The following is a 144,179-nucleotide window of genomic DNA, read 5'->3' as shown; positions in this document are numbered from 1 at the left end:
TGAAATCCATGTAGACGACATCCACGGCTTGTCCTTCATCGACCGTTTTTGTCACCTCCTCAAAAAATTCTACCAGATTCGTAAGGCACGACCTCCCCTTAACAAAGCCATGCTGCCTATCACTAATCAAATTGCCACTCTCTGAATGCGTATACATCCTATCTCTACAGATAGATTCACACAGATTCACAATCCTTTGTGTGAAGAAGTTCCTCCTCAATCCAGTCCTAAATCTACTTCCCCTTATTTTGAGGTCATGTCCCCTAGTTCTAGTTTCACCCACCAGTGGAAACAACTTCCCTGTTTCTATCTTATCTATTTCCTTCATAATCTTGTATGCTTCTGTAAGATCTCCCCTTATCCTTCTGAATTCAAATGAGTATAACTACTCGGTCTCTCCTCATAAGCCAATCCTCTCAACTCCAGAATCAATCTAGTGAATCTCCTCTGCACCCCCTCCAGTGCCAGTATATCCTTTCTCAAGTAAGGAGACCAAAGCTGTAAACAATGCTCGAGGTGCAGCCTCATCAGCACCCTACAGGGCTGCAAAATAACCTTGCTGTTTTTAAACTCCATCCCTCTAGCAATAATGGACAAAATTCCGTTTGCCTTCTTAATTACCTGCTGCACCTGAAAACCAACTCCTTGTGATTCTTTCACAAGGGCACCCAGGTCCCTCTGCACATCAGCATGCTGCAATTTTTCCTATTTAAATAATAGTCCATTTTGTTGTTATTCCTACCAAAATAGATGACCTCGCATTTATCAACGTTGTACTCCATCTGCCAGACCCTCACCCACTAACTTAGACTTTCCACATTCTTTTGCAGACTTTCAGTGTCCTCTGCACATTTTGCTTTTCCATTCATCTTAGCGTCATCTTTGAATTTTGACACACTACACTTGGTCCCCAACTCCAAATTATCTACGTAAATCGTAAACAATTGTGGTCCCAACACTGATCCCTGAGGCACATCACTAGTCGCTGATCACCAATCAGAAAAACACCCATTTACCCCTCCTCTTTGCTTTCTGTTAGGTGACCAATCTTCTATCCATGCTAATACATTACCCTTAACACCATGCATCTCAATCTGATGCAGCAGCACCTTGTCAAATGCCTTCTGGAAATCCAGATACACCATATCCACAGGTTCCCCATTGTCCACTGCACATGTTATGTTCTCAAAGAATTCCACCAAATTAGTCAAACATGACCTGCCCTTCATGAACCCATGCTGTGTCTTACCAATGGGACAATTTATATCCAGATGTCTCACTATTTCTTTCTTAATGATAGATTCAAGCATTTTCCCTACTACAGAAGTCAATAGTTACCAACCTTTGGTCCCCCTCCTTTTTTAAACAATGGCATCACATTTTCTGTTTTCCAACCTATGGGAACCACTCCAGAGTCCAGCGAATTTTGGTAAATTACACTAATGCATTTGCTATTTCCCCCGGCATTTCTTTTAGTACCCTGGGGTGCATTCCATCAGGGCCAGAAGACTTGTCTACCTTTAGCCCCATTAGTTTGCCTTACACTACCTCTTTTGTGATAATGATAGTTTCTAGGTCCTCACCTGCCATAGCCTTCCTGTCATCAATTTTTGGCATGTTATTTGTGTCTTCCACTGTGAAGACGGACTCAAAATACCTGTTCAATGCCTCAGTCATTTTCTCATTTCCAGTTATTACACTCCCCTTCTCATCCTCTAAAGGACCAATGTGTACTTCAGCTACTCTTTTTCATTTTTTATATTAGAGTGCAAAAGGAGGCCATTGGCCCATTGAGCATGAACCAATAACAATCCCACTCAGGCCGAATTCACACAACCCCATGCATTTACCCTGCTAGTCCCCCTGACACTAAGGGATAAATTAGCATGGCTAATCAACCTAACCTGCACATCTTTGGACTGTGGGAGGGAACTGGAGCACCCTGAGGAAATCCACGCAGACATGGGGAGAAAGTGCAAACTCCTGACGTGGGAATTGAACTTAGGTTCCTGGTGCTGTGAGGCAGCAGTGCTGTGCCATCGTCTGCCCATCCTCACACGGAGATTTACTAGATCTGTTGGGGGAAGGTTGAAACGAGCTTGTTTGGGGGATGGGAACCTGAGGGGCAGCTCAAATTGAAATGAAATAAAGTTGATAACGGGAAATAGAAATTAGCAAGCAAAATTAGAAGGCAAGAGAAATGAAGGTGAGCATCAACTAGGCTTAGAGTGTGAATGAATGCTAAAAAGACAAAGTTAGGGGTTCTCCACCTGAATGAAGGCTGCATTCGCAACAAGGTATGTGATTTAAAGGCACAAAGGAAGGTAGATGATCTAATTGCCATTTCAGAAATAGGGCTTTTGGGTAACTGAATAGTCAAGGATATTTCACATTTAAGAAGGACAGACAAAAAGGGAAAGGAGGTGGTGTTACGTTCTTAATTAGAGATGGGATCAATACATTAATAAGGGAGGATATCAGATTGGAAGAACTAAATGTGGAATCTGGGTGGAATTTGGCAGTCCCGTTGCAAAGGGGTTGCGGCAGTAAAATGCATTGAGCCGTTCAAAAGTCCATTGACTTTGGCGGGACAGTAAAATCCTGCTGGCATAAAATTCCACCCTTTGGGTGGAGCTAAGAAACAGCAAGGACAGCAAACTTTGTAGGAGTTGTTTATAGGCCACCCGAAGAGTGGTGGTAGTAAGGGATATGGTGTTATTGTGCTCAATTCTGAAATCATGAAGTGTCTAGATAGAGTAGATCAAGAAAAACTGTACCCATTGGCAGAAGGACTGGGAACCAGAGGACATGGATGTGATAAAACACAATATGAACAAAAAACATTTCTGTGCAGCAAGTGGTAAAGATCTGGAATGTACTGCCTGATTTTATGGGGCGGAGGCAGATTTGATCACAGCTTTTGTAACGGAACTGGATAAAAACCTGAAGGGAAACAAATTGCAGCATTATGGGGAAAGAGATAATTGGGACTAGCTCAGTTGTAGCTATTGTTGAGAGCTAGCAATGACAATTGAGCTGAATGATCTTCCATGCTAGAACCTATGATTTTAGATAGGGCAAGCAATTAGGACAAATGGTACATTAGCTTTAATTAAAAAGGGATTAGAATGCATGAATGCAGAGTTCTACTGGACCTTGGTAAGACTACTTCTATGGGTGGTGATGGTCTCCTTACTACAGAAAGGATGTGCTTAATTTAGGGGATATGCAGTGTAAGTTTAATAGAGATGAAGTTGAGGAAGAAGATCAGTCATGATCTTATTAAATAATGAAGCAAGCTGCAAACACACTAATAAAGTCAACTGCACTGAGATCGAGGCACCATTTTGATGGACACCCTGATCAGATCAAGAAATAACCTCCCCCCATCACCCACACCACCACAGTGATCTCAGGGGCTCTCTTCCACTATCCTCCACCTCAATGGCTGTATCTTGCTCCCTATAATTCTACTCCCCTGCTCGCATCAACGGTGGCATCTCCCCACCCCCACTCCATCAATGCTAGCATCTCATATTCTTGCCCCCGTTCCCAACAGTAAACATTGGTATCTATCCCTCTCTCCACAACAACAGTAATCACTAGCATTTCTTCCCCCCTTCCTCCCCACTACATATACATGAAGCTCCCACTAGGGTCCGCCCTGTTACTGCCCTGGCACAGGTTGGCACTGTCAGGTATCTGGCAATGCCAACCTGTTCCAAGACAGTGTCAGGGCACTATCTTGCCATAGTCCTCTCCCTGGGGCCTATACTCACCTTTGTGCCCCTAGGGAGAGATCCCCATGACAAGTTCACATGTGCGTGAACTTGTTGTAACCGTTACCTCGACAAGTTTTGATAATTTAGTGAAGGGGGAAGATCTGGTGAGGGTGGTGTTTAATAACATTAACATTTATTTAAACGGGTGTAAATTAGGTTCTTGACTATTATGGGTGTGAATCTGATTACATCGCTGGCAAAGGGCAGTGAAAATTGGAAATTGTGATCTCGTTGGCAAGATTTAGGGTTTTTTGGATCTTGAACCCCTGCCACCAAACCCATGGACAAAGAGTGCAGGTGCAAGATTGCCCCAATGGTGTCTTTGGCTATCCTACTTCCTCCCAGCATCTGCATGGGTTTCCTCCCGCAGTCCAAAAGATGTGCTGGTTAGATGCATTGGCCATGGTAAATTCTCCTTCAGTGAACCCAAACAGGTACCTGAGTGTGGAGACTGGAGGATTTTCACAGTAAATTCATTGCAGTGTAATGAGTGTAATACAGTGTAATTGCAGTGCCTCATAAGGGGAGCATGTAAATATAATGGGGAGGGAGGGATCATTCAATAAAGTGTAAGTCTACTTGTGACAGTAATAAATAAACTTTAGTATTCCTATGAAGTTTATGTCAGTGTTCTTATGTACTGCCCTGAAGAGTTCAGCAGAGACCTCTGCCACAACATTTGTGCCCTGCGGTGAGCTGGCACCTGCGCTATCCTTGTGCTGTGCCCTGGCTACAGCCCATTTGTGCTCAGTGATTCACCAAGTGCAAGCCTAGTCTCTAAACTATCCTCTGTATGACATGCAGCGTTAGTATTTGAGCTGCTGGCTACAAGTGTCACTCTGAGTTCTTCATTATCACGGTTTTCTTGCTATTCCTTCACTGCCAAACCACACAGCACTGTTTGGTTATCTGAAAGAAGAAAACCTTAATTCCAGATACTGGTTAATAATCAGTATAATAGGTTAATAATCAAGGACCCTAATGTACATTCTGTGCAGGGCACCAATTCTGCAGCAGAATACTCATGCACAATCCAGACAGAAAAGATTTCTTGTAGATTTGTTCTGTTGTAAATCTCAATTAATTAAATACAAAGAAGTATGAATATGGATTCCTCAATAAATATTTTCTTTTGAAAAAACACGGAGGGTGATTTTGAGCTCGCAGTCTAGGCCGCGTGTCCTCAAAATCCAGAGGGTACGATTCACGCTGGTGAGTTTCCGGGTTCCAATTTTCCTGACCCCTCGCTGGTGGAGTGGCCTGAAAAATGTCACAGGACCCCAAAAACACTCTTTTTAATATATTAGTATATTATTAGCAAATGCTCTTCAGATACTGAGGCCACACAGAAGCTTTCGTGGACACCAGCATGATGTCACGTCGGTGACAATTACAACAGTCCACAGAAGCATGAACCTGGAGTCTTCACTTCCAGAGGTGGGCGCTCAGGTAGCTAGCAGCATCCGCATTGTGAACTACTCAAGGGACATTTGAGAGGACTCTGGGGACACAGATAAGTTCAACTCAGGGCTGGGGATAGGGGTCCCAGAATTGCCATTTCATGGAGCGGGGTTGGGAGGGGCCATTCGTAGGCCTTATCTTCCCTTCATGTCATGGCATCCCTTGCTTTAAAGGGATCATGAAGGTCAGTACGCAGGCAGCGCTTCTCATGTCTATCTTCCTGGGTTCCTGTCCATATCGGAGCTGAGATAGTGTCCTTCTTTAGTGAGGGCTGGCGAGAGGGTGAGAGGAATGTAGCACTGCTATTCTCAGGTCTGAGGTGCCAGGTAAACATAGGTTTTACTTCTGTGCTTGGTGGCACGAACAGACAGGATGGAGATCCTGTGGGTGAACAAAGTGAAATTTATTGACAATCATTCAGAATAAAATGGTGACCTATCTACATTAGTGTCTATATTAACCTGTGTCCACTAAGTGCCTACAGTTTCTTAATCTCCCACTATGGGTGGGTATCTCCCCTGGATTCACAGCTGGGGTGGCGTGCTGACTTCCATATCCTTTTGGTGATAATTTTACTGGCTGGCGGTGTGTCACTCACAGGGAGGGAGTGTCAATGGCTGGGAGATGGTTAGCATCTCCTGGCTCAGGGGCCCTGTGCTGTGCTCCTGCTGATACTCTTCCCTTTGACCCCTGTGCTCGTCCATGGGATGGAGGGGCAGCTGAAGTGGAATCCAGTACACTCGTAGATTCCCATCAGTGCCTGCAACATGCAGTGAAATCCTTGCTCCATGTTACAGATAACTCCTGCAGTAAAGTACACATCCTGCACCAGGGTCTCTACTGCAGACGCCAACCTCGTAGCATTGGCCTTGGCGAGCTACAGTAATGGCACCATCTCCTTGGATAGAAGACAATGGGACTCCTCCAATTAGCCTTGTACTCTGAGGAGGGCTGCTGTCATCCCTTCCTGATACTTACCACTCTACCTTTGCAGCTCCAGGAGCTGCGGGACAATTGGATCCAGGGGTACATCATCGGCCTGGGACTCAGCAGAATCCTGGGTCCCAGCTTCCCTCGGAATGCCAGTTCCCTGGAAGGTTTCTGCTTCCGTCTGCTGTAGTTCGTTAGCTATGAAGTGTTGACCAGTGAGTCACCCAGAAACCTGCCTACTTATTAGACCCACTGAGAATCTGCACTGGTGCAGATAATCATAAAATCATAGAATCCTTACAGTGCAGAAGGCGGTCATTTAGCTAATTGAGCCTGCACCAACAACAATCCCAACCAGTCCTTATCTCCGTAACCCCACATATTTACCCTGTTAATCCCCCTGACACTGAGCAAAAATCTATCATGGTCAATCAATCTAACCTACACATTTTTGGACTGTGGGAGGAAACCGGAGCACCCGGAGGAAACCCACGCAGACATGGGGAGAATGTGCAAACTCCACACAGACAGTGGCCCAAGGCTGGAATTGAACCTGGCTCCCTGGCGCTGTGAGGCAGCAGTGCTAACCACTGTGCCACCATGCCGCCCATGTGTAATATGAACAAGCATAAGATTCGGTATGAAAACACACTGGGATCATCGACACAAAACACTCTGACTATGAACTTACCAGCTTGTCATGCTGGCTGATTGGCATGACAAGCCAGTAAGGTTAGGCAAGTGGTGAAAAATCAGGATTGTGTACAGTTTTCCGCCTCCAGGGGTCTTACTGGCACTGATTTGCTGGTGAATTTGGCTTTGCACTCAGGGTGTGAAGCAGATTTCAATATTCATGACATGCTGAGATTCTCACCAGCAAGGATCATGTATGATCCCCACAAAGCGGTCTCACCACTGAGACCAGAAGCCATTGAAACCCACCCAGGTGGCCAGGGCAGGGCCGGATAGTGACACTTGGACAGTGCCAGCATGGCAGTATCCAACAGGCACCCTTGCACTGCTCACTGGGCACCTGGTAATGCCAAGAGGAGGGGCCCAATGGGGGTGGTGCCATGATGGGGGATGCAGGGGGAGCCCCAATGGGGGGGGCGGAGGGAAGAGGAAATCTGCAGAGGGATGGTTGATCAGTGGGGTCGACGATTGGGGCAGTGGTAAATGTTGGGGAAGTGGCAATGTCTGGGGTCGCAATTGGTGGGGGTTGGGGAGCTGTGCAGTGGCAGCGATTAGCGGGGGTGGGGCATTGTCTGGTGTTGGTGGTGGGGGAGGCCTCCACAAGGAGCAATTGGCAGCTGGTCCATGGAGGGAGTGGCAAGAGGTCCAGGAACACCTATGCAATGGAGCTCAGCAGCCAGCCTCACAGGCGAGACTAGGCTCCACCCACCTCCTCCTGGCAAGAATTGCATCCTGGCATTTATTTTTTTGACACTATGCCATAAGATTGCTTTTTTAAACTTGCCCAAAAAATGAGACTGAAACTCTCTCGATTCTCGCTCATTCAGTGCTTAGATTTTTTTCCTAAAATTCCTCCCGCCATGTTTCGCACTGGGACCATCACTGCCATTTTTTAGTAAAGTTTTGCCCACTATTGCATACATGGATTGGAAGCCAAATGAGACTGCATTCAAGGAGACAATTGTTTATGCCAATGAAAATACTCATTTCTGTATGTCCTGAAGGTCAAGGATTTTGAACTTTATGTACTTCAAATTCACAACTTCATCACTGAGAACGTAAGAACATAAGAAATAGGAGCAGGAGTAGCTGACGGACACTGAATATTTCATTCATCAGGTAATACAGAACATTAATAAAATAGAAATTTCCCTCACAAGCCACAGTATAAAAGTAATACCTTCAATCCCCCCTCCACCCCAGCCCCCACTCCTGCACCCAACCCTCCCATACCTGACTGGCCACCTAACTTGGTCCCTTTGCTCAGTGCCTCAAATCTTCACTTGCGCTACCAATGAACTGATATAACCCCAACTGGCCAAGTACGCTAATCCTCATTAACAAAGATTTCTGTAGATTTGTTCTGTTGTAAAGCCTGATTAATTAAATGCTGAAGAGTCAAATTCTGGTTCCTATTTTAAATTCATACAATTCAGGGAAACATCAGTGAAAGGACGGAATGCACAGTAACCAGCCAAAATTTTGACTGTCAGAATTATTCTAATGCGGTGTTGTTTCCCCTTAGTATTTTTACACTACTCCTTGCCAGCCTAAAGAAGTGAAAACAGTTGGCTGAATTAAATGATTCAGTCCATTGTAACTATGCGCACAAGGATTGTTGATTTGTTTCCCACATGATGTCATTGAGGAGAGGGTAAAGACTGCGCACTTGGTGGGATATCCTTGAGTCTCATGCTTCACTGCAGATCTGACACTCTATGAATACCTCCCTTCAGCTTGCTTTGTGTGCAAGGCCTTTAGCTGGGCTCTGATTTAGTCCTAAGCGGATTGTGCCTCAAGTGGACTGAGCATGACCAGTTTGGTTGCAGCCACTCAGTGAGTGGTTTGCCAGTTACATCACCATCAGACGATGGATGCTATACAGTAGTTGCCACCTCTTCATTCTTTATGATTAGTGCTGAGGGAGCCTGGGAAAAATGCAGTCTCGACAACTTTGAGACTGCTTTGTACATGGGTTGCATCCTAATGAACGCATCTGAAAGTTCGCTTAATCCAAGATAGCACAGTAGTGAAACATGCAGGCCTGTTCACTTGGAGCGACTTGCTCAGGATATTTCCTACCGATTAAGACTTTGGAATGAATACTCTCTAAAATTGCAAACATTACAATGATGGGAAATCACTAAAGTGTCAGTTTATACAAAAATAATATTTATTTAATTCTGGTTTGTTTTTAACTTTTGCACCATCTTTTTATATGTGGAAACTCTTTTTTCTTAGCAGTTTAAGTAGACGAAGGGTGAACATTGCTGTAAAAAGAGAATACTTAATTAAAAGCATTGCAGAAAACAGAAATTAAATATGTGCAGTGTATAAGTTACAAGGACAAAAGGAATTATTAAATTTGTAAGGGCAAGAAGTAAAACTATAACTCAGAAATATGTAAAGTGCAAATATTGATCAAGGGGGAAAAGAATATTCAGTGTGCTCCTTGTTAGAACTGCAGAAAATCTGAAACATTGGACAGAATCTTGTTGCAGCAGTGAATGTCCTGTCAATGTGACTGCAAGTGAGCAGGACCTCTGCTCAGAGGTGGGAGGGTTGGCCATAGTCAAAGCATCAGCTAATTGTTGGGTCAGGAGATTGGAAACTCGTTGGAAAGCCAGCATATGTTCTCACCCCCTTATCAACCCTCAAAAGCTGTTGTCTCAACATCTGATACTAGGTTATAGAGCCATAAAGGTTTATAGCATGGAAACAGGCTCTTCAGCTCAACTTGTCCATGCCACCCCTTTTTTTTAAACCCCTAAGCTAATCCCAATTACCTGTATTTGGCCTATATCCCTCAATGTCAAAGGGTGATGATTGAACAGAAATTGCTGCAAATTGAGATATGGGCAGCAGAGTTTTCAATTAGCTGAATTTCGCAGAGAACATTAGAATATTTAAATAGATTTAATAAAGGTATGGATGATAGCTTCAGATGCTGGTAAATTCAAAGGCAAGAGTAGAGATGGCAATATTGCTTTGGTGATAATTGGATGCTAAGGTTGCAAAACAATCTGGTTCAACCTCAGAAGAGTCACCAGGGAGAGAGGAATGGGCTTTCTAAGTTGGTGATGGGATTTGTAACAGGGATCAAAATCATGGCTTCCAACTCTGATCATTTGTTATGTTGGTCAATTGCTCAAATTATTTCTGTCAGGCAGATAAAGCATTGTTCTTTTGACTCCAGTCATGCTAGCAACTTCTAATTATTGTTGTCATCAAAATGTTTCATAATTTCAGCTTTAATTACAGATTCCAAAGTTTTCCCTAATTATTTGAACTATTTATTCAAATTAGCTCTGTTTCACTTTTTAAAAGTGGATATTATATTGGCATTCTTGAGTCCTCTCACATATGTTCACTCTCAGCAGTTCCCTGACGAATAATTTCAAGGCCTCTCTTATTTCTCTTAGAGTCCTTAGATGTATCAGATCAGCATTCAGTTCTCCTTTAGCTTACCTAACTTCTCTAGTACTTTCCTTTGTTTTATAAACTCTCACTTTTAATCACTTCTGAAGTTATCTTCTTGCAAGTACCCTTCTATTTTGTAAACATAAAGCAAACTATTTGTTAGGTGTCCATCAATTTCTATTTTTTCTTCATTAATTTATTCTTTTCCCAAAGGTAGGGGAGTATAAAACTAGACGGCATAGGTTAAAAGTGACAGGGGAGAGATAGAAAAGTGCACAGAGGAGAAATTTTTTCGCACAGAGAATGGTAAGTATCTGGAACAAGCTGTCAGATATAATAGTAGAGGTGGGTACAATTTTATTTTTTAAAAAGCATTTAGATAGTTACATGGGTACGATGGGTATAGGGGGATATGGGCCAAATGTGGGCAATTGGGATGAGCTTAGGGGTTTTAAAAAAAAAGATGGCATGGACACACTTTAAACCTATGCACCCTAGTAATTGACTCTTCTACCCTGGAAAAAAGCTTCCGATTATCCATTCTATCCATGCCCCTCATAATCTTCTAGACTTCTATCAGGTAGCCCCTTAACCTCTGTCATTCCAGTGAGAACAAACCAAGTTTCTCCAACCTGTCCTCATAGCTAATGCCCTCCATACCAGGCAACATCCTGGTAAGTCTTTCCTGTACCATCTCCAGAGCCTCCACATCTTTCTGGTAGTATGATAACCAAAATTGAACACTATATTCCAAGTATGCCTAACTAAAGTTCTATAAAGCTGCAACATGACTTGCCAATTTTTAAACTCAATGTCCTGGCCAATGAAGGCAAGCATGCCATATGCCTTCTTGACTACCTTCTCCACCTGCGTTGTCACTTCCAGTGGCCTTTATACCTGTACATCCAGATCCCTTTGCCTATCAACACTCTTAAGGGTTCTGCCATTTACTGTCTATTTCCTATCTGTATTAGACCTTCCCAAATGCATTTCCTCACATTTGTCCAGATTAAACTCCATCTGCCATCTGTCCACCCAAGCCTCCAACCGATCAATTTCCTGCAGTATCTCTGATGGTCCTCATCGCTATCCAAAAATCCACAAACCTTTGCATTGTCTGCAAACTTACTAGTCAAACCAGTTACTTTATCCTCCAAATCATTTATATATATTACAAACAGCAAAGTTCCCAGCACTGATCCCTAGGGAATGCCACTTGTCACAGCCTTCCATTCAGAAATGCACCCTTCCACTGCTATCCTCTGTCCTCTATGATCGAGCAAGTTGTGTATCCACTTCGACAGCTCACCTTTGATCCCATGTGACTTCACCTTCTGCACCAGCATTTTGGGGTATATCCCATCAGGCCCTAGAGATTTGTCTATCTTAATGTTTCTCAAGAACTCCAATACCTCCTTTTTGATCTCAACATGACTCAAACTATCTATGCACCCTTTCCCAGATCATCATCCACCAAGTCCTCCTCTTTGGTGAATACTGACACAAAGTACTCATTTAATACCTCACTCAGTTCCTCTGGCTCCATGCATAGATTCCTTCCCCTGTCCTCGAGTGGGCCACCCATGTCCTGTGTCTCTTGCTCTATATATATATTTACTCATATGGCTTTTCCTTAATCCTGCTGATCAATGATTTTTTGTGAGCCCTTTTAGCCTTCCTTACTCCTTGCTTAAGTTTCTTTCTACTTTCCTTGTATTCCACAATTGCTTTGTGTGTTCCCAGCTTCCTAACCTTGACAAATGCTTCCTTTTTCTCTTTGACTAGGCTCACAATATCTCTTGTTATCCAAGGTTCCCAAAACTTGCCATACTTATCTTTCATCCTTACAGGAATGTGCCAGTCCTGAATCCCAATCAACTTACACTTGAAAGCCTCATACATGCCAGATGATGATTTGCCCTCAAACATCTGTTCCTAATTTACATTCTTCAGTCCCTGCCTAATATTATTGTAATTAGCCTTTCCCCAGATTAGCATCTTAACTTGAGGACTACACTTTTCTTTATCCATCAGTACCTTAAAGCTTACTGAATTGTGGTCACTGTCCCCGAATTGCTCCCCTACTAAAACATCGACTACCTGGCCAGGCTCATTCCCCAATACCAGGTCCAATATGGCCCCTTCCCTAGTTTGATTATCTACATACTGTTTCAAGAAGCCCTCCTGGATGCTCTTTACAAACTCCACCCCATCCATGCCCCTAGCACTAAGTGAGTCCCATTCAAATAGGGGAAGCTAAAATCTCTTTTACACCTTGCCAAAATCTGCCTGCATATCTGTTCCTCTATCTCCTGCTGGTTGTTGGGCAGTCTATAATTAACCCCAACATTGTGACTGCACCCTTACTATTCCTCAGCTCTACCCATATTGCCTCGCTGCATGAGCCCCCCAAGGTATCTTCCCACAGTACAGCTGTGATATTCTCCTTAGCCAGTAGTGTATCTCCCCCACCTCTTTTACATCCCCTCTATCCTGTCTGAAATATCTGTATCCTGGAATGTTGAGCTGCAAATGCTGTCCTTCCCTTAGCCAAGTCTCTGCAATAGCAACTATATCATAGTTCCAACTACTTATCCAAGCTCTAAGTTCACCTCCCTTATGTGTTATGGGTCAATGGGGTTACGAGAATGGAACCCGGATGGGATTGTGGTTGGTGCAGATGGGCCAAATGGCCTCCTTCGGCACTGTAGCGATACTATGTGATAGAGGAGGAAGCTTTGGAGAGTGCAGAGAAAGTTCACCAGGATGTTGCCTGGTCCCGAAGTTGTTGGCTATGAGGAGAGTTTGAATCAACTAGAGTTGTTTCCACTGGAAAGACAGAAGTTGAGGGAAGAACTGATGGAAGTCTACAAAATAATGAGAGGTACAGATAGGGTGGATAGTCAGAGGCTTTTTCCCTGGGTGAAGGTGTCAATTGCAAGGGAGCACAGGTTGAAGGTGAGGGGGGAAAGTTTAAGGGAGATGTGCGGGCAAAGTTTTTCATGCAGAGAGTGGTGGGTGCCTGGAAAGGGCTTCCGGAGGAGGTGATGGAAGCAGACACATTAGTAAAGTTTAAGATGAGTTGAAGAATAGGGCCAGAAAAGAGGGATATGGTCCGAGTAAGGGCAGAAGGTTTTTTTTAGTTTAGTTAGGGCAACATGATTGGCACAGGCTTGGAGGCCTGAAGGGCCTGTTCCTGTGCTGCACTTTTCTTTGTTCTTTGCAACTCAGTCTTCCTTTCCTGGGGTGTTCCCATTTCTATTAACAATCCTCATAGTTAGCTAAATTTTTGTTTCTCGTTAATTATACAGGTACAAAAAAATCACAAATGTCCCAACGTGGGAAGGATTGTGAGCTTACCATTACCTTCACATTTGTTGTCATTCAGATATCCAGCTCCGCTGTCAATGCTGCCATTGTAAAGTTATCACTCCCTGGATTCCTGAAAAGAGTAAACTGGACTTTCTGTAATTAGGAACATTGTAATCTTTACCATGACCCACTTTCTGAATAAAGGAACCATTTTTATCGCTGTGAGTAATCCCTTCACAACAGTCATTGGGAGCACGATGAATATTTTATCCTGGGAGTCTTATCCAATGTGCTTTTGATGAATGATGTAGAGGATGTAATCCAATGTCTAAATTTGCAGTTGACATTATTTTGCATCCTGCGATTAATAATGCTGAGCAATGCACAGAATCTACAAGTGATTTGTGCAGGTTTGTTTCAGAAAATGTGTGGAAAATTTTTAGGTTTACTAGAAGGTGTAAGAATATGGATTATCTGTTAAATAATACATATGTGATAATAAGGTCACAAATGGATAATTAGTGCTATGTTTTTACTAAGTTATATCCCATCACACTTGCTAATTATAACCTGAAGTAACATCAAAAGGGCCCTTATAGCTGCAATGATGCTGTAAGCTACAGAAATGAAGAAGGAAATTAGAGTTCCTCATTGCTAGTGCCTCCTCTAAACATGCCAGCGAAAAAACAACATTGTGTGGTAGTTTCTGTTTCACTTATGAAGATGTGCATGAGCTGAAATAAATATGTATGCATTTGAGATTCAATAATTTAAATAAGAACATAAAAGCATAAAGAGATAAAGAACATTAGACCAAAAACATATTTCCTTTTTTGGTAAATGTGCCCCTTTTAAGTACCCTTTCACCATTTTCCCATTTTAGAGCTGCTTCTAATCTCAAAGCATCGCAAAAAAAAATATTTGAAACAAATACCCAACAGAATGTTTGAGAATTACATATATCAACAGAAGGCTGAAATATTAGGCTGGGATCCTGATACACTAATAATGGGAGACTAGTGAGCAACAGACTGTGCCATGGCATGAAGACTCAGGAGCAAATAACAGCGTTAATAAATTCTACCTTCACTGTTTCCTCTTTATTTTCTCTGCTATTAAAAAGAAAATATGCCCTTCCCACTACTGATAAGACTATTGCCATGAGAGTCCTTTTCACCTTTCTCATTTTTCAGCCAACCAAACCTCCAGTCCTCCAACCCCATAATCCTCTGAGCTGCCTGTGCTCCCCTAAATCTGCTGGCGAGTGCATTTCCAATTTCAGTTATTTGGTGGACTTCAGTTGTGGCAGCCTCTAGCTCTGGAATTCCCTCCTTACACCTCTCTGCCTTTCTCCTCCTTCAAGGAACTTTTTAAAACCTAACTCTTTGATCTCCTTTTAGTCACCTGATTTTATGTGGCTGGTGTCATACTCTGATAATGTTGCTGTGAAGCACTTTGGGATGTTTCATTAAGTTAAAGGCACTATATAAATATAAGTTGTTATTGGTGTTGAAGAATAGAGAAATCCATGTGGTGTGCCAATGCCATGATTAACAGTGGAATTGAAATCCCTCTGTTAAAATTCTGTCATTTACAAAGATGGCTTTAATTGTTTCTATGACTTCTTACTGCCACCTACTAACCTTTTTGTCTACCATGGCCGTTCAGTCAGGCGAAATAAATTTCAGGATTTCCTGCCACAGTGGAGTTGGAATGTTTCAGTCCAATGCATGAAGATCAGTTAGCAAAATCAAACTTACCATATCCTTGCCAAATGCAAGAAAGCATGATCAGCAGTGCAAGACTGGTTTTAGTTATTTATAACCATGTTTAAATCATTAAAAGTTGCTATTATTATGTCTCAAAACAGGATAATGATTGTCCTAGATCTGTGTCCCCACAATTTTCTGACAATTCTTACTGCAATCTTATTATAAGAACAAACTAAGGTACATCTAGCTCCTCCAAACCCATGGCTCTATCACCTAGAAGAACAAGGGCTCCAGGTGTAAGGAAACACCACCCAAAAGTTCCCCTGTAAACCATACATCATTTTGATTTGGGGCTGTGTCAGTATTTCTTCACTGTTGCTGCATCACCATCCTGTACCTCCTTTTCAAACAGCACTGTGGGTGCTCCCATGATGCACGGACAACAACAGTTCAAGAAGACAACAACCATCACCTCTGAAGGACAGTTAAAGATGGGCCTAGCTGCTAGCCTAGATAAATGCTGCCTAGCCAGTGACACCCACATCCATGAACAAACAATAAAAATGATTGAGGTTATCTGGGTGGCATGGTGGCACACTTTCCTCTGGGTGTTCTGGCTTACTCCCACAGTCCAAAGATGTACAGGTTAGATACATTGTCCACGTTAAATTACGCCTTGGTCTCCCAAGTTATTTAAATTAGAGGGATTAATGAGGTAAATATGTGGGATTTCAGGGATGGGCCTGGACAGGATGTTCTGTTGGAGAGTTGGTGCAGACTTGATATGCCAAATGGCCTCATTCTGCACTGTAGGTATTCTATAATTTGATGTGAAGAAGATAAAAGTCTAATATTTCTAATACAGCCCAGAGTAATAGATAGATTTTCCATCATTAATCAATATTTCCCTTCTCTCTATGTGCATAATCACAGAACTATATTACTCAGGAGGCCTTTCAGCCATTGTGCATATACAAACCTTCTGAAATGCTGTTCAAATAATCCCACTCCCTTGTTTTTTCCTTACAACACTGATGTTTTCCCTATTCATTATTTATCCAATTACATTACGAAAGTTATTATTGAACTTCCACAGCCTTTTGAAGCTACATTTTCCACATTACAGCTCATTGCAGAATTATTTTCCTTGTGTTATCTTTGGATCTTTTATCACTTATTTTAAAGTTGTGTTCTGTAGTTATTAACCCTTCCACCATTGGAAACTGTTCCTTCTTCTTTACCCTTTAGGATTTTAATCAGGGTTTCCAAACTTTTCCAGCCCTGGAAGTACTGATGGAACCCATGAGGAACATTCTCATTACGTTAAGGAGCTAAACCACAAAAAATTGATTGTATTTACACAATAGATACAAACATACAAAAAACAATTCTAGAAGTCTTTTCTATGTTTTATGTGAATGTATTTCTTATCATTAAAAAGATATCATATTTAATAAATACTTTCAACTTCTACTAGTCATTTCTAATGAGACAAGTAATGCTGCATCAAATATATGTTTAATATTAGGAGTGTACTGGAGAGCTGGATTCCTATATCAGGATGGGATTTATGGCCTCCCTCATCCAAAACTGTAAAACCCCACCTGAGATCAATGGGTCTAATCATGCTCCACGCCTAACTCATTCCGATTTCAGTGGGCCACCCTCTCGCTCTCTATCTGTCTCTCATGTGTTCACGCTCTCATCTCTCTCATATACAAACACACACACACACACGCACACCAACCTCTCTCTCAACAAGCATACTAACATGTCCAACCCCCCTCAAACACAAACATATAGGAACACACTTCACTCCAACATTCTCCTCTCTCACACACATACACGTTCACAATCCCATCTCTCTCATACACACAAACACATTCACACTTCCATCTTTCTCTCACATACTAACACTCCCACACATCTCTCTTACACGTGATAATACTGTGCCTTTAAGACATGTACTTATATCATGTTTAAGAACATAATACATAAGAACATAAGAAATAGGAGCAGGGGTAGGCCATCCAGCCCTTCGAGCCTGCCCCGCCATTCAATAAGATCATGGCTGATCTGTCGCTGCTCAGTTCCACATTCCCGCCCTCTCCCCATAACCCTTAATCCCCTCTCTTATCAAAAACCCATCAACCCGCGTCTTAAAAATATTTAGCGAGGCAGCCTCCACCACTTCAACGGGCAGAGAATTCCAGAGATTCACCACCCTTTGAGTGAAGAAGTTCCTCCTCAACTCCGTTCTAAACCGCCCCCCTTTTATCTTGAGGCTGTGCCCCCTAGTCCTACTGTCTTTTTTGAGCGGGAAGAGTCTCTCCACCTCTATCCTATCCATCCCATTCATCATCTTATACGTCTCAATGAGATCTCCCCTCATTCTTCTAAACTCTAACGAGTACAAGCCTAGTTTATTCAGCCTTTCCTACTCTAAATTCCTCCGCTTTCAATTTAACACTTTCCTTCACCTCCTTCGTTATCCACGGCTTATTACCTCTCCTCCTACTATCCTTTTTGACCATCGGAATAAATTTCTGCTGAGCACCAAGAAAGATCTCCTTAAAGATCCTCCACTGCTCCTCAGCAGACCCTCCCTCCAACGCGCTCCCCCAGTCCACCTTCGCCAATTCTTCTCTCATCCTACCGTACTCCCCTCTATTCAAACAAATGACAAACAAAAAAAACAAACAAAGGACGCGTGTCCGGGAACCCACTTTCTCCTCCTCCATCTGCACCAGAAACTCCACCATACAATGATCACTGTCCCCAAGAGGATCCTTCACCACAAGGTCCCTAATTCTACCCGCCTCATTACATAGCACCAGATCCAAGATAGCTCGCTCCCTCGTCGGCTCCAACACACACTGTTCAAGGAAACTATCCCGGCAGCATTCCAAGAACTCTTCCTCGAGCCCCCCGCGTCCAACATGGGTCGACCAATCAATATGCAGATTGAAATCCCCCATAACTACGGCCGTCCCATTCCTGCACGCCGCACTTATTTGCGCGTTAACAGCCCACCCCACCTCCAGATCATTATTCGGGGGCCTATAGACGACACCCACCAGCGTCTTCCTCCCTTTGCTGTTCCTAATCTCCACCCACAATGATTCCACCCTCTGCTCCTTGGCTCCAATATCATCCCTTGCTACCACCTTGATGCTATCCTTAATCAGCAGAGCTACACCCCCCCCTTTTCCCTCCTGCCTATCCTTCCTAAACACTTGATAGCCCTGTACATTCAGCTCCCAGTCCCTGTCACCCTGCAGCCACGTCTCTGTAATGGCCACCAGATCGTATCCATTTGTGTCGATCTGCGCCACCAGCTCATCCACTTTATTCCGAATGCTTCGTGCATTCAGATAAAGCGCTTTCATCCCAGCCTTCACCTGGACCCTATTTGCCGTAATGCCACCAACTATACTCACTTTTTTTTTCTTTTTTTTTCTTGTGAGGGGTATGTTTAAATTTCAGCTCTAGCTTAGAAGGTGCCAATCTGTCTGCAAATCAAGTATCACCATGCTGAGAATGCAGGAGAAAAATTGATCCTAGATAATGGGGTGTTTATTTTTCCTGAGCTACGGTATTGTGTTTATTTTTGTTCTTAGGCCTTGAGTTAATTAGGTCAATTGGTAAGAGACAGAGTCATGTGATAGGGCAGAGCTAAGCTTGCATGGAAAACAGTTTAGCTTTTGCTTGATCCTGAAAGAAACCAGAGGTCTCTCTCTCTATCTGTTTCTGGAGGCTGCTGTGTGAATGTCAGAAGACAATTGTCTCTCTACTTCCAGAAGTGTTCAAAGGCTTGAGGATTGGCAGCCCACATGCCAACACATATGCCTGTGTTATTTGTTAACTGATTTTGAACAGGCATTCTAAGTCTATGTGGAATATTGCTCAAATTGGAACTATTAGATCTAGATTAGCAGTTAAGAATTGTAATTTGTCATGTTTAAGTATTTCAGTTGGTAAACGTTTAGCTAATTCAATCACTATATTTTAACTGTATTGTTAAAATAAAAGTTTGTTTCAATAAAAGCTTCTGAGCATGTCAGTAGAATCATACTTGGAGTGAGATATTTTATTTTCATTAATAAATAAAAAAAGTAGTTGGGGGTCAAGTCTAACTTCATAAAATACCTTGGGGTTTGTGGTCTGGTGAGAGGCCAGCAATGTCTGTGGGGAGGGCGTGGGGGGGGGGGGGGGGGGGGTTCATGGGGGGGATGAGCAGACAGCAATGAGATCAGCAATGTCTGTGGGGGGTTGAGGCCAGCGATCTCAATGCTGGGTGTTTTTTTAGAGATCTCCCAGTGATGTGCGTACAAGGTCCTACTCATTGTGACCATTTCAGCCTCTTCAGTGGATATAGGCCCTGCCCTCTGATTTTTAATGATAATCTCACAAGTGGCCTCTGCTGTGCACAGAGTGTGGGAGATTCATTTCAGGAAACACGCTGAAAAAAACAGTTTTCACGTGAATTTGACATTTAGATTTTATTTTGGGCGAATTCTGGCCGTGGAAACTAATTCACACTCCCCTATCTCTCTCACAAACTCACTAACAGAGGTAAACAGGCTCACACTCCCACTTTTCTCACAAACAAACTCACACACACACACACTCACACTCCCACCTCCCTCTCTCACTCACACACACACACACACACTCAGCACTCACATGTCCTCTCCCATACACACACACTTCATACTCCCACTTCCCCCTCTCACACACACACACTCACATGTCCACCTCCCCCCTCACACACGCACACTCCCACATCCCACACACACACACACACACACACACACACTCACATTCCCACCTAGTTCTCCCTCCTACACACAAAAACACTTACTGCCTCACCGCTAATTGTCTCACACAGGCACTCCTACCTCTCCTTTATACATCACTTTTTTCATTCTCTCGTGTAAATACAAACACTCCCACCTCTATCTCTAAAACACACATAGAAAAAAACTTTGTCCCACCTCTCTCTTGCTCACACACAAACAGCCTCATATTCCAACCTGACTCTTTCTCTCACACAATCACACCATTCTCTCACACAACAAATATATACACTCACATTCATATTTTATTCTCTATCAGATACATATGTAAACACGCACTCCCACCTCTCTCACAAACACACACAGACACACTCACACTTCCATCTCTCTCACAAATGCACACTCACACTCCCACACAACACAAACATACACACTCACATCTTTCTCTCTCACATACAAATGCACTCACACTCCTACATCTCTCTCACACACAAACACACTCCCACTTGTGCCTCTCTGTTACAAAAGCACTCACAGTCCTCTCAGACACAACATAAACATATACGCTCACACTCCCACCTCTGTCTCACACAAACACATACCAACAAACTTACTCTTATCTCTGTCTTTCTCACACACATACATGCTTAGACCTCTTTCCCTCACACTCACAATCACACAAAACACACTCACACTCCCATCTCTCTCACAAACACACACTCTCACCTCTCTCTCACACCCGAACGCACAAGCACATTCACAGTCCTACCTCTCTCTCTCAGGCAAGCACACTCACACTCCCATCTCTCCCTCACACACAAGTACACACAAACACACAGTGAAGGCCCGATTTTACCATAAAGTTGCGTCCGTTTTCGGGCATGCAAACTGGGTAAAGTTGGGCATGAGGCGAATAGCGCGATCCACATCAACCTCCGTGCCAGCTCCTCCTTTACCAAGACCTGAAAATGGACGCGATTGGCACTGTGCCCAAAACAGGCACGAAGGCTATCTAAATGCATTTGAATGCATTTATATTGAATTAATGGGCTACACGCCCAACTTTACCGGCACCTCCCCCTTTACCACCATGTTCGCCAATCCCGAATCAGCGAGAAACAAACATGCTCCATAAAAATCTGATTTGGGGGCTCCATCAGTGAGGCTTAGTGAGGAGGTAGGTGCATAGTGTCCAACAGCTCTCTGCTGCTCACGGGTGTCCTTTTGCTGATGCTATTTAAAAAATGTTTTGATTTTTTATTGTTTCATGTATCTGAGGTCCCCACGCGCGCTGGCACCTGGGCCCATGTCTGTGTCGTAAGGGATCTGAAACCCCCATCCAGGGGTGGGGATTGGAAGGAATCACTCATGGGGTCTGGCGAACCAATAGCTTCCTTTCCTCAGTGACACAGCTCTGAGGGACATCCCCGACTGACATCAACATGAAGCATCATTCCGGCAATCATCAATGGAAGGGGATTCCTACTCAAGACAAATCCAAGACAAATTAGTCACAGGTGGGTAGTGAAAAAACATCTAATTGCAATAAAGATGTTAAAAAAAACACATTCTAAAATAAAAATTTGTGAACAGAAAATGTTAAGATGCTTAATTAGTGCAGCCTTCACCCATGCCGTGCCATTTCAGTGCAACTATAACTTCCTAACCTTACGTGACCTACCACTACATCCCCAGAATGTACATCAGAGCTGGAGGGGGCCAGCTGCCTACCTCACCCCATAGCCTGTGATGCACCACAGGGGCGAGGTAGGCCCTGGACCTTGAGGGCTCTGACCTGGTTCCAGATGTGTGTGATGTTTCCATGACACCTTCTTCATCCCACTGCCCCTGAGATGCCCCAGTGTCAGGAAGGGGAGGAGTCAGAAGGTGTAGCCACAGTCTCCTGGCTGGAAGGTCCTGGCATGGGCTTGAGCCCTTCCTCCTCTCTTGGGGATGAGGGCCCCTGGGTTACTCAGTGGGACAGTGGTGCTTCTGCAATGAGCTCCAGAAACTCCGGTATCACCTGGCATTGCCAGTGCTATCGGACCACTTGCGTCCTACCCATGGTGATCGAGCTCTCTGTGATGGCCGCTTGAATTGGGGGTCACCTCTCAATGGGGACCTTGTGCGGGAATGTCCGGGTTGGAATGAGGGGGGTCACCCTGCCTGATATCTGCAAGGTGTTGGGAAGAGAGTGGATGTCTCTGCTTGAGATCAGTGGGGGTAAGGGAGATCCACTCCCACTGTGCCTGAGATCAGTGGGGGGAAGGGGGAGGGGTCTGCGATCTGTCTGGGTGGCGGCGGGGGTGGGGTTGGGGGATAAGGGGGTCAATAATGTTGTACCAGCGATTCTGAATCACGCTGCACAAGTCTGTGGGCAGGGATTAATGCACCCAAAACCCTGCAGCACTTCCAACTATGTATGCGCACAAGAAAATGAAAGAATAACGTTCCCCTACCACATCCCTCCCGAGCCAGATAATACATTCCCCTGGCCCTCACAGACATAGCCTCACCCTTCACAGCAGGGAATCAAATCCATGTTCCTAGTGCTGTGAGGCAGCAGTGCTAACCACTGTGCCATCCCGTGGGAATGAATGTGTTTGCTTGTGTGTGAGAACGTGGTGGCAGTGGGTGTGTGTGTGTGTGTGTGTGTGTGGGTGTGTGTGTGTGTACATGGGTGCGAGTTTGTGTGAGAGAGATGAGAATTGTCGTGTGAGAGAGAGAGGTGGTGGTGGGAGTGAGTGTGTTTGAATGTGAGAGAGGGAGATGAAAGTGTGAGCATATTGTGAACGTATGATGATGTGGAGGTGCCGGCATTGGACTGGGGTAAACACAGTAAGAAGTCTCACAACACCAGATTAAAGTCCAACAGGTTTATTTGGTAGCACAAGTCACTAGCTTTCGGAGTGCTGCTCCTTCATCAGGTGAGTGAGGTTTCAGTTCACAAACAGGGGATATCAAGACACAAACTCAATTTACAAAATAATGGTTGGAATGCAAGTCTTTACAGGTAATCAAGTCTTAAAGGTATTCACAGTATGAGTGGAGAGAGGGTTAAGCACAGGTTAAAGAGATGTGTATTGTCTCCAGCCAGGACAGTTAGTGAGATTTTGCAAGCCCAGGCAAGTTGTGGGAGTTACAGGTAATGTGAAATGACCCCAAGATCCCAGTTGAGGCCATCTTCATGTGTGCAATGTGTGGAACTTGGCTATCTAGTCAAGTTCCGCACACATGAGGACAGCCTTAACTGGGATCTTAGGTTCATGTCACACAATCTGTAACTCCCACGACTTGCCTGGGCTTGCAAAATCTCACTAACTGTCCTGGCTGGAGACAATACACATCTCTTTAACCTGTGCTTAACCCTCTCTCCACTCATACTTTCTATACCTTTAAGACTTGATTACCTGTAAAGACTTGCATTCCAACCATTATTTTGTAAATTGAGTTTGTATCTTTATATCCCCTGTTTGTAAACTGAAATCCCCCTCACCTGATGAAGAAGCAGTACCCCGAAAGCTAGTGACTTGTGCTACCAAATAAACTTGTTGGACTTTAACCTAGTGTTGTGAGACTCCTTACTCTGTGTGTGTGTGTGTGTGTGTGTGTGTGAGACAGAGGTGTGGATGGGAGTGAGTGTGTTTTGTGTGTGAGTGAGAGATGGGTGTCCATGTATTGTGTGTGTGAAATTATTTGCATCTGGTCTTACTCGAGTTCATTCTTTCTCTGCGTTACCTTAGCTTATTCAATCCTTCATTCTTCCCAAAGGCTTTGTAAGCCAGCCGTGGCATTATCTAAACATTACTTTCTAATTCACTTTGTTTTCATTGCAACTGTTTTTAACTTTGGTGATGTTCTGCATTGCAAGCTTTGACCCTGTATCCAAGTTCCTGCAATGAAAAAAGAAACACGAAAGAGGTAAAGACTAGAGGAAAGTATGCCCTGGGGTAGATTAAAACCTTCAATTCGAATTGATTGGCAGCATCAAATTGTTGGCTGATCATGAGCTTCTGTTTCTACTATACAATCGGCAAAGGTTTGACAAACAAAGCAAATTTGCAAACACTGGATAGGCAATAATAGGTGATTGATGGTACTACACTAATTTTGGCAGTACACCATGTACTTCTCATTGCTGTTACTAAGAGCCAGATTGGAAGTGAAATTCTGCCACTTTTTGTAGGAGAATCTTAAGGACAAGTGAGAAATTTCACCTATGATATTTTCTGAAATGAGAAGAGTGTGAATATTTTATCCTATTGACATTTGTTGCATTTTAAATAAAGAACTGACCCACTTTTTTTTATCCCAAGTACCATTTCACCTGAAATAGCAAATGGCTGACAAATGTTATCCAAGACTGTGGCACCCCTTACTGGTTTAATATGAGTACTGCGGGCTATATGGCATTTTATGTTTTCAGCATTTCAGGTGACTGAGTTCTAAGAACACAAAAAAAGTGTAAGAAAAGGTGTAAGAAAAGCTTTGGCTAAAACTGGCAAAGATTTTGCACACGCCAAAGCTTCACCTGTAACTTGATACATATCCCCCTGTCTGATGTTTGTTACCTTTCTCCGACCCTGGTCTGTCAGTGTGATAGGCACATTGTGTTGAATTACACTAGTAAGTGCTGCAGGAATTTATGACATGCGGTTAGGAAGTGTAAGCGGTAAAATAAAGATTCCTCTGCTTTTTATTTTGTTGTCAGATAGCTTGTAGTTACTATGAAAATCCTTTTATAAAATAGATCACCAGAGTCAAAGCATCAGGATGTGCAATATGTTAATATAGGCCCTCTGTAGATGAAATCACTATGGCTGATTCATAATCTCAGCCTGCATCTCATCAGCACCTGACCCCTCGTATTAACTCTCCAAATGATGCTTGAGTTAGAATTTTGAAGATGTTTCTATTTTACTTTAACATGTAATGGGAACCAATCTCTACATTTCCTTAAGTGTTATCAACAGTCAATGCATCCCTGCTGATGAACTCCAGGATCTTGTGTGTTGAGTCCAACTTTGAACTACTACCTTGTGCAATGCACATCAGCCTAATGTTGCCATTTTTATAGTGAAAAGGAAGAGTCCATAAAAAGCAGTGCGGCCAAAAGACTAAGATACTATTTTTTTCCAGAGCATCTGCAGACCAAAAAATACCTGAGACTAAGGTTAAAACTGGTGTGTTCAACAGCGGAATTCATATGACACCGAACAGGAAACACCCATGGTAATATCCTCCCTCACTTATGGGAAACAGGTATCGCTTATTCACATGTTATATAAAGTACAACAGGTCACATTAAAGCAAGATGACAAAAAATGTGAGCAGGAAATACAATGAAAAATTAACATGGGACAAAAGACATGGCGAAGCAGAAATACTTTTAGGAAACTTTTGAAAGTAGGACATGGTACCATGGGAATTATTCATTTAAGCCTGTCTATTTTAATATGCATTTTTCAATTGCACTTGCGACCGAGTTGGCACTGACTGCTGCTGCCATAGAACCACAGAAATATTACGGTGGGGAAAGAGGCCATTCAGCCCATCATGCCTGCACTGGCCCAAAAAACTGAAAAGAAAGTAGCCACTCATTTTAATCTCATTTTCAAGCACCTGATCCTTACCCTTACAGGTTACAGCACTTCAGATGCAGATCACAGAATCCCTACATTGCAGAAGAGGCCATTCGACTCATCAAGTCTGCACTAACTCGCTGACAGAGTATCTTACCCAAGCCCTCGTCCTCATCCTATCCCTGTAACCTCAAACATTTATCATGGTTAATCCACCTAACCTACACACTTTGGGACACTAAGGAAGAATTTAACATGGCCAGTCTACCTAATCTGCACATCTGTGGACTGGTCCAGGAACCTTTTAAACGAATTGAGCATTTCAGCCTCAATTAGCAACTTAGGCAGTGAATTCTCGACACCCACTGCCCTCTAGTGGAAAATAGTTTTTTTCTTGTGTTCCCTCTAATCTATATCCCTAGTAATTGAACTCTCAGCTAGGGGGAAAACATCTTTCCTGCCCACCCTATCTAGGCTCCTCATAATTTTGTACGCCTCGATTAAAGCACCCCTTAGCCTCATCTGTTCTAAGGAAAACAACTCTAACCTATCTAATCATAGCTGTGATGTTTAAGCTCTAGCAACATTCTTGTCAATCTCCTTTGCACTCTCTCTTGAGCAATTATGCCCTTCCTGTAATGTGATGACCTGAACAGGACACAAAATTCCAGTCCTGGCCTAACCAGATTTTATACATTTATAGCACTACACTCCTGCTTTTGCATTCAATATTCTGCCATATAAAGGAAAGTGTTCCATATGCTTTCTTAGCCATTTTGTCCACTTGCCCCGCTCCTTTCAATGATCTATTGACATAAACTCCAAAGTCAGTCAGTTCCGCAACCCCTCTTGATATCTTCCCACTTATTGAGTATTCCCTTGATTTGTTTGTCCTCCATAAATGCATTAGCTCACACTTTTCCAGAATCAATTTCATTTGCTACTTCTCCACTCACTCAGCCAAATCATTGGTATAATTCTGGTATCGACAGTTATCCTTTACAATATCAACTCCAGGCCCAATATTATTGTCACCTACAAATTTTCCTACCATGCTACCCATATTTAAGTTCTAAATCCAGGCAGGGATGCGATCAATCTGGCCCTAGTGATTTATTCACCTTCAAGGAAGTCAGTCCCACCAGTACTTCATCTCTCATTATGCTTATTGTATCTAATATTTCCCACGTCTCCTCTTTCACTAGAATGTCTGAATCATTCCTTTCCTTAGTGAAGACAGGGACAAAATACTCATTGAGACCTCTGCCCACATCTTCTGAATCAACCCATAACAGACCATAAGACCATTTTGTAGGAGCAGAGATAGGCCATTTGGTCCATCAAGTCTGCTTTGCCACTCAATAAGATCCTGACTGATCTGTTATAATCATCAACTCCACTTTCCCGCCTTATCTCCATAATCCTTGTTGTTGTGCAGCAGTCCTCTGTTGCCTAGAGTGATACATGTTTGCGTGGGTGCACTTCAAAAATGGCGCCTGTGATGAGGTAGCAATGATGTCTTGGAATGGCAGGCTGATTCTGACTGACCACCAGCAATCTGGTATGTTGCCCATGCGGGCATAATAAATTGGCCCAGAAGCATATGATACAAAAACCTGCTTTTGCAGCAATTTTTCATGCCTCCTGTCGCCCATAGTGTGCAGAACGAAAAATTCTGCCCGGTATTAAACGTAACAGCTTTACAAGCTGTGATCTTTCTTTAATATTCGGCTTGCTTACATGTAATAAATATGATGTGGTCTATTTTTAATTGACTCATGAGTGATTGTTCAATAACGCAAGTCTCATGTAAACACAGGAGTAGTGTGATGAAGGAACTTGAAACAAGATTAATCAATTAGTTAGTTAAAACCAACATTTGGAAGGATGTTTCCTATTTTGCATCAGTCACTTCAGTCCCACAGACTTTTTCAACCCAACCAAAGCCTACCAGTTCTCACAACATAGATTGTCAGGCTACATTTAGAACAGTAAAATGAATGACATTTCTACATAATCCAGGGCAAGGGTATTGGAAAAGAGTAAATTAGCTTCTGGTTATCTTTGAATCCATTTTTTAAAAAAAGATAACCACATTAATTACAAATGGAGAATAAATTCATTTAGGAAAGGGTAAGCTTATTCAATCCAATAACTCATTTTTGTGTGCTCATGTAAAGTATAAAAAAAAATTTGATTTGATGTGATGTTCTGAAATTCATATTGGTTTGAGAGATTAGAAGGTAGGGAGAAGAAAGCATCACAGTGGTATCAAGGTAGGTTGTATTTAGCAGATAGGAATACTTTATTGATAAGTTGAATGCTGATTCCCCCTCCAAATTTCGCTGATGAATTCTCCGAGTGGCATTTTTCTTGAATGTCTACCCGGTGTTCTTTATGCTCCAAAAACAGCTAGGTCCACCTCACCAGGAATCATCATGTCTAAGCCTTTTCAGATAATAAAGATTTATAAGCTTTGCAAGTTGTAGGTGGTGTAAGAGTCCCTTGTGGAGCCTCAGCTAAGTTTGAAGCTGTCCTCTGGATGAATTTGAATGAGTGATTCAATATCAAGCAAATCACAATCTTTGTTTGACAACTGTTGAACAATTATTCATGATTAAAATAAAGTGAAAGAAAGATAATGTTATTAAAAAGAAAGGAAGAAAATAAAACTTGTACATATATATTTTAAAAAGGTAGAAAGCCAATCCACAAACTATATGATCTGATTTGAATTATTGGTGTCACATGTACAGTATACAGTGAAAAATATTTCTTTGTGCACACTATACAGCCAAAGCATACCGTTCATAATGAACAGTAAATAGTATCACAACACCAGATTGATTGAGTTTTTTGAAGGGATAACCAAGAAGGTAGATGAGGGCAGTGCAGCTGATGTTGTCTACATAGACTTTAGCAAGGCCTTTGACAAGGTACTGCATGGTGGGTTATTGCATGGAGTTAAATCTCATGGGTTCCATGATGAATTATTTTAATGGATACAAAATTGGCTTCTTGACAGAAGCCTGAGGGTGGTTGGAATTTTTCAAACTGGAGGCCTGTGACCAGCAGTATGCCTCAGGGATCAGTGCTGGGTCCACTGTTATTTGTCATTTATATTAATGATTTGGATGAGAATATAGGAGGCATGGTTAGTAAATTTGCAGATGACACCAAGATTGGTGGCACAGTGGATAGTGAAGAAAGTTATCTCCAACTGCAACGGGATCTTGATCAATTGGGCCAGTGGGCCGATGTATGGCAGATGGAGTTTAATTTAGACAAATGCAAGGTGATGCATTTTAATAGATTGAACTTAGGCAGGACTGACTCAGTTAATGGCAGGGAGAGTTACAGAACAAAGAGATCTAGAGGTACATGTTCATAGCTCCTTGAAAGTGGAGTCACAGGTGGACAGAGTGGTGAAGAAGGCATTTGGCATGTTGGTTTCATCGGTCAGAACATTGAATACAGGAGTTGGAATGTCTTGTTGAAGTTGTAAAGACATTGGTAAGGCCACACTTGGAATACTGTGTGCAATTCTGGTCACGCTATTACAGAATTTAATAAATTTCTAGTTATTAAACTAGAAAGAGTGGAGAAAATATTTAGTAGGATGTTACCAGGACTTGATGGATTGAGTTATAAAGAGAGGCTGGATAGACTGGGACTTTTTTCTGTGGAGCGTAGGAACCTGAGGGTGATCTTATAGAGATCTATAAAATAATGAGGGGCATAGATCAGCTAGATAATCAATACCTTTTCCCAAATGTAGGGAAGTGTAGAACTAGATGGCATAGGTTTAAGGTGAGAGGGAAGAGGTACAAAAATGTCCAGAGAGGCAATTATTTCACACAGAGAGTGGTGAATGTCTGGAACAAGCTGCCAGAGATAGTAGTAGAGGCAGGTACAATTTTGTCTTTTAAAAAACATTTATATAGTTGCATGGGTACAATGGAAATTGAGGGATAAGGCCCAAATGCGGGCAATTGGGATTAGCTTAGGGGTTTTAAAAAACAAAAGGGTGGCATGGACAAGTTGGACCAAAGGGCCTGTTTCTATGCTGTAAACCTCTATGACTCAATGACTCTATGACCAGGTTAAAGTCCAACAGGTTTTGATGACTCACCTGATGAAGGAGCAGAGCTCTGAAAGCTCATGATACTAATTAAGCTTGTTGGACTTTAACCTGGTGTTGTAAGACTGCCTCAGTCCAACATTGGCATCTCCACATCATATACATTGAGAAGGAAAGGAGAGATTGCAGGATGTAGTGTTACAGTCATAGCTAGGGTGTAGAGAAAGATCAACTTACGTCTGTTGGAGCAGGGAAGAAACTGTTTTTGAATCAGTTGGCATATGATCTCAGACTTCTGTATCTTTTTCCCAATGGAAGAAGGTGGAAGAAAGTCCAGTGTGTCCGGTATGCATGGGATCCTTTATTGTGCTGGCTTCTTTTCCGAGGCAGCGGGAATTGTAAGTAAAGTTAATGGATGGAAAGCTGGTTTGAATGATGGACTGATCTTCATTCACAACCCTTTGTAGTTTCTTGCAGTCTTGGACAGAGCAGGAGACAAACCAAGCTGTGATATAACCAGAAAGAATGCTTTCTATGGTGCATCTGCAGAAGTTAGTGAGAGTTGTAGCAGACATGCCAAATTTCCTTAGTCTCCTGAGAAAGTAGAAGCATTGGTGGGCTTTCTGAACTATAGTGTTCCCTTACAGGATGAAGACAAGGAAGAGGACGAGGACGAAGAAGGTTGTTGGTGATCCAGACACCAAAAACTTGAAACTCTCAACCATTTTACTTTGTTCCCATTAATGTAGACAAGGCCAGGCCCTCCAGTATGCTTTCTGAAGTTGTGACTATCTCTTTCATTTTGCTGACATTGAGGGAGAGATTATTGTCATTGCACCAGCTCACCAGATTCTCTACCTCATTCCTGTACTCCACCTCATCATTGTTTGAGATCCGACCCACAATGGTGGTGCCATCAGCAAACTTGAAAATCGAGCTGGAGGAGAATTTGGCCATTCAGTCAAAGGTGTATTAGGAATGTGGTAAGGGGCTGAGGACATAACCTTATGGAGCACCGGTGTTGAGGATGATTGTGGAGGAGGTGCTGTTGCCTATCCTTATCAACTGCGGTCTGTGGGTTAGGAAGTCTAGGATCCAATTGCAGAGGGAGGAGCCAAGCCCCAGGCCATGAAATTTGGAGATGAGTCTTGTAGGAATAAAGTTGTTCAAGGCTGAGCTGTCGTCTATGAATAGGAGTCTGATATAGGTGTCTTTGTTATCTAGATGTTCCAGGTTTGAGTGTAGGGCCAGAGAGATGGCATTCGCTGTGGACCTGTTGCAGTGATAGGTGAACTATAGTGGATCCAGGCAGTCTGTTAGGCAGGAATTGATTTGTCCCATGACTAACCTTTCAAGGCACTTCATAATGATGGATGTCAGAGCCACTGGATGATAGTCAGTAAGGCATGCTGCCTGGCTTTTCTTTGGTACCAGGATGATGGTTGCCTTTTTGAAGCAGGTAGTAACCTCACATCGGTGTAAAGAGAGGTTGAAGATGTCTGTGAGTACCCCCAACCAGCTGATCCGTGCAGGATCCGAGTACACGAACGGATACCCCATCTGGTCAGTTCCTTTCTGTGGGTTGACTTTTGAAAGGGCTGGTCGATGTCGGTGGTGGTGACCTCGAATACAAGTTTGTCCGAGGCTTCTGGGATGGAGGGCGTGCTCTCGCTGATCTCTTGCTCAAAACTGGCATAGCTTTTTGGGGAGAGCTGCATTGGATTTTACATGCCTCCATCTTGTAGCCTGTTTTATCTTGCAGACCTTGCCATAGTCTGTGGGAGTTCGTGTGGCTAGCCTAGGATTCTCGCTTGGTCCGGTATTGTCTTTTGGCATCTTTGACGGATCTCCATAGATCATATCTGGCTTTCTTATATAGCCCAGGATTTCCTGACTTAAACGCCTCAGAATTGGACTTCAGCAGGCAGTGGATATCTCTGTTCAATCATCGTTTCTGGTTGAGAAACATGCAGATTTGCTTCTTTGGCGCACAGTCTTCTACATACTTACTAATGAAGTCAGCTACTGTAGTGGTGTACTTGTTCAGACTGGTCACAAAGTTTTTAAATACTGACCAGTCTACTAACTCTAAGCAGTCCCGTAGGAGATCATCCAATTCCTCAGATCAACATTGCATGACTTCCTTTGACGGATTCTTCCATTTCAGTTTTTGCCGCAAGCAGAAGCACAACCTTGTGGTCTGATTTGCCAAAGTGTGGGTGGGTGATAGAGCGTTAAGCATTTTTGCTTTTGTATAGCAGTGATCTAGGGTAGTTGGGCCTCTGGTGGAACAGGAGATGTGTTTGTGGAATCTTGGTAGAAAGCTTTTGAGCTTGACCTGATTGACAAGGCTATTTGTGGCAGTGTATATTTTGTCCTTTTTTTGCAACTGCGTGGGATGGGATATAAACTTTGTCAGGATAACGGAGGCAAACTCCTGCAGAAAGTAGAAGTGGCAGCAGCTTAGCATCAGGTATTTTTGGTCTGAGGAGCAGAAACTCGCCGGTGTAGCAATGTTTAAGAACCACATGGTATTGATTAGAAGGCAGATCCCACCTCCCCTAGTCATCCCTGAGAAAAGCTGTGCGGTCCATTTGGTGGATTGTGAAGCCCTCTGGTTGTGGGGTATAGTCCGGTGAAGGAGGAATGAGCCACTTCTCTGTGAAACAGAGCACATAGCAGTACCTCAATTCTCTTTGGAAAGTGAATCTGGCTTTAAGTCTAGCTTGTTTTCCAGAGATTGGACATTTGCTGGGAGTAAGCTAGGGAAGATGGCGTTGTTTCACTCTCACCTGTAGGCCTGCACGTTTTCCAGATTCCTGGAGTGACTGCTTCTTTTCGGACCTGGGAGACGGTGAGAGTAGTATGCGGTGTTAAGGGTATAATTGTGTCCAACGAGGTTCTTTGCTCTCATTGGCATGAGGAAGGAGGATTTGTTGCCTTGTCTGCGGTTCCTGCATTGGTAGATGGGTCTGCACGGTCAGGCATTCCGGTCAATGATGGGCTGCAGTTTGGCTTCGGAGATCAGAGGACGTCCAGACTATGCTCCAGCGTGGATGGATCAAGGGCCCATAAGTTGATAACATTTCTGGGCTCACGGTTGCAGGTGTGCCGGTGGCCGAGTCCACATGTTGGAGCCCTTAGGGTCACTGCCAGGTCGGGGTCCTCCATCAGAGATTGGAGGAATTCTAGACCTGCAAATAAATTTAAAAGAACAATGTTAGTGACTTTTAGGCAGTGGGAGTTGATTTTTAGATGTGTGGGTCAACTGTTGAAGGGGAGAGTGCATACTATAGCACAAATGTAAACCAGCCTATTTGTAAGGCTATTCATTGTTGTAGCCTGTAGTTCAAGGTTCATTGAACGCAGTGAGGAATAACACTTCAGATACGCAAGTGTCAACTTTTCTTTTCATAGTCTAGCTTATAACAGAAAAGCAAAGATAGACCTATCGCCAGCTGTGAATGACCAGTATGAAATCAAGGTTTTGAGAAAACATATCCACAGTTAATAATACCATTACTGATTACTGTTGATTAATTAATTGACTTAATCAAAGCATAATCACACCTTGTTTAAAATCAAATTCTATAAAGTAACTTAAATATTCAACGCAGGCTTAAAATCAGGAGCAAAACAGAAATAAAATGCAAAAATACCAAATTGCAATGATGATTGGCTGTGGGTCACAGACCTACAGCCTCCCCCTTTAAAATACAAATTACATGTATTTTATAACCAAAATAACAGCCACTTGTCATTTATCCAGTTTAGAATTTCTTTTTTATATTCCATGTGGGTTTTACTTGTAAAGGATGTGGTTTGAATTCAGTTACCTGTGAGTGCATTTATGATACATTTTACTCATGCGTCACTGTAAAAAGCAATTGAGTAATGGGGATATAATTATCAGTAATTGAACAAAGGCTAATGTACGTGATATAATGTGAAACCACTGATGAATATTCACATTCATGCCCCAATTCCTTAAGTCCTCCCACCAGGAAGTAATCTTGATATCATCAATCTTTTTACTAATATACTTGTTCTGTTGCTGCAAATGGAAATACACTTCCTGGGATTTAGCAATGCTTGCTCTTAATTCTTTCAGTTGTTCGGACACCTGTAGACCATTTATAACCAAATCTTTCCACACATTCCCATAATTGCCCTTTCATTCTATCTTTTACATTAATTTCTATGATATTGTGATGGTAAATATTCATAAACATTCATATTGGTGATCAATTCTGACAGTTGTTTGTGGGATTTAAAAAAGTGTTGCTTTTGGAAGAGGCCGTTATTTTACTATATTCCTTTTCTATGGTGGTAATACACTATTCCCCTTCTACATATGCAGTTTAGTCATCTCTAGCAGCCTCTTTGTTGTCATTTACTTGTGTCTGATTGAACCTACATGTTGCTTCAAGATGATCCCTCGTCTCATTCAAGCTGACAGTCACTTTTCTCCACATCTTACTCTCTTCCAGTCAAGTTCCTAATACAGTCAACTTCCACCATTCACAGGCGTTTCATTCGTATGGATTCTCACAAACTGTGAAATCACAAACAGCAAACTTGTGCATGAACAGTCAACACATGTGCAATGTGCACTTTCTACATGGGAACAATGTAGGAAAAGTGAAAGCTTATCATTCTAAATCACAGATGAATGAAGCTTTTGGGTTGTGAACTGTGATAACTACATTTGCCTGGGGAAACAAATTTGCATAGAAGGGGTTAGGAATAATGGGAATTGATTGCACATAATTTCCCAAATTTACTGCATTAGGATGGATGCTGTGATATTGTAGATGAATGCCATCCCAAATCAATCTTATGTTTTTGACTTGGTAGATTGTCAATTGTTTAGTCTCATCCTTCACAACCAGTGTATATTGAATTAACCCAATCTTCCATTTAGTAGTTTTACATCTGACCTGGGTAGGGTAAAACTGAAACAATCCCCTGAGTTGGCAGGTTATTTCTATATTTGACAAGAAATTTAGATGACCGATAGTGTTCAATGAGGGGACTTCGCACTCATGCATTTGTCTCATATTCTCTTGGGTTTGTACGACTAGCCAGGACACATACATGACACACACATCATTTCTGGTAGCCCAATTGGAGGCATTCCTATCCTCCTAGGTGAGTTTATTCATCATCTTGGCAAAATTGCTGCACCACTTTTCAGGTGTCCAGTCATAATTTAGTTTCTTTTAGTTCATAATTCTAGTTGGTACTCCCTCTAGTTAAAAAATCTTTAATTTTCCCTTTAGGTTTTGTGTTTCTAACTCCAGAGAGATTAAATCCGAATTGCTCATCAGCGATGTCCCCTTGTTAAATATTGTGCTAGTTAATGTGGTATCTCACAATCTGCTGCCACTGTATACATTGTGTGTTTTGAAGTAGACCCCAAAGGATCTGCCTCTGTGTTATCTATGCTAAGTAAGATGTTGAGACTGATGAGGGTTCTGGTTGAGCACACGTTTCTGCAATTTATTATCGGCAACAGCTATATACATCTCTGCACAGGCCTTGATCTGACCTGGATCCGATTAGTTTCATAGACTGATTATTTGTTTAATTGCCTGACTCATATGATGTACATAGAGTCTTGCTGATACAGAGTCACTGGCAGTAGTGAATATCTGCAAAAGAGAGCACAGGCAATAGTGAGTGTCTAACCTGGAGGCTGTGCTTTTTTATTATAAGACCCTGATCAGACTCCACTTGGAGTTCTGTGCTCAGTTTTGGTCACCTCATTACAGGAAGGATGTGGAAGCCATAGAAAGGGTGCAGAGGAGATTTACAAGGATGTTGCCTGGATTAGGTGGCATGTCTTATGAGAATAGGTTCAGAGAGCTCAGTCTTTTCCCTTAGAGAGACGAAGGATGAGAGGTGACCTGATTGAGGTGTATAAGATGTTGAGAGGTATTGATCGAGTGGATTCTCAGAGGCTTTTCCCAGGGCTGAAATGGCTGCCACAAGAGGACACAAGTTTAGGGTGCTGGGGAGTAGGTGCAGAGGAGATGCCAGGGGTAAGTGTTTCACTCAGAGGGTGGTGGGTGCGTGGAATCAGCTGCTGGTGGTAGTGGTGGAGGCTGATTCAATAGGGTCTTTTAAGAGACTTTTGGATAAGTACATGGGACTTAGCAGAGGGTTATAGATAAGCCTAGTAGGTAGGGATATGTTGGGCACAACTTGTGGGCTGAAGGGCGTGTTTATGCTGTAGTTTTTCTATGTTCTATGCTCTATGCTCTATATTACAGCCTCACACCTGGTAATGTCATTATACTGCTTCTTAAAGGCACATTTCATTGTCTACTTCGGCACAAACACAATATCATAACATCTTTTTCCCTTTTTGTAAAAGAAAATCTTTGTGAGAACAGACATTTGACACAGTGGTTAGCACTGCTACCTCAAAATACCAGGGACCCGAGTTCAATTCCCAGTTTGGGACACTGTCTATGCAGAATCTGCACATTCTCCCCATGTCTGCATGGGTTTCCTCTGGATGCTCCAGTTTTCTCCCACAGTCTGAAAGATGTGTTGATTAGGTGCAGTGGCCACGGTAAGTTCTCCGTCAGTGCACCCGAACAGGCGCCACAGTGTGGTGACTGGGGATTTTCATAATAACTTCATTGCATTGTTAATCTAAGCCTATTTGTGACACTAATGAATAAATTTAAAACCTTATAATTGTGAATATAATGCATAATAAGATTGGTATCAAACTGAAAGATTAAAGAATATATATATAGTCTTTATGCACACAGGTAATGTTTTGGTGGGTGTACAACAGGACCGTATCTAGTTCTTATGTAGTTTTCAGGTGTTGTGTTGTGTGGTTATGCATTCTCAGCTTGTGTTTCTTGCTGGGAATTGGTCATAGCAGGATTGTCTTATCAAACAGTGCTGCTGCTTGTGTGGTCCTCTGTGCCTTAAAGTACACTCTGATTAAATCATCAGCGTTCTGAATCATCCATGGTTCAGCATGCGCGATGGACGTGCACTGATGGTTCTTTCTCAGGATCTGACATTTCGCATCTCAACCTCATATGACCATAGAGGCACACACTTTTGCAGTACATTTCCTCCTACTCACATCTTTGTGTGGTGATCCTGTATGTGCACACTTCGACCCTTATTTAACTGTGTTAGTGGTTTTACTCTCTGGTTGTACTGCCAGGACATCCACTTTCTCCATGCTCATAAGTCATTATGAACTTCTATCTGGACAGGGGAGTAGATAGATTAGGAGAGTGGTTTGGACTTGTGTCCCAAACATCAAATTGGTGGCTAAAGGTAGATCCTCTCCCTGTGGTGTGACATGAATATTGAGCATAGTAATTTTAAAATCCTGCTTGGTTGTCCTACACTTTGTCAGTGTCGCTTTGACCATCTTGATAGTCCATTATGCTAACCCGCTGGACTGAGGGTAATGCAGGAAAGATATTTTACACCCACTTTTTGTTCATGTCCATTCCCTGCATGTTTAGGCCCACTACCTGACACTATGGTTTCAGACACACAAAACATGCTGAAAATATTAGTGAGTGTCGTGACATTGAGCTGGCAAAGGAAAGGGAATAGTCACTTGCCAAGATGTAATCTTTGCTACCTAGGAGGAGTCAGAGTGGCTATTTTTGACCACGGAACAGAGGGGATTTCAGGTAGTAACAATTGTCCTCTGCTCTGTTGTAGTTGGTGCACCTGACAGGTACAGGATGTTATGTCAATTTGTCAATGTCCTTATCAATACTTGGCCAATAGACAGATTCTCTGGCAAGCTGTTTTTTTTTCTGTGCCCTTGTGTCTGACGTGTAGGTGACTGAACATGCTTTGACACATTGTCTGAGGTACGATGACTTGGTTGTCTTTGAATATGATGCTTCTGGAGATGCCCAGTTCATCTTGGTAGTGCCAAACTTTCCTGAACATCTTTGATTTGATTGGGCCAACCAGTGATAATGACTTGCTTCAACTGTTGTAGCTATAAGTCATCTTGGGTGGCCTATTGTATCATTTCAACTTGACTTTTCCCAAAGCGTGTCCTTAAAACTGGTGATCTTCTTACCGTACGTATGGTGTGTTCTTTTTGAGCAGGTTCCTGATTGGGGAAACTTTGACTGCAAAGCCCATGATTTACAGAGATGGAAAGTCCAAAAACCCAACTCTTTGCAGGTTGGTGTTTATGTTGTGGTGTAGGTATCTTTTGAACATCTTCTATTTTTGTTGAATCCAGCTGAATGCCTTCAAAGGAATAGATAGAGCCAAAAAGTTGACCTGGCTCGCATTGAATTGGCATTTGGCACTATGAAAAACAAGGACATGCTTTCTGGCTGCCTCCATGAACATGAATAAGCTGTTCTACTTTAGTCTTGCTAAGGGCTGTGTTGTCATTGGTAATGCACTGGCACCTGGGCACATGTTCTATGATGTGATCCATGTGTTCCTGAAACATATCTTGTCTCACCAAGACCCAAATAACAAATGCAAGATGCAATATCTTCCTAAAGATGTACAAGAAAGGGTGAAATCTTGCGATGCTGGTGCCAGGTGGACAGACTAGTAGCCATTCTTCATGTCCAACTTTGAGAAAGACCTTGGTCCTGCAAACTTGGAATTCAGTTCCTCAAGTGTGGGGATTTTGTGAAGACATCACATTTAATGCCAATTTTAGTCATCTTAGGTCCAGGTATAGATATAGCAAACCAATCCTTTATTTTTAGCATGCAGGCAATGGAATTACCTCAGCTGGTATCATAGAATCATAAAACCCAGACAGTGCAGAAGGAGGCCGTTCGGCCCATCAAATCTGCACCAGCTCTCTAACAGAGTGTCATATACAGGCCCTGTCCCATGCCCTATCCTCCACATTTACCATTTTTAATCCATCTAGCGTACATATCTTGGGACACTAAAGGAGCAATTTAGCATGGCCAATCCATCTTTGGACTATGGGAGGAAACCAGAGTACCCAGAGAAAATTCACACAGATATTGGGTGGACATGCAAATTTCACACAGAAAGTCATCCAAGGCTGAAATCGAACTCAGGGCCCAGTGGTTAGCAGTGCTTTTCTTGACTTTTCTTTAACTTGACATTTCGGATGATTTCATTGCATATCATCGTGTCCATCTCCGCTTTCAACTTTTCTTGGATATGAATGCTACACTTTTTATAGGTGTGTCAAAGCCGGGATGAATGTTAAATTATCTTTACATGCAACATTGCATTCCTCTGAAATCTCCGATACCATTGAAGCAATCTGGGTATATAGCTGTAAGACAAATCAAATGCTTTAGAAACTCTTCTGTAACTCCAGCAAACTATCTTGAAAGTCTTTTCAGATTGTAGCTTCCAATGTCAACTACTTCTGCCATTATTAACTAATACAAGCCATAGATCCATGTGAGCTACATGATGCTAATTTACCTTGCAGCAATATGAAGTCTAATATGATTCAGCCTCATTTTAATAAATACTAACAAACATTCACATACCTCAAAAGTTACAAATTGACATGAGGGCATAAAACCAATAGAAATGGATGCCACAGCAGAGTTTGCCTTCAAAGCTTCTGGTGTGCTTATTTGAAATTGCAGTTTTGTCAAAATGCTCAGTAGATTTGGGACCAGTGGTTTTCAAATCCCTTTATCATTGAATTCTGTCCACAGGAGCTTAGGACACATCCAAAGATGATCAGAGGAATTTGAAAGGCAGGATATTTCTGCTCTTATCTTCACCAAAAATGCTTTTATTCCATATTTTATTTACGAGTCATGGTATCCCTCTGTTTACTTATTTCCATTGGCAACAAGGCGGTTCCTGTATATAGGCATATTTTCGCTTTGAAATTTTGTGGGGTTCTACTAATTGTTTGTGCCATTCTCTGGGAATTCTGTCTGTCATGTATTAGAATTACACTTAGAGGCTGGTATAAAGCCAACAATATTTCAAGGACATTGAAATGAAGCATCTTTAGGCAGCACATTCCAAACTGTTGCCATCTGTAAGGAGAAGGGCAGCAGATACAAGGGAACATCATCATCTGGAGGTCCCCCTCAAGTCACACACCATCCTGACTGGGAAATATGTCACCATTCCTTCACTGTTGCTGAGTCAAAATCCTGTTACTCCTATCATAACAGTATTATGGGTGTACCTACATTACATGGACTGCAATGGTTTAAAAAGGCAACTCACTATGACCTTCTCAAGGATGGGTAATAAATGTTGGCTTAACCAGTGGAGGCTACATCCTAAGAATGGGGTAAGAAAAGATGGAATTAATCACAATATTAAGTTATGGATTTGAAACTTATTGATGATTTTGTTTATCACCATTGCCACATACAATCCACATAATCTAATAATTACTGTTTATAATATTGGTGAACAAAAGTTCATATGACATTCTCCTGTACTATTCGAACAAGGTATTAAACATTTATTTAAATATGATAAATTACTGAACGGAAGACTGTCACAATTGCCTTTGTCTGCTAATAACACATACAGTAATTTTTAGACTGTGCCATCATATAATGATTCATTTTGCTATTATGCAATCATACCAATAGAAATGGGTTAGCCATGATGTTTTTTTGTAGAAGGAATTAAATTCCCTACATGAACACAAGAGAAGATGCTGAATCTTCAAACTCAACAGCTGTTTCCCTTTCATCCACTAAACACAGAAAATCCATGCAAGAAGCAAATATTCCCGTGGCAACCACAGCAACATCAGTAAAGAGGTGACCAATGTTTAAAATGTTCCTTATACTCGCAGCTATGACAACTGCAGACCAAATAATTACTTCATTGCTTTCACAAGATGCCATCAGATTAATATGTGCAACATCATCTGTCACAATCTATCATAAATCTGTTTTCATTACATTTAGAAAGCTCTAAAATTTATTTTTTATTTCAATTTGTATCTGACCATTCCCTTTCATTCATACATCAGCTCCTGATTTACACAACCATACCCCAAACTCCACTTTAGCCCCAGTCCCCAATAAAACCATTTCTTTCTCTCTCTCGCCTTGGCTCTTTGCCCGGTACACTACTTATCTCTGCTCCATTAAGTCCACGGGGCCCAGACTTGAAAAGACATGGTGAACAATTGGTTTAACCACCCAATGCCAGATCAGACTGAACCACACAAAACATTCTCTAGTCCTGCTCTCATCTGCTTAAGCTGCTCATTATTCAAGGAAGTTCCTAGAATGCAAGATAATCCTCATTTCTCTCCTCTACTACAAACCATCCTCTTGAACCCTTCTCTTTCAATAAACGTAAGGAGCTCATGAGCTTTTTATCGATAAGATCGGTACCATCCAATCAGGGGCCTCTGCTGTGTTCCTCCCTTCCACCAGCCTGCTTCTCCAAACTTTCTCCAATGTTCCTCCTTCACTCCGCCCTGAACTTGCATCTTTCTCAAGATTCTCTCCTTTCTTCCTCATGCCCTCATCTTGGCCTCAAGACTCAGTTCCCTATCCATCAAATCCATCACTCTCCTTGGCAACAGTCTTGAGATGAAGCTCATGTTTTCTCAGCCTTGGTGTCACATTTGATCTTGAGGGAAATTGCTGACTTCACTTTTGCACCATTGCTTAGATCACCTATTTCCACCTGATCTCTTCTCACCTGATGCCAAAATCCTCAGCCATACCATTGCTGCCTTTAGATTAACCACTCCACACTAGCTAGTCCCACTTTCCGTAAACTTAGGGTCATCCAAAACTTGTACAGAAAATGCTGGAAAATCTCAGCAGGTCAGACAGCATCTGTGGGGAGAAAATAGAGCCAACGCTCTCTTCGTCAAAACTGAGAGCAAAGAGAACAGCAGAGATTTATACTATGAGGGTGGAGTGGGGTAGAGGGGGAACAGAATGGAACAAATGGAATATAGTTGAGAATAAAGAAGGTTGAGAAAGTGCTAAAAGTGTCCATTATGTTATCAGAATGTGTGAATGGCAGGATAGAGGTACAGATTGTTAAAGGACTGCCTGAGGAATGTGGCAGTTGCACTAAAGGCAGGGGGGAGGTTGGTTAGGGCTGTGGTTACAGTTCACATTAGGCTGCTTCACCTGAAAGAGGCATTTAGGACCTGGGATAGTGAGCAGGGAGAAGGCAAAGGGGCAGGTGTTGCATCTTCAATGATTGCATGTGATGGTGCCTTGGGGGTAGAGGGGTGAGATGTTGAGTGTGAAGGAGGAGTGGACCCAGGGGTCCCAGGCAGAATGGTCCTTGCAGAATGCTGACGGGGGTGGGGGGCTGGTGAGGGGAGGATGTGTTGAGTAGTATCAACATGCTGGAGTTGGTGGAAATGGCGTGGGAACAATCCTTTGAAGACTAAGCGGGCGTAGGGTGAAAGGTGAGGACAAGGGGGACCCTTGGGAGGGAGGAGAGGAGATGGGAGCAATGGTCCAGGGAATGGGTTGGACGCAGCTGAGAACCTGTCAGCCATAGTGGGTGGAAAAGCATGATTGAGGAAGAAGGAAAGCATACCAGAAGCACTATTTTGGAAAGTAGCATCATCAGAACAGATGCGGAGGAGGCAAAGGAGCAGAGAGAATGGGATAGAGTTCCTATAGGATGTGGGGTGTGAAATGCTGTAGTCAAGGTAACTGTGTGTCAGTGAGCTTTAATGGATATTAGTGGACAGTTTATCACCAGAAATGGAGACAGAGAGGTCAACCTCCTTTTGTCTGCCTACAAGCAGGACCCAGACCTTCCTGTTGTTTGCCACTTCAATACACCATCCTGTTCTCCTGTTCACATGTCCGTGCTTGGCCTTTTGCAATGTTCCATAATATAAATGACTAATAATAGTGGACCCAGCACCAATCTCTGAGGTACACCACTGGTCACAGGTCTCCAGTTTGAAAAACAATCCTCTACAACCACCCTCCGTCTTCTATCATCAAGCCAATTTTGTATCCATTTAGCTACCTCACCCTGGATCCCGTGAGATTTAACCTTACGCATCAACCTACCATGCCGTACTTTGTCAAAGGCTTTGCTAAAGTCCATGTAGACAACATCAACTGCACAGTTCTTATCTACCTTCTTAGTTACCCCTTCAGAAAACTCAATCAAATTTATGAGACATGATTTTCCACTCACAAAGCCATGCTGACTGTCCCTAATCAGTCCTTGTGTCTCTAAATGCCTGTAGATCCTGTCTGCCAAAATACCTTCTAACAACTTACCCACCACAGATGTGAGCCTCAATTGGCCTGTAGTTCCCAGGCTTTTCTCTGCAGCCCTTCTTAAACAAAGAAATAACATTTGCCACCCTCCAACCTTCAGGAACTTCACCTGCGACTATTAATGATGCAAATATTTCTGCTAGGGAACCTATAGTTTCCTCCCTAACCTCCCACAATGTCCTGGGATACACCTCATCAGGTCCCAGGGATTTATTTACCTTGATGCACTTTGAGACTTCCAGCACCACTTTCTCTGTAATATGTACCCTCCTCAAGACATCACTATTTATTTCCCCAAGTTCCCTAGCATCTACGCTTTTCTCATCAGTGAATCCTGATGAGAAATATTCATTTAGGATTTCACCCATCTCTTGTGGATCCGTACGTCAAAGACCTTGTTGATTCTTAAGAGGTTCTATTCTCTCCCTAGTTACTCTTTTTCCTTTTATGTATTTGTAGAAGCTCTTTGGATTCTCCTTTGCCTTATCTGCCAAAACAATCTTGTGTCCCCTTTTTGCCCTCCTGATTGCTCTTTCAGCTTTATTCCTACACCTCCTATACTCTTCAACTGATTCACTTGATCCCAGCTGCCTATTCATGTCAAGAATGGTGGTATCCCCTCTGTCTGGAATAAGTCCTTAATGCCTTCTTTTGCACTGCATACTGACCACCTCATGCAGCCCCACTATATCCCTGGTGCCCATCACCAGCAGCCCCTTGGTCCCTGTTGATTGCCTGGTACTGTTCTGGAGTACAGAATATAGGGCTAATGGAAGGACTCTTGGTAGTGCCGACGAGCAAAGAGAACTCGGTGTACATGTGCATAAATCCCTGAAAGTTGGCACCCAGGTTGATAAGGTTGTTAAGAAGGCGTATGGTGTGTTAGCTTTTATTGGTAGAGGGATTGAATTTTGGAGCCATGAGATTATGTTGCAACTGTACAAAACTCTGGTGCGGCCACACTTGGAGTATTGCATACAGTTCTGGTCGCCGCATTATAAGAAAGATGTGGAGGCATTGGAAAGGGTGCAGAAGAGGTTTACCAGGATGTTGCCTGGTATGGTGGGAAGGTCTTACGAGGAAAGGCTGAGGGACTTGAGGTTATTTTCATTAGAAAGAAGAAGGTTAAGAGGTGACCTAATTGAGGCATACAAGATGATCAGAGGCTTAGATAGGGTGGATAGTGAGAACCTTTTTCGTCGGATGGTGATGGCTAACACGAGAGGACATAGCTTTAAGTTAAGGGGTGGTAATTATAGGATGGATGTTAGAGGTAGGTTCTTTACTCAGAGGGTAGTAAGGGCGTGGAATGCCTTGCCTGCAGCAGCTGTGGACTCGCCAACTTTAAGAGCGTTCAAATGGTCAATGGATAGGCATATGGATAACATTGGAATAGTTTAGGTTAGAGGGTCATTAGATTGGTTCCACTGGTCGGCGCAACATCGAGGGCCAAAGGGCCTGGGCTGCGCTGTAATGTTCTATGTTTTATGTTATTGCCAGACAACTTTCCCCATGGCTTCCAAAAGGTCATGATGTGGAGATGCACATCAGGTTGGACTGGGGTAAACACAGTAAGAAGTCTCACAACGCCAGGTTAAAGTCCAACAGGTTTATTTGGTTGCAAACACCACCAGCTTTTGGGGCTTTGCCCTGAAACCCATTGGACTTTTACCTGGTGTTGCGAGGCTTCTTACTGTGTTTCCAAAAGGTCAGCGGACCAGCCAGTTTGCCACAAATTTGCTGGCACGTAATTACGACAAAACCACAGGACAGGACTAGAGCGGGCATGTCACACGCTTCCAGTTTATGCTAAGATCACCTTTCCGCCGAGCATAAATCCCAGCCCATGAGAGAATCTACAGGGACAATAGAATGGCAAATATGAGAAGCAATGGAGCAGGGTTTAGCAGGAAGATAATGCACAAATTCTCCCAAATAAAAATAATAAATTCTTCTCATTTCCTTTCTGCTCTGTTCTCCTCCAACTGTCACCCCATTGGCAACTTTTTAAACCAAAGTGAAATAAGAATAAAATCTACCCTATTACAACATGATTTTCTATTTTAACATTGGCATATCTTCCCCATTTTACTTTCTTGTGTTCATGTCAAATGTGCTGGTTTATATCTGTTTCAGGGAGTAAGTAATGTACTGAACATTTACAATGACTTTGAGTACACACTGTGCTGGCCTGAATAAATACCACTGGAAGTAAATCATTCTTATCAAGAATGTAAATACTTTGGTGGCCTATTTCATATCTGGGACAATTTGCTCTTCCTTTACTCTTAATTATTGTAGTGAATTCACTTGATGGTCTGATCTATAGTAACCATTATCTGTATCCAGTCCACTTATATCTAAATTTAAAATGCATTTCATAAGTCTCCTTTATTTTTCCAGGACAGCTGTCAGCACTTGCACTCTGGCTCTGAGGTGCAGAACATGATTCAGCTTTGCGTATTAGAAAAGGGCGCCCTTTGGCCAAAAATAAATCTGTAAAAGCTTCTGCTGATCTTAAGCCTGATGGGCACAGTATGCTTTGCATAATATTGTCAATAAGCATTTATAAACCCTGCTGGACACATCCTCAAACCTGGGGCAAACAGTTCATTTTCTGACTCCCCAACAACTTTCCATCCTTACAAGTTGGGAGTGAGCATCTGTCGCAAATAAATTGTATTTAAATTATAAATTGTCAAATAACATTTTAAATACATGATTACTGCTGGCATTTCTTAGTCATTTCATGATACAAAACATTCAGCTAATTGATAAGAGTGATACAATTGAAATTTTGACTTTATATCAGACAATCAAATCTCAATGTGCCGAAACTGAAAATGTTACGATCATTGCTTTGCGCATAATCTATGTTACACTCCACTCTGTCGGCTGAAATACCACATTCTCAAAATTAGAATATATGGATAGGATAATCCCTGTCCAGCTGAAATGGGCATGGAAACAGGGCTGTGATAATGTGGGATGGGAGGGTTCCGGGTCAGTGAGCCAGCACATTCCAGTTGACAAAAGGGGGCTGCTGGGAGGAGGAGGAAGGGGGGTGAGGAGCGGAGGCCTCAGCCTCTTAATCTGCATAACAGGTTTGAGGTTCTTGCTTCCAGTCTGGAAGAGGACGAGGCAGGTGAGGTTGGTGAGCAAACTGCACACGGTACAGTGATGCAGCAGGACATAGGCAAAGAGAAGGGGAAAAGGAACATAGTAGTGATTGGAGATAGTGGGGTGAAGAGTATTGACACTGTCCTTTGTCACAATGACAAAGTGCACAGAAGGGTGTGTTGTCTGCCTGGTGCTCGGGTACAGGATGTCACAGCTGGGCTGCAGAGGAACCTGGAGTGGGAGGGTGAGAACCCGGTCGTTGTAGTACATGTGGGTGCCGGCGACGTAGGCAAAGTGCGGACTGAGGATCTGCGGAGGGAGTATGAGAAGCTGGGAATGGAATTAAAAAGTAGAACCGACAAGGTGGTCGTCTCTGGGCTACTGCCTGAACTGAGTGCAGACGGGCGTAGGGTTGACAGGATAAAGGAAGTGAATGGGTGGCTCAGGGATTGGTGTGGGAGGAATGGGTTCGAATTTATGGGGCATTGGCACCAGTATTGGGGTAGGTGGGACTTGTTCGGGCGGGATGGGGTTGGTCTGAATCGTGCTGGGACCAGAGTGTTGGCGAATCGAGTAAAGAGGACTGTAGACAGGGCTTTAAACTAATTAGGGGGGGGGAGGGTGCGAGGGTAGGTGACGCTACGAGGTCTAAAGTTAAGGATAGGGTACAGGTAAGGGAAGAGGCCAAGGATGTCCCAATTGGTGACGTTACGGCAAATAGGGTCCAGGTGAAGGCTGGGATGAAAGCGCTTTATCTGAATGCACGAAGCATTCGGAATAAAGTGGATGAGCTGGTGGCGCAGATCGACACAAATGGATACGATCTGGTGGCCATTACAGAGACGTGGCTGCAAGGTGACAGGGACTGGGAGATGAATGTACAGGGCTATCAAGTGTTTAGGAAGGACAGGCAGGAGGAAAGAGGGGGTGGCGTAGCTCTGCTGATTAAGGATAGTATCAAGGTGGTAGCAAGGGATGATATCGGAGCCAAAGAGCAGAACGTGGAATCGTTGTGGGTGGAGATTAGGAACAGCAAAGGGAGGAAGACGCTGGTGGGTGTCGTCTATAGGCCCCCGAATAATGATCTGGAGGTGGGGCGGGCTGTTAACACGCAAATAAGTGCGGCGTGCAGGAATGGGACGGCAGTAGTTATGGGAGATTTCAATCTACATATTGATTGGTCGACCCATGTTGGACGAGGTGGGCTCGAGGAGGAGTTCTTGGAATGCTGCCGGGATAATTTCCTTGAACAGTGTGTGCTGGAGCCGACGAGGGAGCAAGCTATCTTGGATCTGGTGCTATGTAATGAGGCGGGTAGAATTAGGGACCTTGCGGTGAAGGATCCTCTTGGAGAGAGTGATCATTGTATGGTGGAGTTTCTGGTGCAGATGGAGGAGGAGAAAGTGGGTTCCCGGACGCGCGTCCTTTGTTTGAATAGAGGGGAGTATGGTAGGATGAGAGAAGAATTAGCGAATGTGGACTGGGGGAATGTGTTGGAAGGTAGGTCTGCTGAGGAGCAGTGGAGGATCTTTAAGGAGATCTTTCTTGGTGCTCAGCAGAAATTTATTCCGATGGTTAAAAAGGACAGTAGGAAGAGAGGTAATAAGCCGTGGATAACGAAGGAGGTGAAGGAAAGTGTTAAATTAAAAGCGGAGGAATTTAGAGTAGCTAAGAGCAGTGGGCGAGAAGAGGATTGGGAAAGGTTTAAATGTCAACAAAGATTGACAAAGAAGTTGATAAAGGAGGGTAGGAGAAGCTATGAGGCTGGGCTAGCACTTAATATAAAAAAGGATAGCAAGAGTTTTTATAAATATATAAAAAGGAAGAGGCTGGCTAGGGTGAACGTTGGTCCTTTAGAGGATGAGAAAGGGGAGCTAGTGGTAGGGGATGGGGATATGGCGAAGGTCTTGAATAACTTTTTTGTTTCTGTCTTCACGGAGGAGGACGTGAATAATTTGCCGGGTGTTAGCGATGGAAAGGTGGTAGGAATGGAGGGTCTTAATGACATTACTGTTACTAGAGAGGTGGTGCTCGACAGACTGGAGGGGCTGATTGTGGACAAGTCCCCAGGACCGGATGGAATGCATCCGAGGGTTCTGAAAGAAATGGCGGAGGTGATAGTGGATGCCTTGGTGGTTATTTTCCAGACGTCGCTGGATTCTGGGGAAGTGCCGGAAGATTGGAAAACGGCTAATGTTACGCCGTTGTTTAAGAAGGGTGCCAGGCAAAAGGCGGGGAATTATAGGCCGGTTAGTTTAACGTCTGTGGTAGGTAAAATGTTAGAATCTGTCATTAAGCAGGAAATTGCGAGGCATCTTGAAGGGAATTGCTTGATAGGGCAGACGCAGCACGGTTTCATTAAAGGGAAGTCGTGTCTGACAAATTTACTGGAGTTCTATGAGGATGTGTCTAGGGCAGTGGATAGAGGAGAGCCGGTGGATGTGGTCTTTCTGGATTTTCAGAAGGCGTTTGACAAGGTACCTCACAAGAGGTTATTGCAGAAGGTCAGGGGACATGGAGTTGGGGGTAGGGTGTTAGCGTGGATAGAGGATTGGTTGTCAAATAGGAGGCAGAGAGTGGGGGTCAATGGGTGCTATTCGGATTGGCGGATGGTGACTAGTGGGGTGCCCCAGGGGTCAGTGCTGGGGCCTCAGCTATTTACCATTTATATAGATGATCTGGAGGAGGGAACCGAGTGCAGGGTGTCGAAATTTGCTGATGACACCAAGATTGGGGGAACGGCAAATTGTGCGGAGGGTGTGGAGAGTCTGCAGAAGGATCTAGATAGGCTGGGCGAATGGGCCAGGAAATGGCAAATGGAATTTAATGTTGGCAAGTGTGAGGTGGTCCACTTTGGTAGGAAGAATGGTAGGAAGGACTATTACTTACGTGGCGAAAAACTGCAGCAGGCGACGGTGCAGAGGGACCTCGGGGTCCTTGTGCATGAGTCGCAAAAACCCAGCTTGCAGGTGCAGCAGGTGGTCAGGAAGGCAAATGGGATGCTGGCCTTCATAGCGAGGGGGATTGAATATAAAAGTAGGGAGGTCTTGCTGCAGCTGTATAGGGCATTGGTGAGGCCGCAGCTGGAGTACTGTGTGCAGTTTTGGGCGCCGCACCTGCGCAAGGATATTTTGGCCCTGGAGGGAGTGCAGAGGAGGTTTACTAGGCTGATACCGGAGTTGAGGGGATTGAGCTATGAGGAGAGGCTGAATAAACTAGGCTTGTACTCGTTAGAGTTTAGAAGAATGAGGGGAGGTCTCATTGAGACGTATAAGATGATGAATGGGATGGATAGGATAGAGGTGGAGAGACTCTTCCCGCTCAAAAAAGACAGTAGGACTAGGGGGCACAGCCTCAAGATAAAGGGGAGGCGGTTTAGAACGGAGTTGAGGAGGAACTTCTTCACTCAAAGGGTGGTGAATCTCTGGAATTCTCTGCCCGTTGAAGTGGTGGAGGCTGCCTCGCTAAATATTTTTAAGAAGCGGGTTGATGGGTTTTTGATAAGAGAAGGGATTGAGGGTTATGGGGAGAGGGCGGGAAAGTGGAACTGAGCCACGACAGATCAGCCATGATCTTATTGAATGGCGGGGCAGGCTCGAAGGGCTAGATGGCCTACTCCTGCTCCTATTTCTTATGTTCTTATGTTCTTATCTATCCAGATGTGGTGTGTAACTGGCAAGGGCCACCCGACTGATAGAAGTAGGTAGTGATCTGGCTAACTTAAACATTTAAATGCCAGTTTGTGGGGAGATTGAGAATGCCATCATGATGTTCTGGTGGTAGACAGAGTCCTTGGTATGGCTGAAGCCCAGCAGGTACCTGCAGATGCTTGCCGTCAGCTTAACAGATTAGTGGGGAGGTCAGGAGGTGGGGTGGGAAGGGTGTAGTGTTAACACCAGGCTTCCTCTGGTTTACCCCCCCCCAACCAACCCCACCCCGAATGGAGCAGCAGGCATCAATAGGTCACAACCATAGTATGACAGTAGAGGTCATTGCTTATTTTTTAACAGTTCAAACTCCTTCAGAGGGCACTTCAAGATGGAGGCCCCCTAGCAGTTACCATCTTGCTGTGGCAGCACTCATGTCCAACTGGGCCTGCATCAGCAATCCTTAATTGGAGAACAAATGCAGAGGAGGCTAATGAGGAGGCTGTTTTGCAGAAGATTGCACCAGTTGGCACATTGCTGCCAAATGTAGGGTTAGAATCTGGAAATAATCCCACCTTGTGATTATTTCTAAAACGGACAAAACTCAGCCTATGATCATGCCCTTGATCACCAAACATAACACTTCTCTCCTCATTGCATGGTGCCCACTTAAGTGATTGTAATTTTTTTTGCATAAAAGCTATGTTATAAGTTATTATTTTCCGTAGTCTGGAGTTTCTGCGTGATTGTGCTTGGTTCTACAGCATAATCCTCCAAAATAGGTATAACCAGAGTAAAAGATCACATTATTTTAAGCACAAAATTACATTCAAAATAAAGTGAATTTCTGTAATATTTAATAGTTTTAAAAGCACTGCATTAGAACTAAGTCCCCCTACAAAATGGTGAAGTATTCACCACTGGAGTTATTGCTCATCGTATGCATTTTTGGGCCGTTGACGCTGTACTAGAATTGAAGCTGGAACTTTAGGGCACGAGAAGAATGTATCATTCAATTTATTTGAAACGTTTTATTCTGCAGAGGATGTCATTCTGATTGTGCAGAACACAGGACCACAGCAAATGACAGGTCCTGATGGGAATGGAGGAAGGGATGAGGACAGTTACTTGGCTGGTTTCTTCATTACATATGAGCAGAGGGTTTCATAAAGGGGCACTCAGGCACATAATTAAATATATATTGTAGCAGGGCCTGATACATCCATCTTCTCTGTATACTGATGTTTCAGGAAAGATTTTCTGATTTTTACTGAATCTCTAATGTTAGTCTTCCTCCATGAACAGATCTCTTTATAGGTCAAAGTTATGATGTTGGTAGCGTGGAACAATGCACCCGGGAGAGGATATGCTGAAATTTGCCTCCAGATTTGTCTGGATATTTGTGATGCTGCTCTATGGTCCTATTGTAGAATTCTAGTGATTGTCATTGTACCTGCAATTGATTTCTAAGGGTTCCTGAACAGTATTCCTGGCTGAAATCAGAAGTCCCTGTTACTCTGAAACCATCTTTTTACCAGTGCTTTTCTTTTCTGGTACTGGTAACAAACACAAAATAGAATCACTGTGGAAAGTACTGGGGGAACTGGGCAATGACCTGCTTTATCCTGTTCTTTGTATTTGTAGAATTTAGGTCACAAAGATGAAATGAATCATTCCTTGTGCCTGAGGAAAGCTTTTTAAACATATCGCCCTCTCACGTCAATGCTTTTCTTACTCATTGAAGAATGCTCTGAGCATGTTGAGCCTCTTAAATAGAGGTTCAGCCATTTCTTTGATGTATCTGTGGACAATGAATAGATGACAGGACAGAAGACATGTCACAGTCCTTGCATGCTTTGGAACTATAATAATTGAGTTCTTCGGAGACCTTGATGCCACTGGCCATTCTATCCAGAGTGCAGGTGTTATCTGAGGATTTTTCTGTCAGAGGTGGTACTGCTTGCTCTCTCACATCCTTTTAAATAGTAGCCCCTAGAATATTGTACCTTAGTTAATAATTGTCCCAGGTGTAGTAAACCTATAGGATAGCATTGCATCATTCCTGGACAATATATGTTGGGTATCACACTACACCTCTGACATTCCCACCTGCTCCCGCTGATCTCAAGTGCCAGGGGAACAGCAAATGTAATCCCCGTTGTCTTGCGTTTAGGAAACGATAATGCCTAGAAAGCAAATAAGCAGTAGTCAGCTACTCAATCACTGCTACAGCTGAGAACAGTTATTATATGGATGGAGTTAATACATTTGGTACGCAGCACAGAAGTTCTGTAGTATGGTGCACCCCACTCCCAGGTCATTTCCCAATTATGCCAGTATCATTAGCCCTAAACGACAAAATACACATCCAATTTCAATTTTTGCCTCAGAATACAAAGTGTCGTAATTCTGGATGAGCTCCCAATTTTGTTATGATTTTGGTCACGACCAGTAACTTTTTTTTAAGAAATCCATAATCCCAGTTATTACATGAAAGAATAAAGCCACAAGGTTCAATGGTTTAAACAAAATATTTTTTCTATGCAAGAGACAAACAAAGCAAGCACAAAACATTATCTTAGATAACCACCTATAACCTAAAATGAAGATTCAACATAAGTGAAATGTTAATTAACAGCACACTGTGCTAGATAATAAGCTAGAAATATAACATTAAAAGGCAAATACAACTAAGTTACATCTTACGTTAACTCAGCAGTCTGCCCAATACATGTCATTAATCTCAGTCACAATCCCCTACAAAGCTTTGTTTCCCTCATGAAGAATTTCAGCTCCTTTTCTTCAGATTTAACTTGATCCTCAGACAACAGCAGCATGCAGCCAACTCAGATTCCACTGCCACAGTCTTCATCCCAATGTGCGTCTTGGATCATACATTCAGTCTCTGAAGATTGGAGACTGGAAGATCCAGCCCTGTATCTTTATTCATTCTCAGCTTCTGGATCCTCTTCAGTCTGCCTCTACTACACCATTGGACTCATCATCTGTTGAGCTTGGATGGCTCTGTCCCCTGTTATATAGTTTCAACCAGGACTTTGGTTTCCAATTTTAGTTTCAATCATGGTTTCCTTTAAAATAGGGAGTGCCAGTTTCCTTTCTCAATTTCCCTGATTAGGATCTGTCTCAAAATCTACAAGCTTTGGCCACAGATTTCATCACAAAGATGATGATAACAAATCAGGGGAGGTGTAAAATAGACTGTTGATGCAATATTGGTTTTCATATGTACTTTCAAACACACAATGCTCCAATCATTGTGAATAATAGTGTATGTTACTGAGACTGACCAGGTAATTTGTGCTATGGTATATAATAATTTTCCTACTTTCATAGTAATGAATTGCTGTCAATTAATTCTCAATACCAACAGTAATATCTAGATGCATGTACAGTGTTCATGGTGCCTGCTATTCTGAGCTTCTAAAATGTTGTCCATTTATAAAAGAAAACCACACTCAGACCATACTCCAGCAACATACATTTTGATTTGTCTTAATTTCATGTTCAGTTAGTCGCTACTTGGTCACTGAGGAAATTAACCAGAGAAAGATAAAGCAAAGCAGAACATTTCCTGAGATGAACTCTGAGGTATCAACCATTCTTGTTTTTTTTTTCACCTTGTAATGACATCCTGTAATTCCCACACTTGTATATAGCCTCTGTGGACCTTTACTGAAGCTGTTAGGAGATCAATCATTCAAATAAATTCTTACAAGAAGGAACACCATTTAAGGAACAAATTTGTATCCCTATTTTATCCTTGGCAATTACTGGTCAGTTACAAGAAGTGTGCCTACTGCCAGCATCAACTGACCTTGACTTTTTCTTCAACCTGTTGCAGCAAATTGTAGAGCCATCGTTCAAGAGATCGAAAAATTTTGGAAGCATTTTGTTTCTTTTGCATCTGCCACTGACAGCTACGAATGTGAGAGACCAGCACAAACTGTGAGAGACCACCGCAAACTGTGTGAGATCACCACAAACAGTAAGAGACCACCGCAAACTATGAGAGACCACAAATGGAGAGAGAACACCACTAACTGAGAGAGACCACCACAAACTGTGACAGACCATCGCAAACTGTGTGAGACCACCACAAACAGCAAGAGACCACCACAAAGAGAAAGAGGCTACCACAAACTGTGAGAGACCACCACAAAATTTGAGACCACAGCAAACTGTGAGAGATCAGCACAAACTGTGATAGATCACTGCAAACTGGATATACCATCACTAACTATGAGAGACCACCACAAACTGTGGGAGACCCCCACAAACTCTTAGAGACCACCACTAACTGTGAGAAACCACTACAAACTCTGAGAGATCACTGTAAACTGTGAGAGACCATCACAAACAGCAAGAGACCACCACAAACTGTGAGAGACCATCACAAACTGTGAGAGAAAGCCACAAACTGTAAGAGACTACCACAAAATGTGAGAGACCACTACAAACAGTGAGAGACCATCATAAACTATGAGAGACCACCACAAACTGTGAGAGACCACCACAAACTGTGAGAGACCACCACAAACTATGAAAGACCACTACAAACTGTGAGAGACCATCACAAATTATGAGACCACCACAAACTGTGAGAGACCACCACAAACTATGAGAGACCACCACAAACTGTGAGAGACCACCACAAACTGTGAGAGACAGCCACAAACTGTGAGAGACCATCACAAACTGTGAGAGACAGCCACAAACTGTGAGAGACCATCACAAACTGTGAGAGACAGCCACAAACTATGAGAGATACCACAAAATTTGAGAGACCACTACAAACTGTGAGAGACCATCGCAAACTGTGAGGGACCACTACAAATGTTCTCCCACCAATGATAAGCCTTTCTTAAAATCTTCTTACTCAGTCCCTCAGGTTCAGGGATGACTTCCTTCCACGCTGGATTCTCAAACAACTGATGAGTCAATGCACAATCTAAAGACTTTGCAACTCTGCGACATGTGGGGCAGATAGCACTTGGAAGGTTGGGTCAATGAGTAGCTTGGAAGTTTGTGCTCTTTCTCTGCAGTCTCGACTTCACTTTTGCCTGTTCCTGAAATAGTCAATATGGAGACACCAGATTGCCTAGAGGGACAAGAGATCCTGCCTCAGAAAGCTGTCACCCAATCAAAAGCCATCAGCTCTCCAATACTGGAAGTATCACCAGAGCAGTAGCTAATGCCAGTAATGTGCTCACAGCTAGAGGTGAGCTAAGTTAGCTTATGACTTTGTAAATGCTTGTGTCTTACCAAATGCTAAGCTGCCAATCCCTGGCAAGGGAGTGGAGGGGAGTGATGGGGGTGCATTTTGAGAGGCCATGGCAGAATGGGGGTTGGGGAGGGGGGCTAACACCTTGAAGGGGCAAAGCCCTCCAACGGACCCACGGGATCCATTAAGGATGATCCTCCTTGCTGCCATCAGTGCACACAGAGAAATCCACTTGGTGTGGACTTTTCCCAAAGTCAGTTATATCTGAGTGGAAGTAGAATGAGGCCCTTGTCAGGAGGGCACCTGTCGCTTCCCTAATTGCCAGTAGAACTGTGGTGGGGACAGAGCAGAGTGGGTAGCGGGGAAGGACCGCCCTCTGGATTTTACCTGTCATCTTGGTTTCAAACCCGACAGTGCAGAGTATAAAATTCAGCCCATTGAAACAGCAGGGGGGCATTTGGAAATTTCAACCTGCTCCACCATTGAATGAGATCTGTGACTAACTCCATGACTTAATACGTTTGGTGAAGAAGAAAATGATCTATCTTAACTTTAAAATTAAGAAATGATCTAGCATGATTTGTGGAAAGGAGTTGGAACATCTACCACCCTTTGTGTGAGGAAATGTTCTCTAATTTAACTCATGAAAGACTTTGTTCTAATTTTTAGACAATGCCCCCAATCCTAAACTCGCCAACTAATGGAATACTTTCTCTATATCTGCCCTAATCATTCCTCTTACCATCCTGAAAATTTTGATCAAATCAACTCTCACTCTCCTGAATTCCTGGGAATATAACCTTAGTATGTTGATTGATTGATTTGATTTATTGTCACATGTACTGGGATACAGTGAAATGTATTATTTCTTACACACTATACAGGCAAAGCATATTACTCATGAAGTACATAAGGGAGGAGGAAAAGATAAAGGTGCAGAATATAGTGTTGCAGTTACAGATATGGTGAAGAGACAGATCAGCTTAATATATGATAGGACAATTCAAAAGCCTGATGACAGCATGGAAGAATCACAGAAACTATAAGGCAGAGAGTGGGGGTCAATGGGTGCTATTCGGATTGGCGGTTGGTGACTAGTGGAGTGCCCCAGGGGTCGGTGCTGGGGCCTCAGCTATTTACCATTTATATAGATGATCTGGAGGAGGGAACCGAGTGTATGGTGTCGAAATTTGCTGATGACACCAAGATTGGTGGAACGGCAAATTGTGTGGAGGGTGTGGAGAGTCTGCAGAAGGATCTAAACAGGCTGGGTAAATGGGCCAGGAACTGGCAAATGGAATTTAATGTTGGCAAATGTGAGGTTGTCCACTTTGGTAGGAATAATGGTAGGAAGGACTACTACTTACATGGCGAAAAACTGCAGCATGCGACGGTGCAAAGGGACCTCGGGGTCCTTGTGCATGAGTCGCAAAAACTCAGCCTGCAGGTACAGCAGGTGGTCAGGAAGGCAAATGGGATGCTGGCCTTCATAGCGAGGGGGATTGAATATAAAAGTAGGGAGGTCTTGCTGCAGCTGTATAGGGCACTGGTGAGGCCGCAACTGGAGTACTGTGTGCAGTTTTGGTCGCCGCACTTACGCAAGGATATTTTGGCCTTGGAAGGAGTGCAGAGGAGGTTTACTAGGCTGATACCGGAGTTGAGAACATAATAATAAGAACATAAGAAGTAGGAGCAGGAGTAGGCCATCTAGCCCTTCGAGCCTGCCCCGCCATTCAATAAGATCATGGCTGATCTGAAGTGGATCAGTTCCACTTTCCCGCTCTCTCCCCATAACCCTTAATTCCCTTGTCTGTCAAAAACCTATCTACCCGTGACTTAAATATATTTAGCAAGGTAGCCTCCACCACTTCAGCGGGCAGAGAATTGAGTGAAGAAGTTCCTCCTCAACTCCGATCTAAACTGCAACCCCCCCCCACCCCTTATCTTGAGGCTGTGCCCTCTAGTCCTGCTGTCCTTTCTAAGCGGAAAGAATCTCTCTACCTCTACCCTGTCCATCCCTTTCATTATCTTATACGTCTCTATAAGATCCCCGCTCATCCTTCTAAACTCTGAGTACAGACCCAGTCTATTTAGTCTCTCTTCATATTCCAATCCCCTCATCTCCAGTATCAGCCTAGTGAACCTCCTCTGCACTCCCTCCAAGGCCAAAATATCCTTGCGCAAATGCGGCACACAGTACTCCAGTTGCGGCCTCACCAGTGCCCTGTACAGTTGCAGCATGACCTCCCTGCTTTTGTATTCTATCCCCCTCGCTATAAAGGCCAGCATCCCATTCGCCTTCTTGATCACCTGCTGCACCCGCAGACTGGGTTTTTGCAACTCATGCACAAGGACCCCCAGGTCCCTCTGCACCGTAACATGCTGCAGCTTTTCGCCCTTTAAATAGTAATCCCTCCTACTATTACTTCTGCCAAAGTGGATAACCTCACACTTGCTAACATTGTACTCCATCTGCCAGGTCCTCACCCACTCGCTCAGCCTATCCAGATCCCTCTGCAGACTTTCCACACTCTCTGCGCAATTTGCTTTTCCACTCATCTTCGTGTCATCAGCAAATTTCGTCACCCTACACTCAGCCCCCTCCTCCAGATCATCTATATAAATGGTAAATTGCTGAGGCCCCAGCACCAATCCCTGCCGCACTCCACTAGTTACCAACCGCCAATCAGAATAGCACCCATTGATACCAACTCTCTGCCTCCTATGAGATAACCAATCCTCTATCCACGCTAACACCTTACCCCCATCTCCATGCACCCTAACCTTCTGAAGCAATCTTTTGTGAGGCACCATATCAAACGCCTTTTGAAAATCTAGAAACACCACATCCACCAGTTCCCCCCTGTCTACCACACTAGTCACACCCTCGTAGAAATCCAATAAATTCGTCAAACACGACTTCCCCTTAACGAATCCGTGCTGCGTCTGCTCTATCAAACCATTCCTTCCCAGGTACCTCGCTATTTCTTCTTTGATGACGGATTCAAGCATTTTTTTGAGGGGGCTGAAGTATGAGGAGAGGCTGAATAAACTGGGCTTGTACTCATTAGAGTTTAGAAGAATGAGGGGAGATCTCATTGAAACATATAAGATGATGAATGGGATGGATAGGATAGAGGTGGAGAGGCTCTTCCCGCTCAGAAAGGACAGTAGGACTAGAAGGCACAGCCTCAAGATAAGGTGGGGGGGCGCAGTTTAGAACTGAGTTGAGGAGGAACTTCTTCACTCAAAGGGTGGTGAATCTCTGGAATTCTCTGCCCGTTGAAGTGGTGGAGGCTACATCGCTAACTATATTTAAGACGCGGGTTGATAGGTTTTTGATAGGCAAGGGGATTAAGGGTTATGGGGAGAGGGCGGGAATGTGGAACTGACACACGACAGATCAGCCATGATCTTATTGAATGGCGGGGCAGGCTCGTGGGGTTAGATGGCCTACTCCTGCTCCTATTTCTTATGTTCTTATGTTCTTATAAGCAGGAGTAGGCCGTTCAGCCCTTCAAACCTGTCCTGCCATTCACTTTGATCATGGCTGATCATCAAATTCAATATCCTGATTCCCCCCTTCCTCCCATATCCCTTTATCTCTTTAGCCCCTCGAGCTATATCAATTTTTTCTTGAATGCAATTGGCCTCAACTACATTTTGTGATAGCCATTCTACACATTTACCACTCTCTGGGTGAAGAAATTTCTCCTCACCTCAGTTCTAAAAGGCTTACCTCTTATCCTCCAACTATGACCCTAGTTCTGGATTCCCCCACTATTGGAAACATTCTTCCCGAATCTACTCTGTCTAACCCTGTTAGAATTTTATAAGTTTCTATGAGGTCCCCTTCACTCTTCTAAACTCCATTGAATATAATCTTAGCTGACTTAATCTCTCCTCATAGGACAAACCTTCCATCCCAGAAATCAGCCTGGTAAACCTTCGCTCAACTCCCTGTATAGCAAAGACATCCTTCCTCAGATAAGCATACCAAAACTGCACACAATACTCCAGGTGTGGCCCCACCAATGTCCTATGCAATTGTAGCAGAACATCCTTATCCCAATTCTCTAGTCCTCTTGCTATGAAGGCGAACATACCATCTGCCTTCTTTACTGCCTGCTGTACCTGCGTGGTTACTTTCAATGACTGACAGACACAGACACCAAGGTCTCGTTGAGAATCCACTTCTCTCAATTCACACCCATTCAAGTCATAATCTATCTTCCTATTATTGTTGCCAAAGTGGATAACCTCACATTTATCCACATTATAGTGCATCTGCCATGCATATGGCCACACACTCAGCCCATCCAAATCACGCTGAAGCTCAGCGTTATCCTCACAGCTTATGCTCCCATCCAACTTTGTATCATCTGCAAATTTAGAGATACTACATTCAATTCCCTCTTCCAAATCATTGATATATGTGAATGGTTAGGGTGCGAGCACAGATCCCTGCAGAATCCCACTAGTCACTGACTGCCAATCAGATAAAGACCCATTTATGCCAACTCTTTGCTTCCTATCTGCTAACCAGCTTTCTATCCATCTTAAGACATTACCTGCAATACCATGTGCTTTAACCTTATATCGTAGTCTGTTATATGGTACCTTGTCAAAAGAAAGCCTTCTGAAAGTCTTAATAAACCATATCCACTGGTTCTCCTTGGTCAACTCCACCAGATACATCCTCAAAAAATTCCAGTAGATTTCTCAAGCATGATTTCCGTTCTGTAAATCCATGTTGACTTTGTCTGATTATACCATTGCCTTCCAAATGCTGAGTTATGAAATCCTTGATAATGGAATCTGGCAACTTCACCAGTGCTGATGTTAGGCTCACTGGTCTATAGTTCCCTGTTTTTTCTCTATCCTTTGTTTTGAATAGCGGGCTTACATTAGCCACCCTCTAGAATCCAAAGAATTTGAGAAAATAAACATGAAAGAAGCTGTTCCTGAGTGTGTCAGTAATAGTTTTCAGACTTTTGTATCTTTTTCCTGTTGGGAGATGATGGAGTGCAGTATGTCTGGGGTACTTGGGGTTATTGATTATACTGGCTGCTTTCCCAAGGTAGTGGGAAGTGTAGATGCAGTCAACGGATGGAAGATCGGTTTGTATGATGGACTGGGCTATATTCACAACCCTTTGTTACTTCTTGCTTTCTTGGTCAGAGCAGGATCCACCACTTATCACCATTCTCTCCAGGCTAACATACTCTACAGAGGGCGTGGTGCTTGGAACTGTTCACAGCACTCCAGATGTGTTTGAATCAGGGCTTTGTATAACTGAAGCTTCACCAAAGGCAATGAGAACTATGCCAACTGCTGCAGTGAGACCTGCAGGAAAGATTAGTCGCCTGGAAAGCTCTGCCTGTAGCCATGAAAGACACTAGCAATTAGTGAAATTTAATGTCAGTGGTAACTTCTTTGCAATGATAAAGCTAGTATTTACCATCATTCAAAAATTGTACTTACCACGACTGACTGATGGTAATGTTCAATGCCAACATAATAAAGAGCTAATTCAGCTGGTAATTAGTTCCAAAATGGCAAGAAAATTACTTCTACATTCAATGACAAATTCTGGTGTTAATCGCTGGTTGCAATTAGGCCATGTTGAAGTTATTCTTAACAACATCAAAACATCTATGAACTCATCACAAAGGAATAAATCTCTCCCGAACCACACAAGAGTTAAATGCTGCAGATGCTGGAAATCTAAAACGAAAACAAAATGCTGAAAATACTCAGCAGGTCTGGCAGCATCTGTGAATTCGGAAACAGCATTGATGTTTTAGATCTGGCTGGAATTTCACTAAAGTTTCAGAAGGGGTGGTCAAATGGTAGGAGGCTTCAGGGGGGAAAATGGAAATGGTCCGGCCACAATGCTAAGTTTAAGTTTATTTATTAGTTACAAGTCGGCTTACATTAACTCTGCAATGAAGTTACTGTAAAAATCCCTCTGTCACCACACTGAGAGAACCGTCATTGGATAATGGAACAAAAGAATTGCCTACAATCCAAAACAATAGTTATAAATCGGCAGATGAAATTCAATTCTCCTAAGTGCAATTCTTACATACTGATTGAAAGATAGGATCTGCATTTATATATTTCATTAGGGCATTCAATGTTCTTCACACACAATTAATTACTTTTGAAAGATACTCACTGTTGTCTTGTAGCTCACGATGGCAGTGACTTTGCACATTGCAAGGTCCTGCAATCAGCTTTGAAACTAATGACTGATTGATCTATTTATCTTCTTGAAAGAATTTGTCAAAGTGAATTCACAGAGGATCAAAGACAGCCACAAGTTAAGGGCACTGAAGCTATATGTTGAAACCAGATTAACCAATGTAAAATAATCTATATTATCATTGTCTGAGGGCAGACCACTAAACCCGGATGACCACTGTTCATCCTGAGAAAAGCAAAAAATATTTTAGTTAAAACCAACATTCCAAGATGGCAGCTATTCTTAGTGACAGATCATCAAAGGAAAAGTTAGCTATGCTGAGGCTGTCTAGGGCTTTAAACAAGCCACATCTATAACATTGCAGTCAATTCTCATCATTTTTGCTACTGATGAACACCAGCAAACACAAACACTAGAATTGGTGCTGAGAATAACCATAAGGTCTGGGTTATTCAAAAAATGATCTCCACCCACATAACTCTGCAAGCATTCAGCTCCATTTTCCATGAGAACCTTAGATACATTTGCAATATGGATTGAATGTCAGGCCTACTCTACAAAGTGATAGCCATGATGTGGAAATGCTGGCATTGGACTGGGATGGGCACAGTAAGAAGTCTCACAACACCAGGTTAAAGTCCAACAGATTTATTTGGTAGCACAAGCTTTTGGAACGCTGCTTTTTCATCAGGTGTTAAAGGGGCAGTGCTCTGAAAGCTTGTGCTACCAAATAAACCTATTGGAATTTAACCTGGTGTTGTGAGACTTCTTACTGTTCCTCGTTTACAAAGGAAGTACAATTCCAGAATATAGGACTTACATTCAGCCACTGGAGATTGTATCCTATTAGAAGTTGCAGAAAAGGAAATAAGTTGCTAGAACAGTGCAGCATGGTGGCACAATGGCTAGCACTGCTCCCTTACAGCACCAGGGACCCAGGTCACTGTCTGTGTGGAGTTTGCACATTCTCCCGATGTCTGCATTGGTTTCCTCCGGTTGCTCCAGTTTCCTCCCACAGTCCAAAGACATGCGGGTTAGGTGGATTGGCCACGCTAAAATTGCCCCTTACTGTCAGGGGGACTAGCTATGGTAAATGTCTGGGGTTGGGGCCAGCTGGGTGGGATTGTGGTCGGCGCAGACTTGATGGCCGAATGGTCATCTTCTGCGTTGTAGGTTTCTATGTTTGGTCATGACCACCATCAGCAACATGTTACAGACAGAGAAAAGTGATGGAAAAATTTTTCCCCTTTTTACCACTGCTCTTGGTTGTCTGCAATTACATGTGATTAAGAGGAAATGCTTTAAACCTTTTGAGATTTGTGATTTTCAGTAACAAACATGCAGACTTTCAGGTAAGTTTAAATCAGAAAAAAGCTGAATGTTTATACACAAGACACCTTGAAATGTAAATGTAACAAAATTGACTCATTCCCTTCTGCACACAAAGTAAAGCTGGACTGTGATTTTACTATATTTGATTTATTATTGCCACATGTAATAGCATACAGTGAAAAATATTGTTTCGTGTGTGCTGTACAGACAAAGCATACCATTCATAGAGAAGGAAAGGAGAGAGTGCAGAATGTAATGTTACAGTCATAGCTAGGATATAGAGAAAGATCAACTTAATGCAAGATTGGTCCATTCGAAAGTCTGACGGCAGCAGGGAAGAAGCTGTTCTTGAGTCAATTCAAAGCATGCATTTAGTTTATTAGCAAAAAAAAACAAGAAGCACATCACTTGGATAAATAATTTAGGAAGTACCCACAGCAGTTTTGATGGGTTCTTTCTGGTTTAAAGTCTTTGGATTTCCTGACAAAGTTCTTGCCAAGTTTCAGTGAAGTGGAGCTTTGTAGGTGAAAATGAATTAAGTTTAATTTTATTTATTACTGTCACAAGTAGGCTCACATTAACACTGTAATGAAATTACTGTGAAAATCTCCTAGTCACCACATTCTGGTGCCAGTTCAGGTACATAGAAGGAGTTTAGCATAGCCAATGCACCTAACCAGCACATCTATTTTTGGACTGTTGGAGGAAACCAGAGCATGCAGCAGAAACCTATGCAGACACAGGGAGAATGTGCAGAATCTGCACAGACTGTGGCCCAAGCTGAGAATCGAACCCCAATCCCTGTTGCTGTGAGGCAGCAGTGCTAACCACAGTGCCACCATGCTGCCCAATTAGTCCCCTTTGCAATGCGTGGGTTGAATGGTCTTTAGACAGGGTTCTGTTCTCCTGGCTGGAAGAATTATGCCTTTTGCCCTTTTGGTTTCAGACTGCCCTATGAGGTTTTCTTGTGGAGTTATAAGATCTCGATTTGTTTTGATAATGTGATGGCAGGTTTTAGTGCCTTCCACTGTCCACATAATGGGTTGATACACAATTGGGGAATGATTGATAATATATGAATGTACCTGCTATAATTAGCTCACTGGAAGGCTTTAATTGGTATTCCATACTCATGGTCCTGACAAATCTGGTTGCCACCATCTGCCAAGTCTCTTTCAATGAGCAGTTAAGGATGGTTAATTTGCACATGGGAAACACATTTACAAACTTTCCAGAGGCAGGTTCAGACATTAGGTTCAGGTTCTTTATCTATTGAAATTATGGGCAGTAATCACCTGACTCGAGGCAGCCATTTTCAAGTATCATTTTAACGACCTTTTGAGTCAATTTTCAAAACTCTGCATTGACTGAAGTCCATATTCTGAAGGTTAGGAGTGTGATATCTTTACCCAGGCATTACAAACACATTAAAACAGGCATGTCACAACATGTGAATCGATGTGGTGAAAGTAGCAGCAAGATGTCTGGAAGTCTTTCTAAGCATAACAGCAGCTTCAAAGGGCTTGCTTGGATTCCCTTAAAGTTTCCTAACTCAGAACTTTAGGACTTCCTTGGAACTATTTGAGTTAATTCATTCAGATCATTGGCTCAAACGAGTCCACGCTACAAACACTTTCATCATAGAAATCATCATAAAAACCCTACAGTGCAGAAAGAGGCCATTCAGCCCATTGAGTCTGCACTGGCCACAATCCCACTCAGGCCCTACCCCACTATCCCTATATATTTATCTATTAATCCCTCTAACCCACACATCTCAGGACACTAAGGGGCATTTTTAGCGTGGCCAATCAACCTAACCCGCATATCTTTGGAGTGTGGGAGGAAACCGGAGCACCCATGGGAAACCCACGCAGACACAAGGAGAATGTGCAAACTCCACACAGACAGTGACCCGAGCCAGGAATTGAACCCAGGTCCCTGGAGCTGTGAAGCAGCAGTGTTAACCACTGTGCTACCATGCCGCCCTTTAAGCAAGTGGGCTTAAAGAACAGGCATTGCCATTTCAGTGTGGCTGCATTATCTAGACTTCACTGTCAATATAAAAGGGATTTCTGGGTCATTAAGATATAGACAACACAAGTGATATGAAACAGAGACAGACTCAATACTTACCAGCAGCGTAGGGTCAATGATCAGGCAGGTTGATCTCCCAGGCTACAGTCAAGCCAATGATGAGGATAGACAAAGAGGTTTAACCGAGCTGTCACCTGACACAACTTTTCAAAGCCATCTCGTCCTTTTGGTTAAGATGAAGTGTCAGATCAAGCACAAGATGGGATGCAATGCCTCAAATTGTCAGCTTGGATCTTGCTTGTCTCTCTCGTAAGGGCTGTGAATTGGGTGGAATAATTTTTTTTAAAAAAGGACATCAGCATCACTGAGCTAAATGCCATTCGAAACCCTAAAGGATCTATTAGTGCTGTCCCAGCCACTAACATCAGAATCTCCTCAGGTAGCACATAGGAGTTACAAATTAGGTACAAAAAGTAAGAAATAATAGCGGAACACACAAACAGATATTCAGTAAATGTGAAAATCTTTGATAAATTGTTTAAAATAAGTTTATTTATTAGTGTCACAAGTAGGCTTACATTAACACTGAAATGAAGTCACTGTAAAAATCCCCTAGTCGCCACATGCCAACACCTGTTCAGGTACACTGAGAGAGAATTTAGCATGGCCAATGCACCAAACCAGCACGTCTTTCAGACTGTGGGAAGAAACTGGAGCACCTGGAGGAAACCTACGCAAACAAGAAGAGAACAAGCAGACTTGCAACAGTGACCTGAAGCCAGAATTGGTCCCAGGTCCCTGATGCTGTGAAGCAGCAGTGCTAATCACTGTGCCACTCTTATTGATTTGTTTGTGAACATTTTTTAAAAGTTTGGGCCCTCAAGTGAATTTGTGTTTGTTTGCGAAGGTTTTTAGGTGCTCATTCCTTGAAAGAATGGAAGACTGTACAGAGAGATTGATCTGTCTATTGTGAGCATTGAAAATGTTCCGCAATGGCATTAACTGCTCTGAAAAATGGGATACAGCAGGTGTTAGATGTTATGCATATGTGCAATCGTTTGTGTTGATTTATATCTTCTAACTAATTTACTTCATGAGTTTTTTTGTTTTAATTTTAAGCCTCATATCTAATAAGTATCTTGCCCAATTCTGGAATTAAATCAGTAGAGAAAGGAAAAGGATATAGCAGCAGAGCATTTGACTGCAGATTAAGGCATCCCTGCTTCAAATCCAGGTGCTGCCGTGCAACATTTTAAGAGGCCATTAAAGCAAAGAGAAGAGGTGAGAGTGAATTCAGGGCTATAAAAGTGGTGAGAAACAGTGAAAGTTTGGGGCTAAGTGGTGAGAGAGACTGGGAATGAGAGAATGGGGCTACAAAAGTGGAGCAAAAAGGAGTGGGAGTTCGGTCCAAGCCTGTGGACAGTCAAAGCATTCTGAAACAGAAAATGAGATATCACATTGCAGGAAAGTCGTAAGTTAATTGGCTGGCACATATTGCTGCTTTGGGACTGTTTCTAAACAGCTGGCAAATTAAAAATGATAAAAATATTAAGTGGTGGTAAGTAACAAGTGAATAGCTGATGGACAGGGCACTCCAGTTAAGGTTGCAAGTGTTTTTATAAAGGCTTATTATAACTTCCTTGCTTTTGTTCTCTATGCTGTTATCTATAAAACACAGAATCTTCCATGCCATTCTTAACCTAGCCAGCCACTTTCAATGGTCTGTGCATATGTACTCCCAGGTCTCTCAATTCCCGCACCACCTTTATTTTCTAGTAACTTTCCTTGCCTTTCTTCTTGAAAAATGTATTACTTCACACTTCTCAGCATTAGATTTCATCTGCCACATGTCCACCCATTCTACCAGCCTACCAATGTCCTCCTTGAAGTCTCTCTCTACCTTTCTTGCAGTTCACAATACTTCTCTGTCCATAAGGTTTTTTGGTTCACTCTAGCTGATGTTGAGTAATGGGCCTTTAGATATTGTTTTATCCCCCTTCTAAAAAATTGCAACTATGTTCTCAATGCCAACAACACATTAAAGATATGGGCAAGGCCTGTTGTCCTCATTCCTTAATGACCCTTAGTGGATATTAGGTGGATATTGGCTGCCACCCAGATCTATTTTAAGATTCTGTGTTCTTTAGAAAACAATACCTTAATCAATGTTAATGTTTACTTTATTACTAACAGCAAGGCTTTTTATGCTGACAGTTGTACATCATCTTCATTTAGTATTTCTGTCACACCATGAGTGTCCTTCCCCCTGTTCTTGAACATCTTTTAAGAGCTCAGTACACTCTTTGGAAGTTCTCTAACACTTACCATTTCAAAATGATCCCAGTAACACCACAGTTGCCCACAATGCTTTTTTCATGCACTTTTTAGCTGGCCTAATATTAGTCCTGATTATTTGTTACTGTCGTTGGTCCTTATCTACGTTTGCTGTGTGTTGGATACTGTTTAGCTTCTAAGAGAGGATCCACAAAGCTGGAGGATCTTTTGGCTATTCAGCCTAGGAAAGAGACTTGTGGAGTATGGCTTGAAATCAAATAATAAGGGTTGGACAAGGGGCCATAAATTTACACCAGGAAAAGGAAAACTTTGACTTGATGTCAGGGATGTTTTCTTTTCACAGGTCATGACTAACCTTTGGGAAGAATGTCCAGGCAAAGTGGAAGAGTTGTACAACCTGAAACCTTTTAGAAATAATTTGATGCAGAAATGGATGAGCTATTAAGAACTGTCAGAACCATGAATTCAGAAGTATCAGGTAATTGGCCCTTTCAAATCCATAAGATCATAAGACCATAAGGCATAGGAGCAAAATTAGGCCACTCAACCCATCGAGTCTGCTCCCCCATTCAATCATGGCTGATTTTTTTTTCATCCCCGTTTTCTTGCCATTTCCCCATAACCTTTGATCTCCCTATCAATCAATAACCTATCTATCTCAGTCTTAAAGACACTCAATGACTTGGCCTCCACAGCCTTCTGCAGCAAAGAGTTCCACAGATTCACCACTCTCTGGCTGAAGAAATTCCTCCTCATCTCTGTTTTAAAGGATCGTCCCTTTAGCCTGAGGTTGTACCCTCTGGTTCTAGTTTTTCCTACTAGTGGAAACATGCTATCCATGTCCACTCTATCCAGGCCTGGCAATATCCTGTAAGTTTCAATAGGATCCCCCCTCATCCTTCTAAACTCCAACAATTACAGACCCAGAGCCATCAACTGTTCCTCATACGACAAGCTGTTCATTCTAGGGATCATTCTTGTGAACCTCCTTGGCACCCTTTTCAAGGCCAGCACATCCTTCCTTAGATATGGGGTCCAAAACTGCTCATAATACTTCAGATGGGGTCTGACCAGAGTCTTATACAATCTCAGAAATACATTCCTGCTCTTGTATTCTAGCCCTCTCGACATGAATGCTAACATTACATTTGCCTTCCTAACTGCTGACTATTAACTTGAACAATGATTCCCAATTCCCTTTATGTTCCTGATTTCCTCAGCATTTTCTCATTTAGAAAAATAGTCTATGCCCCTATTCTTCCTTCCAATGTGCATAATCTCACACTTTTCCACATTGTATTCCATTTGCCTCTTCTTTGCCCACTCTTCTAACCTATCCAAGTCCTTCTGCAGCACCCCCCCGCATTCCCTCAATATACCTGTCCCTCTACATATCTTTGTATTATCTGCAAACTTAGCAACAGTCCCTTCAGTTTCTTCGTCCAAATTGTTAATGTATATTGTGAAAAGTTGTGGTCCCAGCACTGACCCCTGAGGCACACCACTCGTCACCGACTGCCATCCTGAGAATGACCTCTTTATCCCCATTCTCTGCTTTCTGCCAGTCGACCAATCCTCTATACATGCCAAGATCTTACCTTTAACACCATGGGTACTTAACTTATTTAACAGTCTCCTATGCGGCACCTTGTCAAAGACCTTCTGGAAATCTAAATAAATCATGTCCAATAAATCACGTCCACTGGCTCTCCTTTATCTAACTTCCTTGTTACCTCCTCAAAGAACTCTAACAGATTTGTCGACCTTCCCTTGACCAAGCCGGACTGACTCAGTCCTATTTTATCATGCATTTCCAAATACTCTGTGACCTCATCTTTAATAATGGACTCTAAAATCTTGCCAATGACTGAAGTCAGGCTAACTGGCCTATAATTTCCCATCTGCTGCTCCCTTCCCTTCTTAAACAGCAGTGTTACATTAGTTACTTTCAGTCCTCTGGTACCCTCCCTACCTCTGGTGATTCCTAGAAGATCAGCACCAGTGGCTCCACAATTCCCTTAGCTATCTCTTTTAGAACCCTGGGGTGTAGTCCATTCAGTCCAGGATTTATCCGCCTTCAGATCTTTAAGTTTTCCCACAACCTTCTCCTTAGAGATGGCCACTGCACTCACTATGCTCCCTGACTCTACTGGAGCTCTGGTATCCCATTAGTTTCTTCCACCATGAAGACTGATGCAAAGTAACTATTCAGTTTTTCTGCCATTGCTTTGTTTCCTATTATTACTTCTCTAGCCTTATTTTCCAGTAGTCCAATGGCTATTTTTTGCCTCTCTTTTACCTTTTATACATTGAAAAAAACTCTCTCTATCTTCTTTTATATTACTAGCTAGCTAATACTCATATTTCATTTTCTCTCCCCTTATTGCTTTTCTAGTTGTCTTCTGCTCACTTTTAAAGGCTTCCCAATCCTCTGGCTTCCCACTAATCCTTGCCACTTTGTATGCTTTTCCTTTTGCTTTTATGCTGTCCTTGACTTCCTTCATCAGCCATGGAGGCCTCATCCTCCCCTTAGCATGTTTCCTCCTCCTTGTGATGAATTTCTGTTGTGCCTCACGAATAACTCTCAAAAATTCCTGCCATTGCTGTTCCACTGTCTTCTCTGTTAGGTTCCCTTTCCAATCAACTCTGGCCAATTCCTCCCTCATGTAGTCTTTGTAGTTACCTTTATTTAATTGTAATACTGTTATATCTGACTCCAGCTTCTTCCTCTCAAACTGCAGGGTAAATTCTATCGTATTGTGGTCACTGCTCCCTAAGGATTCCTTCACCTTCAGTTTCCTAATCAAGTCTGCCTCATTACACATCACCAAATCCATAACTGGCTGTTCCCTATTAGGTTCTGTCACAAGCTGCTGCAAAAAACATCTCTTAGACATTCCACAAATTCCTTTCCTTGGGATCCACCACCTACCTGATTTTCCCAGTCCACCTGCATATTGAAGTCCCCCATGATTATTGTAATATTGCCTTATTTATATGTCTTTTCTATCTCTTGATTTATTTTCTGCCCCACAGCCTGACTACTGCTAGGGGGCAACTCCCATCATTGTCTTTTTACCTTTTTACCTTCCATAACTGTTTCATATTGAATCATGGTTTGGTATAGCACAGGAGACCATTCGGCCCATCTAGTCTGCAGGCTCCGTAAGATATAGGAGCAGAATTAGGCTATTTGGCCCATCGAGTCCCCTCCACCATTCGATCATGGCTGATAAGCTCCTCATCCCCATTTTCCTGCCTTCCCCCCATAATCTTTCAACCCACTACCACTTAAAATTTTGTCTAACTCCTCCTTAAACTTACTCACTGTCCCAGCATCCAGCGCACTTTGGGGCAGCAAATTCCACAGATTCGCAACCCTGTGGGAGAAGTAGTTTCTATGGGAGGGCAGTCTAGTTCACTGCTGTGTCACAGTCATGAGAAATGGAAGCCACTGTGCCGAAATCACATTTAGAAAGAGGTAGCAGTAACTAGCTGGAGCTCAGTGCTACCTCATATCGGTCTACGTTCCATCGAGAAGAGTATCTCAGGCGTTGTATTAATTTAAATCAAGTCGATGTGATCCAATTGCAAGCACTCGGCAGCAGCTTCATTCATTGCTCCTGTGGTGCAGCCCAATCCTGCCAGGGTATCAGCGCTGGTCGCAGCCTCCTTTTAGCAGCAAAAATCACACTTTCACCAATCGACCATTGGGGATGTTCCAAGTCCAAGTTGATGCTTCTGACTTTATTCGAATTATGTGACGACTTTTCATTGCGTTTTGCCTGTACATAGCAATGTTAATATTAAAAACACCCGATAACATGAAATGCTGGTGGAGATATATTATCTGTTCCATTTATTGGGAGGGGCACCTGTTCTGTGTGAGATATATAGAGGTCTGAGTGGAAATAACAAGATCAATACAGCGCCACATTTCCCCCGTAACCATAAAAATAAGGTCCTTAAAATTCATGTAAAATGTCTGAAAACGATCCCTAATACATTCCCCATGTTCGCTAAGCGATACCAGGTATTTCAGTAAAGGGGGAGAGGGAGACCTGCACAGAAAGCATTCTCAAACTAATCGATATAAATGATAAAAGCTTTAAGCGCCCACGAAAGGTCACCCTGTCATTAAAGCGCAGATCCGTTTTCCCAGTGTGAATTGGGGAGGGAAGTAATCGTTTCTTATTGCCCTGATTTCTTTTCTCTGGGATGGGAGACAATGGAAGGGGAGAGAGGAGGCTCTTTCGCTTTAAATAATAAATGAGATGAGCAATGGGGCTGGTGGAGAGCAGAGCAGGTGGTGAGCATCTGACCAGCTCTGTCTCTCTCTCTCTCTGTCTCCAGCCATTACACGCCCAGCTTTCCCCTGAAATTACATCGAGTCACTTTCACCACCACCTCCACTCCTGACGTAAACCTGATAGGACGCAGCAGCAGCAAGCAGCAGCAGCAGGACGCCGAGTCATTGAAACAAAACAACACCCACCCTCCCCTCCCCACACATACACATACACAGACACATGCACACGGGTGCAAGAGATGTACAGCCGAGTGGAACTGCTTCAAGTCGACGTGAAGCTTCACTAGCCGCCTGTGATATATTAAAAAAAATCAGCTGGTGAAAATTGAGATGACTCTTGCTGCAGGGTGCCGCATTGCCTGGGCTATGGTAGGAACCGTGTTCTGCAATTTGGTGCTTGTTGTATTGATTTGAGATACATCCAGTGTATGTGGACACCACATGCCGTGGGATTGCGCCTGCTGAGGTTTTTTTTTAGCTTGTCCAACCTAGCAAGGTGTTTTTTTTTAAATATTTCGACTGAATTACCGGATTCGCACGTTTCCAAAAACAAAACGACAGCAAGAATGATCATCGGAAGCTAAAAGGGCAGGTTGGCTCCCCCGTCCGCTGGCTGGATCAGTAAAGATAAACCCATTACAAAGGCAATCGGAGAACAATGACTCATTTGCAAGCGGGTCTGTCTCCAGAAACTCTGGAGAAAGCCAAACTGGAGCTGAATGAAAACCCAGACACCTTGCACCAGGACATCCAGGAAGTAAGAGATATGATTATCACCCGGCCGGACATCGGCTTCCTTCGGACTGACGATGCGTTCATCTTAAGGTTTCTGAGAGCCCGAAAGTTTAACCATTTCGAGGCTTTCCGCCTGCTGGCTCAGTATTTTGAGTATCGTCAGCAGAATCTGGACATGTTCAAGAACTTCAAAGCCACCGACCCCGGGATCAAACAGGCGCTGAAGGATGGCTTCCCTGGAGTGCTCTCTAACCTGGATCATTATGGCAGGAAGATCTTAGTCCTCTTCGCTTCCAACTGGGACCAGAGCAGGTACAAGGCTGAATAAAAGCATTCGATCAGCCCCAAATGAGCGCAATGGTGTCTGATCCATTTCGAATATAGCGTGAATGACAAACAAAAAAAAATCTCTCCCCCCCCACCCAATGTTAGGTTTTGTATGAATATGACTCCTGGATGCCCCTGGCCTATACCCCACCGAATTACATAGGATAAAAAGAAGCATCAAATGGATGTGACCACCCTTCAAATACTCCTATATAAAAATAAGACAATCCGAAAAATCCTTAGTTTAAAAAAAACAAAATCACAATTAGAAACGAAAACAACGTATTCCTGAATCCAACCTGTTAATGTCAGAGTACTATATTGAGGTGGTAAATATAACACAGCAGGCGTTCTTATCAAGGCGAATATTACTGATTGATTTTAAAATCAACGACATGAAATAATCAGATATCTTTGTAACATGACGTCATCAAGCCAGTGTCAATCCTCAGCATTACTGTTTCAGGAATACTTGTCTGGTTGTTAATTAAGTTGAGCGATATTAAATGCATACCACTGATGATGTGTTTTCCTTTAACCCAAAGCTGAGGATTTATCTTTACACTTGAGTCGGTGGGGATGAGGAACCCATAGAAAGATCCCAAAAATGACTTCTCCAAAAACCATGGGGAACCAAATGCTTCTTGACGATATTTTAGGTTGCAATAGTTCAGTTTTTAATGGGGAAACATTGGAAAATTGGCTCATTTGAACACTCACTTAAAAATTAATAGTATATGAAGTGAAAAGGAACAAGGCTTATTAATTTCCCAATGTTTGATTACACTTCTTACAGTTATAGCAAGGATCAATAAGATCGTGGTCAATAACATAATATATGCTCCTCAGTAGGATAAGAAGCGGTTAGTGATATATTAGGAGTATAGTATTAATCTGAGCAGATTCATCACTAAATTTGCAGTAACCTATCTCTTGCCTCCCCTATTCCATCATCTATCATGGAACTTGGATGGTAGCATATTTTACAAACTACCTTTAATGGCAACATTATCCAACTGCATTACATCAATGTAAAGGTACCAACCAGTACATTTTCAGAAGCATGTTAGTTCTCAGGTTGTAAGTGAAACTTAAATTAAAATTTAAATTCATTCAATATTTAAATATATGAAAGCTATCTTAATGTGCCCAGCATTTGTAAAGTTCTATGTTTCCATGATACGACAATGGAGCCATTTATTGATGTTAAAGGTGCCTTTAACAAGATTTGGAAACTTCTGAAATATTTAATTTATTAGCATTTGCAAATCCATAAACAAAGACTGTTGGAAATGAGCAATCGCTATGCATCTTGATTGCTGCACAAAGCCTGTTTACACCAATTACAGTGTCATAGCTTGCAGGCCCATAATTGAACTTGAAAATTTCTACAGTAATGTAATCTCATTTGAAAGGTAAAGTTTACTCAGAATTTGTGATGTATACAATCTGGATACAAGGTAAATACATGTTGTATATAGGGACATTGAACACCACTGAACCTGGAGTAATTGTTGCAGGTCACCTGACTGGTCCCAGACTTCAAAAATATAATATTTCTTATACTATTCAATTGCTTCAGTCACTTAAGAAAATACCAATTCATTTTGAATTTACCATTACTATTTCCCTTCACTGTATCCCTGGTTATTTGTTCCTTTATGTGTTCTGCAGTTAAATTTAAATGTCTTATTCTTTTTCTTTCTTAGTAACAAGAATTGTTTGTACTACCCCAGACATGGATATACCATGTTTTATACAAACTTCCTATCGCCTTCAAGGCCAAGTTTTATTCCTCTGGCTGCACATCCTAACAACTTATTTGTGTCTTTAATGCTGCAACACTCTGTTGATACATCCAATGAAATATCCATCAGCATATTTTGACTACTATCCTAAGTTATATTTGTCTCATATTTTCATGAATTTTTTTGACTCATTATCTTGCATTCCTTCTCATCAAATCACATTTACTTTCAGTCTATCAGTCTACGTTTGGCTTACTTATTTGTTTACACCTTATACATTACAAAACAGGGAACTTATGTTACACTTGTATCAGGACTTGGTTAGACCACACTTAGAATTGTGCGCAACTTTCCATATTGTAAAAGATAGATATAGAGGTACTGGAAAATGTGCAAAAAGACTCACAAGGATGGTACCAGATGATGTATTTATTGGAAATGACAGAATGTTTTTTTTCTCTTTGTACCTGATATAATCTTTAAAATTAAGAAAGGGTTTACAAGGGTAATTTAGAGATGTATCCACTTGCAGGGGGCAAAGTAAAGTTAGGGTCATAAATGTAAGGTAGTCACCAATAAATTCAATAGGAAATTCATGAACTTCTTTACCCAAAGGGTGGAAAGGAATAGTTGAAGTGAATAGCATAGATGCATTTGAGGAAAAGCTAGATAAATCAATGAAGGAAAATGACTAGAATATGTTGATGTGGTATGATGAAGTAGGAAGAGACTCAAAGCAACACATCAGTTGGACCAAGTGACCAGTTTCTGTATGATACATTCTATGCAATTTATGTAACAGTTCTATATTATTACAAAAAAAAACAACTGTCCCTGTCCAAGGTGACTTTCAAACCTCATGTTTTATTCATCCATATCCTTACCTCAACTCTAGACTTGATTAGTCAAACACTGTCCCTTTTGTTAAAAACTTTTACTCTACATAAACTCAACTGATTCATAACTCATACTTCTTAATAAGTTATGCTGGTCTACGTACCTTGTCCTGGCCAACCTCAATGATGTGTCCACATTTTTGTGGATTGATTTTCATTCTTTTCTATCTTCTCTAATCCTTCATATCAGTTTACAGTTTATTTATTAGTGTCACAAGTAGCTTTACATTAACACTGCAATGAAATTATTGTGAAAATCCAATACTCTCCATTCTTCCAACTCTTGGCTTTGGTTTAACTCCCTTCCCTTTGTCTGTTGACTGGCAGAGTCTTCAGCCATCTTGGCCTTATAAGCTATCTTCCTAAACCCACTGGTTTGCTGATACTGTCCCCTGCCCTATTGCATGGAAATGTTCAAACATATTTGACCATGTATCATTCACTTTCTCTAACTGATCTACCCTTATTTACCTCCTCTGTGAAACAACCTGGAATATCTACTACATTAAACAAACTGCATGAATACAAACTCTTGATTTGTTTTTGTGTCTTCTGATGTGTTGGACCTTTTTTTTGTTTAGCAGTGAGTCAAGTCCTTTGCTAAATTCGGAAAGCTATTTAGCCTATCTTGTTTGTAATGACTCTTTGCTTAGCCTACATCCTACCGTTTTGTCTGTAACCCTGTAAGTTCCTCGTCCTCAAAATCTGCCGACTCCCATTGAAATTGTTTTAAAAATTATTTATGGGATGTCGGCATCACTGGCTGGATCAGCATTAGCTAGTCCATCATTAGCTGCCCTTGAAAAAGTGGCCTTCTTGAACTGCTGATGTAAGTACACCCACAGTATTATTAGGAAGCGAATTCCAGTGTTTTGACCCAGTGACAGTGCAGGAACAGCAATTCATTTCCAAATCAGGGTGGTAAGTGGCTTGAAGAGGAACCTGCAGGTGGTGACATTCCCATGTATTTGCTGCTCCTGTCCTTCTAGATGGTAGTGGTCATGGGTTTAGAAGGTGCTGCTATAAAGAAACTTGGTGCATTCCTGCAGTGCATCTTATAGAAGGCATGCACTGCTTTCGGTGTTGGAGGGATAAAACGTTTGTAGAAGGAGATAGCAATCAAGTGGGCTGCATTGTCCTGAATGGTGTCGAGCTTCTTGAGTGTTATTGGAGCTGCGCTCATCCAGGCAAGTGGAGTGTTTTCCATTCTCGTTTGAACTTGTGCATTGTAGATCGTGGACAAGCTTTGGGGAGTCAGGAGACGAGTTATTTGCTGCAGGATTCCTAGCCTTTGACATGCTGTGGTAGCCATAGTATTTGTATGGCTAGTTCAGTTAAGTTTCTGGTCAATGGTGATCCCCCCAGGATATTGATAGTGGGAGATTCAGAGATGGTAATGTCATTGAATGTCAATGGCCAATAGTTAGATCCTGTCTTGTTGGAGACAGTCATTGCGTGATACTTGTGTGGCTTGAATGTTACTTGAATCAGTTTCTGCTAGCTTTTGATCTGGAGTGGTCAAGCTATTAACAACTCACTGAGTGAAAGCATTTTGTCTCATCTTTCCTCTAGATCTTTTGTTGGTAATTTTAGCTCTATGATTTCTGGCTGTTAGCCTGCTCACCAGTAGGAGTAGATTTTCTCTATCTACTTTTTCAAAACCACTATTAGAAACATAGATAATAGGAGCAAGAATAAGCCCTTTGGCCCTTTGAGGCTGCTCTGCCATTTACCATGGTTGATCATTCAATTAGTTCACCCTTTAGCCTTCTCTGCTCCAAGGAGAACAGTTGTAACTTTTCCAATCCATCTTCACAACTGAATTTCGTCTTTGGTGACATCTTGGTAAATCTTCTCTGTACTCTTTCTTGGTCTTTACATCTTTCTTGATTGTGGTGCCCTGAATTGTCCACAATACTCTAATTGAGGTCAAATCAGTGATCTATAAAGCTCTAGCATGATCTCTTTGCTTTTATCTTCTGTGCCTCGATTTATAAACCCAAGTAACTCATAGGCTTTTATAACCACCTTACCAATCTACCCTTGTACCTTTGATGATTTGTGTCAATGGACGCCAAGGTCCCTCTGCTCACCCACTCTTTTCAAAATCATGTAAATTGTCTTTACATATCAGTCCTCCCAAAGTGCATCACTCCACACTTTTCCACAATGAACTCCATCTGCCATAAATCTACTCATTTAAACACCTGTTTATTTCATCCTGAAGTGTCCAACTGTCATATTCATAATCTGCTACATTGCCAATTTCTGTATCATTTTCAAAATCCAAATTTAGGCCATTGATTAAAATTGAAGAGAGTAATGAACCCAAAACTGAACTTCACAAACACCATTGCTATAAACCCCCCACACCAGAAAGTCACCCACCACCTCTGCTTTCTGTCAGTGAATTATTTTTTATCCATATGCCAGTTTCCCCTTAATTTGATAGGATTCCAGCTTCTTAACTAACCTCTTATCTGGCACTTAGTTGAATGCCTTTTGGAAGTCTCTGTATGTAACATCTGTTGCATTTCCTTGAGCAAGCTTCTCTGTTACTTCATCAAAGAACTTAATCAAGTTAGTCAGACACAGATTGCCTTTAACAAATCCATGCCAGCTCTTCTTGATTAAGCCATGCCTCTCCAAATCATAGAAGTATAGAATTTGATAGCACAGAAGGAGGCCATTCAGTCCATTGTGTTTGCACTGGCAGATGAAAACTTATTTTGATACTATTGTTAGACGGTCTGTTTTTTATTGAACATTACATTTGATGGATGTCGGCAATGAATATATGAGGAGGAAAAGGAATAGGTATTCTGAAAGGCTGACATGAAATGCAATGGGAGGAGACTCATGGGAACAGTAAACAGCAGCATAGAATAGTTAAGCCGAATGACCTATTTCTGTGTTATATATGCTATGTCATTCAGCGCAATGTTTTGCATACAATGAATGACATTGGCTGTTCATTATAGAATGATCCACTAAATAAAAAATTTCTGTACGTTAGTACCTTTAAAAAACTGCTTAGCCTTGGAAGAAAGCTTTGCTGGCTGTGATTATTAGCTATCCTTGAGTAGGTGGAAAGTTGCCTGCTTGAACCAGTGAATCCATGTGGTGAAGATATTGCACAGCATTGTTCTACATAAATACAAATATACAAACAAGAACAGGAGTCGGCCATTCAGTCCCTGGACCCTCCCCAACGTTTAATAAGATTGTGGCTGATCTGATAGTAATCTCAAATCTGCATCCTTCCTTCCCCTAATAACCTATCACCCCTCCGCGCCCTACCCCCTTGCTTACCAAGAATCTGTCCACCGCTGCCTTAAAAATATTCAAAGATTCTACTTCCACCACCTTTTCAGGAAGAGAGTTCCTAAGATGCATGAACCTCCAAGAGAAAACATTTCACCTCACCTCTGTTTTAGACAGGTGACCCCTATTTTTAAACAGTGGCCCCAGTTCTAGATTCTCTCACAAGAGGAAACATCAGGATCATATATTTTTCAATCAAGTCACCTCTTACTCTTCTACACTCCAGCAGATACAAGCCTGGCCTGTCCAACCTTTCCCCACATGGGAACAGTGACTAGCAGCACAGACTAGTTAAGCTGAATGACCTATTTCTGTGTTATAATATGCTATGTCATTCAGCGCAATGTTTTGCATACAATAAATGACATAGAATTGCATTGACTGTTGGAGACTTGCCGTGGTCATTCATTCTAGAATGATCCAATAAATGAAAAATTTCTATATATCAGTAGCTTTAAAAAAATATTTAGCCTTGGAATGTAAGCATTGCTAGGACAACCTATGCATTCCAGGTATTATTCTGGTAAACTTTCTCTGAACTCTTTCTAACCTATTTACATCTTTCCTTAAATAGGGTGACCAATACTGTACTAGTACTCCAGATATGATCTCACTAGTGCTCTGTATAACTTAAAAATAATCTTCCTCCTTTTGCATTCAGTTCCCCTTGCAGTAAATGAGACCATTCTATTAACTTTCTCAAGTTTTTGCTGTACTCTGTGCATATGTCTTTGCAATTCATGCACTAAGATACCCAGATCTATTTGCATCCCAGAGCTCTGCAATTTCCCACCATTTAGATAATATGCTTCTCTTTAATTTTTTTTTGCCAAAATGGACAAATTCAGTATCCCACTTTATACTCAATTTACCAGATCTTTGCCCAATTATCCCAGCTATATTTTTTGGAAACCTCCTTATCCCCTCTTTGCAACTTACTTTTCTACTTGTCTTTGTGCCATCAGCAAATTCAGCAACCATCTCATCCATCACTTCATCCAAGTCATTTATATAAATTGTAAAAAGTTGAGGTGCCAGCACTGATCCCTATGGCACACGTTAGTGTTCGCATCAGAAACCCTAAGTTTTATTATGAAGTTAGACTGAACCCCCCAACTATTTGCTGTTTTGGCATTAATGTAAGGATATGATGTTTCACTCTAGGTGTGTTTCTACTTATAAACTGAGAAACTTTTATCAAAACGAATTTCATTTGACAACACAGTTTAACTATAACAAATTATTTAGCCTAACCTCTACCAACTTAATGCTTAAATATGACAAAATACAAAGCTTAACTTTTAACTATTCCTATGAGTTCCAATTCAAACTCTTACAGACTTACACTGTTCTTTAAAATCATTTCTCAAACCCCAGGCTTATGTGTTGGTACTTACTCAAGTTGCCGGCCCTGGAGTTCTCAACCTCCATAGAGTAAGACATGCTTTGCTCGTTTTAGAACCAGGCAGGTACTGCTTGTCTTTAAAAATTTAAAGGGAGACCATGTATATTCCCTACAAGTTTAGCTCCTCCCATTGACTTGGTCCCTGTCAATCAGCCTAATCAAAATTCTACTCTGAAACCCCAAGGTAAACCTAGGTAAACACAAATGCATTCACTTTGTTTAGACAAACACACTATTAGCTAAAATGAGTTATTATCCCACAGTCTCAGCATGGAGCTGCATGTTTTTTCAGACAAACTGACTGATTGCAACAAAACACTGTATCTTACAAGAAGCATAATATCAATATAACTTAAAGGCTCAGTATCATCACACACATCTCTCATTACATCTTGCCAACCTGTAAAAGACCCATTTATGACTATCCTCTGCTTCCTGTTAGCCAACCAATCTTCCACCATGCCAACATATTACCCCCTTACATTATGAACTTTTATTTTTCAAATACCTTTGATATGGCCCTTCATCAAATGCCTTCTGGAATTCTAAATACAGCACATCCATCAGTTCCTGTTTATCCACACCAGATGTTACTTCCCCAAATAACTCCAATAAGTTGGTTAAACATGCTTTCCCTTGCACAAAGTCATATTGACTTTGCCTGATTAGCTTGAACCTATTCAAGTGCTCTGCTTTAGCTTTTTTTAATAATAGCTTCTAATATTCTGGGTACCCTAAAGGCTGGTACACAGGTAGAGCAAGTAATTAGAAAAACTAATAGAATGTGTTTGTTTATTATGAGGGAAATTGATTACAAAAGTAGGGCGGTTATGCTTGAGCTGTACAGAGCATTGATGAAACAACATCTGGAATATTATGTACAGCATTGGTCTCCTTATTTAAGGAAGGATGTAAATGCATTCAGCGATGGTTTACTAAACTCATTCCAGGAATGGGCAGTTGTCGTATGAGGAAAGGTTGGGGAGGTTAGGTTTTTATTCATTAGGATTTAGAAAAGTAAGAGGTAACTTGATCAAAACCTAAGATCCCGAGGGCTATTGACAAGGTAAATGTGGAGAGGTCGTTTCTTCCTGTCAGAGAATCAAGAACTAGGGGTTGCTGCTTAAAAGTAAGGAGCAGGATTTTCTGCCACATTTGTCCTGCAACTGGAAATTCCCGCCTATAGTCAGTGGACCTTTCCATGGTCTGCCCCTCACCTGCTACGACTCCCATGGTGGGCAGATTTGCCCCTAGGTGTCACTCATTTAAGACGGCAATGAGGAGAATTTTTTTCCTCTCAATCCCTGGAATTCCCGTCTTCAAAAAGCAGTGGGGGCGATTCTCCCATTGTGACCCATAAATTTTCTGGTGGGTCTGGTCGGGAGAATCACGTGTCGGCCATGTCACCAGGTTCGCCCATGCATTTCCAGTGCATGCGCGTCTCTCAGAGCCAGAGGACAGTCGCAGTCAGGACCGCGCTGGAAACCGACTGGAAGAAAGGTAAGTCATTTAAATCTTTTTTAATGCATTGTAAATATATTTTGCATTTGATTATCAGGCCCAACATGCAGCTTGCCAGGCCTGATAACATCTCCCACCCATCAGGAGTACTTCATTTCGGCGGGGTTTAGAGTCGCTCCCCGCATTCAGGGAACTAGCAGGAGACCCCACCTGAGTGAAAGGGGGCAATCGGGGCCTCCCAGGGGGTCAGGTGGTGGGGAGCTGGTGCCCCCTGGGCATGAGCACCCTGGCAGTGCCAGCCTTTCGCTCCTGGCTCTGCCCAAGGGACAAAGTGCCTATGTCCATTGGGCATCGGGTAGTGCCAAGGGGTGGGGCCTACTGTGGGCAGAGCCTAGGGGTGATTGTTAGGGGTGGGGGGTTCCGCTGCCACTCTGCATGGGGATTGGTCTGGGATAGAGAGAGGCCAGCGATTGGGGAGGGCTGGGAGGAGGAGGGGCAGGGGTTGGGTCTGCCTCCTGCCCGGGTGCGGGGGGGGGGGGGGGGGGGTGGTCAGCTTGGGGGTCTTCCAGGATTAGGGAGGTGGGAGGATCGCCACTCCTGGGTGCAGGGAGCTGGACATCGGGGCTGTCCAAGGCAGGGGTGGTCAGGGCTGGCCTGGGAATTGTGGGGATCATGATCGGGCCGTGAGGAGAGCTGAAGGGGCAACCCTGCGGGGGTCCTGGGTTGGCCAGCAAATGGGAAGACTGACAGATCGGGACCACTGCGCATGGGTAGAGTTCCAGAACTGTCAGACTCCGGTGCAAATAGGCCCCGCCCCCTAGGTTTTTAATGAGATTCACGGTTGTGACCTCTGCATTACAGAGTGCGGAGATTCAGGTCTGAAGCTGCACTGAAAAATCAATCACGATCCAGAAAAGTTTTCTCACTAATTCGGCACTTTTAGGAGAATTGTCCCCAGAGTTTTGTGTATTTTTAAGGCAGAGCCAGAGAGATTATTGATTAACAATGGGGTGAAGGGTTATCGGGGTAATCAGCTAAGGTCTTATTGAATGGCTGAGCAGTCTCATGAGAATGAGTGGCCTACTCCAGCTTCCAATTCATATTTTCATATATTCGCACCTATCCTAAAGGATGTGATCGGCTATTGGAATAAAGTGTCCGGGTAATGTTCCTCATCCCTGATGTTCTGTAGTGTCTGCAGTTCAGCCTCCAGCTCAATAACTCAGAGCCAAAGCTCCTGCAGCTGTAAACACTTACTCCAAGTGTGTTTACCCTGGATCACATCAATATCCAGAGGCTCCTGCCTCCTCTAACCGCAGCACATTACCTGCTTTGCACAGAGGTTATAATAAAAGAGCAGGACTTTACTTCTGAGGCTATATAAGGCTCTGGTCAGACCCCATATGGAGTATTGTGAACAGTTTTGGGCCCCATATCTAAGGAAGGTTGTGCAGGCTTTGGAAAGGGTCCAGAGGATGTTCACAAGAATGATCCCTGGAATGAAAAGCTTGTCTGTACTCGTTGGTGTTTAGAAGGATGGGGGGGAGGTGGGGAAATCTTATTGAAACTTACAGGAAAATGTGCAGCCTGGATAGAGTGGACATGGAGAGGATGTTTCCACGAGTAGGAGAAACTAGAACCAGAGGGCACAACCTCAGGCTAAAGGGATGATCCTTTAAAACAGAAATGAGGAGGAATTTCTTCAGCCAGAAAATGGTGAATCTGTGGAACTCTTTGCTGCAGAATGCTGTGGAGGCCAGCCATTGAGTGTCTTTAAGACAGGCATAGACAGGTTATTGATTAGTAAGGGGATCAGGAATAGTGGGGAAAAGGCAGGATGAGAAAAAAATCAGCCATGATTGAATGGTGGAGCAGACTCGAAGGGCCCAGTGGCCTAATTCTGCTTCTATGGTCTTGTGGCATTGCCATCTCCAATATGCATTAATTAATTAATAATTGCTAATTCATTTATAAATCTCTCAAAAGGCTTTGGCACTTTGCGAACTTTACAAAACTGATCAAACTTACAGGTTTTACTAATACTAGGTACTCATTAACCTACTCCTTTTCAGCACCGATGTGGAAATCAAATACTGGAGGTTGAAAAAAAGCACCTCCTCCCTGCTCTTCACTCGGCACATTTTACTTCTTGCAGTAACTCTGACCTAAATCACCTGTATCCCCCTATGTACTGAATTCCCACTTTGAATCAAATTCCCAAATATATTCACTCTTTCTCTACCTCACTCAGGCCGAAGTCTCCCCTCTCTTGACCGTGCCCCCTTTACTGACTTGTTACTTGCCTAATCTGTGACACAGCTCCCCTAACTTTGACAGAAATCTCCAGATGTAACTGAAGACAATTTTACTTGGTCAACAAGGCTGGATGTGCTTTTGCTGTACCTGAATTTGATCCTTGGGTTATAGCTAGGGACATTTTTTTTAGTTTGATCCAATTGTGTGATATTTCCGAGGGCAATTAAGAATCATAGAAACAGAAACTAGGAGCAGGAGTGCTCCAATCAGCCTGCTCCACAATTCATTATGCTCACGGCTGATCATCCAACTCAATAACCTGATCCCATCTTCCCTCCCATTTCATTTGATCCAATTTGTCCCAAGAGCTGTATCTAACTCCTTGAAAACATACAATGTTTTGACCTCAACTGCTTTCTGTGGTAGCAAAATCCACAGGTTTACCACTCACTGGATGAAGAAATTTCTCCTCATCTTAGTCCTAAACGTTTTACCCCATATCCTCAGATTATTACCCCAGTTCTGGATAACCCCACCATCCTTCCTGCATCTATCCTGTCTAGTCCTGTTCACATTTTATAGGTTTTTATGAAATAGAATCATAGAATCCCTACAGTGCAGAAAGAAGCCGTTTGGACCTTTGGGCCTGCACTGGCATCAATCTCACCCATGCCCCATCTATTTACCCTGCTAATCCCCTGATACTAGCGGGCAATTTAGCATGGCCAATCAACCTAACCCACACGTCTTTGGACACTCAGGGATAACTTAGCATGGCCAATCCATCCAATCTGAACCGGGGCCGGAATTGAACATGGGTCCTTGGCACTGTGAGGCAGCAGTGCTAACCACTAAACCCCTTCATTCTTCTAAACTCCATGAATATAATCTTAACTGACCTAATTGATCCTCATATATCCATCCCGCCATCCCAGGAATCAGGCTGGTAAATCTTTGCTGCACTCCCTCTATAGCAAGAATGTCCTTCCTCAGATAAGGAGTCTATAAAGAACAAAGAACAAAGAACAAAAACAGCCCAGGAAACAGGCCCTTTGGCCCAACGAGCCTGCGCCACCATTTTAACACTACCAGTACCCCCCTCCACCCATGACCCTTATCTACTGTTTTATGGCCATCCACATTGAGGGAAACTAATTTAGGGACAACTTATTACTGCCAATCAGCCTAATAGCACATCTTTGGGGTGTGGGAGGAAACCGGAGCACCCGGAGAAAACCCACGCAAGCACGGGGAGAATGCGCAAACTCCCACAGACATTGGCCTAAATCCATGTGTCTGCACAGCAAACAGTGATAGTCACTGAACTGTCATCTTGCCCAGCATCTGGTCCAGTTTAAGCACACACCAACGACATGAAGCACTAGGCCAATCTCGAACAACCAAGAGCAGCCCAAGTACGACCCATCGCGTGTATACCTCATAATATTCCAAGTGTAGCCTCACCAAGGCCCTGTATAATTGCATCAAGACATCCCAGGTCCTGTATTCAAATCCTGTCTCTATACAGGCCAACATTCCATGTGCTTTCTTTACCGCCTGCTGCACCTGCATGCTCATCTTCAGCAACTGAAAGACATCTGAAAGACATGCTGGTTAGATGCATTGACCGGAACAGGCACTACAGTGTGGTGTCTAGGGGATTTTCACAGTAACTTAATTGCAGTGTTAATGTAAACCTACTTGTGACTAACATATAAACTTTACTTTGATGTTTGAGGGCACCCAGGTCTTATTGCATGTTCTCCTCTTAATTTATTGCCATTCAGATAGTAATCTGTCTTCCTGTTTTTGCTGCAAAGTGGATAACCTCACATTTATGCATCTGCCTTGCATTTGCCCACTCACTCAACTTTCCAAATCACATTGAAGATGCAGAGAAGAAGCACATCCAGCATCTTCCTTACAACTCATCCTTTGTATCATCGACAAATTTGGAGATATTACATTTAGTTCCCTCAACCAAATTGTTAGTGTACATTGTGAATAGCTGGGGTTCTAGCAATGATCCCTGCAGTACCCCACTAGTCATGACCTGCCATTCGGAAAATAACCCGTTTATTTCTACCCTTTGTTTCCTGTCTGCCAACCAATTTTCTATTCATCTCAATACACTATTCCTAATCCCATGCGCTTTAATTTTACATGCTAATTTCCCATGTGGGATTTTGCTGAAAGCCTTCTGAAAGTCCTACTAGCTCCTCCTCATCAAGTCTACTATTTATATCCTTGAAGAATTCCAGTAGATTTGTCAAGTATGGTTTCCTTTTTGTAACCCCTGCTGACTCTGTCCATTTCTACCATTGTTTTCCAAGTGCCCTGCTATGAAATCTTTAATGGATTCTTATTTTCCTCACTACTGACATCAGGCTGACTAGTTTATAGTTCCCTTTTTTCTCTCTAATTCCCTTTTTAAATAGTGGGGTTACATTCACTACCCTCCGATCTGTAGGAACTATTTCAGAGTCTATAGAATCTTGGAAGATGATCACGAATGAATCTACTAACTTCCTTAGTTTTCTGGGGGATGTAAATTATCAGGCCTTTATAATTTATTGGCCTTCAATCTCATCAATTTCTCCAACACCATTTCTCTATTAATACTGATTTTCTTTAGTTCCTTCCTCTCCTTGTGCTCCCCTAACATTTCTGATATCTTATTTGTTTCCTCCTTCGTGAAGGCAGAACAAAAGTATGTATTTTTCACCCCCCATTATAAATCAAATACATTGCTGTGGCGTGCACTCACAGGCCAGCTAAGGAAGTCTGGTTTCCTTCACTGATGGACTTCGATGAACCCATTGGGTTTTTGATTTAATGCAATTGCTTCATGCTCACCATCAGCAACATTATTGATACTAGCAGTTTATTCTGGATTTTATTTAATTTTATGAAGCTAATTTGAAGTCCACAAACCTGAATGTGTGGTCTGTGATTATTAGTCCAGACTTCTAGATTACCAGCTCGATAGCATAATACGCTTTCAAATTTAAGTTTTTGTTAGCCAAATGAACTAATTGGCATACCAAGAACATTTTCTGTTTACTATTTTGGCTAAATTAGTATTTCAGTCACCCAGAGAATATGTTATTGATAATATTGGTGACGATTAAGTCCAAATGCTAGAGTTAACCAAACAGTTGTCACAATTCTTTGGCCAAACTTTGTTGTTCATTGTTTAAAAATGTTCTGATTGTTAATGACAGAGTCTCTGTTTACAGGTACACATTAATAGATATTTTACGTGCCATACTGCTATCATTGGAAGCAATGATTGAAGACCCAGAACTTCAGGTGAATGGATTTATTCTGATCATAGACTGGAGCAACTTCACCTTCAAACAAGCCTCTAAACTAACCCCGAGTATGCTTCGGCTGGCTATCGAGGGTCTGCAGGTATAGATGTTTTCTGCTTGTTTAACTGTCATACAGAGATTTCCAGTGTAATTTTTTATTCATATTTGTGAATCAAATACCTGTATTTTGTAGAAAATCTAATATTGCCTAAGATTTTCTTTTGTACGTTATAATTATATTTTGAGAGCAAAACATTTCCTATGCATAATTGGATATTCCCCAGTAGAAACTTGTGCTATTAAGCATATGAAGGACATTGCTTTTTCAGGAAGAAATAATTCAGGTTGAAGTGATTTTATGGAATGAATATACTGCAATACTAATCAAGTTATTCTCATACTTCCTATGTTTTATCTACCCAAGGAATATGTATCCATCTAGCATTATGAATATCCCATTATGTTAAATTAACTCACCAAATATATTTGTGAATAGATTAATTTAAAATAAAAACATTTGCACTGAGAGAAGTTGCTCTAGGATGGGGAATCAACGTGTATATTGCTTAATTTTTACTTGGCATAGGCTGTTCTTTGAAGCTGGGAATTTAGTTCCCGTAACTCGTTTCCCTGAACAACTGAACATTATAAACTGAAACCGAAGGGCCTGTATTGCGCTGTAATGTTCTGTGTTCTGTGTGTGTGTGTGTGAAACAGAATTACATTTGAATGAAGCTATTAGCACCAAATAATCAACTCAAGCAGCATGATCAGATTTAAGCACATTCCCAATAGTCATTTACTATACCAGTTTGTTCACAGAATTTACTTTTGCGTGACCAACAGTCACTGTTTTATTGAATGGCAAAGATTTCCTCTTTATTTTAGAAAAAACTGAAGAAATTCCTATTTTCACCTGAAGTGATGATCCAAAAATGGGGTGGTTTTTGAAATGAAGGATTGCTGAGTATGGGATTCAATGAGAATGGGACTTGAATAGAAAAAACAGTCATTTGTGACATGTTTACATGCACCTTTAATGCTTCCCAATCATCTATTGAGCTATCTAAACAATACAAATTTGAAAAGTTCACAATTGCATTTGAGGATAACATGGCCACAATAGTGGCCTGGTCAGTGAGATCCACATCCCATTAAACAATTCAAAATAATACTTGTGAACAAGAAATACTCAATAAAAAATATTGAAAGCCTAGTTTTCTACTCAAACTTCAGTAGGCTGGTAAAATCTGCAAAGGATTGTTACAAACTGAATTTTTAATGGGAGAAGGCAACTCCAGGGTGTTAAAGTGACAAAGGTGAGATTTAGTGGACCCATTTGCCGTGGGTGCAAATTTCATTCTGGCTGCTAAATCTGGCGAGAGGGCCACTATGCAATTTGTGCCAGTGAGATTTTGGTTTGAGATCTTTCCATCCCCCACTGGTGATGTAATCAAGGTATGACCATCCCCCACTGGTGATGGGATTAGGATGTGAACCTGATTTTCATGAATTTAAACCAATTTAGTTACAACTAAATGGCTTTATGCTGTAGCATCCAGTCCTGTGGAGTGTGACATCACAGGGGTGCAATTCACAGCTGGTTTTAGAAATTGAAAAGCATTCGAGATGACTGTACTGGGTTTGCGGACATTTCTGGAGGTCTCGGGGGTTGAGTGCCATGGCTAGGGATTGCAACCTGGCAGTGTTAGGGGGCATTTGTCAGGGCCATTGAGTTAGGCACTATCAACGGTCACCCTCCTTCACTCTGGATACTTCCCTTAGTGTGTGGTGGGGGTAAGGGGACATGTGCAGAATAAAGTGCAGAGAAGAGGAGAGAGAGAGCCCTCCAACTTCCATGGGATGGGGGAGAGCTGTGAGGTGGCTACCCTGAAGCTTGTGGGGATGGGTCCTCCATTGCTATGGAGGGGGCGTGGGAAGGAGTTTTTTTTTGTCAATCAGAGTGCCCTTTAAAGATGGCACCCTGATCTCTCTGGACTCAGCCTTGCCAGCAGTATCAGGCCCCACCTTGCCACAATGACGGTGTAGATCATGCTTACTGATTTCTTTTTTTGACAAGTGTCAGAAGATCTGGCTGTGTTTCTGGGGAGAAACACACTGTTTTTCAGTGAGAACTTGACCCTTTGCCACTTAGAGGAAATATGTGGCTGAGAGAGTAGCAGAGAGCTGATTACTTGATAGAAATTCCAGAAGAAGCATACAGAGAGTGTAGAAGTGGAGGATAAAAGAGGACAAAGTGAGGGACAGAGGTGGGAGGGATGCTAGCAGTTGGAAAAGGAACACTCCTAGTCTTTCTGGCCCCCAAACAGTGCTGCTAAGACACTTACCTCCTCTTCACTGCTGGCATAAACATGGTAAAAATAAAACATTTTTAAAAATGGAAGCACACAGTTTCCTTAAAATACTTTAGTGACTGATCTACCTCATGAGAGCAGGTTAATCACCTGACCTACTGTTTGACACCATTAAAACCAAAAAAAAAATCAGTTTGAAGGCAGATTGGGGTCAAGTTGTACTTCTTTTTGTTTTTAACACTAGCAGTGAAACTTGCAACTTTATGGGGGATTAAAACTGGTAATATTGGATCAGCTGTTCACTTTGCACCACACATAATTTTCCTTTTCTATGCAGAGCATTATGAATGGCCAATTTGCACACCACCATTTTAGTGACACCCCAAGTCTGCATTCAACAGTTATTTGCTCTAGAAACATTGGGCGGAATCCTCCTATTTTGAGACTAAGTGCTGTGGCAGGGGTGAGAAGGTGGATTGTTTTCCGCTGTGTCAGCCAATGGGAAAACATGCCACACACTCCAGTCCTGACCCCATTGATTATGCACCTGTTGTATTCAGTGGCAGGACAGGGCAGGATTTGCCTTCATGTCCAGGTGCCATATTGAAAAGTGGCCAACATCGTTGACCCACTTTCAGAAAGAAGTTGGACCACTTGAAGATAGGTCTCTGGGAACACTCTGAGACCAGAAGATGGACTTCCTGAATGTGGAATGTGGGACTGAGCCACGACAGATCAGCCATGATCTTATTGAATGGCAGGGCAGGCTCGAAGGCCTAGTTGGCCTACTCCTGCTCCTATTTCTTATGTTCTTATGTTCTTATGTTCTGAGAGTGAGGATGAATCTCCACGAAGATTCGGAGGCTGTAAGACGGACAACTAATCAGGGCAATTAATCTGGAGGTTCTACTTGCAGATGCACACCTAACCCACTGCTGTGATGTTCCATGTTCCAGGGTTGCAAGCTGCCTCTATCCTAAATTCTGGAAGCAGCCCCATGCATTGTTATGATGATGTGGTGTGGTTGGTGAAGGATCAGCTGGTTCAATATTTGTCACATCCAACTTCAGTCCATTTGGAGAATAGTTATGAAGAGCAGCCATGGCAATATTCTTTATAAATGCCCAGTATTCCTTGTTTGCAGAGCCCAGTGAACATTGCAAGGAAATATAATAATGGCATGTGTGGTGATTTACTGTCAGTGTCAGTTTTGTCCAGTTATTCAAGCCCTGTTCATGGAACAGGGCTTTGAAAGCAATAATCCTATAGCAGAGGCAGTAAAGGAGACATCTGCTACCAATCTAGGTTCATCAGGATTTGTTATTGATAATGAAATTAAGCTTTTTGAATCCCCTGCAATTGAGTAGTTGGCAGTGTATTCATCGACTGGTAGTGACCTTTCATCCTGTAAGATAATGGTTTGTACTGTGATAGTCAATAGTATTAAAAGAAGTATCAATAATAATTTGTAATATTGACTGATACAATTGGGAAAACACTTACAGCAAAACCCATTTACAAGTACCAAAGATGGTGAACTGAGCTCCCTAAAGCATTGCTCGTGTCTAAATGGCTGATTATTTCTGGGCCATCCGCTGGATGTATTTGGAGTTACTCAGAAATGGTGACTGACCCCATGCATTGGGGCAGTATATCCTTCGGTATTACCCAGTGCTGTGATGAGATTTCAAATCTTCTTGAGTAGAATCACTGCCTAAAATTCGGATTTAAATACTCTCCTTTTGATTTTCTCCCAAATTGTGTAATTGTATGCAAGTATTTTTAAATGTTTAATAATGATTTATATAACACTTTTAATGTATAAACCACCCCAAGGCAAATCAAATAAAAATAGAATAGGTAGGAAAGGTACCCAGAGAGGTCAATTAGAGGAGATTTTTGAAGAGGGGAAGATGGTGATGGGTAAACATTCATAAATGTAAATTTACTCTTTCTTGCTCTTTTAATTAACATTTTTTTGGATTAGTATGATCTACAAATATTTAGTAGGTTTGAAACAAAATGTCCATTGGTGTTTACTACTGAAGTGTGCCATTGCTGGTCTATATTTACTTATTTCTTCACTAAGAAGATAAAATAGTGATGAAATAAAATACAGTCCATCAGGAAATTCTCCACAATTCAAGTGGTTTTATAGCAGCTCTGTCAGCTTCTCTGTGAGAATTCATGAGCTCAGATTGACGTTGTTGGATGGGAACAACCCACTGGTTTGATTGTCTTGCCTGGTTACAAACAATACAGGAAAGAATCCTTTCTTGCATTACAAAGAAAACCCTCTTATTGATTGACCTTTCAGACTCAGATGTGTGTACGTCGTTTTATTTTGTTTCAATGGCAAAGTACTTGCATAAAAGCTCGTTTGATTCATTTGATTGCTTTTGTTCATGCATGGTACAATTTTCTAACTGGTGCAAAGCTTTATGCATCCATCACGATGGTTAGCAAGCTAGCTGTCAGCCATGAGATAAAAAAAATGCATTGGAAAGAAAAAAATGGCAAATAAGATTGGAGAGTGGAGAGACCTATTGTGAGGAGAAACAGAGTGAGAGGCCAACAGAAAAGAGTGGAAGAAACGGTGGCAATCAGTGAAAGCAGAAAGAGAGTGGGACAAATGACATCAGGGATTTAGTGAGAGTGAAGATAGCAGGGACACAGTGAGAGCAGAGAGCACAGGAGAACTGATAACAAGGGCAAAGTGAGAGCAGAGAGCAAGGGGAAATGATAGCAGACACAATGAGAGCAAAAAGCACAGGAGAACTGATAGCAGAGACATCAGGGGCGATCTTATCTTCTGTGGTTGAGATGATTGAAGCAGACATGTCAGCAACGTTTAACATTTATCTGGATAGACACATGAACAGATGGGAAATAGAGGGATACAGGTGGTTGGTTTAGATAGGGTAACATGATTGGCGCAGGCTTGGAGGGCTGAAGGGCCTGCTCCTGTGCTGTACTGTTCTTTGTTCTCGCCCCACTGGCTGATGGGCAGAGCGAGCTGGTAAGGCAGCAAGTGAGGCAAAATTTTGGGTTTAGTGTTAAGGAACAGAAGGGGAGCTGTAATATTCCTGGGAGATCTTGTATCCAGCTCCAAACAATGAGGAGGTAAATGAGCAAAATTTGTTAGCAATTTCCATACAAATATGTCAATTAGAAGCAGGCGTAGGCCAATAGGTCCCTTGAACCTGCTCAGCCTTTCAATAAGATCATGGCTGATCTGATTGTGGCCTCAACTTCACATCCTGCCTATTTCAGGTAACCTTTGACTCCCTTGTTAGACAAGAGTCTGTTTACCTCTGCTTTAAAAATATTCATATTCATTGATCCAATCTCCACTGCTCTCTAGGGAAGAAAGTTTCAAAATTCATAACACTCCGAATGGAAATAATCTTCTCAACTCCAACTTAAATTGAAGACCCTTATTTTTTTAATAGAGTTCCCTGAGTTTTAGTCTGTCCACAGGTGGAAGGATCCTTTCAACATCCACCTTTCAAGTCCCCTCAGGAACTTACAAGTTTCAATAAAATCACCTCTCAATCTCCTGAATTCCAATGAATACAGACCCAACTTATCCCATCTATCTTCGTAAGGTAACACCCCCAATCCCAGGTTTCAGTCAAGTGACCCTTGTCTGAAATGCCTCGAATGCGTTTATACCCTTCCTTAAATAGGGAGACCAAAACTGTACACAGCACTTTAAAATTAGTCTCACAAATGCCCTGTACAATTGTAGCAAAACAATATTGCATTCTCCTTGCAATTTGCCTTCCTAATCACTTGCTGTGCCTGCATATTAACTTTTCCTGATTCATGTACTAGGGCATCCACCAGATCCCTCTTTGCCTCAAGTTCTGCAATCTCTCTCAATTTAAATAATATGCTGCTTTTCTATTCTTCGTGTCAAAGTGAACAAGTTCACATTTTTCCACATTATACTCTGAAGACCTGTATTGTTATTTAAGAAAGGGAGAGGAATAAATCAGGCTCCAAGCCAATCAGACTCCAAGTCAATCAGCCTAAAGTTTATGGTGGGATAGTTATGAGAGACCATTATAAGGATAAATAATTTTATTTGGGAAGGCATGGGTTGTTTAGGAATTAACAGTCAGCCTAGATTTGTTGAAGAAAAGTCATGTTTAACTCACTTTGGTAGCAAAAAAGGGGCTTGATGCAATGCAGTAGACGATGCACATTTGGACTTTCAGAAGACATTTGCAAAGTGCCACTCCGGAGGCATGTTAAGAAGGTGGAAGTCAATGGAAATTTAGGGAAAGTGACAATATAGATGCAAAATTGGCCCAGTGACTGGAAGGGGAGCGTGATGATGGTGGAAGTTTTTCAGATTGGGAGGTGTTTCCCAAGGTTCAATTTTGGTTTCATGGCTGTTTTCACTTTTTATAAGCGATTTAGATTTGAATGGAGCAGCATTATGGAGTTTGCGGGTGATATAAAACTTGGCAATGTAATAGGTAGTGATGAGAAAAGTTGCAGACATTGGGATAATGCAGGTCACCTCTTAAACGTTTTGATTCCAAGAACAGTCTTAACCTTTCCAATTTCTGGTTAAACAAAAAGTAGTTTATTTGCTAGTCACAAGTAAGGCTTACATTAACACTGCAATGAAGTTACTGTGAAATTTTTCTAGTCGCACCTGTTTGGGTCAGTGTTATAACCGACACGTCTTTCAGGCTGTGGGAGGAAACAGGAGCACCTGGAGGAAACCCACGCAGACATGGGGAGAACATGCAAATTCCACACAGATGGTGACTCAAGCTGGGAATCAAACCTAGGTCCCTAGTGCTGTGAGGCAGCAGTGCTAACCACTTTGCCACTGTGCAGTGAGAAGCATGGAGATCATAATGCAGAAGTATGAAGTGATGCATTTTGGAGGATTAACATAGAAATACAGGGCACAATGGCATACATTTAAGATCATCATTCAAAGAATGAAAGAAAGGCAGAGGGTTGTTAAATCAGAGTGTTCTTTTCCAGAGAACAAAATAGCTTTTATGAAGGATAAAAGAAAAAGAAAAGAAAACGAAAGTGGTTAAGGGATGGGCTAAGGGAATCAAGAGAAATGGAGATAGAGCCGGAACATGAAGTTGATATAAATAATCAATCATGATCCCGTTGAATGGTACCAAATCAGGCTTTAGATGACCTATTGCTGCTTTATTTCTTATAGTTTTATGTTCCTATAGCTCTCTGCACCAAGCCAGTGGACCACATGATGATTTCCTGGGTCATATATACTGAGATAAATGAACATGTGAAATTATAAGGTTTATTTCATGCATTAAAAAAAACTGAGTTATAAATCAATCTCCCACTTACGCCATTCTATTCACATCAAAAATAGCTGGCTTTATGAATTATAAGTTCATTAATTTGTTTGAGTATGTGGCCTGCTATCAAGACTGTGTTCACTTTAGAATTACCAGCAGGATCAGGCGGAGTCAGAGCTGTCAGCAAGAGTCAGTTCAGGGCAGCGTACTGCAATCAATCTATGTATTGAGGGCACTATATTCCTGTCTGCTGTTCAGACTTTACGGAGTCTTTATCTGGCACATTTCATTAAGCTTTGGTCATTTCATAGATGAATAATCCAATACTCACTATTTATGACAGTAATGTTTCAATCATGCTACAGGACAAATGTGAAATTAATAATACCAGTTTCATATCTGGTTGATTTTTCTGTCATTTCTGTTTTTTTAATTTGTTTTGGATAAAATCAGCCAAAGTAGAAATTAAAGCATCCATCATTTTCACTGTTACCTATTAAACCCAACCAAATGTAAGATCCAATCACCTTAATTCCTGTCAGTTTATTTTTTTCTACCAATCATTTCATAGAATAGCATAAACATAACAGCACAAAAACAGGCCACTTGGGTCAACTTGCCTAGGACTGAAAATATATTCTCTACATCCTAGCCTATCAAACTTTTCATATTTGGAAGTGTTCTATTAGATCACCCCTGTCCTCCCTTTGCCAGCCCTATTCAGTTATTGCGTCTTCACAATGTGGAGACCAGAATTGTTCACAATCCTCCTTCGTACGGTCAAACCAATGTTCTACAGAGATTTAACATAATCTCTCTGCTTTTCAACTCTATTCCTCTACAAATGAATTCCAATATTTTGTTTGCCTTTTTACTGCATTATTGACTTGTCCCTTTACTTTTAGTGATTTCTGTGTCTGTACCCCTAATTTTCTTAGCGCCTCTCTCCCATTCCTTTTTTTTTCCAATGTGTATATAACCTCCTTATTCCTGCAGCCAAAATTAACTGCTTCACACTGAGCTATTGTGAACTTCATTTGTCATTTAAAGCAGAGGGGAATAACTTATATTGCTCAGCATGCCATAACTGCTGCAAACACATCAAATGATAACATTGTTGCTGATATCATCATTAAGAGTGGGAAAATATGAGTTTTAACAGTGGGGAGCCAGTTAATGAAGATATGCTAAACTCCAGTGGTTATCACCAAACACAGGAACAGCCGCCAAGAGATGGAGAAAAAAAAATGCTTCAGAATTATAGTAAGGAGAATTATCTCAGATAAATAGCAAAAATCTGGAAATTGCTGTCTGCATTATGAATGGCCAAACACTTACATGTTCATATGGTGCTTCTCGATCCACTGTGACCTTTGTTAAAATAGGACACAATAATAAATTAAGTATGAGTTGATGCATTAAGTATTCTCCATTTACTAGCAGCAATGGAAACAGCCACATGTTGCAAAAAAATGCTGAAAAAAAGGATGTCCTGAATAGACTTGAAGTCTACCTGCTATTTATCCTAATTAACATTTTCCAACATTTGGAATGTTTATCTGTCTCAAGGAGAACGATTTTCTTGTCCTGCACCTGGACCTACTGGATCACCTGGTCACAACACATAGTGGACCATTACATGAATCTTTTAAGTGTGTCTGATCCCCAGTTTTCCTCTGTGCTCTGCACTCAATAATTCAATCTGGCCTTGGAACAGAGAAACCTGTCCCATGTCTGCATCGATAGCATTTATTACGTTCAGTTTCTTTTAGCTGGTATGTTGAATGGCAACTGAAGATTTAATGCAATGTTGATAATCAGTCATGCAGATAGTTGTTCCTGGAATGCTCACATGAAGTTTCACTCTCTCACTTTGAGAATTGTTCATTGTTTTTCTGACACATAGACGAGATTCTGGATCTTCTCCTATCTTTTACAGCCATCTATTTGGTTGGCTATCTTGACAATGTCCTTTCATTATTTTATTTAGTGAAATAATTAGAGGTGTTTGCTGTATATCTTGTGACATCCAATTGAAATTGAAGTGCCGTAATCTTTGCATCAGATTGCCTTAATGTTTTGAGCAGTGATTGTTTGCAAGGTCGATGAAAATGGAGTAAGGGGCTTAAAATTGAGATTTTTGTATTTACTAATGTGTGATCTGTAAGGTCAATATTGCATCATACGCCAGCAATCGATCTAATTGTGATTGCATGGTGGCAAATGTGATAGATTTCTTAATTTCACAATAGCATCTGTAAGATGTCATAGTATTACAGTGTGAATTTGCCTTCACAGTACATTTCATGGGGTGGCATGGTGGCACACTGCTTCACGGTGCCAGGGACCTAGGTTCGATTCCCAGCTTGGGTCACTGCCTATGTGGAGTCTGCACATTCACCCCATGTCTACATGGATTTCCTTCGGATGCTCCAGTTTCCTCTTGCTTCCTCTTAACCTGCACATCTTTCTTTTCCGAAAGACATGCAGGTTAAGTGCATTGGCCATGCTAAATTCCCCCTCAGTGTACCCGAACAGGTGCCGGAGTGTGGCAACTAGGGGATTTTCACATTGACTTTGTTGCAGTGTTAATATAAACCTACTTGTGACACCAATAAATAAACTTTAAACTTTAAAAACAGTTGTAAACTGTTAATATATTGTTTCAGTTCGGGTTTCCTGAGATCACATATTTCCAATTTTTAGACCATTCTGTTTGCTTTATTGTAATGTTATGGACCGTGCTGCATATAAATTTTGGAAGGATCTGACAGTATCTCTAGTCACTTAAGGTCAGACCATTTAATCATTTTGAGAATTATAATGCTGACAGAATTAGGCACAGTCATGGTAGCCGTGTTGTGATTGCAGGCTGCACAGTCATAAAACGAACACTGAGAAATTCAGGGTGTTGCTATCTCTCACACAGTGAAATAGATGCTTTTTTCAGTCATGTCAGAATGTTTGAATCCAGTAGGGTAGAGAGGTGAAAAAGTAGGAAGGAAAGCAATAGTGATGGACAGGATTATCAAAAACAAACAGAAGATTCAGGAAATGTGCAGAAAGAGGAATAAATAAATCTGAGAAAAATAGGAATCATAGAACCAGTCAGATGGTAAAGGGAAAATAACTAAAGCAAACCAAATTACATATGAAGAAAAGGCACAGACAGAAAATCGGGCAATGTGCACTGACCTCCACATGTGAAGCTCAGCCTCAGGAATGCTACTTTGTAAAATCTACCTGATAGTCAAACAACAAAGATAGAGATCTGGACAACAGCAATCAAGACGTTTTCTTATTTCTTTCTTCATAGTTAATTTTTTCATATGTATTCTTTCTGTCTTTTCTTTTTCCTTTAACATTACCCATTCTGCTTCTCCCAGTATTATAATCATTGTTCGTGCAGTTACCCTCCCCCTGTCCTTTATTTAGCTTTGTTGTGAATCAGTCCTGCCTGCTCTAGTCAGTCATTGTAATCTCCCCAGACAGGGGAAAAAGTAGCTAGAATATCAAGTAATTGAATTAATCTGTATAAAGGAGGGTAAGACAGGGGAATGAACAATGAAAACACTTTAAAGAAAGAGGAATGTTTGAAGAATAAAATTGTTATAATAAGTTTAATAAAAAAAAGGAAAGGCAATAGTAAACTTGGCTTCAAATTGAATATTTTCAAACGTTCATACTGCAGTTGCAATTTAATTCTCCCATTTTGTCAAAGTTTCCTACATGTTTTATAATGTGAATTATAAAATATATTCCTCCAGTGGTCCTCAGCATCTCAGATGCCAGCTTCCAGCCAATACGATTCATTCCACATAATATCAGGTAACGGTTGGAGGCACCGAATGATGCAAAGACAATGGGCCCTGATAACATCTGGCAACAGTACTGAAGACTTGTGCTCCAAAACTTGCCACTCCCCTAGTCAAGCTCTTCCAGTACAGTTACAACATTGGCTGTACAACGGTGTGAAAAATTGCCCAGGTATGTCCTGTACTCAAAAAGCAGGACAAATCCAACCCAGCCAATCAGTCTACTGTCGATCATCAGCAAAGTGATGCAAGGCATCATCAACAGTGCTATCAAGCAGCACCTGCTCAGCAATAACCTGCTCAGTGACGCCCAGTTTGGATTTCGCCAGGGTCACTCAGCTCCTGACCTCATTACAGCCTTGGTTCAAACTTGGACAAAAGAGCTGAATTCCAGAGATGAGGTGAGAGCGACAGCCCTTGACATCAAGGCCACATTTGACCCACTGTGACATCAAGGAGTCCTAGCGAAACTGGAATCAATGGGTATCAGGGGGCAAACGTCTGCTGTTTGAAGTCATACCTAGTGCGTAGAAAGATGGTTTTGGAGGGTCAGTCATCTCAGGTTCAGGATGTCTCTGCGTGAGTTCCTCAGGGTAGTGTCCTAGATCCAATCATCTTCAGCTGCTTCATTTAATGACCTTCCCTCCGTGGTAAGTGGGGATGTTCAGTGATGATTGTACTATGTTCAGCACCACTCATGACTCCTAAGATACTGAAGCAGTCCATGTTCAAATGTAACTAGATCTGGACAATATCCAGGCTTGGCTAATAGTGGCAAGTAACATTCGTGCCACACAAATGCCAGGCAACGACCATCACTAATAAGAGACACTCTAACCACTGCCCATTGACATTCACTGAATTTCCCATTGTCAACATCCTTGGGGTTATCATTGACCAAAAATTCAATTGGACTCGCCGCATAAACACAGTGGTTACAAGAGCAGGTCAGAGGCTAGGAATACTATGGTGAGTAATTCACCTCCTAATGCCCCAATGTCTATTCACCATCTACAAGACACACGAAAGGAATATGATGGACGCCTACAGCTCCAACAACACTCAAGAAGCTTGACACCATCCAGGACAAAGCAGCCTGCTTGTTTGGCACCACATCCACAAACATCCACTTGCTCCACCACTGACGCTCAGTAGCAGCAGTGTACTATCTACAAGGTGCACTGCAGCAATTCACCAAAGATCCTTAGACAGCACCTTCCAAACCCCCAAACACTTCCATCTAGAAGGACAAGGACAGTAGATACATGGGAACACTAACACCTGCAAATTCCTCTCCAAGCCACTTACCATCATGAGTTGGAAATATATCACCATTTTCTCGCAGTCGCTGGGTCAAAATCCTGGAATTCCCTCCCAAATGGCATTGTGGGTCAATTCACAGCACATGGACTGCAGCGATTCAAGAAGACAGCTCACCAATACCTTCTCAAGGGCAACGAGGAATGAGCAATAAATGCTGGCCAGCCAATGATGTCCATGTTCCACAAATAAATAAAAAAATTACTTAAACCATAGTTGAGACAGAAAATTCCAAGCTAAATTACATATTGTAGGAAAGTAATTCTTGTGGAATAACTGAGTTGGCTACTGCTTATGTGTCTTCAACAATCTTAATTTTGTGAGTTAAGGAAGGACTTTTGCAAAACAGTTAAGACCCCAGAGACCTTTAGAAATAGTGAGTGGAACATAGATATGGAAGTGCCTCCCCCATTTTCAGCTGATATCACTTTTTCCAGTAGGGAAAGGGAGAGTGATGAGAATTGCATGGGTATGAAACAAGAGACTATAGACCACTGCCTGCTAGACCTGTGGTCAAAGGTATTTCTCTGCTTAAATATTTCCACAAGGGACAGGTTGTTCGGCACAGTCCAACTACTTGGAGCATTTCACAGCAGCGTGAGCAGACCCATCATTCACAACACAGGTCAAACCTCAGCACATTGTGACACATACTTGCAGACCGAGGATTTACACAGAGTTAGATGTAGACACATAAAGATAGCCATCAGGATTAGGATGATGTTAAGCACGTTTCTCCGTCGCCCTTTTTATCTAGACGTTTATAAACAGCACTGCACTCTGCAGAACATATGGGTGGGATTTTCCAGCTGCGCTCACCCCAAAGGGTCAATGGACCTTTGCATGGCCTGCCCCCCACCTGCTACGATTCCTATGGCCGGCAGGATGGGAAAATTTTTCCCAATGTGAAACAGCTTACTCTTCACAATGGCCGTCATTGACCATTATCCTCTGTTTCCTTTTACTAAGCCAACTTTGGATCCAATTCACCACATCAGTCTGTATCCCATGGACTTTTACTTTTTTGACCAGTCTGCCATCTGGCACCTTGTCAAATGCCTTATAATAGCAATGTAGACAACATCCATTGCACTGCCCTCATCAATCCTCCTTGTCACTTCCTCAAAGAATTCAATCAAATTTGTAAGACATGACCTTCCCTTCAGAAGGCTATGCTGACTATCCCTGACTATTCCGTGTCTTTCAAAGTGACAGTTTATCCGATCTCTCAGGATTTATTCTAATAATTTTCTACCACTGACATAAGACCAAATGGCCTACAATTGTTTGACATTTCATTCATACACTTCTTAAACAATGGAATGACATTCGCATTCTTCCAGTCCTCTGGCACTTCCCCTGCATCTGGAGAAGATTGAAAAATCCTCAGAGCATTTGCTATTTCCTCCCTGACCTCCTTCAACATCCAGCCTTGGTGACTTATCCATTTTTAAAGATTCCAACTCCTCTAACACTTCTTTTCTTGTTACGATTATTTTATCAATATTTCTCACTGCTCCCCTTGGATTACTATATCCACATCATTCCTTTCCTTTGTGAATACAGGGACAAAAATTAATTTAAAAACTTTTCCCATATCCTCTGCATCTTCATACATGTTGCCTTCTTCATCTCTGATAGGTGCCACTTTTTCCTTAACTATCCTTTTGCTCTCTATAGTGGTAAAACATCTTAAGGGTTTCCTTAATCTTGCTTGCTAATATTTTTTCATTTCCTCTCTTTGATTTCTTTATTTTGTTTTTACTTAATCCCTGTACTTTCTACTCTCCTCTAGGCAATTGTATTGAGCTTCTTGTAACTATCAGAAACTTTATTTTTCTGTTTAATCTTTCCCTGTATTTTATTTGGAAACCATGGACGTCAACTTTTAGTAATACCATTCTTATTTTTGGAGGGGACATGCCTGTTTTGTACCCTAAGAATTTCATTCATTAGTGCTTCCCACTGATTTACCACTAATTTATCCTTTAATAGGATGTCCATTCTGCAACAGCCAAATCACTTCTTAGTTTTGTAAAATTTGTCTTCAGATAAAGAGCCTTTAATTTGTTTTTTTTCCATTTTTCTCTACTCTGGCCTTATTTTCTGGTGAATTCTTATGTTTGAATGCTCTGTCCCATTCTATTACGCTCTGGTTATCATTACCAATATTGCTACTTTGTATTATCCTTTATCTTTAACTTTTCAAATCTCCCTTCATGTGAATCCTCCCCACAACTATTTACTTTAAAGCCCTCTCTAAAGTACTAATTAAATGACTCAGCTGCAGGCTGTCTCAACAGTATAGCTCACTCTTTCCCCTGTACTGATGAACCATGAATTGAATTTAACCCATTTAACCCACACCAATCTTTGAATCATGTATTTAACTCTCTAACCTCATTTATCCTATCCCAATTTGCTCACAGCTCAGGTAGTGATCCAGAGATTATTACCTTTTAGTTATGCTTTTTAATTTTGTCCCCGACTACTCCTATTCCTTCAGGAGAATCTCTTTCATAATTGTACCTATGTTGTTGGTACCCACGTTGACCACGAAAATGGGATCCTGCACTTCCCACTCCAAGTGACACTCAGGAGCTGCATTAATGAATGTTGGATTAACAGATATACAGTGACCAGACACTATTCATGACAAAAACCATGTATGTGCTCACTAAGAAAGAGCACGAACCCTTGTACATGGCCTTCATTGACCTCACAAAGGCTTTTGATACTGTCAACCATGAGAGATTATGGAGCATCCTCCTCTGTTCCAGCTGCCCTTGAGGTTTGTCATGATGCTCCACTTGCTGCACGATGACATGCAATCTGTAATCTTGACTAACAGATACACCACAGACCCATTTACATTTGGATTGGGGTCAAGCCAGGCTGTGTCATCACTCAGATGCTCTTCTCCATCTTCCTTGCTGCAATGCTTCATCTTACATAAGAACACAAGAACATAAGAAATAGGAGCAGAAGTAGGCCATCTAGCCCTTCGATTCTGCCCCAGCATTCAACAAGATCATGGCTGATCTGAAGTGGATCACTTCCACTTTCCCGCTTTCTCCCCTTAACCCTTAATTCCCTGTCTACCAGAAACCCATCTACTCCGACTTAAATATATTCAGCGAGGTAGCCTCCACCACTTCAATGGGCAGAGAATTCCAGAGACTCACCACCCTTTGAGTGAAGAAGTTCCTCCTCAACTCTGATCTAAACTACTCCCACCTTATTTTGAGGCTGTGCCCTCTAGTCCTGCTATCCTTTCTAAGCGGGAAGAATCTCTCTACCCCTACCCTATCTAGTCCCTTCATTATCTTATATGTCTCTATAAGATCCCCCCTTCTAAACTCCAATGAGTACAGACCCAGTCTATTCAATGTCTCCTCATAGGCTAGCCCCCTCGTCTCTGGGCTCAGCCTAGTGAACCTTCTCTGCACTCCCTCCAAGGCCAATATATCCTTTCGCAAATGTGGCGACCCTCAGCAAGCTCTCCACTGGAATGGCACTAAATTACAGAACAAATTGGAATCTGTTCAACCTCCATTCCCTGCAGGCCAGATCCAAGGTCATCCCATCCTCTGTTATTGAAGTACAGTATGCAATTGATACAGGTGTCTGCGTACACTCAAAGGCCAGACTCCAAACCATAGGGCGGGACAGTGGCACAGTGGTGAGCACTGCTGCCTCACAATGTCAAAACCTGGATTCGATTCTCAGCTTGGATCACCGTCTGTGTGGAGTTTGCACTTTCTCCCTGTGTCTGCGTAGGTTTCCCCCGGGTGCTCTGATTTCCTCCTACAGTCCAAAGATGTGCGGGTTAGGTTAATTGGCTGTGCTAAATTGCCCCTTAGTGTCAGAGGAACTAGCTAGGGTAAATGCATGCGGTCATGGGGATGGGGCTGGGTGGGATTGTCGTCAGTACAAACTCAATGGGCTGAATGGCTTCCTTCTGTACTGTAGAGATTCTATGATAGTTAACACTTCCACTGAAGCATATGAGAGCGTAGGCCTTACACTAAATATCTGTAAAACAAATATCTTCTACCAACCTGCCCCATCACATAGCACTGCCTCCCCTATTTTCAAATCCCAAATGAGGCCTTGGAAATGTGGACCACTTTCTATACCTTGGGAATCTACTTCAACGAGAGCAGTCATCAGTAGTAAAGTTTAACCACACTTTCAATGTGCCAGTGCAGCCTTTTGTTGCCTGCAGAAGACCAGAACCTCAGAGCCAGCTTCAAGCTCATGGTTTACAGAACAGTAGAGATATTCACCCTCCTTTATGGCTGATATATGGACTGTGTGCAGCTGGCACTTCCAAAACCCTGGAGAAGTACCACCAGCACCACCACAAAAAGAGCCTGCTGTCCATTGGTGGAATAGCCACAGAAATGTTAGTATTCTCATTCAGGCCACTTCATACTCAGCATCAAAGCATTGACCACACTCGATTAGCTCCTCTGGGTGAGCCACATAGTCTACATACCTGACATGAGACTCCTGAAACAACCACTCCACTCGGAGCTATAACATGACAAGCAAAGGGCAGAGAAAGTGCTTCAAGAACATCCTCAAAGCCTCCTTGAAATAGTCCAACTTCTCAACCAACATCTGGGAATTCCTGGCCCAAGACCACCCAAAGGGGAGAAAAAATATCTGGGAATGAGCTGAACACCTTGAGTTTTATTGCCAAGAGCAAACTGAAGTCAAGCATTGACAGCTCATGACAATGTAGGCACCCCATCCACTCACTCCTCAAACCACTGTCTGCCCTACTTCTGATGTGGAGAGCTTGTGCTACCAAATAAACCTGTTGGACTTTAACCTGGTGTTGTGAGATTTTCTACCATGCTTGCCCTACCTCTGACAGAGACTCTCGGTCACACATTGGACTCCTCAGCCACTTGTGAATTTATTTTTTAGTGTGGAAGCAATTCATCTTCAATTCCGAGGGACTGCCTAGGAAGAAGGATATCCACTTCTTTCTAAAGGAAGCACCGACCACTGGGGCACAACATGACCAGTGTATGGTATCTACAATATTCTGCAGTTCACAGAAGTTATTTGTCAGCCCATAGCCTCCACCACCTAAAACATCAAAGCCTTGAATTGTTTGGAAGCTTCTACATGTGCATCTTTCACTCATAAATACTTAATATCCTGACTTGCAGAGCAGCCATCACGATATCACAATGGAACACTCAAATGTGTCCCATTGCCTTCTGCAAACCATTACGGGCGATGAACTTTATCTTATCAAAAAGTTGGATTGTCACAATTTCCTTGAATGCACCGATCAATGGACAACAAATGATGGAATGGCCTGTGACATCTGCAACTCTTGGTGGCCTAATACCTTCTCTTAATGTCCGGATGAAAAGTCAATCTTCCATTGCAGGACATGTTAACCACACCCTTCACACTCATACTGTCACTAAGGGATGGGCTACAGGTTGCAGACTTCATTGCCACTGGTAAGAACCTGCTGCTTTGTATTTACCCTGTAATTGTAGCTATTACTCAACGATGACAGACCACCATATCCATTGCAAAAAGTACAAAGCGTATTTGCAAGGTGCATTACAGAAACCATTAACGTTCTGACAGTAAATTACTCCACTGTGAACCCTTTACTGATCGAGGAGAAATGGCATCTTTCATTCACAAATACTTTATGTAGTGCTCCCTGGGTTTCCCTAGGGGGAGGTGGAGGCAGACTGCTCATATCTCTAGCAATAGGACTGTGAGAAATGTGACAGTCAGTCATGTCATACAGGAGCCCTTTGGGACCTGCCTGAGACTGCAGGTTCTCTCTTTTCGGATGGGTAACCAGTGTCATTGAGGCATGTACCCCAGAAGAGTGCTCTGGCGGAGGGAGGCTAGGGTGGGGTGTGGGGGAGGGGATGGGAAGCAGTGAGATATTGTTGGAAGCCTCAACCTCCTCACTGGAGTTGACATTCAGGTGGGTTGATTGATGTTGGCTACTGGGGCACAGTCAGTGGCCCCTTCAACCACTGTTGTACCACCAGCGTGAATATCTTGTTATGCATATTCAGCTCCTCACAACTCCAAGGAGATCAGCACTCATCTCTGAATGGCCTTCAGATACAAAAGGAGATAATTAAAATAGAAATTTTGAGAGAATGCCTGACTTTAGATCAGTATATTCAACCATCTTAGTGGAACCCTGAGCCCACAATCCATCCTTTGTACTCCCCCAGTAAACAGAAGTCTGTTTTCTGCACTGACCATTGACACCATGTTCAAAAGTGTCTGCACGTGCCCCTGCTAGTCTGCTCCCTCTGAATCATACTAATCTGCAATGAAAGTACACCAATGTGAATGCACAAAGTATTTTTGAGTCCCCATACCTTTATAGATCCATGGTGAAAGGGTAAAAGGAAGGGGAAAAGTTCTGCATGTGGCAGATTACTATCTGAATGGCCATAGATTAGGAAAGGGGAATTTGCAATGAGACCTGGATGTCCTCGAATGCCAGTTGCTGAAGGTAGGCATGCAGGAGCAGCAGGCGGCAAAGGCAAATGGTATGTTGGCCTTCATAGAGAGAGGATTCAAATACAGAAGCAGGGATATCTTGCTGCTATTATACAGGGCCTTCATGAGGCTACACCTGGAATATTGAGTGCAGTTTTGGTCTCATTTGAGGATGGATGTCCTTGCATTAGAGGGAGTACAGAGAAGGTTTATCAGACTGATTCCTGGAATGATGGGACTGACGTATGAGGAGAGATTGAGTGGGTTAGGATTATATTCACTGGAGTTCAGAAGGATGAGGAAGGATCTCATTGCAACCTATAAAATTCTAACAGGACTAGACAGGATAGGTGCAAGAAGGATGTTCCGATGGTGGGATGTCCGGACCAGAGTTCATAGTCTGAGGATTTGGATAGATCGTTTAGGACAGAGATGAGGAGAAATTTCTTCACCCAGGGAGTGGTCAGCCTGTGGAAATCACTACCACAGAAAGTAATTGAGGCCAAAACATTGTATGTTTTCAAGAGGAAGTTACATATAATACTTGGGGCGAAAGGGTTCAAAGGATTTGGGATGAAGGCAGGATAAGGCTGTTGAGATGGATGACAGGCCATGATCATATGAATGTAGGCTGAATGGCCTCCTCTTACTTCTATTTTCCATGTTTCTATATATGTAGCAAAGACATGTAAGACTCACCGTGCACAATGATATGGGAGATTGACTAATGTACAATTAAATATTTAAATGAGATTGAATATAGGATTTTAATTATGTATACATTTTACATTATCTAGTATTTAGAACTATTATACAGAATCAGCACAGGTTACACTCAGGAGAAGGCCATTTGGTCCATCATGTCTGTGCTGGTGCTCTGAAGGAACATTTTACCCAATGCAACTCTGCTGCCTTCTCCCTGTAGCAATGCATATTCTTCCTTTTCAGATAATAATCCAATTCCCTCTTGAATGCCACAGTTGAACCTGCCTCCACCACAATCTCAGGCAGTGCATTCCGGAACCTAACCATTTGCCAGGTAAAAAGGTTTTTCCTCATGTCACCCTTGCTTCTTTTGCTAATTATCTTAAACCAGTCCCCTCTGCTTCTCAATTCTTCTAATAATGGGAACAGTTTCTCCCTATCTATACTGTCCAGATCCCTCATGATTTTGAATATCTCTACAAAATCTTCCCTCAACTCTTCGTTCTCCAAGAAAAACAATCTCAATTTCTCCAATCTATCTGCATAAATGAAATTCCTCTTCCTTGGGACCATTCGCATGAATCTTTTCTTCACTTTCTCAATAATGCTTTCCTAAGTAACATCCGCTCTAAGGTGTGGTGCCCAAGATCGGGGCACAGCCTCTAGTTGAGGCTGAACCACTGTTCTATCCAAGTTTAACATAACCTCCTTGCTTTTGTACTCAGTGACCTAGTAATAAAGCCTATGATGGTGTATGCTTTATTAACAATGCTCTCAATCTGTCCTGCCATGTTCAGTGATTTATATATTTATACACCTAGGTTCCTCTGCTCCTGTATTCCCCTTTAGAATTGCACCCTTTATTTTGTTTTGTCTATCTGTACTGTTCCTACCAAAATGAATCACTTCACACTTCTTTGCTTTAAAATTCATCTGGCAGTTGTCCATCCATTCCACGAATTTGTTTGTGTCCTTTTGAAGTTTTACACAATTCCCTCCACAGTTTGCAATAGTTCTAAGTTTAGTATCATCTGTACATTTTGAAATTGTGTCCTCCACACCAAGGTCTAATTCATTCATATATATCAGGAAGAGGAAGGGTCTTAATGCCGACCCCTGAGGAACTCCTCTACAAAACCTTCCTCCAGTCTGAAAAACATCCATTAACCTGTTTACGGTCACATGGCCAATTTCGACTGTCATTTTCATTCCGTTTATAAGTTTGCTCTGCAGCACTTAATCAAATGCCTTTTTGGAAGCCCATGTACACATGAAACAGTATTGCCCTCATCAACCCTCTTTGTTATGTAATCAACAAACTCCAGCAAGTTAGTAAAACATTGTTTTTCCTTAACAAATCCATGCTGATTTTCCTTCATTAACTTTCATTTACCCAAGTGACTATTAACTTTGTTCTAAATTTTTGTTTCCAGAAGCACCTTCACCACTGAGATTAAAGCAACTGGCCTGTAATTGCTGTCTTATGTTTATGCCCTTTCTTGAACAAAGGCATATCACGTGCAATTCTCCAGTACTCAGGCACCGTGCCTGAGTCAAAGGAAGACGGAGAAACTATGACCAGTGAAACTGCAATTCCCACTCTCACTTCCACAGAACCACAGATTCCCTACAGTCGAGAAAGAGGCCATCCGGCCCATCGAGTCTGCACTGACTCTCTGAAACAGCATTCCATCCTCCACCCTATCCTTGTAACCCCACACATTTACCATAGCAAGCCCACCTAACTTACACATCTTGGGACTTTAGGGGGCAATTTAGCATAGTCAATCCACCTAACCTGCACATCTTTGGATTGTGGGAGGAAACCGGAGCATCTAGAAGAAACTCACACAGACTCAGGGAGAATGTGCAAACTCCATACAGACAATCAGCCAAGGCCTGAATTATCCTGAATTCCTGGTGTTGTGAAACAGCAGTGCTAACCACTGTGCACCATACCGCACTAGTCAACTTCTGATTTACTGAAGCTTGTCCAGCTTCTGCTAGCACTGGTCAGGGGACTAAGGGGATCGGGGTTATAGGGAAAAGAATAGAGATGAGAAAAATGTCAGCCATGATTGAATGGCAGAGCAGACTCGATGGGCCGAGTGACCTAGTTCTGCTCTTATGTCTTATGGTCTTATAAGCCAAGAGTGTGCTGGAATACTCTTCACTTGCCTGGATTACTGCAGTTCCAATAAGAAACTCAACTCCATCCAAGGCAAAGCAGCCACTTGATTGGCAACCTGCCCACCACAATAAACATTCACTCCCTCAATCACTGACATGTGATGACAGTACTGCATATTATCCACAAGATGCAATGCACCAATTCACCAAGGCTTCTTCGACAGCACCTTCCAAACCCATGACCTCTAGCACCTTAAAGAACAAGGGCAGCAGATACATGGGAACACCATTACTTGCAAGTGGTACAATATCCTGATTTGAAAATATATTGCCATTTCTTCACAAAATCTTGGAGAGTCCTTTCTAATAGCACAGTGAATATACCTACACCACCTGGACTGCTGCAGTTCCAGAAGACAGCCTACCACCACATTATCATGGGCAATTAGAGATGGACAATAAATCCTGGCCCAGCGAGTGATGCTCACATCCCATGAACAAACAAAAAAAAATGCCCCCCCGACCCCCATATAGCTACTCAATAATATTTTCACCTCTCTTTAATTTCCTTGCAATATCTTTTGTCTAATTCTTGTCAGCTTTCTCCATTTTAAAATTCTATCTTCACTGTTGTAATAGAATCACCAATATAAATGTCAGACTATAATTCAACCCTCCTCTTAATAGTGCTGCTGTACTGCATTCACTGTGCAGATGTGTAATGATAGTGACACATGTATCTAAAGGTCTTTTTCTTTGCAAATGTGGACATAGGAATTTATAATGGGAATTGGCAGGAAGATACAAACATTAGATTTTTAATACAGGAACTTGAAATGACCTTTCATCTAACATATTGTTGTACTTAAAAACATAAGATATAAGAGCAGGAGTAGGTCATTTAGCCCCTCGAGCCTGCTCGACCATTCAATATGAACACGGCTGATTTAATTGTGGCCTGAACTCCACTTTCCTGTTTGCTCACATAACTCTGGTAGATCACAGAGCTGTCTAATTCAGCCTTGAACATATTCAATAACACAGCCCTCAATGCTCTATGTAGAAGAAAATTGCAAAGACCAATGACCCTTTTCAGAGAAGAAATTGCTGCTGATCTCTATTTTAAATGGGAGACCCTTTATTTTTAAACTGTGCCCCTTAGTTTTAAAATCTGTCGTGAGGGGAAACATCCTCTCAGCAGTTACCCTATCAAGTCCTCACAGGATCTTACTGGTTTGAAAAGGTCATCTCTCATTTTCCAATACTCCAATTCATATATGCGCAACTTGCTCAATGCTCTTCATAAGACAATCCCTTCATTCCCAGGAAATGAATCTAGTAAACCTTCTCTGACTTGCCTTATTAAATAAGGAGACCAAAATTGCACATTGTACTCTAGCTGGAGTCTCACTAATGTCTTGTACAGTTCTTACAAGACTTTTCTACTTTTATAGTCCACCCCCTCTTGTAACAGTTTTATCATTTCTAACAATTGTAGGTATAAGTTGTGATTACTTTTGCCTTGGAAATTTATATAATCTTTGGTACTTAAGCACACTATCCATTTGCTGGGTGGAATATTTCACAGCAGCACTGGTTAACTTTATATAATAGTTGAGAGAATATGCATCACAATTAATTAAAATAAGGAAGTTTTTTTACTTGCTCTCCAGGTTGACTCGGAGACAAAAGTTAATTGAAGAGTCATTTAACTGGATCCCAACACTTAGTGTCACTTTAGTGATTTTCTGTTAGAAGGGACTTCACTCATACAATATGTTCACTGAAGTGCAGTCAGGCTGTTGTAATCAAAATAAATTACATAACAATATAATTCCTATTATTTGCATCTAGCAACACTGCTGCTAGAAGACTATAAACTCAAAAGACCGCAAGACATAGGAGCAGAAATAGGCTATTTGGTCCATCAAGTCCAATCTGCCATTCAATGAGATCTTCACTGATCTATTATGAAAATCCTCAACTGCACTTTTCCACCTTATCCCCAAAATGTTTGATTCCCTTACTGATTGAAAGTCTGTTTAACTCTGTCTTAAACACACTGAACACCCTAACCTCTATAGCCCTCTTTGCTAAATAACTATCCAGATTTTCTACCCTCTGAGAGAAGAAATACTTGCTCATCTTTCTCGTAAATGAGTGAGATTATGCTTTCTGATCTGAGACTCTCCGTCAAAGGAAAACATATTCTCAGCAGTTACCCATCAAGCCCCCTGAGAATCCTACATATCCCAATAAGACACTTCTCATTCTTCTAAACTCCAATGAGTACAGGCCCAACCTACTCAACCTCTTTGCCTCTGGGGAGGCCTGGACATCTGCGATCTGCTGTCCCCTGCCCACCACCGCCACCACGGTGCTGCCTGGTGAACATTTAACCTTCACTGGTTAACCATTTGCTGGGGCCCAGACTTAGCCCCAGGCTATCCAAAACAGGCCTGGGCTGTCCTGGCCAGGGACGAGTCTCCTCCAGAAAACCAATCCATACATGGGATTAACCTGGTTAACCTCTTCTGGACTTCCTCCAATGCCAGTATATCTTCCCTTAGATAAGGGGAATGAATCTATATGCAGTGTTCCAGGTGTGGTCTATCTAGTGCCTGGCATAGTTTTAACAAGACTCCCCTATTTTATAGTCCATCTCCTTTGAAATAAATGTCAACATTCCATTTGCCTCCTCAATTACTTGCTAAACTTGCATACTACATTTTTGTGATTTATATGTAAGGACCCCAGGTCGCTATGTGTTGTAGCTCTCTGCAGTCTTTCTTCATTTAAATAATATCAACTCCTTTATTCTTCCTTCAAAGTGCATAACTTCACATTTCCTGCATCTTATTCCATTTACCAAGACTTTGCTCCTCATTTAATCTGTCCATATTGTTGTAAAGTTTAGTAGAGTAATTGTAAAATTATAAAGTGCTAGGGAAAAAGCATTACGTGGTCCCTTTAAAAAGGTGGAGATTTTTCTGTGCTTAGAAAGTTTTTACAAATGCAAGTACAAATACCAGAATGAAATATTTGTATCAGAAGGCCAAGCAGCAGGGTGACCAAGGCAACAAGCTTTCAGGCATTTGAATTATTTGAATTCAGCTATCAATTTGAATTAGATATTTAGATACCAAGGACCTATTAAATTTAAATTTGATGGTGTCGACAACCTAGGACCAATCATATTGTGGGGGATATTGATATGTCATCGTAAGTATAAAAGAAGGGTGGCAGCAGGCCAAAAGCAGAGAGCAACTGCCATCTGCCAGAGTAATAGCTCTTAGTTCAGCTGTCAGCATCAGAGAGGAAGCGAGAAACTGCCATCTGCCACAGATCATAGCTTTTAGTTCAAAGCCTCATCTAGATAGCAAAGAAGAAAGAAGACAGAAGAATCAACAGAGAAGGCCTCGAACATTTCAGAAGACACAAAACCTGGTTATAATTTAGAGAGTGATTAAATTCTATTTTTTGTTAATAATTTGGAATTGTATTTATCTGAGCAGCATTCCATTAGAATAATGTTTTATTTGGTTTGTCAATCATTTAGTTAACTTGTTTACTGTTAATTAGATAAATAAATTGTTACTTGTTGATTTTAGAGCAAGAGTGTCAGGGAGTTATTTTGATTTAACCATTAAAAGTTGCTGAAGAACAGACTGCACCATGTCACATGCACTTTTACAGATTATGAGGCGAGATACCCCTCTTTGAGTGGTTAGTTAGTTCCCAGATGAGGGAATCCACCTCTGTTTTATAACAATATCCCTCCGTAGACACTTTGTAACATTCTTACCACCTATTTTTGTGTCATTTGCAAATTTGGTAATTGTATATTCACTTCCCTTGTCCAAGTCATTAATGAATTATAAATAATCGTGGCCCCAACACTGATTGCTGTGGCACTCCACCAGTTATAGGTTGCCATTCTGAAAATGCCCCTTTGACCCCAACTCTTTGTCTTCTATTAGTTAGCTAATCCTCTATCGATGCTAATATACTAACCCCAACATCATGGGTTCTTATCTTAGTTTTTTCTGCGGTGCCTCATCAAACACTTGTTGGAAATCCAAGTATATTGCGTCTACTGGTTCCACTTTATCTATCCTGCTCATTGCCACCTCAAAGAATTCTAATATATTTATCAGGCAGGATTTCCCCTTCGTGAAGCCATGCTGATGTTGCTTGATTATAGTATGTGTTTCTAAATGCTCTGCTATTGCATCCGTTACAATGAACTGTAAAATATTCCCAGATGTTAAGCTAACTGACTACTTTTGTCTCCTTACCTTTTTGAATAAATTTGTTACATTGACAATTTTTGAATCCTCTGGCTTTTTTCCAGAATGTAAGGATTCTTGGAAGATTACTACTGCTGCATCTACTATTTTTGTAGCTACTTCCTTTAACATCTTGGGATGCAACCATCAGGTCCAGAGAACTTAATCGTCTTTAGCCCCGTTAGTTTCCCTAGTACTTTTTATCCAGTCATTGTTGTATTTATTTCCTCTCCCCTAAACCACCCCCTCCTGCTTTTGCCTCTTGATTATTTAGTATTTTTGGAATGTTATTAGTGTTTTCCACCATGAACTGGCACATACTCTTATGCCATTTCCTGGTTCCCCATTTTTATTTCACCAGTCTCATTCTCTAAGAGGCTTAAGTTTCCTTTGGCCTCTCTCTTCCTTTTCATACATTTAGAGAAGCTCTTATTGTCTGTTTTTATATTAACTTGCTAGTTTACCCTCACACCCTCTGCTCTCCCTTTATTTCTAGTCATCCTTTGTTGGTTTTTAAACATTTTCCAAACCCTTGGATTATTAGAGGATTATTCTGGGATGGCACGGTGACACAGTGGTTAGCACTGCTGCCTCACGACACCAGGGACCCAAGGTTTGATTCCCAGCTTGGGTCACTGTCTGTGTGGAATTTGTACTTTCTCTCCTTGTCTGCATGGGCTTCCTCCAGGTGCTCTGGTTTCTCCCACAATCCAAAGATGTGCGGTTAGGTGAATTGGCCATTCTCCCTTGGTGTATCTGAACAGGCGTTGGACTGTGTGACTAGAGAATTTTCACGTAACTTCACTTCAATGTGAATGTAAGCTTATTTGTGACTAATAAATAAACTTTACCACTAATCTTTGCCACATTGTCTTTTCTTTCAGTTTAATACTCTCCTGAATATCTATGGTAAACCATGGTTGCTTTATCCCCTTTCTAGAATCCTTTGTTGTGAATCCTGAACTGTTTTCACAAATGTCTGTCATTGCTGATCAACCATCTTTTCTCATAACTTCCTTTCCCAGCCCACTCCAGCCAATTCTCATTCCTCAGGAAGCTAAAATACTTCTCTGATTTTATAATGCACTCGTCACAGATGCACCTAGTGGTCCTACACAAAATGCCAAGAACTTGACTAGAAGTATTTCAAAGACCCATTTTTAACCTGTGAGAAGATATGGAATTGTAGCCATAAAATAGTGGTCCATTGTGCATATAGAACTAAACTTAAATTGAAATGCCAGCAGTGTAAAGCACTTGATAGAAAATATGTTGTCTGTGCTCCTGAAAGGTTATGAACCACTGAACCTCTTCAACTGTGTAGAGACTGGTCTTTTTCACATGTACATTCTTCACATGTAACGTTCTGTTTCACTAAAAAGCAGGGAAATTCCTTTGTGCTTTGTTGCAATATGGATGACAGTTAAAAAAGCTATGATTAACAAATCTTGAAATACTTGTTGTATTAGAGGTCACCATTTGCCTGTGGTTTACAATGCAAATGAGACCATTTCAAGGACTGTGGATATTTTTTTTGATTAGGTACATTTGTAGCATCATAAACTGAATCAACCACGACACGCTGCCTGGAACTGGTACCTATGACACAGGAAAAGAGTTGGTGCAATGACAAAAAGCAAATGCAGGATTTGGATGAAATGTTGACATTAGCAGCACAATGTTCATGTTGGATTTAACATCATTATTAAGGACCTCATCCACCCCAGACATACTCTCTTCCACCTTCTTCATAGGGAAAAAATACAGAAGTCTGAGGTCATGTAACAACCGACTCAAGAAAAGCTTCTTCCCTGTTGCCATTAGATGTTTGAATGGACCTACCTTGCATTAAACTGATCTTTCTCTACACCCTAGCTATGACTATAACACTACATTCCACACTCTCCTTTCCTTCTGTATGAATGGTATGCTTTGTATAGCATGCAAGAAACAATACTTTTCACCAGATACTAATACATGCGACAAAAATAAATCAAATCAAATCAGATCAGTGCAGTGTATAGATCTTGATATGAAGCCAGGCTTCGATATGCTTAGAGTGGTAGAAAAAGACAGTGAAGTTTACAGACACAAAAACAGAAAACTTCAGCAGGTCTGACACCATCTGTGGAGAGAAAATAGAGCCAATGTTTTGAGTCTGAATGACCCTTTGTCAGAGCAGCCCTGATGAAGGGTCATCCAGACTTGAAACGTTGTCTCTATTCTCTCTCCACATATGCTGTCAGACCTGCTGAGATTTTCTAGCATTTTCTGTTTTTGTTTCAGATTCCAGCATCCACAATATTTTGCCTTTGTCTTAGTGAGGTTTACAGAGTTGTTTGTGGAGACAAGTAGGACTACTGTGGTTCAAACTGCACAATTATATAGTCTAATAATGGAATGAAAAGTTAGTATTTTTGACTTTGTTAAAAACTGCAGTATAAATAAACTTTGAGCCTTCATAGACACAAGTTTACCTTGCTTTCTGGTGAAACAGAGTAATTTTGATTTTAAATTAACATTTGAGAAGCAAGTCATTTTGTTGTGCACCTCGTACGTGGAGAAAACCACCTGAACAACCACAATATAAGTAATGGGGCTGTATGGAAATGTGTCATAATTTTTTAGGACAGAACCTGTAGATACAGGGGACTAGGACAGTCAGACTGAAGATTTCTGCTGATGCTGCTTTTCAACATCTTTATTTATAAATAACTTTTTTTTCATTCCTCTGGTGGTCCCTGTCACATACAAATAAGATGTGCTCATTGCTCTTCAAACAATAGTTATATTCACCCCTTCATTAATTTCTGTAAATCACGGAAATATTATGAAGATGGAGTGTGCTACTATAGATTCATCACCATTCGCAACTCCTCACATACTGAAACAGTCCTTGTTTATATGCAACAAGACCTTAACATTCAGGCTTGGGCTGATAAGCGGCAAGTAACATTTGCATGACATAAGCACAAGACAATGACTATCGCCAACAATAGGGAATCTAACTGTCTCCTCTTGGCATTCAATGGCATTACCATTGCTAGATGTCCCACTAGCAACTTCTTGGGAGTTACCACTGACTAGAAACTGAACTGGAACAGCCATATAAATAAGCAGCTACAAAAGCTGATCAGAGGTTGAGAATTCTGTGGCAAGAACTCACCTCCTGACTTCTTAGAAATTTTTCACTATTTACAGGGCACAAAATAAGAGTGTAATGAAATACGGCACACTTGCCTGGATAAGTGAGGCTCCAACAACACTCAAGATGTTCCACGCACACCAGGATAAAGCAACTTGCTTGATTGTTCCCCAGACATGACCTACTCCTGTTCCTATTTTCTAGGTGTCAATCCACCACTTTCAACATTCACTCTCTCTACCATCAGTTGCAGCAGTGTGTACCATCTACAAGATGCAGCAGCTTACCAAGGCTCCTTCAGTAGCAACTTCCAAATCTACAACCTCTATCACTTAAGAAATGCAGATACATGGGGACACCACCCAATTTTTCCTCCAAGCCACACGAATCCTGACATGGAACTTTATCACCATTCCTTCACTGTCAAACTCCCTTCCTAATAGCACTGTACATTTACCTACACCACATGGACTGCAGGAGTTCAAGCAGGTGGTTCACCACTGCCCTCTCACAAGCAACTGCAGATGGACAATGAATACCGTGAATGAAGAAAAAATTTGATACAAGTTGCATAGATGCATTTAAGAGGAAGTCTGGCAAGCATGCAAAGGAGAATGTTCTGGAGCGTGAAATGGAAAGAGTTAGATAGAGTATGTAGGAAGGAGGCTCAAAACATGCATAATGCGGAATGGATTTCTGCTAGCTTCAAAATAAAACATAGAAATTGGGAGAAAAGGGAATAATTCAAAATAGCAGAAGATGGGAAGCGGTGTTCCACTGTCTCAACTCTGGAACAACCGTGATCTACAATTTACATTAACAATTTGGACTTTGGAATCAAAAACAAAATTTCTAAGTTTGCAGATGACACCAAGTTTGGGGGATGGCATTGATGGTAATAAAAAATACTCAAGTGGACTGCAATAAGTTATAGGAGGACATTAATAAATTTGCTGATTGGGCAAATAATTGGCAAATTAAGTTCAACACAGATAAAAGTGTTGTAGTTTGTTTTGATAGGATTAGGGACATCTTTTATAACTTGGAAGGAGAAATTCTAGGTGGAATAGGAAACAAAGAGATTTCAAATACATCAATCATTAAACGTTGCCCTGTAGGTTCCGTCTCCTTGTGATATCAAAGCCCATAGACTTCCATTGGATCAATACATGATAATGCTTGGCAAAATACCTCAGTGTTAGCCATTGTCTTCCGCAGTTTGGCTAACCAGGAAACTCACTCACTCTTACCATCTGCCTACAGGCTGACATCTACTTGTTTAGCCTCATTATGAATGCATCTTTCATGGCTATTGAACCCTTAAGTGGGAATTGAACTTCCAGCTTCTAACTGAGCTCTGTCCCAGAGGGAGGGACATCACTACTGTGCCAAAAGAGCATAATTGGTTAGCAAACCATTAAAAGAGGCAAATCAAGCTAGTCAAGCATTAGTGTCTGCATGGATTGAGTAGACCAAATAGCCTGTTTCTGTGGTGTACAGTCAATATAACTTGAAGAATGTCAGAAAATTAAATGCTCTGATTTATTTGCATTCACTATTGATGAACTCAACTTCTTAACTTGGACCTGTGCCAAATAAGTCTAGAATAGAGTTACAAAGTCTTGTTTGAATAATAGCACTATACTGGAAGAACAGCCCTCTACTGTCTCGGTCTAAAACTTTTTGATTTCCCACTTGAGCCATTTGTGGCGTATGTGAGTGATTCTACAATGCAAAGAGGTATTGTTTTTATATGAATGTAATTTGCAAACTTGTTTCTTCATTTTCCAATATAGTCAGGTAAAACATAGCTCATATAAAAATGTATGATATTGCTTCACTATTAAATGATGTAATTCCTCTTCTCTCGAGATCAAAAGTAATTAGAGCCAAACATGAGCAGGTTAATGCTGTGATCCCACACCGACTCAGAATGGGCTTGAGATGATTTCAAGCTAATTTCAAAGTAGAAACTTTCAGTCCCATCAGTTTGGGTTAAGCAAGCTCAGCTCCCAGAAGTCATCATCTTTCTAACCTCCTTTATCTTAGCTGAATAGTTGTTACTATGTGCAAGAGTCATAGGACATTTAAAGGTCTATATAAATCATTGTTGTTTCCTCAGAGGAAACTCTCTTCCTCCCGAGACGTCAATTAAAATCTTAAAGACCATCTAAATCAACAATCTATGTTTAGAAACCAAAAAACTAATTTAAGGAGACATCTGTTCAGAAAACATCTGCTTGCTGTAGAACAACGGAGTGTGCAGCTATGGGCATCAGTGTAGTGTGGTTCTCTGTGACAGATTGATATTCAGTAATGGATCATACCATCTTAAGATAACATCATGCCCAGGCAGTAATAACTTCTGCTTCGTCCAAATCACCATGATTCGTAATATTTGAAGTATATCTTTAGTTGGAGGATTATTCAGTATGGTTTAAAGCACTGAAAAATGTATAATTCTTTGATGGAATGTCTCAGGAGTTCTTTTTACATTTCTGTTGGGTCACTCAAATTAGCTAGGTGTTATTACCTGTTAACCATTAACTGGTCTAATCCAAAATTATATTTAATACATGTTATTGAGAGGTCTGGGGATCTGAAATAAGACAGAAATTTTCAGATCTGAAAGAAAATGGTTGCCATATTTGCCTACATTTGCAAGTGTGAGGTGGTCCACTTTGGTAGGAAGAATGGTAGGAAGGACTATTACTTACGTGGCGAAAAACTGCAGCAGGCGACGGTGCAGAGGGACCTCGGGGTCCTTGTGCATGAGTCGCAAAAACCCAGCCTGCAGGTGCAGCCGGTGGTCAGGAAGGCGAATGGGATGCTGGCCTTCATAGCGAGGGGGATTGAATATAAAAGTAGGGAGGTCTTGCTGCAGCTGTATAGGGCATTGGTGAGGCCGCAGCTGGAGTACTGTGTGCAGTTTTGGGCGCCGCACCTGCGCAAGGATATTTTGGCCTTGGAGGGAGTGCAGAGGAGGTTTACTAGGCTGATACCGGAGTTGAGGGGGTTGAGCTATGAGGAGAGGCTGAATAAACTAGGCTTGTACTCGTTAGAGTTTAGAAGAATGAGGGGAGATCTCATTGAGACGTATAAGATGATGAATGGGATGGATAGGATAGAGGTGGAAAGACTCTTCCCGCTCAAAAAAGACAGTAGGACTAGGGGGCACAGCCTCAAGATAAAGGGGGGGCGGTTCAGAACGGAGTTGAGGAGGAACTTCTTCACTCAAAGGGTGGTGAATCTCTGGAATTCTCTGCCCGTTGAAGTGGTGGAGGCTGCCTCGCTAAATATTTTTAAGAAGCGGGTTGATGGGTTTTTGATAAGAGAGGGGATTAAGGGTTATGGGGAGAGGGCGGGAAAGTGGAACTGAGCCACGACAGATCAGCCATGATCTTATTGAATGGCGGGGCAGGCTCGAAGGGCCAGATGGCCTACTCCTGCTCCTATTTCTTATGTTCTTATGTTCTTATGTTCTTACATGTTTATAACAGCAGTTATTAGACTTCACACATATTGAATTGTGTGTACAACACTTTGAAATATCCCCATGAGAAAACATGCTATGAAAATGTAATTATTTCTTTCTGCAGCTCTCATTTTTTTCCCTTGTTTTCCAGTTCTTCCTGAATGACTTAGAGAAATGAAGGAGAATTTAACCTGTTTCATGTTGGTGCAATGTGGCTGCCGAATAGCTGTTTGTCAGTGTTTCAGATGCGAGTTGTCAGAAAGCAAGGGTCGTAATAATGGTGAATAGGAGAGGGATATAGTGGCGTGGTGCAATGATTGTTGCAGAGTGAAGGGACTTTGCGAAGACCGTTTGCTAAGTGTTATGAAGACTGCAGCTTTTGAAAGTGGAAATGGTGCGCCTGTGAGCAAAGGCTAATATTCTTACTTTAACAGCTTTAGTGAGATCACTGATTTTCGTTCTGCATTACAATTATGTACTGAGTGCTAGGCTCTAAGTATTTATATATTGAACAATCAACTCCTAATGACAGTGGAACTGATGTCTAAGGAGCATATTTCCCCTTATTGAAGGAAAATGGCACTCCTCCTGTTCACTATCTGTACCACAATCTCCAAGGCCACATTGAGAAACACTGGTGTTCTTTCAGTACTTACTAAAGTCAAATCTCTCCTTCCAAAAATCTTTCCACCCGTAATGGTACTGGTTGCCTTTATGTGACATTATAGACAGCTGATTTCCACCCACCTCCCCTAGGATGTGCAGTGAAAGTGTGCATAGGTAGCAGTCATAATAATGATCAGACAGCACTAGCATTGCAACTTACCTGAGTCAAAAGTAACAGATGCATATGATATGCATCCACCACCTTGCATTAGTAAAAGAAAGCAGTTGAAACTTTAAAGGTATAGGACTGAGTTTGAGCTAAACAGACCCTCATCCACTCAGAAGGCTATTAGTGGTTTGTCTGTAATTGAAGCCAACTTCACCCTGGCTCTTTATTAGCTATGGAATTATTATTTTGCTTCAAGGTTTCCCACCCCATCATAGAGTGCAGACAGGAAGACATACCAAATCTGGCAAAACAAGATTCACTCGACTGATACATGAGATGGGAAGGGATGGGGGGAGGGGGGCGGGGTGCAGGGTTCTCTTATGAGGAAAGGTTGGGAAGATTGGGTTCATATCCATTACAGTTCAGAAGAATGATTCTTGACTAACAAGGGAGTCGAACATTATCAAGGGTAATGTTTGGGGCCGCACGATTTGATTCCTAGCTTGGATCACTGTCTGTGTGAAATTTGCATGTTTTCCCTATGTCTTTGTGATTTCCGCCGGTTGCTCTGGTTTCTTTCCACAATATGAAAGGCATAATGGTTAAGTGAATTGACTCAGACAGATGCTAGACTGGCGACTAGTGGAATTTCACAGTTACTTCATCGCAGTGTTTATGTACGCCTTATTTGTGATTAATAAAGAAGCTACTTTATTTACCTTTACTAAGGATAGGTGGGAATTTGGAGTAGAGGCTACCATCAGATCAGCGACAATTTTAATAAATTGCAAAACAGACCCAAGAGGCTGAATGGCCAACTCCTGTTCACAATCTGCATGTTTGTATGGGCAAGATTTTCTGGCCGTTTTCGCTGGTGGGAACTTCTGGTCCTGCTGATGGTGGCCTCCCTCCCCCATCAGAAACCAGGTATAGGAGGAAAATCCTACCCCAAGGGCAGGATTCTCCAGCCGTGCTCGCCTGTGAACTGGAGACTCTTGCCCAACATCAATGAATCTTTACATGGTTCCACCACCCCACCCCCACTCCCCGCCACGAAAATTCCAGTGGCAGGTGGGATGGGAGAATTCTGGTCTATGTTTGTTTGAAGGGATATCTAGTTAAAGGAGTTCCGTTGTTTCTTTTGTCAATAATCTTTAATCTGTGCCCTCTTGTTGTTGATCCTTCCACCAATGGGAACAATTTCCCCTTATCTATTCTGTCTGGATACTTCATGATTTTGAATACCTCAATCAACCTTATTTCGACCTTCTCCTGGGACTTCCAATTTGTACAATCTAACTATGTAACTGAAGAGAAGGAGGCCGGGCAACTGTGGAGGTGATGGTGACCAAGTGATTTCTGTGGGGAGTGGGAGAGTGTCTGTGGCGATCAGGTGTGTCTATGGAGGAGGTGTGACAATCGGGTGTGTTTGTGAGAAGGTGGCAATCACGGGGCATCTGTGAGAGGTGGTTCTATGCGGGGGTGGGGGCGGGGGTGGGGATTTGGGGGGTTCTGAGGTGGGTCTATGGGGACATGGCAGTCAAGGGGTGGGGAGACAATGTCTGTGGGATCGGGGGTTGGTAGGGGTGCCAAATCTCCATATACTGTGTATACTTGTACACAAAATGTGGGTACAAGCCTCGCAGTTTAGATGCCCCTCCCCCCTTTCCAATGGGCGTGAAACCCCAAAAAGTTGAGAGTGTTTACAGCTTAATGAAAGAGGGATCGGAAAGCAACAAAGGAAAATGAGGCTGCAACAAAAGAGAATGAAGCTAAAATTCCCTACAGTACATTACCAATCCCTGAAAATCTAATCAGGATTTGATGAGGAGCAATGTCACTAACCTCTGCTCACTAAGAAAACCATGGATGAACTGTGCCACTTTCTGCATGATCACAGTCTGGAGAAATGATGCTCATGGCTAAAAATAACCTCTCATGCCTTTTCTCCGGAGAACTGTGATTAAGGAGCATTGATGTTCTGTACAAGCCATGGTGCTCGTTTCTATATATAAGGTTAAGTTGATGAGCATGTTGCACAAAGCTTCTCAAGAACTGCAGAGCACACTTGGAGAGAGTGACAGCCTAAGAGGTTTCTGCAGCAACAAAGCATAATGAGGAGGTATTAGGGACAATGGTGTCTTCCAAATCTTTAAGAAATGTTTTCAGGGTTAGCTTGAAAGCTAACTTTCCAAGATCTGGATGGGTTATTTAGTTTGTAAAGACATTGACTTTTGTGACAGTTGACTGCAAGGAGTGGTGATAGATGTTGTTATCTTCAATTTGAATGTCCTCAAATTATTTGTTATTACCCAACACTGTATCAATCTTTCCCAGATGTTAATGTGTTAAAGCCCTCCATTCAGGTTTCCGACCTCTTACTGTACCCAAACAGTTTTGCCAAAGTCACATATGTCATCCTCATTATATCCATTGTCTCTATTAGTCTCAGTCAGTCGAAGATTAGTTACTGCAAGTGTAAGTTGATCACCAACCAATTAACCATCTGAATATATAGCTTTTAAGTCAACATGCCACTTTTTTTTACTCCTTCACAGGATGTGGGCTTTGCTGGCTAGGCCAGCAAATATTGCCCATTCCTAATTGCTCTTGAGAAGGTAGTGGTGAGCTGCCATCTTGAACTCCTATAGTCCATGTAGTGTAGGTACATCCACAGTATTATTAGGAAGGAAGTTCTGGGATTTTGACTCAGCGACTGTGAAGAAATGATGATATAGTTAAGGAGATTTCATCATACTTTCTGCATCTCAGCATTGGAGATGATTAGCATCAAGCATTAACGATGTATCAATGCAACAAAAGCCTTTTGTGTCCATGAAATTGAGGGATTTGAGCATCACATGCATTCTTTCATTTCTTCCTTGCACCTCTGGGAACCCAGCCAGCCTGTGGAATAATTTAGCACTAGTTATGGTTCCTTAGGGAGAGAAATAATGTGTGTGGCATACCTGAAGAAAGCACCAGTCAACTTCTTTATGTCATGTTGAGCAGTTGAATATCGAATGTGGCACAGGTCAGCAGATGTTGCAAAGAAAATATTGAAGGTGATGCTGACTTTGACTGGAACAAACATTGTTGTTCCCCTGATGGAAGTCGTGAATAGCTGATCAGTCAGTAGCTGACATATTGCTTCCTTAGTCTCTACCAGGAAGCATAGCCCTAGGCACTGATTTGAAGAAACATCCAAATAAAATTTTCTTGCACTGTAAAATTTGTTGATTAGGTATCTGTGTGTAGGGAAAAGACACCACAATCTAAAATCCTCCAATCAATCCTCTTCTATCACTTCCTTTTGAAAACATTGTAGAAAAAGAATTCTTGTTGGATAATCTGTGTTTAAAATCCACAAGTGTATTTTTTGCAAAGCTAACAAAATAAGCCAATGAAAGTCTTAGCAGGACCTACTGAGCACCAGACAAAGTTAAATTAATCCTTCAATTTGCAAGTATTTTGTCTGCCCCATGACTAATGCTGGAGGGTTTCAGCTCTGAGGAGAGGCTCGGATTGTTCTCCTTAGAGCAGAGAAAGCTGAGGGGGGCCCTAATGAAAATGTACAATATTATGAAGGACATAGATTGGGTAGGTAGGAAGAAATCTTTCCCCTTAGTCGAGGGGTCAATAACCCAGGTAATAGATTTAAGGTAAGAGGCAGAAGATTTAGAGGGAATTTGAAGAAAAACTTCTTCCCTCAGAGGGTGGTGGAATTCACTGCCTGAAAGGACAATAGAAGCAGGAATCGTACAACGTTTAAGAAACATTTACATGAGCATTTGAAACGCCAGAGCATACAAAACTATGGATCAAGTGATTAGAAAAGATAGATGCTTGATGGCTGACGCAGGTGTGATGGCTCAAAGCGCCCCTTTCTATGCTGTATGATTCTATGGAGCCTACTATGATGGGTGCCACTTATGTATTAATTAGGCCAAAGTTTGGGTGGAATCTTTTTGGAAAATGGAGGTGGAACAATAGTCAAATTCATCTAAATGTACTGGGCTCTAGCTGGATGTTCAATGCAGATGGTGCTTGCTCTGGAGGAAAATTCAAGTGCAGTTCTTTTACTGACATTTTAACTGAATTAACAGAGTTGGGCTTAATATGAGTGTTGAATAAATTGATACTCCATTGGTTTATGGTTTAACATGTGCAGCCCCAGGTTAAAAGAGGGGAGTGAGTGTGGATGAGATGTGGAAGAAAGAGCACTTACTGGATGGTAGTACCACATCTCTAAACTCAAAATCAACAATAAAAGCAAAATAATGTGGATATTGGAAATCTGAAAATAAAAACAGAAAATATTGGGTTAACTTAGCATCTGTGGAGAGAGAAACACAATTAATGTTCGAATCTAAAAAATTGAAGAGGGACAGAAATGATATAGTGGGAGGAGGTGGGGCTGAATAAAAGGTTAGGGAAAGGTCAGGGCAAAGGAGAGGTTGAGATGCCATGGACGTAAGATAAAGGGGATTCCCTTAAGGACTGAAGAGTGCTAATTGTGGTAAAAGGTAAGATAGCATAATGTGTTAATGGAAGAACAAAAATCAATGCTCAGTGGAAGCAAAACTGAACAAGGGACAGGAGGGATATCCCATGTGAGCAAAGGGTGGTGTTGGTTTGAGGTTAACCAAGGGAAGGGAAAACCAAATCCAAAAAGGTGGGGCTGGGGGAGGGCTTCAAAATGGAGGGGAAAGTTCGCAGTCTAAAGTTGTTGAACTCAAAGCTGAATCTAGAAGTCTGTATCTCATCTAATCAGAATATTACTATATAATTTATTACATTCCTATCCCACTTCAATTATGTAAAAGAGCCAAATTTGACTCAGAAAGCTAACTCTTGCTTTCCACAGATGCTGTCAGACTTGCTGAGTTTATCCAGTATTTTCTATTTCTACTTAAGTATAAACAATACCTTCCACACTTTCCCTGAGGAACAGAGAAAAGATTATCCTAAAGAGAGTAAGAGTTTTGATGATTATACATCATCCCTCCCTCATTCCACCAGTCCCACCAACCTCTGCTGCACTGTAGACCTGTCCCTCCAACCAGTCTACACCCCCAATTTGTCCGATACCAGGACTAAGGTTTTATAAAATGTCTTGGAATTAATTAATATAAAAATGATACGCCTTCTTGTTTAAAAGGTGACATATGAGTATGGTGGCACAGTGGTTAGCACTGCTGCCTCACAGCTCCAGGGACCTGGGTTCGATTCCCAGCTTGGGTCACTCTCTGTGTAGAGTTTGCATCTTCTTTCCGTGTCTGCATGGGTTTCCTCCCACAGTCCAAAGATGTGTGGGTTAGGTGAGTTGGCCATGCTAAAGTGTACCCAGATGCATAGGTATGAGGGATTAGTGGGGTAAACATGTAGGGTTAAAGGATAGGGCTTAGGTAGCATTGTTGTTGGTGCAGACTTGATAGGCCTAATTGCTTCTTTCTGCACTGTAGGGATGCTATGATTAAATATTGCCTGCAATCTGACAAATGCCTAATATAATTTACTTGGGTTTACTTAAATAAAATGATTCCACTCTGTTTTACAGGTATCTTCAAATAAAAAAAAAGCATTACAGGAGACAGTTTGAATTTGTGGGCAGACATTTCTCTTTTTATTTTACCCCTATCAGTTTCTAAATTTGAATGTGCATTGAAATAAAATTGAATGTTCTAGCGCGGGCATTCATGTAGTGCTCATAATTACTACTACTGATACAGTAAATCCCAAAGAGGAACACAACCTGTGACCTTATAGATGTTGCTAAGACAGCATCTCCAGACACAAGATAAAATCTTCATTTGCCATGCAATGAACACACTGTTCATAAAGGTGCCAAACAATGTCAGTGCTTAAAACCTCCAACTTCTTGGATATCTTGAAAGGTTTTCAGTATCTCAGGAAAGGATAAAAAAAATCAGACAGGGAATTGTTCCCTGTTTTCCCAGTTGATTGTCATTAACCCTAGGATATTCTGTCAGATATGATTCTAACACAGCACATCACTAACACTGTCATGTTACTGCCAAGCATATGTTGCTAAGGGCCAGTGGAAGACCTCCTTGAATATTAAATCCCTTTCTCCCTCAAAGAGTGAATTGATCACAGATGATCCACTTGGAATAAAAAAAAGAATTAAAATTCATTCTGCCCCATATGGAGAAAGGACAGATTAATGTTTTGGTCGTAAGCCTTTCTCAGAACTCAGTTATAATCTCCAGCTGTCCTGGTTTGGAGGAGGAAGACGATGTCTGATTGACGGTGATACAGGATGTAAATGATACAACCTAGATACAACCAACCTTACCGACCGGTGAGTCTGACCTCAGTGGTTGGTAAGCTGATGGAGAGGCTTCTGAGGGACAAGATTTACGAGCATTTGGAGAGGTTTGGCATGATCAGGAATAGTCAGCATGGATTTGTCAAGGGCAGGTCGTGCCTTACGAGCCTAGTTGAGTTCTTCGATAATGTGACTGAACACATTGACGAAGGAAGTGCCGTGGACGTGGTGTACATGGACTTCAGCAAGGCGTTTGATAAGGTCCCCCATGCAAGACTTCTTGAGAAGGTGAGAGGGCATGGGATCCAAGGGCCTTTGGCCTTGTGGATCCAGAACTGGCTTGCCTGCAGAAGGCAGAGAGTGGTTGTGGATGGGTCTTTTTCTGAATGGAGGTCAGTCACCAGTGGAGTGCCCCAGGGATCTGTTCTAGGACCCTTGCTGTTTGTCATTTTCATAAATGATCTGGATGAGGAAGTGGAGGGATGGGTAAGTAAGTTCGCTGATGACACGAAGGTCGGTGGTGTTGTGGATGGTCTGGAAGGGTGTCAAAAGTTGCAGCAGGACATAAATAGGATGCAGGACTGGGCGGAGAAGTGGCAGGTGGACTTCAACGCGGATAAATGTGTAGTCGTCCATTTTGGCAGAACCAACGGGATGAACGAGTACACTATCAAGGGCAGGAGTCTTAGTAGTGTTGAAGAGCAGAAGGATCTTGGGGTCCGGGTCCACAGGACTCTTAAATCGGCCTCGCAGGTGGAGGAGGTGGTCAAGAAGGCATATGGTGTACTGGCCTTCATTAATCGAGGGATTGAGTTTAGGAGTCGGCAGGTAATGCTGCAACTTTATAAGACCCTTGTCAGGCCTCATTTGGAGTACTGTGCGCAGTTCTGGTCGCCTCACTATAGGAAAGACGTAGAAGCTATTGAAAGGGTACAGAGGAGATTTACAAGGATGTTGCCTGGACTGGGAGGCATGCCTTATGAAGTTAGGTTGAGGGAGCTGGGACTCTTTTCCCTGGAGAGACGAAGGTTGAGAGGCGACCTGATAGAAGTTTATAAAATGTTGAGAGGAATAGATAGGGTGGATTCTCAGAGGCTATTTCCCCGGGTTGAAATTGTCGCTACGAGAGGGCACAGATTTAAGGTGCGAGGAGGCAAGTACAGAAGTGATGTTAGGGGTAAGTTTTTCACTCAGAGGGTGGTGAGTGAATAGAATCGGCTGCCGTCAGTGGTGGTGGAGGCGAACTCACTGGGGTCTTTTAAAAGACTTCTGGATGAGTATATGGGGTTTAATGGGATTGGGGGTTATAGATAGGTCTATAGATTGGTAGGTGTTGATGTGATCGGCGCAACTCGTGGGCTGAAGGGCCTGTTTGTGCTGTAGTGTTCTATGTTCTATGTAACCACTTAATTCTGTTAGAAAAGAAGGTGTTGGATTTAAAGTGCTTTGCAGGTTGCATCAGTGGTGTAGCACCATGCTGTAGTCTGAAGAATTGGTGAAAGAATAGTTAAAAACACTTCCTTCTCTTCCTTACAATAGGCATCCTTTGCTTCAGCTTTTCTTGGCATTGTTCCTTTGCCCTGACAGTTGTTGTGTGTGTAGGCTAAAATAAGAATAGGATGTGGGAGGACGCATTTAGTGGCGGAATTTAATCAGAGCAGCTTGGGAAGTGGGTTGTGGGGGAACACAGAATTGGAGGGGAACTGGGAGAGAGGAGAAGCCGTAACTTTTCTTACTCTCAGTCATTCAGTCCAGGACAGGGAAGGCTGAGGACAGCCTTCCTGTCCAACCATAAATTCTGGGCCACTTCAGACTGTTGCAGGCATCCTGGCAGTGAGGGGGGTTGCGGGGAGGGGGTGGGGGGGGGGGCGCGGTGGAGAGGGGGGGATGACTCCAATGCCAAGAGGGGAAGCTGCCCTGTAAGAGTTGATGGCCTCTTTGCAGGCTGGACTGGATGGGTGTTCGGATGGGATCCCTCCTGGTCAGGTACTCGGGAGGGCATGGAGGGTCGATCCTCTCCTAATGGCAGGGGATTTTCCCTCTGAAACACCCGCTTTGTTCTCTGCCATGATTCCATTACCATAGAATTGTATCTTGGTCCCTGGAAACAGCCACAGTTGAGTTGCCACCAAATGCTCCCTGGGCCAACACAACTGACATTAAAGTCAACCGACCATTTTTGTCACCTATTATCATGCCTGCTATAATGTAGCTTTGCCACAGGCTGCCAAAATGGGAGTGATTTCTGAGTGAGGCCCCCTCTTAAGCACCATGACAAAGCTGTTCCCAGGGAAGGAGGCTGTATTCCTACCACACTCAGTGCTATTGTCTTTATACAATTTCAGTCTCCAGAGAAAACAATGCTGCAGACTTTTATACTATCCACATCCAGGTGATTCAATAATCACATAACAATGGTGCAGGAAGCCAAGGCAATTAGTTTGAATTAGCCAGCCCTACAGATGCAGCAAAGTCCAACCGCAAAATCAGAAACTGAGAGTGCTGGGAACAAGAAACACCTTTTGGTCCAATCATAGAATCAGTCCTTGTGAAAATCATTTCTGTTAAAAAATGATGCCTAGCATGTTCTATTCTGTGTCTGTGCACAATCACCCTATACTGAAACTCAATGGAATTACAGTCAATGAATTTCCTTGCAATTCCTCCTGCTCCACCTGCTATAACTGGGGCAGAACTGCAGCAGGAACCCTGCGTCTGCCACACTTGATGCAAAGTCACAATGGTATTGTGGGAGTAATGCTGAGAAATTCTAGATCTATGGAATATCAGAACTGTATGACAAAACCAGTCATTTTATAATTGAACCTCCATGAATCTATAGCTTTAATTATTTCTCTACCAAAGTCTCAATTGTAGACTTCTCAATAAGTGTTAAAAGACTTTTCTTGTGTGCATCCAACCACCTCTTGCAGAGTGCCCCATTTTCTACCTGCTGGTTTTACCTTTAAGGGGAAAAGTCATTGAAAAATCAAGACATAGAAACGTATTGTCAATCATAGAAATTCCTTCTCACACTAGTTCTCACATGATGACATGTTTAATAATGTTGGTGCTTACTGTTCATAATGTTAATGGACAAATATGAACATCTGCCCACTAGCAAATATTAACTCATTTATTTTAAATGGGTTAAGACCTGTGTTATGATATCATGCTGAGTTTATCATACGCATCTTAAGTGTTTACTGCTGATATCGCCAGCAGCTACTCTTAGGCTATAATTATCTTTCTTACCACATCCTTGTTAACATTTCTCAGCCAGCAAACATTTTTTTTTGGGTGCTTATTTCCCTTTGCCACTGATTACAGCGATATTTGCCTTAACTTTATGCTCTAAATTTAATGGATTTTCTCCCTCCTTTCCTCTCAGGGTTGTTTAATCTGCAAGCTGCATTTGTTACTACATGTTCTATTCATTTCCGACCCTTCCTTGCCCTCCAAGTATGTTAACCCAGTGCTTCATTATAATAGCCAGCTGAGCTTGGAGTCCTTTGTTATTGAAATATGTTTCTCTCTGCTGGCAATCAGCCATTTGTTCCCATAATTGCACACTCCAGTTTGTGAGATTTAGACATAATTGGCTTATTAGGTGCTTGAGAAGTGTTAAAGAATTGTTGTTTAAGGTGCATTGTGATTGGCTGATATTTCTCATTACAGCTGACATCCATTTTTGGTAGTATCACATTACCGAATTACAGGCTCTTATGTTTTGCAATTAGAGCAGCCTCATTTTGAATATTTTATTCAAGAGTAATTTGAGGCCGCACAGTTCCTGATGGGGAGACTAATTAAACATGTTATTTGAAAAAGCACTATACTTTGAGTTCAACAACTTTGCAATTCTGTGATCGTGATCTCTGCAGGGGACCCCATATGTTGCTTGCATGCTGTGTGAAGGGGGTAAACAAGTAAATCCATTGGAATTAAATACAAATCTGGCACCGTTAAAAGACACACTCCTTCCTAAGTATATTCCTTTCATTACAGGACAGCTTTCCCTCTCGATTCGGAGGAATCCATTTTGTCAATCAGCCTTGGTACATTCATGCTCTTTATACTGTGATTAGGCCCTTCCTGAAAGAGAAGACCAGAAAAAGGGTAAGACAAATATATTTAATATAAGTATGAATGCTGGAAACTTGAAAAAGGAATAAAATGCTGGAAAATCTCAGCAGGTCTGACAGTATCAGTGGAGAGAGAAACAGAATTAGTGTTTCGAGTCCAAATGAGTCAAAACTTAGACTAAATTGATGTTTAAAGGACATGAAACCACATCCAGCCTGTTTATCAGCATCCTGCATAAATAGTATCTTTGCTGTAGACCTGAAAATTAGCAATTTTCTCTGTTCACCCAAGTGTAATAGGTTATTTATAGCAATGGTGCAATTATAATCATACAAGAGGACTGTCTTTCTTAAGTTTCTGTAACCTGTACTCTATTCAAGTGCAATTCCCTACTGGGAATACTGGATCAGTTAATTTATCTTCTTGTGTGCACAAGGCACTGTAATGAATTTTGATCAGATTTACTTCAATGTGCCACATAAGCAAACAAAAAAGGCTTTGCCAAACAAGTTGTCATGTTAAACAGTGCTTGCTTAACATGACACTCTGCTATTAAGGGTGAGTTTATGACTTTGTAGTCACGTTAGGGGGTCTTATCCACTGATAGTACAGACTGAAAACTCTGATGTATTCTGTATACACAACAATGCATGCCTCCATTTATACCATGTGCTCTAGCAGGCAAGGCTTCCCATGGAGAAAGCAAAGTTGAAAACTCACCCCTTTCAATATTCTTCTATGAAAGCATAGCTTTAAGATGAAATATTGCATCACTGAATGTTACCTTATTCCCACTTTTGTGTTACTGTATATTATGTTAACCAGCTGTTCACAAATCTGCTCATAGGAGCAATTTCAGCTCATTCTTTAGGGGTTATGCAGTTCCACTCACATAAGTGTCCTGCTGTGTACTCCAAGAATCTGAATTAGATATAAGCATGGGAATTAAAGACAGGGTTACATGCTAAGGACAGGCTGCTTGCACCCCAGCATGGATTTTGGGAGCGAGTCTGTCTCTGTTTGGCCAGCTCAGGCTGCTTTAATTTTTCAAACGGCCCTTTTAATTAGAATGAGATGCAACTTTCGTCCATCTCCAGGAGGAAGTCTTGCCTCATGGAGCTGTGGACCAATTGAAGGCCAGCAGGTGCAGACCAATCAGAGGGCAGGCTGGATATGGGAAGACAAAGCTGTGAGGAGGATCCCCCAATTGGCACAAGGGATGGGGAAGGGAGCACAGCCCCCCTTTCATTGACTAATATCCAGCAGAGTTAAACCTATTGGATTACAGCTCTGATGAAGGGTCATCCAGACTCCAAACATTGGGTCCTATTTTACCATTTTGATTCTAAGTGCTGGGCAGACGTGAAATAGGGAGTGTTTCAGATCTGACTTTTAGACCTGTTCTCAGATGTCCCCAGACACATTCAACCTGTAAAAATATCAGCGATTCTGAATCACACTGCACAAGGCTGCAGGTGGGGCTTAACATGCCCAAAATCCTGCAACGCCGATAGGCACCTCTAAATGCGCATGCGCAGAAAAAAGAATGATAGAATGCTGCTCCGCTGCCATATACCTCCTGGGCTGGATAATGTCTCCCCCTGGACTCCACAGATATTGCCCCACCCCCATAACATTACTGACCCCTTATCCTCCTCGCACCCCGCCACTCAAATCAATCGTGGGCCCCTCTACCCCTTCCCCCTCCGATCTCAGACAGCGTGGTAGCAGACCCCCTTCCCCCCCACTGATCACAGGTAGAGTGGCAGCGAACCCCTTTTCACAACCATTGATCTCAGGCAGAATGACAGCAGACCTCCCTTTCACTCCCCCCCACTGATCTCAAGCAGAGAGCCATCGGACGCTTGGCACTTACCTCCTCACTAACCTTCACTGATAGAATGCCTGAATCGGATTTACATGAAGCATATCTGTTTCGCACCAATTCCGGATGGGTGAATGCAGTGGTAAAGGGGGAAGTGCTGGTAAAGTTGGGTGTGCAGCCCATTAAATCAATTTAACTAAGCTTTTGTGCCTGAAAACAGGTGCAACGTGAAGGTGAAATTGGGCCCATTGTCTTTACTCTCGCTCCACAGATGCTGTCATTTTTCAGGCTTTTCTGTTTTTGTTATTGGATTGTATGTTGGGCGCAATCCTCTCTTGAAGCCTCTTACATCAGAGTGATGGCGGGACATGTCCTTCAAGGGACATTAATTGCCCACCTAAGAGTCTCAATTGGGCCATAGCAGGGCAGCCCAGCTGTTCCTAAAATTATGGCAGTGGCAAGGGGCAGCAATCACTAGTGGCACTGTGCCCTTGTTTTATGGATGCACCCACCTGTTTTCTTCCCACCAGTTGCCTATAAAATTCGGCACTAAGTACTTCATTCTTCCGGACTAGATCCATTTTATTTGATTTTCTCATTTAAAATTCTGAATAAGATCCTGAGATTTAAGACTGTCCACTATATTCTTCTATGGTTCAAGTGCACGCTTAACTGAGAAAACTTTGCACCTGCTCATGATAGATCTGATTTGGAATGATGAGGGTATTTGAAAGTTAGATTTTTAAAAATCTCCCAAACTAAAGAACACAAAATTTTATTGAAAACATCAGAAAACGAGACTTTTCCCTATGTTCCATAGGACTATCAGCTTGTAACCAACATTCACTCTAAACTGCACAACAACCTGGAAGTTCCCACAAGGACAATACACATGTTGGCATCTTGGGTTGACACACATGCTCAGCCATGCAAAATACTTTGTTACATTGTTGTTACATTATTCATAATTGTTATGAGAATGTACATCTGGGGCGCCACATTTAATTGCTGTATTGCATTGATGTGCCAAGTGAGAATGTCTACCAGCCACATGGAAAGCAGCAAGAAAAACACCCGATTCATTTCCAGCATTTTGAGTTTAAAGTGTGATTATTTGTAACTCATGAGAACCAGAAGACATAATGTGGCAACGGCAGGTTTGCAGTAAGTAAAAACCCCAACGTTTTTAATGGATTCGATGCTGAATTAGACTGAAAAAATCAGCCTGAATTCACACCAGAGAGGAAAAAACTGAGTGAAGCGTGCAAAATTGAAATAGTCACTGCCAAGCAATGATGCACAACTCTCTAGCCCATGATGAATTGGGAGACTGATGATGATATAGAGGCATTTGAGAAGTTTAAAGAAAAGTGCATGTTGACATTCTGCAGCTTTCTAAAAGGTACAAGTGGACAGGAGGAGTTTGGCTGCATCCTCTTGTGTGGCAAGAATGAAAGGATTAGATTTGTTTGATAGCTGGGAGCTGTGGAAGACAACAATAGAAACCCAAACAATTTTTTTGAAAAATTGAACATACCTTGCCAGTCAAAATCAAATCATTGGATCTGCTGATATACATCTCAAGGCGTGAGGCAGGAATCAGGTTAGCTTGTTGACAAATCCATTACACTATTGAGGAATGTAGCCAGAACATGTAAAATTAATGACACAGATGAAAAGAATTGCTAGATCAGGTCATTTGGGACCTTGGAGTACAAAAAGATTTAATTTGAGAGGACAGGCTCACAATATCACAGGCTGTAGACATTGCCAGACCAGCTGAAGCTAGAAGTAGATATATTGAGGTCCTGACTACCCAAACATCTAGCTTTCAGTTAAATCAAGAGAAAGGCAGCAGGTTTGACACAGTGAAACCACAAAAAAAAAATGTGTGCTGGATAGAGGGAAAGATACACAAGAGTTGTAGATGACCACGAGTTCATGACAGAAGGAAATACCCACATTTGGAACAAACTGCTGAGCTTGTGGAAAGTTCAGAGACTAGGAAGATCTGTACAAGACAAAGAAAGAAGATGCACATGAGGTATTAGAAACAGAGTGACTTGATGAATAAGAAGTAAAAGTAACATCCGTAGCCTGGAAAATGACAGTGAGTTTGGGGATGCCGTAGGAATGGGAACCAGATAACTGCATGAAACGGCTGGAAAAAATAAATTCATGCAACCTTTCCCATCAGGAAGAGAATGAGAAATAAGCCCACAGCAATAAAACTGAAGCTAAAGTTTGGTACCAGAGTAACATAATTCTACTCCCAATAGACCAGAAGATTGTTCATGAAAATTTAAAAGTAACTAGTTACTCAAGGAAAGATGCTCTGAAGCCAAGAATGGAGGAACTGAGATTCGACAGCTAAGAACCATCCAAATGAGAGTAGCACATGAAGGAAACATTGCATGTTACGGAAACAGAGGGTCCTGCTATGAGAAGTTGCTGAGAGTTGAAGTTTATCTCAGTAACCATGAGTTGAAGGAGATGGCACCGAGGGTTGTAGATCCTACTCCCATTGAAAAGCATCTTCTGATCATAAGCCAAAATAATCTAGTGCAAATGTATGACAGAGTGATACCCAAAGTGTTTTGATGAGAAAATTGAATGTTTGAAGCATCACATTCACAACACACCCAGCAATGAAACCAGTGACTCATTCCACATGTAAATTACTAATAGAACTAAAAGGAAAGCTTAAAAGCAAAGAGATAGACAAAATGAAGGTGATCCCAGGAGACACAGAGCCTACAGATTGGGTAAATTCCATCATGATTCTATTGTGGTGAGACAGTAGCCAAATGGGCAGTTAAGAATTTGCTTGGATCCAAAGGTCTTAATCAAAGAATAAAGATGAATGACTATCCTACTCCAACCCTGGATGCAATCACACCAGCACTGGCATGGTGGAAGTTATCAGCAAGTTTGATGCAAATAAATGAAGACTGGAATATGAAGCTTGATGAATAATTTTCATTGTTGAGAACATTCAATACACCTTTGGTACAAATTCCTGCATCTACTCTTTGCCCCTAAGTTGAGTCAGGGTGTTCAAGCAGGAAGTAGATAAGACATACTGAGGCTGTAGAGGAACAGTTGACATAACTAATGATATCCAGATCTGTGATGTAGACAAAGGAGATCACAGCCACCTTGTACATGGAGCTGTGGAGAGAACCACTAAAGCTGAGTTCAAACAAAATACAGACAATTGCTTTATGAAGATGACAGAATGCCAGTTCTTTAGAACGACGTGTGTACTGGACACAAACTAAGTCCTGAAGCAAACCGCAGAGCTTGTGGAAAGCCCAAAGATTGGGAAGATCTGTGCAGGACAAAGAAAGAATTTGCAAATGAGGTATCAGAGACAGAGTGACTTGATGAATGAGAAGTAAAAGAAACATCTATAGCCTGGAAGATGACAATAGGTTTGGGGATGCCATAGGAATAGGAACCAGACAACTCCATAAAATGCCTGGAGAAAATAAATTCACGTAACCTTTCCCAACAGGAAGAGAATGAGAAATAAGACCACAGATATCTCTGAGACAGAAGCTCCAAGAAACAAGAAAGAGCTGAGGATTGCCTTGGATTGATTAAGTATGTGAGTTCTTTTGCATCTCACATATCAGAATAAACAGCAACTATGAGAGGTGATGAAAGAAGATACTGAGTGCCAGTAGTCAGAGTTACACAAATAATATGCAAGGAGACAAGTCAGTTAAACTACAACAGAAAGAAACTGTTACTTTACAAGTACGTGCTTCCACAGAGGGACTGGGAGCAGCCCTGTACAAAATGGGAAATCGATAGCATTCACATCAAAATCTCTAACATCAGCTGAGCTCAGATATGAGGCTTCAGAGTTATATTTTCATTCTGAAATACAGGCTAGTAACCTCAGTTGTCGCCAGAGGAGAATTTTTTTATTATTTTGTATTCATTCACGTGATGTGGGTGTCACTGACTCAGCCAACATTTATTACCCATCCCTAATTAATTTTGAGAAAGTGGTGCTGAGCTGTAGTCCATGTTGTAAAAGATTTAACTATAAGGATCCATCACTTAGTGAACATTATACTACTGAAACTGAGTCAAATTGGAGATAAGACCGTTGAAGAGTTCAAGATGCTCTTTCTTTAAGTGATTCAGAGACAACTTAGAAACAGCAAGTGCAGCTGGCAATATGATAGTACTGGTCTATCAAAGATGACATCCTACTAGGAGATGGTGCTCCGCTGGCAAAGTCCAGAACAGTCATACCCAATATGATGCAGGAAAAATTTGTCCAGAAGATGGATTAGTTCTACCTTGCATTGACACCTACAAAGATATACAAAGAATGGAGTCTACGTGTGACGTATGCCAGAAGTACAAAGACAGCAGAAAGAGGAGATGATAGCTACCGAACTACCTCCTAGATCGTGGCAGGCAGTGGATCCAACATATTCGCACAAAATCAAGAATGGTATCTCATAATCGCAAACTACTACTCAAAGTTCCCTTTTATCTGAAAGGTAAAAAATTTAACAGCTGTAAAAATCATCTCAACAGTACAAGTTCTATTCACTGAGCAAGGGATTACTGAAAGAATGATGTGTGACAATGGAACCCAATTCACCTTCAGAGAGTATAAGGGTATGGATGTAACATTATCACCTCATCTTCACATTACCCAAGGAAACAGGGGTTTATGGAAAGACATATCTAGACAGTCAAGAGAACTCTCATGAAATGCCGAGTGAGAAAGGAAAACGTAAACCTTGCCTTACTGTCACTTGAATCTACACCTCTCAAGGCTGATATGAAACCATCTGCTGAGCTATTACTTGGAAGAATGTATAAGATTCCTCTGCCAAGGAAGATACTCCCTCCAAGTGAACAGGAGGAAATAGAACAACAATTTCTGATGCATAGGTCACACTTCAACAAGTGTGCTAAACCCCTGCCTAAGCTGTTGAAAGGACATACTGTACATGTACAGGATCCAATCATGGAAACCTAGAAACCAGCAAATGTTGCTGATGAAGTTGAGAGTTCAAGGTCATATACATCACTGAAACCAAACCCACTAAAACAAAATATGAGGGAGCAGAGTCTATATTCAAATTACACCTGAGCTGGAGAAGCAGAAAAGGTTACCAATAACACTAGCAACACCACTAACCAACAAGACAACTTCAACAAATGGTGCACCATCAACACTGGCAAGTGACATAACATTAGCAAAATCAAGCATGATTCTCCAACACCAGGAGCAACAAGTACAGCACAGCCGATACTGTGTGCCAACTCACCACCGAAAGTGATTCGTTCTAAACTTACAAGATGAGGTATATAACCTCCTTCCACCTAAGCAATACTCTCAATAACGCTTTGAGAATACAAACTTTAAAAGATTCTTAATCTTTTTCATTTTAGCCAATTGTTAATCTTTAATTTAGAAAAAAACCATCAATGAATAAAATGGTTATATTGATGCATCAGTACAGTTGCACAAGGTGTCTTCAAAGTATAATTGACATACTATAACATCCACTTGAAACTCACTTGCACAAAAAGGGTAATTGTTATTCATTGATTGGTCATTACTGGTAAATCCCAGTGCCTCCCACTAATCAAAAAAACAGGAAATTAGTGGCCATTTTTATCTTGTTCCACACAGAAATTGTTGCAAAAAGATAAAGATCACATGGGATTATGTTGAGTTCAACATTGTGACTATCTTTATTTCAAAATTAGTTTGAAATATGTAACTATTTTAATATTTCTGGTATCTAAATTTATGTGCTATTTGCTGCATTTATTTTTCTAGATATTTATGCATGGAAATAACCTAAATAGTCTTCACCAGCTTATACATCCGGAAATCCTGCCTTCAGAATTTGGAGGGATGCTGCCACCTTATGATATGGGAACCTGGGCACGAACTCTGCTGGAGCATGAGTATGATGATGACAATGAATATGTCACTGATTCCTATAATATGTCTTTCAAAGATGTAGATAAGGGCCTCTCTCCAAAGTCCATGAAGAGGTCTGTATTCTTCTGTTTATCAAAACTGTGTCCCTAATTATACACAGTTAAAATACATTTTCCATCAAATTGTTTGATAGATTGGATAGAAAGTAGATGTTACACAGTTTCAAAACTGTTAAGAATGTGCCTTTTCTTTTGAAATTGTAGTATTTGGCAATGAAATGATTCTAAGTTTTGTTTTTGCAAAGGACTGCGAATGGTAAGTTATTTTTCATGATTTCTCCTACCTTAATTTAGTTTAGTGGATGAAAAATCTTGAAGAGACTGCTGACCTTTGCAGCTAAATTCTTCATTGGTGCCCAGTTCATGATTGAACAATATTCAACCTTTAGGTTTTAAAGTTAAAGGTAACTTTAATTTAAAATAACCTAAATCCCATTATGCAGTCATTAAAAATAATGGAGGTGATTCTCCCAGCCTGCTGCGCTACCAGGAGACTAAAATGGGGGCTGTGTAATGGACTTCCTGCTGGGAGCCATGGCCTCCGTGCATCTCCGGCCGCCAGAAATCGACGCAGAACAGTATATATTATTCAAATGAAGATTTAAATCTCATCAGCGGGCCTGGTACTGAAATCTCCGAGCTTGCTGGCCTCTCGCCCCTCCCCCCGCCAGGAGTGTTTACTACAGCAGAGTTTCAAGGAAGGATTTAATTTATGTAATCTAGGGATGTGCAAGGGCTTTCTGAACTCCAGTGTGAGATCAATACTTGGTAATTGATTCACAATTGTTACAACAGTAAAATTAATACAACATTTTCTTCTCATAGCTACTTTTATGTTTATGAAAACACCAGGACAATTACTTTGTTTCTGGTTCAATGGCTATTTTAGGCTGCTGCCTCAAAAAAAATGGATGTGACAGATTTAGCAGTAGGCCAAATGCCTGTGCATATTGGGCACAAACATCCCCACTGCTACATTTGTCAGCATTTTGTCAGCTTTGCAGCCAAAAAAGCTACAATAATGCAGCCCAATGTCTACTCCACAATGCCAGCGCAACACAAAAACAGTTCGCAGCAGCACTATACTTAAAAATTAGTTGTAATTCTTGTACACTAAGTTGCATGATATATTTGGGTTAGTTGTGATTGAAATCTGGAATGAACAAGGGAATCAGTGTTTCCTGTTCAAATTAATCAATATCGGATTGGATGAGTTTAAATTGAAAAAAAGGAAAAGAGCTGAGGAAGTTAAAATGCAGTGAGCACATTAAAAAAAAACTGTTCTTAGTTAAATTTCATATTGTAATCAGTGATGCAGTCTGATCTTCCTGAAATGGAACTGCAGTTGGGCACCCTGCTTGTTTTTCCAATTACAATTTCAATGCAAAATTTAAATCTGTACTTGGGGCATGCAATTTGTTATCAATATTTTGACAGTGAGTACAGCCACTGCAGTTTTGCTTCACAAAGTTCATTAAAAACATAAAAGTGCTGACAGTTGAGATTACTTGCCAACATAAAATGAATGAAGGGAGAAGAACCAGCTATTAATTCTGTTTAATTCCCGTTGTTATTTAGACCTTTATCAGAAGTTGCTAAGCCATTTTCAGTCGGAATCATTGGTTCCTCAGAATGCATTATCAAGTGAGCCCAGTGGTCCATTGCGCCTGTACCAGCTCTTTGAAAGAGCCTTCCAAGAATCCTAATCCCTGCTTTTTTGATTACTCTTCCGAATATCCCCTCCCCCTCAAAATATGTTTCCAATTTCTTTTGAATATTACTATTGAATCTGCTTCCACCCACCTTTTGGGCAGTGCATTCTATATTATTTGATACACTGGTGTGAAAAAAATACTTTAACATGTTGGGTGGAATTTTCTGCACCCTCAAGGTATGTTTTGTGGCAGCAGAGGCTGTTTGCCATTGGTGAAGATCTTGCCACTGTCAACAGGGTTTCCCATTATCTGCAGCCACCACTACCAGGGTCTGTCATTGGTGGAACCGGAAGATCCCATCAACAGGAACTGCCAGAAAACTCCAGGCATTGCCTTTGACTCTTTTGCCAATACCTTAAATCTGGTGGCCCATATTTTTGCCACTGGAAACAGTTTCCTTTATTATGCTATCATTACTGTTTATGATTTTGAAGTGGAGATTGGACTGGGGTAAACACAGTAAGAAGTCTCACAACACCAGGTTAAAGTACAACATGTTTGTTTGTTAGCAAAAGCCATTAGCTTTCGGAGCTTTCACATTCTAACCATTATTTTGTAAATTGAGTTTGTGTCTTTATATGGCCTGTTTGGGAACAGAACTTCCACTTATCTGGTGAAGGACCAGCACTCCGAAAGCTAGTGGCTTTTGCTACCAAATAAATCTGTTGGGCTTTAACCTGGTGATGTGAGTCTTCTTACTATGATTTTGAATACCTGTATCAAATCTCCTCTACACCTTCTCTGCTCAGCCTTTCCAGTCTTTCTCCAAAACTGAAGTCTGTCACCTGGAGTATTATTTAACTAAACCCCTTCTGTTTCTTCTCTGGATCCTTGACCAGCTTCCTACAGTGTGAAAAGTTAAATAGAATACAAAGTTCAGGATTTTCTGGTCCTGGCGCGATGGGCCCACCATGGCTGACCATTTAAACATCCATTCACTTTGGCAAGACTGGAAGATCCCATCAGCAAGAGAAGCCAGAAAGTTCTGGCCCTCATTTTTATGTTCCATGCCTCTACTAAGAGAACCAAGGAACTCCACATGCCCTTATAATAGTTTCTTAACTTGTCCTGTCACCTTTAAAGATTGTATGCAGAGACCCCCAAGGCATTCTTGCTCATACACCCAGATCAAAATTATATTATTTAGTTCACACTGCTTCTCCTCATTCTTCATATCAAAATATATCATTTCACACTTGTCTGCATCAGATTTCATCTGTACTGTGTGTCTGCCCATTTCATCAACCTAAACTTTCTGAAGATTTTTAATATACTCCTCACTATTTAGTATATTTCCAAATTTTATATGCAGTTTCTGAAATTATGTCCTGTTTATCAAAACCTAAATCAGTAATATAAATTAAAATGTGCATTGGTCCGAATACCGGCCCCTGGGCGACACTACTATAGACTTCCCTTTGGTCTGAAAAGAAACTGTTCATCACTACTCTGTCCCTTAGGCAAAGGTGTTCATTTGATTTTTTAACTGACTGTAACCCATTTCTCCTGTGTAAATCAGGCAGCCAGGAATAGAATTTCTTCCTAGCCTGTAGAAATCTCAGTTCCTGTAATATATTTCCAGATAATGGGACATTTGAAGGAAAAAAATTAATAATTTAAACAAGATAGTTGCAGTGTCAATGCTGAAATAGGAGTAAAAATTGCCTCACACTTGAAGTCTGAGGAAAAATCTATACACGCTATGGAACAGAAATTCCACATTCATTTTAAAAACTAAATTTCCTTTTTTTCATTCTTCCGTGGGATATGGGCGTCGCTGGCTGGCCAATATTTATTGCCTATCCCTAGTTGCTGCCGAAGAGCAGTTGAGAGTCAACCACTTTGCAGTGGCTCTGGAGTCATATGTATTCCAGACCGGATAAGGGTGGCAGATTTCCTTCCCTGAAGGGGCATTAGTGAATCAGATGGATTTTTCTGACAATCGGCAATGGTTTCATGGTCAAAAGTAGATTCTTGATTCCAGATATATTGGATTCAAATTCCACCATCTGACGTGGTGGGATTCAAACCCAGCTGCCCAGAACGTTAGCTGAGTTTCTGGATTAATGGTCTACTGATAATACGACTAGGCCATCACCTCCCTTTTTCAAGGAAAGAGAAGGAAACAGGGTGCTGTAAGCAGATTCTGAAAATCTGGCCTGTCTGGTTCTTTGGCTTTCGACATTAATTACATTTAACAAGCTATGTACAGTTATTGATTGCAGAATCAGCTCACAGGTTCCTTGTTCTCTGGTCTGATCATAACATTCTGCTTGGTTTGATTTCTTTCCTCGTCCTCCCCAACATTTTCTTTTGCAATCCTGAAGATGCTGACTCAAGCTGGGTACATTTCCATTACAACCAGCTGTCCTTCAGTGCCTTACCCAAGTGACTATTCTGTATCTTTTGAGCCTAGACGGTGAACGGCTCAAACACAGCAGGTGTTGGAAAAATAAAACTAAAAAAGCGTCGTTCGTAACATATTTATGGTCAACTCCTCATGCTAAATACACTTTCATTTTACTTGCAGGTCTCAGTCAGTGGTTGAAGCTGGAGTTCTGAAACACATAGATAAGGATGATGAGAATACCCAACCATTACTTTCCCTGGACTAACCGCTTCCAGGCCACACATTTTTCATGAAAGAGCAACGCACTTCTTAAGGAGGAGTTGTGTGCTTAACACGGAGGATTCTGTGTAAACTATGATGGTAACATGTCACTCGGTATGAACATTACAAATTAGAAATAGGCTGTAATATTTGCAGATCCATCCTTGCCTGCCTGTTGGGATGGTAACTATCGGTATTCAAAAAGTGGAAGTGCCAACTTTACTGTAAATACATTTTCTTAACATCATTGGAAAGTATTCAAAATCCACAAGTTTAGCAGAATTCAATGTAAAATAACAGTGAAAAATATTTTCTGAGCCAAGTTTCACATGTTGTGCAGCCTGTACTAAATGCTGTCTGTTTAATCTTTTGCTCTCACCAACAGCCTTTTCCTTCAAAAAAGGTTATATTTTGGTAGGAGGAAAGTAGCTTTGCCCAAGTAAAGGGTTAAATATTTCTTGTCAATTTGATTGTTTTATGGTTAACACTATAAGAATAATACTTGCATTTGTATAGCGCTTTATCACAATGAGAATGCCTCAAGCACTCCACTAAGAATTATTCTTACCTGACACACAGTGCCCTCAAAAGCAGACAGGTTTCGCCATAATAAATAATGGACAGGAAGAGGACACAGGCCAGGAATTAACTCTCTTAGTCTGAAAATTTCACTTCAAAAATCACTGTCATGACATTATATAACAAAAAATATTTGTGCTGTCTTACAGTTCTCCATTTTACTTAGAATGACTTTTTACAACACAAAGGCCATTCAGCCCAAAAGACCCATGCTGGTGTTTATGTTCCACTTAAGCCTTCTCCCATTTTGCTTCACCTCACCCAATCAAATATCCTACTGACTCATATTCTGATCTAACTTCAGCATAAATGCATCTATGCTAATCAACCACTCCTATGTGGGAGTGAATTTTACGTTCACTCCTGACTTTCTTATTGCATTGGTTAGCGGCTGTTATGTCTTTTGATTTTGGACACCCCATAGCTAGAGGAAAAAGACAATTTCCAACTATTTGGCTTGTCTCAAAAGACATAAACATCCTATCCATTTTCTTTCTTTCCCTTTAGTAGCCATGTCTACCAAAATTATGTCCATGATTCATTCCTTTATGTTTCTGTGTGTGTGCGCCACGCAGACACACAGACACACACACACAAAACAACAACACAACCCTCTCGGGAGATCCTTTTACAAAGTG

At 41.8% G+C, this 144,179-nt stretch overlaps 1 protein-coding gene across 1 annotated transcript; it reads left to right on the top strand.

Annotated features, from left to right (window-relative positions):
- The first annotated feature begins 71,622 nt into the window (after positions 1–71,622).
- clvs2 (clavesin 2) lies at positions 71,623–143,418 on the top strand. Its single transcript, XM_080193314.1, has 5 exons — positions 71,623–72,244; positions 86,589–86,763; positions 130,746–130,856; positions 138,470–138,690; positions 142,882–143,418. Exons 1-5 carry the CDS (start codon positions 71,856–71,858, stop codon positions 142,964–142,966), a joined length of 981 nt encoding a protein of 326 aa, XP_080049440.1. The 5' UTR covers positions 71,623–71,855; the 3' UTR covers positions 142,967–143,418.
- The last annotated feature ends 761 nt before the right edge of the window (positions 143,419–144,179 follow it).

This window comes from Carcharhinus amblyrhynchos, chromosome 7 (genome assembly GCF_965287045.1).
Source record: "Carcharhinus amblyrhynchos chromosome 7, sCarAmb.v2.hapA, whole genome shotgun sequence".
NCBI lineage: Eukaryota > Metazoa > Chordata > Chondrichthyes > Carcharhiniformes > Carcharhinidae > Carcharhinus > Carcharhinus amblyrhynchos.
Note: the sequence above shows the minus strand (reverse complement) of the source record. Positions and strands in the feature narration are given on the sequence as shown.

Bases quoted from the DNA above. Each gene is read 5' to 3' on its own strand.
- clvs2 (XM_080193314.1), top strand. From the start codon at position 71,856: ATGACTCATTTGCAAGCGGGTCTGTCTCCAGAAACTCTGGAGAAAGCC. The intron at 86,764-130,745 runs GTATAGATGTTT...CTTTCATTACAG, and splicing joins TGGCTATCGAGGGTCTGCAG to GACAGCTTTCCCTCTCGATT. The intron at 138,691-142,881 runs GTCTGTATTCTT...TTTTACTTGCAG, and splicing joins TCTCCAAAGTCCATGAAGAG to GTCTCAGTCAGTGGTTGAAG.